Below are 121,335 nucleotides of genomic sequence, written 5' to 3'. Positions count from 1 at the left end.
GTTTCTATGTATCGCGTACGAAATTTCAAAACCCTATAAGTCAGTTAATAGTGCCGACCCCCACCTAATTCTTACAGATTCGGATTACCCAGACCTAAATTAGTCTAAATCAAGTTCAATTTCAGTTATTCGAGTGACTCCCATAAACCCAATTTTTTCCATTAAGGGTAATTAATATTGCTAAATTAATATTGCAAAAAGCTTACAACAATCTGTACATTACATTAAATAAATAATACCAATTAGTATTTAGTATGAAATTACACAAACGCAAATTTCATCAAATAATGCGGGGTAGACACGGTATTTAAGCAAATTGTCACCATCTAAAATTGAAGACGAAATAATTAAAATTACTATTAATTTTTGATAAATTGAAAACATCTAATCAGAAGACAGTTGATATCCACATCGTTTCAATGCTATAAACAATAAATTAACTTTATAAACAAATTAGTATCTACTGTCAAAACAAACAAAAATTGCTAAATATTATGTCAGGTAGTACAAAAAAAGTAATAATAAATAATAACGAATCATAAATTGATTGAAACTCACAAATAATAACAACAATTGCTGTATCTCACGAATTGATGCAATAGTTGGTAATTAGTAAATTACTAATTAGTAAATTACTAATTAGTAAAATTGATAAAATTACAATCCGTTATTTTGTAAAATGTAGGAAGACTCACCTGGCTTGTTCGAAACCTGAATCGTAAATAATCCAACTGTGAGATTTTTTGAAATATACACCTAACCCTTATCGCGTAAAAATTTAACGGCTTAATTTTATCATTTCTCAAAATGATTTATCATCATTATTTGTATTCAATTTAGTTGCCGGGGATTATTTTCGCAGCTCTACTGTACTGAAAAGTTATTTCTGTTCTGGTTATCTTATTATTTGTATGTAGGTAGGTACTGCCGATTTGTTAAATTGATGTAATATTATTACCTATCGTCTATGGATTTGATGCATCGATTATAAATTAATTTGTTTGCGTCTTGGGTAGGTAGTAACTGCAATTTGTTCAACCTTTATCGTAAGATCTAATAGATGCCTAATTTGACAAAAAATTACTATATTAATAATTCTCAACAAACACAAAATTGGTTAACAATTACTTGAGAAAAATATATTTTATAAAACTATCTACAGCAGAAAAATGTTCACTGTCATTGAAGATAACGCCCGTAATAAGCGTTTAAAAATGGTTTGAAAGGGAGATATGTAAATACTAATGTTAGAGGGAACGTGCTCATAATAATTAAGCGAAAATGGTGAAAATGTTTAATTAAACACGATTCATTATAAATAGATCAAAAATCTCTCGACGAATTCTTAAGTCGTAAATTCTTATTCTATAACATATTAAATAACAGAACAAAACCCGATTTTAATAATTTTTGTAGCTTAGTTTGCGATTTTTTTTCCACTAAGGGAATTTTATATAATTAACGTTTCGGCTTTAAAAATGTATAAATATCTTAAAAAGTAACAAATTTTTTTTTAGGAACTTGAAAACTTAAAAGTGTTAAATTATAAATCGATAGAAATTCGGAATGTGGGAGCTTAAGGTAAATTCCTTATTCGAATATAACCGGAATCTCTCTCCTCATCGTAGACATTGGGGTGGAGGTCACGATCAGAATGAGAATATTTATATATTTAAGGGGGGTCACGATCAGAATGAGAATACTTATATATTGCAGGTGGGGTCACGATCAGAATGATAATACTTAAATATTTGTTGTTTTTTTAAATGGTATTTTTTATTTATTAACTTTCAAAAATACAGTTTTTACTGTTAAGTTCTGTTAAACTGATTTATATCAGTTTGTCAACGGGTTTTTTTTACCAATTACTTTTTTTAAATACATAATATTGTGTTTTTATTTTACGCAACATTTAACTGAAAATTTGGCTTTTCAAAAATGGTTTTTTATCAAAAATATATCATACAGTATTTCAGTCAGGTTATTTTAATATTGATCGTTAGAAATGAGAGACCATGCAAAATGTATTTGCCGTTGATATATATATCATATTGTGAGGAACCGCTAAACGGTTAATTCTAAGAAGTGAGATTTTGAAATCTAGAGAATCTAGACCTATTTGAAATAAAACTTTAAAAGAAATTTAGAATCTAAATCTAGACCGATTTGAAAGAAAACTTCAATAAAATCTAGAGAATCTAGACCTATTTAAAATAAAGTACAGTTGAATTTGGATATCTAGACCTATTTGAAATAAAAAAAAAACAATTGAATCTAGATAATATAGACCTATTTGAAATAAACTACAATTGAATCTAGAAAATCTATACGTCTTGAAAGAAAACTGTACTTAAATCTGCTCAAAAAATAATTTAATTTTTCGAAAATGTGATTCACCATAAGTGAGGTCAAATTGAGCTCACTGCGGACACACGAAAACTTCTATCGGTTAAAAAAGCTGGTTAGGTTTTGATAAAAAATAACACATATTGATAGAAGCAAACGAGAAAAGTTAAGTCATCAACACATTTACAAAATGTTCTCATTATGCATTTAATATTGGATACATTTTTTTTTACATTAAAGAGTAGAGAAGATAAAAAGTAATTAAATTTTAGTTTCACGGTCACGGTCAAATTAGCTCACCGCTCCGTGACGGGTTAAGCATTGATTGATTCAGCACGGAGCCGAGTCAGAAACGCTCCGAGTCAACGGCTGTTTTTTTCCGGTGAATAATAGCGCTGAACATCGACCCCGCTTTTTATGCGAAACTTTGTAAATAGCTCCATTATGCGCCAAAGGGCCTATTATGCATAGAGGTATAATATACTAGGTATAACTATAACATGGAACTTTTCCGTGTTGTAAGACGTGTGAAGTGATGTTTTACATATTATGTCAGTAAAATAATCTATATATTACACGAGAAGGACCAAAAGGGTATTCATTTGCCGTCTCTGAGTTTGGCGCTCTACCACAGATGTTGTCATCTAGCTATAAGCTATAAATATAAATTATATTACGTAATTTTGTAAAGTGTGGTGTTCGAAGATATCGAAAAAATGTAATGTTACCATTACATACATTGTACTTAATGTTACCATTATGTACAAATTGTAATGTTACCATTACATACAAATTGTAATGATACCGTTATACACAAATTGTAATGTTACCATTACATACGAATAACTTTACCATTACATACAAATAGTAATGTTACCATTACATACAAATTGTAACGTTATCCATTACATATAAATTGTGATGTTACCATTACAAAAAATTGTAAAGTTAACATTACAATTTATACGTCAAAAATTTGTAATGTTAGCATTACAAATAAACTGTAATGTTACCATCACATACAAATTGTACTGTTACAATTACATGCAAATTGTAATTTTAACATTAGGTAAATACAAATTGTAATGTTACCATTAAATACAGATTGTAATGTTACCATTACATACAAATTGTATGTTACCATTATGTACAAATGTTGATAAATAATAATAATAATAATATTTGTCTTATTTGTATAGCACGATTTTTTTTTAAGTTCACCTCAAAGGCCCTTTACAAATAAACATATAATAACGCCTATTATGCATAGAGGAATATGTTAGGAAGTGATGTTTTACATAAGCAATTAAAATCTTGGTTTTAATATTATTTAAGTAGACAGCGAATTATTGATGTTTTTAAAAATAAATTTTCGGCAAAGCACAAAGCGCAAATCACCATATTTAAGTCGACAATCTGGACAAAGAACTCTTAGAAAAAATGCCAGGTCTCAAACTAATATGATTATCACAATAAACTAACTTATTTAGTATTTTTAGACGATTTTTTGTGATTTTTTTCAGTAAGTACACATCTACCATTTATAGTTCTTAACGCTGTTATTCAAACTTTCAAATCATAAATTATAATACGTGCCAACATAAACACTTCTTAATAGCCCGTACCTATTACCAAATATTCTTTTCAGATATCCGTTAAGAGTTACTCGATCTCCAGACACATTTTATGTTTCTAAGAGCAATACTAATTGTCTTGGTAATGTATTTATAAGAAGAAGCTGTAGCACGTTTAAAAGATTACGAACAGACATTGTTTGTAAATTTTGTAAAAAAAAATTAAATACTAAAATCATATCATTCTAAAAACATTAGTCACAAAACGAACTAAGTTTCATCACATTTTATCATTTTTTCCTGTTCTGCTTTCCGAAAAGACCGTAACAAATAATAAAACATAACTGTGGCTGACAGGACCCATTTAAGATCAATCATCTTCGGTTCTAGTAATGTTGTAAAAAATACATTGAAAACTTAACGTAATAAGTATTTTAAGAAGACTTTGACAAAAAAAAAAATCGTAAGACATTGATAAAGGAAAGTCAAGCATACGACGTACATTTGTGCACTAAAGTCCAGCTACGGAAAACTCTTTCCCTGCTTCTAAACTATTATATTCTTATTCATGATAACATTGAAATATTCATTTAGATAACATTGAAAAGATTCAACGGAAGTTTCTAAGGTTTATAAATTATAAATTGCATATTCCTATACAAAACATAAATTACAATTACCTCTTGGATAAAATGTCTCTATTGAAACTTTCAGAAAGAAGAATAAGCACAGATTTAATAAAGAATACTACATTTTAAAATTGACTGTCCCGAATTACTTCAATGTATCAATATCCATGTTCAAAAAAATCATGTCGTCATTTCTTACCTTTTTACTTGAATAACACCAGGACACTAGCTTACCAAAATTCTCCGATTCCGAGACTTCACAATCTCGGAAACAAATATTCTGATCTGGGTGATAATATATTTCATCTTAAAACTAATCAGTATACATGTTGTATATTCTATCACTTTTATTCTTCTAGACACAAATAGACCTATGTACCCATATAACTTCTCCGCTTCTACTATTTTGTTTTGTTGAATCTTTTAAATTCAATTACATGCGTGAGGATTCATTTTTGTCATAATGTTTATATTTATTATTCTTTATTGTATTAATTTTTAAGTGTTTACTCTGATACAAAATGCTTGTATTTTTTTTAAAGGAAAGCCCACTAGGGCGTGTAATAAATAAACTAGTTGGTGGAACTGTCATCAAGAATGTGTGTGCTAACTGAAGGTATCTCTCTCTGAAACCCCCGTTCTCAAAAAGTGACATCGATTCCGGTTCTTGAAGGTTCCAAACTTGAGATGCAGCTCTATCCTCTTTTCCTAACATCAAGTTCAGTTCCTCCTTCACTGTCAAAGATTGGTCACCACTTATTTATATAAATGGCAACGTTGTAACGAATCACGTTTATTGGTCAAATGCATTGTTCATATAGTTTTGTATTATTGATTGAACCTGTGGATTGAATCTGTTAGCCATTTTCTTTAGCTATCCGTGTCTGTCTGTTTATACGCTAAGTTCTTCTGTACTACGCAACGGATTCTGATAGGGTTTTCACTTTCATTTAGATAATTTCTTTCGTTAGCTAGTAATATATAAAAATCACGTGTCACTATGTTTGTACACGCTAATCTCCGAAACCGCCCAAACCGATTTCAATGAAATTTTGTGAATGCATGTGGTTGGTTCCAGCTTGAAACATAGGATAGTTTTTGATCCGATCGGTGGCGCTGTTGTCGAGATCTAACAAAAACAGTCTAATATAAAAAATAGTCCAAAAATACATACAACCACATATTTTAACTTCTCTACATAGAAGGCGATTTGTGGCAAGACAATGTCTTATATTATAAAAAAAAAATCTTTCCAATCTAAATAGTATAAAATAAAATCGCTATCCGCATCTGTCTGTTTGTGCGCTTATGGATTCTAAACTACAGAACAGAGTTTGAAATCGTCTTCACTATCATTTAGAGAATTTATTCCGGATCTATAAATCTAAACTATTTACTTCAGATATCTTATAGTGTTGGCTAATATATATTATTTTATTTCTTATCCATAAGTATCATTGAATCGCTGACAGCCCTGATTTTTAATGCCAAGTTGCGATGCCTACTCAGCTATTCCAAGTACAATTAATTTTGTGGGTAACAATAAACTCACTACTGACTATTATCATAGACACTCATACTTCGACTTATGACAGGTCTTATACAAGCCTAGTATAAATTAGTTCAACTATTGTTACACTGGCATATATTTCTTTTGAATTATGCATTGTCTTACTGCACTAATATTAATAACTGCATCACTTGCAATAGTGTTTTTGTGTATATGTTACAGCCAAAGTAGTAAATCCGGATATTATATATACTATACAGCCAATGTAATGTCTACCCAATTTAGAAAAAGTGATAATTGACACAGAATTAATCACATTAACTAGCCATTTTATATAATATCTTCGAAAACTTGGATAAAGCAATAAAACAAGTAGAAATAGGTAAAGATTATAAATTATATTTCAATTGCCCTTAATTTATAAGGTTGGGTTATTATATGTTAGGTTAGGTTGGTTTTTATAGGTTAGATTAGGTTGGGTTGGGATAGGATGGGTTGGGTTATTTAAGGTTAGGTTAGGTTGGGTTAGGTTAGGTTAGGTTGGGTTAAGATAGGTTAGGTTAGGTTAGATTGGGTTATTATAGGTTAGGTTAAGATAGGGGTGTAACAAGTCAATTGGGCCGTATTTATTACTTTGGCTAACTTTGACCTGATATTATGAATAATATCCGATTAATAAGTGATTAATTTATCACATTGACTAAAAAAAATTGTTATCATATACAGGGTGTCCGGAAACTCGTAGTACAAGCGGGAAACTGGTGAATCTACATCACATTTGGAGTCGATTTTGTAGTATATTTTTTTTTTATTTGAGCTTTCGTTATCGAGTAAATCGAGTTTGAAGTTGATTTTTTTTTATTATTTTTTTTTTTTTTTTAATCAAATTCTTATAAATTATTACTGAAGATCAAAGTACCCAACTAATTAAAACTATTTGAAAGTAAAACAAATGAAGAAACTCGGATTTGAAGCATTATTTTGAAATCACCCTTCATTTAACCCGGTGTAATCATAAAATATTTCTGCTCTGCAGGGTTAAAACATCTGTTATTCAACCCTAAACACCAGAAAAAACTTTAACCCTAAAATAGCCGAAAAATATTTTTTTTTGGTTTTTTTTTTTTTTTTTTGAAAATGCTTAAATCAAAAAACTTTATGTTTTTTTGGGTTCCCCATGTGGTGTAGATTCTCCAGTTTCCCGCTTGTACTACGAGTTTCCGGACACCGTGTATAATGACCGGTCATTATGAATAATATCTATTTAATGACTATGACTGTAATATATACATTAATAGTTATTTAATTTATTGATATTATTATCCTGTTTACCACTGTATCGTAAAAGCCATTTTATGGCGTTTAAATAAATAAATAAATAAATAATACATTCATGTTATATTTGTAGACGTTGAGTGACAAAAGTCGGTGTTTTCTAATCAAGTCATTCGGGCGCTTACGTTGTTTACGCTGGCTAAACCTTGTGATGAGATACAACAAAATAATGTATTAATGGATTGTACATCTTAAGAAGGCCTTCAGAAATGTCTCTCTATGTGGTATATGTCTATCTATGTGGTATATGTCTATCTATGTGGTATATGTCTATCTGTGTGGTATATGTCTATCTATGTGGTATATGACTATCTATGTGGTATATGTCTATCTATGTGGTATATGTCTATCTATGTGGTATATGTCTATCTATGTGGTATATGTCTATCTATGTGGTATATGTCTATCTATGTGGTATATGTCTATCTATGTGGTATATGTCTATCTATGTGGTATATGACTATCTATGTGGTATATGTCTATCTATGTGGTATATGTCTATCTATGTGGTATATGTCTATCTATGTGGTATATGTCTATCTATGTGGTATATGTCTATCTATGTGGTATATGTCTATCTATGTGGTATATGTCTATCTATGTGGTATATGTCTATCTATGTGGTATATGTCTATCTATGTGGTATATGTCTATCTATGTGGTATATGTCTATCTATGTGGTATATGTCTATCTATGTGGTATATGTCTATCTATGTGGTATATGTCTATCTATGTGGTATATGTCTATCTATGTGGTATATGTCTATCTATGTGGTATATGTCTATCTATGTGGTATATGTCTATCTATGTGGTATATGTCTATCTATGTGGTATATGTCTATCTATGTGGTATATGTCTATCTATGTGGTATATGTCTATCTATGTGGTATATGTCTATCTATGTGGTATATGTATATCTATGTGGTATATGTCTATCTATGTGGTATATGTCTATCTATGTGGTATATGTCTATCTATGTGGTATATGTCTATCTATGTGGTATATGTCCATCTATGTGGTATATGTCCATCTATGTGGTATATGTCCATCTATGTGGTATATGTCTATCTATGTGGTATATGTCTATCTATGTGGTATATGTCTATCTGTGTGGTATATGTCTATCTATGTGGTATATGTCTATCTATGTGGTATATGTCTATCTATGTGGTATATGTCTATCTATGTGGTATATGTCTATCTATGTGGTATATGTCTATCTCTTAAGGATAACCCCCAGCAACGCCGGGTAGACGACAGCTAGTTTTACCATATAAAAATTCGGCCTGCGTATGTTTGGGCTAACAAAACCCGAAAAGTGGTCAAACGATATCGCTGAAAATTTTAAAATTTGTTTTTATTAATGCCAAGAGTGTTTCGAGATGTTTAAATGGTAAAATAAATCGAGACGCCCGAGGAATACGAAGTCGAATTAAAGACGATGTAATGTAGTTTTTTAACAGTAATAAGTTTATATAATAGATTGTCTATTTAGTGATAAGAAAGAGCATTAAATTTAATGCTCTTTCTTATCAACAACTGTATATATCTGTAGAGTGATTTTCACAAAAATGACGATAAACAAATCATCCAAATATTGCTAATATTATTATTCGTCGAAAGAACATTAAATATGTATCGAATGTTAATAAAATCTTTTTTTTAATGTGAAGGTGACCTTCTTCAATCTTATCATATTGAAGAGATTATTTTTGATTTATCTATAATGATGAATTCGGTGTTTGACCTACTCGAGTTTTATAGGCTCTAGGTCAAATTTGTTTGGGTATTAATTTCAGAATAAAAGTAACCGGTAAGAACAGGAAGATGACAAGGAGTTGAGGAGGTCTTGTCTAAGATGCGTCTAGGTACCTACCCATTTATTAGAAAATCTACCTTAACGAAAAGACGGGAATGGAAAGGTTAGTGTACATTAGAAAAAAATCAGTCAAAATGTTACCTCTTTCACCCGCTGTGTGCAAAATATTTAAGGCGAGGCTTAGTGCTAAATCACTATTTTGATTAATCTTTATAACGAATTGGTGTAGATTATGAATACCAAAAAGTGTGCTTTAGATAAATTGAAGGTTTTCATATCGTTTCGGTGGGTGGAATACAAATAAAAAAATAAATTACTCAATAAAAAATATAAATGTAAACTAAAAAACAAATATTTTTTAATTAGAAATGTATGAACGCGTAAAGGAAACAACTTAAAAAAATACAATATTATAGCTAAGATTATCTGTGACAGTTTCACTTGATTAACTTTTTTGCTTTCTTATAAAATTATTTAAAAAATAAATGAAAACCAGTTTTGTGCTTGAAATTGAAAGTTTCTAGACTCCGCTTGTCAAACGATTTTAATGCCTATTACCTACAGTGTAAGGTATACCAAGAATATATACACTTTTGGCTTGTAACTTCCTCTTAATATTCCCTCTAAGGTGTGCAGCTGTACAACTGTTAAGAATTGTCCGCACACATGTTTTCATCTTCCGCACACATCTTGAAGAATCTTCAATATGAAAGAACATTACCGGACAAAAAATAGTTTTGTGTTATGTAATTTTATAAAACTTAATTTATTATTTTGTGGTACTCAATAACTTAATTTTATCTACGTATGCATGTGCGTATTTACGCACCAGCCTCTCTATTCCTTTCACATCTTCCACAGATAAGTTGATAGGTCGCAAACCCGATGAGTTACAAAAACTCATTGTAGGAAGAAAGGAACTTACAATCCTACATAGGTGGGAGTTAATAGGTACAATTTTAAATTGGTATTTTGATATCGTAATTATAAGTTTCATATACGAAACAGCACAAATTAGAAAAATAATCAAAATTAGAGGGAACGTTGGTTGTGGGTACTAGTCTATGTCCAGGATTTCATTTGAGAATGAAAATTAAACGGAAAAAAACAGATAAAGAATCGAAAAGAAATGCGATGAAAATAAAGTAGTTAGATTTTAAAATTTTAGAATACAAAGTTAACGGAACGAAAGAGGATGAAAAGGAGAAAAAAATTCGTAGATTTGAGAACAAACCGAACATGAAATGAGATTGACTCATAATCATAGACATATGAATATTAGTAGACCTGCCCTAAGTGATTAAAAGCGTATTATCCCCACTCCCCATACCGGTTCCATTGGAGCCGGCTGTGCTCGCGTATGGCCTCAAGTGAAATTTGAAAACGTGACGTCATCATTCTTGTGCGAACTATGGTCGAGGCATCATCGGTTCATTTTACGAAATAACACGGCAAAATGTTGACTTGTGCTATGAAAACTTGTAAAAATAGATGTGAAAAAGAGAATAAACCCAATTGTCGTATTACATTCCATATATAAGCATTATTTTACTTTATTTTAAGCATATTCACATCGTATAATATGAATCAGTTGTTACTATCACATCGAGAAACGTCTGGACGCGAAACACAAAGCTGGTTGGTTGCTGGGATGTAAATTATGAACATTTATAAAAGTGTCTTAACTAAATACTTAAACGAAATATTCGACTCTGAAAATAGAACCGAATTTTTTTGCCGAATTTGGACTTCGCAAATTTGTTCATAACGTGGCGAGTAATTTGCGCTCCCATGTAAAAATGTCTATTCATTCAAAAGCAGATTTTACTTTTAAGAAGTAAATGGTGATATTATAATGCGAGATGCCTGTCAGATTGATTTATTGACGAATCACAGTCAGCTTCACCCCCTTCGTTCTTCAACAGTTGATTTTACCCCTCGCCATTATCTTCTCGTCTATTAATTCCTATGTCTGTGTTCATAATAGTATTCTTAAAAGTAAACTAATCACGCTGTTTCCCCGGAGAGGTAGATAGAAAGGACGGACCGCCATACAAATCGGTATTGGCATACAATTGGCTGCTTGATTCATTCACATTCATGTAAAGTCTCATATTAAGTTCTGTGAAAGATTTTTTCAAGTTGTGTTATTATTTCAGTTCTGTCAATCAACTAGTCTATAATGATATAATAACAGAACTTGAATATGATTTTCACAGAACCCGAAAATGAGCGTTGTAATTTGATGAATTGTTCAAATTCTCCGAAACAACCCGTCCTTAGAATATCATTTGTATTCAAACAAATTACGTAAGATATCGCACCTGAATTCTTATCAAGCGTTATCTTACAAAAATTACTTATATTTTTTGGAAAAAGTGACGCACTCACTTAGAACTTTGCACCTGTGACTATAAATATGTACACATACTGAAAATTAGTCTCCAAGAAAGAGATAGGTACAATTACAGGTACTGTAACCGTAATCAGACTCTATTTATCAAAGTCAATAGTAATTATGACTAAGGTATATAAATTAAACTATCAATAATAAAAATAATTATTTCGTTTGTGTATTCCAGGCATGATAATATGTTGTTGTTTGTGTAGTATTACGAAGGTGAAGTTACCTGCTTACATTTATTGATTATTGTTCGGTGGATTCATAATTAATTTTATTTATTTATTTATTCATTCGGGAAATCGACAGTTTACATTTAATCAGTTTGTACATAAGTATTATATGGTAAAATAAAACCAATTATGGATTTCCTCCTAATGACTTAAACTGAGACAGCATAATATGGAATAAGTTATTTAAATAAATTATACAAAACAAAGATTATATATAACGAAAAATTTACAAAACAATACATTTATAGCCATGGAGAGAGGTTGTAGGTATAAATCAAATCATAATAGAGATATAAACAATAGAGACATAAACATTATTCACAAACCATCAGAGAGATATTCTTTTATGGACCTCTTGTATTTGGTAAGTTCGTAACTGAAAATATCAACCTTGGATAATACGCTATTGTAATTATTGCATAGTCTGTTCAGGCAAGAATTCTGCTTAGAGTTCGTTTTGCTTTGATCAACCCTGAACAGGACACAAGAGCGTGTTGAACGTGCAGGTACATTGTGCATACTCTACGTAAAATAAATAACAAATGTATAATTTTATTGTAGAAGAAGATAATACTGACAAATCTAAACGAAACATGATACAGAAAATAAAAAAAGATAACTGTCACAACTAGGAATAGCGTCTTAAGCACTCGACCATTGGGAATGAACGTCATTTTTGTCGATCTCATATTTCAAATTCAGAATTAACAATATTATCTTGCAACTATTTTTTTCCCATATTTTTGGCAGCTACCTTTTTTGTTATTTTTTAATGATATTTGTCAAGTCAAAAATATTTAACCAATAAATGAAGATATAATATGTCTAGACGCCATCTAGTGAGAAATTTATCACGAACAAAGCCTTTCCTACAAAAATAAAGTTGGTTGTTTACAGGTGGAAAAAATTTAGTAAGCAGTAATTTTTGATTGAGGTACTAGTACATATTGAATCATTTGGTTGGTTGGAAATAAGCAGACATGGCTCAGTGGTTTCAGAGCACCTGACCGGACATCAATTCCCGTTGGCGGCATTTATTTTTACTCGGGAGATATTTTCAATTTGTATTGATATTTCAGGCGACTAATTATTATATTTTTTGAATGGTCACAAATTTCTAATGAATTGGTTTGCAACCTACATAGTGTCTCGGATTAAAATATCTGATTTTTATTTATATGGGTTATCCTACCAACCATGAATATTCAATTTTTATTACAATACTTTTTTTTTTCAAATATACAGGGTTTTCCAATAAGAGGTGTTATTTTGAATAGCCCGCTATTTCGGTAGAAGTTACTTTTGAAGCTGTCAATTTTTGACGTTTGACAACTAAAAACTACGCCATTAATAAAAATGGAACGATACACGCTTCAACAACGCATTGAAATTATTAAAATTCACTTGAGTGAATCAAATGCAAATCATCTTGAGTGATGAGGCCCATTTCCACCTCGGTGGCTTCGTCAACAAGCAAAATTGTCGCATCTGGGGCTCGGAATACCCAATTAAAAATTCTTCCAGGTTTCGAATTACTGGAAAACGAAAGCTCAGATCAAAAAGTCAAACAAAAAAATTGACCCCAAATGTATTTATCAAAATATCCCGCCTGTACTACCTACTAGTTTCCGGACATCGTGTATAAAGAAGAGTTTCTATGTGTCAGCATACTTGTCGTCTAAAATAAGACGAAAATTACTTTCTTCGAAATAAAATTGCTTAAAATTGCTGAAGTCTACGGGCAACGCCGTAGACTTCAGCCAGTCCTATAAATAATAAACCTTCTACAAGAAGTAACCTACTAATCCAGGCGTTGGATTTGTTTATCTTATTAACATAATGAGAATATCAAATTTAGTTAATCGTCACTTGAAGGAACCTTACACAAGTGATGGATGGTGGATCATTATCAAAAATGATTTTTGTTATTTCTGCAAATTGTTTTTTAAACCACCAATTAATCAAGAACTCACTTTTTGATTCTGAAATGACAGCATATCACATAGAATTTTCTCGTAAAATTGTTCGTTAAATGATAAATAACCAACTAAAAAAATGAATCCGTAATCAACACGTTTGAAAGAATTGTGCATTTGATTGTTGGATTTGTACGTCTTTAAACTGGAGAACGTATGGTGTACTACGAATTCTTAGATATGAAAAAAATGATATTGCATTTATATTATTTTTTCTATGTTTTGTAAAACTTACCGATCTGGCGTAGTAAATGTTTGTAAATTACAAACGTGCTTTAAAGCAAACTATTCACGTTTATTTTTATAATTTAGTTACAATCGTTACAATCTGCAATTTAGTTACAATCAATTACTTTAACTCGTGTTAAAATGCCGGTCACCTTCGACTCGTTCGTTGAATTCGTGCGCGGTTGAAAGGTTTCGGACGACATCGACAGCCGCCACATCCCCCTTCCTTATACATACTTTCCGCACGGGAACTATATTTCACACTAATATTCCAAATAATGTAGACTCTATTTATATTTATCTCAATGCTTTAACTACGTTATTATATCCTACTATAATACAGTTATCAAACTTTAGCTATGTTCTATAAAATACCCAATCTAGCGTAATAAAGGTTTGCTAATTAGAAACATGCTTTACAACAAAGCCTTCATGTGAATAAATAAATTAAATATATAAATACATATTTTTCTATCGATTTCAATCTTTCTATTTTATTTATATTCGATAAATATCTCATAATATCCGAGGTGGCCGAGATGTAAAAAAATATTTTTACATTAGCTCCACACATTTCTCTCAGGGCCTATGTCATCTTTGGGGATGTTGCGTCGAGAATATTTTTAAGGAAATAAAGAAGAGGAAGTTCTGGGGAGAGAACAGGTATGAGGGGTGGGTACTGGGTAAGAAATCTGGGGTCAGTGTGACCAGGAGAGATGGACGTATGAACTATTTTCTCCCGCGGTGCAAGGCGATGGATCAAGTCCTATTGGAGAGGTCCAAGGGTCTTCCTCAACCAGTGTCTCCGATCAGATGGAGAAAAATATAATAATAATAGTCCAAAAACAGCGAATTTATCTAGAATCGAATGTAATGCAAAAATATTTCAACAGTGCGCCTAAGAGAAGTTTAACTTTTTTAAATATGCAAGTATTAGAACTAAATGTGAAGATTCATAATAATAAAATAAGTAATTATGAGATAATAATAATTTTTAAGAAATACAAGAGCTACTATCGTATCTAGTAATTCCGTCTGCTTCTGATTTAAAACGTTTCTAAAATATTGCTAATATATATAGCGAAATAGTTTCCTTTATGAATATTTTTTGAACAGTTCTAACCGCTCTGAATCATTATGTAAAACCATTCCGACCCAATATCTGTTGATTTTGAAAATTTCACTTAGTATTTGTTGTTTCATCTCCGGGGTTTTTATCGCAAACTCTCTAAATCAATAAAAATCAGGCTTCAACAGAACACTTACTCATAATAGATAACACGGAGGGATATGAACAGGCTATAGAAAACGTTAAACATAATCGTACTGCGTATACCTGCCGTAATACCGCAGTATTAGAGGCGGACAGATTTTTTAACTGCCTGACCCTCAGAATTAGGGACGTATTACTACAGTAGAAGTAAGTTGCGGATTTTGTTAAAAATCTTGTTGATTTGACAAACATTGATCGGTCGCGCAGTGAAAATGTAAAAAAGCAGTAATACCCATTGGCAGCACTATCAGAGGAATATTTTAAATCAAAATATCGATTTACCAAAGCAAATTGGCCAAATTTCGAAGCAATTCAAAGCAGTCCGGTCAATGACATCGCAAATGTCATCTGAAGAAACGTGAAGTTAGCAACCAAACGCGAAATGCGAAATCGACCGTGTTTTTGAGGATTGGAACAAAGTGATGCCACTCTGAAAGAATCTTACATGAAATTCATTATTATATGTAAAGATTTTAACCTGAGTAGTACACGGCGCTTTTTACCGTATAGCTATACCAACGCTGCAGCGGCGTATTAGGGATTTTTTTATGATTAAGACTGTTTATGTTTTGAAGCAACAAGGTCTCTTCAAAGGTTGCAAGTAGTGAAGTTTACATTTTGAGGGCAATGAAATTAATATCAATAAAATATATTTTATCACTAAGTAAATATCACTCAAAAATGTTGGTCTATCCAATTATTATCCTATCAAATCCAATCGGGATTTGGCTTGAAGAGTTGGATGGAAGAGTAGTTGACTTTAGTTCCTGGGTAGGAAGCTTTAGATGACATTTTCAATATCATTGCAAATGTCATCTGAAGAAACGTGAATGACAGTGTTTTTGAGGATTGGAACAAAGTATTGCCAGTCTAAAAAAATCTTGCATGAATATTATTATTATGAATAAATATTTTAACCCGAGCAGTATACGGCTCTTCTCACCGTATAGCCCAGCCGGTATTAGGGAATCTTTATAAGACCGATGACATTTATATTCCCTATCTATGAGTAACCTAATAGACTAACCTAGTTCCATTTATGGGTGAGCTCATACATTAATATAAAGGCTATTACAGTACCTAATATATTTGTAGTAATCATAGTGAGTTGAAAACAAATAATGTCTAGTATAAAGTTTGAGAACCTCGACGTAACGAAGTTCATAAAATGACGTGATCGAAGTTTAATTTGTGATACAATCAGTTTGATAAGAAGGTCTGAAGTTTTGATTTATTCTAAATATGATATCATGTACATATTAAAATTATTATTAATTTTGTATACGTAGGTATCTATCGAAATCTGATCAATCAATTACATAACAGTTTTAGTACTTACTGAAATTATTATTAATATCAGATTTTTTACGTAGGTACCTACCTACTCAATTTATTTCGATCTCAAATGTATATTAATATTAAAAATTAGGCAGTAGGTAAGTGTTAAATTTAAGGCGATGCACTGTGAAGCATGTAATGCAAAATCGTGTATTTTTGGTTTGCAATTCTGACCGCATATTGCAAGCGGATCACATCTTGGCTTTAGAAACAATCAAGCATTTCAAGTATTTTATGAGCCCTGAAAAAATAAAGTATCAGGTCTATAAAAACTGCAAAATCTCCTACTTATGAACCCCTTTTCGGTGATCGTTTTTTTGCACAGTGCGGAAAATTAAGTTCTTTAGAAAATGGCAAGAAAACATTTTAATATTTGTGTCTGAACCAAAGATATTAGAAGTCTGAACTTAACAAAATAAAATAAAACACATTTATTGGCAATGTTTTATTTTAGCGGAAATCAAAAAAGGCTTCTGCTGTTAAATAGAAATTTCAACCTTATTTCCATCTACATAAGGAGTGTTATTGTTAGTGGCCCGATTTCAGATGTTACATGTTTCAGATTTGGTGCATCGCCCTAATATAATAAATTTCTAAAGTAGTATTCTTATAACAAGATTATTCAGAATGATAACACGAATTGCAACGCGAGACCGCCATCACATGCTTTTCACATATATTGTTTAAGTGGGTACTAACTCTCAGTTAAATTTGAACTACGTTAATTTATTTGATATTGTTGTTACTGTGTATTCTTTTCGTGAAATCAATATATAATTATTCATTGAAGAAGAAGATAATACATATAACAAATCTAAACGGAACATGAAACAGTACAAGACTTTGAAAAAATAAAAAAGGTAACGTTCTCAAATTTTGACTTAATTATTTTATGTAAATATTGTTGATCTCAACTATTTTTTTCTGTATTTTGGCTGCTATCTTTTTGGATGATTACAAAGTTCTAAAGCATATATGTGCAACCTAGATAGTGTCTTGGATAAACATATCAGATTTTTATTTAAATAGGATACATATTGACTTTTTCTATTCAATTCTTATTGGAATAACTTATTTTCAATAACTTTTGAAGGTTGTATACAGGGTTTTCCAATAAGAGGTGTTATTTTGATATTCAATCGTAAAAGATCAATGGTTTCGTTGCTTTTGTGGCACGTAGCGCCGCCTTGTTGAAAGTAAACGTTGTCCAGATCAATACCATCCAATTCCGGCCATAAAAATCATTAATCATCTCTCGATAGCGATCCATTCACCGTAACTGTTGCTCCAGCCTCATTTTCTAAAAAGTAAGGTCCAATGACTCCGCCGGACCATAAACCGCACCAAACAGTCACAAGTTGAGAATAGAGAGGCTTTTCAACAATAACTCTTGGGTTTTCCGAGCCCCAGATGCGACAATTTTGCTTGTTGATGAAGCCACAAAGGTGGAAATGGGCTTCATCACTCAAGATGATTTGCATTTGATTCACTCAAGTGAATTTTAATAATTTCAATGGGTTGTTGAAGCGTGTATCGTTCCATTTTTATTAATGGCGTAGTTTCTACTTGTCAAATGTCGAAAAATGACAGCTTCAAAAGTAACATCTACCGAAATAGCGGGCTATTCAAAATAACACCTCTTATTGAAAAACCCTATATATGTAATATAGTCGACCCTCAATGTAATGTATATAGTATAAATGTATACATTAATATGAAATCAACATTAATGGCGTCAAATAATTAGGTCCCAATGGTGAGGATGAGTGGTTAGAAGCGTTGTCCCGGAAAGACGGAGATTCTGGGTTCGATTCCCGATTCGAGACAGTTAGCTTTTTTTATTTTACTGTCTTGTTCTGTTTCTATTTTACTGTCTTGTTCTGTTTCTATTTTACTGTCTTGTTCTGTTTTTATTTTACTGTCTTGTTCTGTTTCTATTTTACTGTCTTGTTCTGTTTTTATTTTACTGTCTTGTTCTGTTTCTATTTTACTGTCTTGTTCTGTTTTTATTTTACTGTCTTGTTCTGTTTCTATTTTACTGTCTTGTTCTGTTTTTATTTTACTGTCTTGTTCTGTTTCTATTTTACTGTCTTGTTCTGTTTTTATTTTACTGTCTTGTTCTGTTTTTATTTTACTGTCTTGTTCTGTTTTTATTTTACTGTCTTGTTCTGTTTTTATTTTACTCTCTTGTTCTGTTTTTATTTTACTGTCTTGTTCTGTTTTTATTTTACTGTCTTGTTCTGTTTTTATTTTACTGTCTTGTTCTGTTTTTATTTTACTCTCTTGTTCTGTTTCGTGCATCGTTTAGATTTGTTAGCATCATGTTTTATTTTTTTTGTAAAGAAAGACAAACATTCCCGTGTTACGAATAACCTGACAAATTTGAAAATCGCCTACTACCACCACAGTAAGCAGAAAATGTTGCTTGTACTGTGGTGGATGACTTAGCCAGCCGAGGAATTGAACACACTACGCCTGGGTGGGACCCAAATGCGATGTCATCTCAGCCACTGACCAATGACAGGTGATTTAATCTTCCTGCCCAGGAACTAAAGTCAACAACTCTTCCAACCGAGCCAAATCCCGATTGCATAAGATTATTTATTATTATTATACGATTATTTCGTATATTGACTGCTGTAATATCATCCCATTTCAGAGAAATGCTTATATGTCCGCGAATGTGCGCGTGATTACCACCAAAAGTTGACAGAATGCATTGTCATCGATAACGAGTCTATCTGTCGAGTTTCAGGTCGAACAGATATCTTGAAGTTGGTTATTTTCCACTTCCAAAACTTGCATCCATTCATTACTGAAAACATAAGTGAAATTGAAATAGATTCAAAATAAAATATTTATGAAAAGGTTTTTATTTATTAATAATTTACCTGATATTTTCTAGGGTAACAAATAAATTGTACATTTATTTTTATTAATTCACAAAAATAAATGAAAAAATCAATTTTTTGATGCGCCGGTGATTACCGGCATAAACCGAGGAAGTTCTTTCCGTTTGGACCGAAAAATGCTCACAAATAAACTCATCCACCTATTTCGGTTCAAAAAAGGGTGACCATTCTTAAAAACTAAGATGTGGGTTTTAACATTTTTTATCAATATTCATCGAATAAAAAAAAAAAACAATAAATTGAAACCAAATGAGCTACGAGTATCTCTTGTTGATTTCTTGGAGGGGAGCTAATATCAGCGGCTTTTGTCTACCGACTGCCGGAATCATATTCTGACCGTGCTCGCAAATATCGCTAACTAACCTTGGATGAAAGTGATGAAACAAAAACTTTATTAACAGGGTTAAGTAGGTTAGGTTAGGTTAAAAAAAAAAATTTTTCATCGTTTTTAATGACTTTATATCACTTTTTAAAGGTGTGTTGAATAGTCACTGTGTTGAGTTAGCATGGAACCATCCTGGTGAAATAGAGCTCTCTAAAAAAAATTTCGGTTTGGCTGAGGATTGAGCCTTCCTCCCTAGGGACTGCGCATTACCGCATACCTACCTCGTGTAGGACTGACATTTCGTTTAGTACGTGATTTTTTATTTTTTTAAAAAAAAAATTTTTATTTAAAGAAATCAAGACAAATATATACATTACAGTAAATAATAAAATAAAATACAGAAATAAACAGAAAAGTTCCAATAAACTACTTTTCAGTAGTTTGTCGATGGCAACTTTTCACATAAAAAATATTTAAAAAAAGATAAAAACTTATTTTACTTAATGACAACAGTGATAACAATAAAAAATAACAATTTTTTTTAAATATAAAAACATATACACAACAGTGATAGTATCTACTCTATTAGTTTGTATTAGACTCTAATACAAACTATTTCTTTCAGCGAGCCAATTTTTCAACATAATATTGGTTTTTACATTTGTACATTTTTTTATTTCAGCAGGTAACATATTTAAGCAACTAGGTATCATGTAGTCCAGTTTTCTTTGTCCATATTTGTTTAAATGCTTAGGTACAATTAGTCCTTCATTTAACGTAAAAGGAGTATTGTAAGTGTGGTCCAGTCTATTTATGTATATAGGGCTATTCATATGCTGAAATATAATTTTATACCACAGAATTGATCTTACTGAGAAAATTTTAAGATTCTGATAAAGTTATTTAACATTATGCCTTTGTTCGTATAAACTTTTATGAGCTAATAATTTAACTAGTGAATTTTGAACTGATTGAACATGGTTTATATTTGTTTTACATGAAAGTCCCCAAGCTGTGATTCCATACCTTATAATAGATTCAGCTAGTGATAAATAAATTATTCTAAGTGTACGTATTGGAACATAGAATTTTAATTGATATAATCTATTAACAATAGATCTCAGACGTTCACAGACTTTATTTATTTGTAAGTCCCATTTGAAAAAACTATCAATAATAATACCTAAATATACACACTCTGTGACCAGTTCAATATTTTCACATGTAGGTACATATTGCAGGAATACCAACATGTAAGCAATTTGAAGTGTGTGTCTTTATTTCAGGTGTAATAATATTTGAAAGCAAATGTTGATAGAATGCATTGTCATCGACAACATCAATTGTGAGTGGGTTAGTTTCAGCTTCCAAGATTTGCATTCATTCGTTACCGAGAACGAAAGTTAAATTCAAATGGATGTCTTTAAAAATAGATATTATTATTGATAAAAATATGGATTTGCCACTAATTATTATTAAACGCGATAACCTTACAAACAAACCTTATCACAGTTCCGAAAATGTATTGATTTTAACCAACTCAGATTAGATTTATGGGCTTGGTTTTTTAAATTTCAATGATTAATTCTCTTCCGAAACTGATAAAGACAAACTGCGGACTAAAAATAAGTTATTATAAGTAACACACGGTAACAAAAAGATAAAATTACAATATTTCTAAAATTGATAGATTCTTGATTGACAAAACAATGAATCAAATACCAATATTGTGTCTACTCAGAATTTGTCAGTAGATTTTTGTTACAATTTTTTACCCACGAGTTTAAACACTTCAGATAAATAATATTTGTGAACATTGATTTGAGAGAGAATAGTTCTATTCAAGTGATATTATTATTTCAATTCTTTGAATCAACTGGCCCATGTTGACATATTAACAAAACTTCAATAGGACATTCACAGAACTTGGAAATTAACTTTGAACTTTGATGATTGTTCAAATTCTCTTATATAACCCGTCCTTAATAAAAATGATTTGACCATTTATGTAGCGCCGTTTTCGTGGGAAAATAAACCCAAGGATGCTTTACAACTTAATTTATTTAACCTATAAGTTAACTTATCACTTAACTTAGCTTATCACTTTTATCAGTGAAAGGAGTGGGCATTCGATGACCACATGTTAATAAGAAATCCACTTTTGAATGTTCCGTCAATATTCAGGAACTGCGTGTGTAGGCAGGGTGTAAGTAACTCAAAATAAGTGGGTTAACAGGTCTCCCGGCCAAGGGAAATTAATAACTACCGGGGAAATTATCACTTTAATCTTATTTATAACTAATAGTTGACTTACAAATTCCAACTAAGACTTATAACTAGTGTCTTAAAACTAACACTATTAAGGCTAAAATAGTACAGTGATAATAATGTAGTAATATGGGAAATACCCGATTATTCATTTCTGTTTATTAAACATAGACAAATTCTGTTCACTCCTAATGCTTTTAACATTTTGCAATGTACTTCTTGTATTATGTGACCTGACAGAATGCAGATTGAGCGTAAAATATGTTCGCAATACATTCAATTTTAAAAAAATCGCTGTAGTTGGACAATATTTCAAAAATAAAATACTGAATTTGAAAGCAGATGAAAGTCTCCTTGTTTCGGGTTGTAGGGTTGTTTCACACAATTTGAACAATTCATCAAAATTGAAGTTGATTTTCAAGTTCTGCGAAGGTTCTATTCAAGTTCTGCGACCATTTCAGTTTTGTGAAACAACTAGCTAGTAATTAAATAATAACAGACCTCGATCAGAACCTTTACAAAACTTGAAAAACAACTTTGAAATTTGATGAATTTTTCGAATTCTTTGAAACAACCCGTCCTAAGCGTTAGTATTCATTACTAAGGACGGGTTGTTTCGGAGAATTTGAACAATTCATCAAATTTTAACGTTCATTTTCAAGTTCTGCGTATTTTATTTTAAGTTCTGTTTTTATTTTAGTTCTGTCAAGCAACTATCCAATAATGATATGGTAACAGAACTTGAATAGGACTTTCACAGAACCCGAAAATTAATGTTCAAATTTGATGAATTGTTCAAATTCTTCGAAACAACCCGTCCTTAGTGTTAGTATTTCAAATCTTTTTTTTTTTTTAATATTTTTATTTATTTTATAAAATACAGTATAATGTTTAAATTTACATAGTAATAATATTTGGCTAATTTATATAGCGCCGTTTTCGTGAGAAATCACCTCAAGGGCGCTGAAAGTAGTAATAGTAAATAGTAAGAACATATTTCAATAAAAATTAACATGTTTACCTTTACAAGAGTCTAAAACTCGTGTGTAAAGGGAAAATAATAAAAACTTAACATACATATGTAAATAGAAGAAAAAAAGAATCATAAAAACATATAAAGTGAAGAGATTTTAGTTTTTTTATAGAATAATTTATAAAATAATTTAGTGAGATATCATCGTCATTCTAATTCGTTAAATTATTTATTGTAGTGAAGTTAATTTTATTTTTAAATTTATTAAAATCCGGTTCTAATCTCATCTCAGTCGTTAATTTATTAAACCATACCACTCCAGTGTACGTGTAATAGTGTTGTGCAAAACTGGTATGCATTAATGGAGTCCATAAGCGACCCATTGTATTTTGCCTATTGCTCTCGACACGAACCATGGCATGGTGTGACTTCTTATACAGATCTTTGTGGATTTGAAGTAGCGTATTTTTCGTATATGTATTTTTTAGTGATGGGACTTGAAAATCTTGGAAAAGTTGTAAGGTTGGGTAGTCTGGTGGTTTTTTTATATCTTATACAATTAAAAATATAAAAAATTTGAACATACACAAATATAAAGTTTTTAATATCGCTTACCGATGGTTTTTATTGTGTAAACTGTAATTACTATTTTACATGAACACATATAATTATACAAAGGTATTATAAAAGTTACTTTCACTCAAAAAATAGGAAACCTTCATAAATACTCGTACCCGCCTCAGAACAGAAATCTTCTAGTGAGGCGGGTTTCTTTCATGTTTGTAATATTGATCATGTTATTGCAATAAACGCCTGGGTTGCCGGCAATTAAAAAAAAACAATAAAAAATAAAATATTTGTCAAAAAGTTATTACATATTAAAAAAAAAATGGGAACTTTCATTGTAATATTTTTAATGGAAACTGAAAGCGCAATATTCTGTCTTTCTAAAACTGTTTTAGTCATATTTCTCACCATAATACAAAATGATATAGCATAAATTTTTATGAGACTGTCAGGCTGGGAGATATATCTCCCAAACAGACTCTACTGTTGTTTGTTGTCTGCCAAGAATATCTCACAAAATTGCCCAACGCTTAAATTCCATTTATTTCTACGCAAAACTGAGAGTGTCATCTTGTCTCTCAAAACTGTGGCATTATGACATAACGTAATGTGTAAATTAGCTTTAGTATAGGTACAGGAGGGCAAATAAAAAATAGATAAGTTTTGATTACTTGTCACGTATCATCGTTACATATCAATATCGTTACAATACAATCAAGCTGATAACTGATTTTGGTGAGACTAACAAAAATTGAATAAGAATTGAATTACCTAAATAAAGTCATTAAAATTTAAAAATTGAATTACCTAAATAAAGTAAAATTAACAATTTGAATTACCTAAAAAAGACATTAAAATTTATAAATAGAATTACCTAAATAAAGACATTACAATTTTAAAAATTGAATTAACCAAATAAAGACATTAAAGTTTATAAATTGAATTACCTAAATAAAAACCTTATTTTTTTTAAATTGAATTCCTGAAATAATGACATTCAAATTAATAAATTGAATAACCTCAATAAAGACATTAAAAAAATCGATCCGTGAAAATGAAGGTTTTTTTACTATACCTAATACATCTATTTTTTTGGCTTGACATGAATGTAACTTCCTTCCCAGGTAGTTGAGTCAAACTTATCAGCTAGGATCGTCATTTATTTCGTATATTAACTGCTGTAATATCATAAAATTTCAGAAAGATGCTCATATGTCCGCTTGTGTAGGTACGCATGATTGTCACCAAAAGTTAATATTGTCATCTACATTGAATCAATCTGCTGAGTTTGATTGCATTTATTTATTTGTGAAAACATAATCGAATTTCTAGAAGATGTATTTAAAAAAACCACGAATACTCCCCTTGAATAGATGGACAACAATAATACAAGCCCCAAATTCGATCGGCAAGTTCAAAAGGGTAGCGGCTTGCCCCTTACTAATAAACGTATTTTATATTTTACTCAACTGACAATCACAAATTTTAACTTCCCTACGTAGAAGGCGGTCTGTGGCAGGACAACGTCTTATATAATAAAATACATTCCAAATGGTTGAGTTGAGTACTAACTGGTTTCCAATCTTATTATTTAAAAATTCAACCTACGTATGTATGTGCTCGCAAAACTCGAAAAGTAGTCCACAAATATCGCTGAAAATTTTAAAATATGTTGTTATTAATGCCACGCGTGTTTAGGAATGTTTAAATGGTGGAAGTCGGGGACATCCGTGGAATGAGATACGCACTCGAATTAAAGTCGATGCAATATCAGATAACACATCTGCCCTGATGATGGACACTGCAATGCTGTCCGAAACGTTGGCTAAAGAAGGAGTTAGCGCAACACGACATAACACCCCAAAAACAAATAACAAACATCAATGTAATATAGTCTTGTAACAGTAACATTGTGGTATTCAGTAGTGAATGGTGGATGAAGTCGGAGGCGCCCGAGAAAGACGTTAGCAATAGCGAAGCATTGCTGGGAATCCACTAGCTTACAATAAAATACAACTATTTATGTCGGGGATATGGTAAAAGTTCGATTTTTTGTCAATCAAAATTTCATGTGTTTTGACAGTTTCGGCCATGTTTTTTTTCGATTCTGAAATTTCACCGTAGATATTTTGGAAAAAGAAATCGATGAGTTTATAAAACATTCCGTCAGTTTCTAATATCTAGCAAATTTGTTACAATATTCGAGTGTACTTACATCTTCTCGCTGCGTGGTCACCCTACTGTAGTTTAGTCAGGTCAACTCTCTCCCCCCCCCGCTCCCACCCCCCGCAGTCGGCATCGCACCGCGGCGCCCAAACCGTCTCACTCCAGATGGGAAATATTTTTGGACGTCTCGTTCCCGACGCTCGACGGGTTGGATTTAAAACCCAGTGCATATCTGGCACTTGGGTTTACAGAATTATTATATTATAAAATAACAATTGAACTGTAATTAAACAATTAAATTTTGTTATTAAAAATATTTTTAGTTACATTTCATAGTATATGTATATGAAGTTGAAACAATATTTTGGCATGGACTTTAGTTAAACATACAGATAAGTTATATAAGGTTATACAATAATATATTTGGGACGGTAGGTGTAGGAGACGCAGTTTTTTTATTGTTTATTGAGTTAAGTTTGTATAACATATATATATGTAAAGAAAAATATAATATTATTTAATTCAAGGCAATGCCGAGTTTGTCTCGTCATTGTGGCTGTGTGTGTCGTGGACTGTCACTGGCTGGATGTGCGCCACAGTACCTACACAGTCGACTCGATATTTCGTAATCTATGGTTTAAGACATAGTAAAAATAATCTATGGGTTGTGACAAGGCAGATTGATAGGAATAATTTCAATAATTGATAATTGCTATCGTGATTGTGATTAAGGAATTGACATAACAATTAATAACATTAAATGTCGTTTCTTTCCTTACAAGTAATGTTTTGTTACTGAATGCTTTTCTTTATGTAAATCTTGTGAGATTAACAAAATAAACCTCTTCTTTCCTTACAGAAAAACTCAATTGTGTTTTAATTGACTGTGTCGTTCAAATCACAAGGAAATTACGTATATATTATGTATACATGGATACATTTCGTTCGCTATAAAATTATATATAATAGTTATAATTACTTTCCTGCTGGTAAGAGAATATTAGGTACATGAATTAATGTTTTAGTAAATCTATATTTAATATAGGCGCTGTTAAAATTTTAAATCTTAGTTCGTTTCAGGATCAGAATTATTTTATACAGTAATTATAAAAAAACTGTTTTAACAAAGCTAATTATAAAATTTCCTTGTCTCTATGGAAAAATTCTCTGAAACAATGGAAGAATGGCACAACCCACATAAATTCATAATCAGTGAAAACATCAGATTACTAAAGATAAGTAGATAATACCCACACTTCGCTTCGGCTTCGTACATTTAATTTAAGAACGATATTATTTAGCGCCATCTTTTGAAATCAATGAAAATTAAAATTGGGCCGCTGTGGCTTCATAGATAATATGACAAAAATCATTAAGGCCCCGTAGTAAGCGTTCAAAGATGGTTTGAAAGGGAGATATGTAAATACGAATGTTAGAGGGAGCGCGCTAATATTAAAAAATGACAATAATTAAGCGAAAATTGTGAACATATTTAATAAAACATGACTCGAAAAGAGCCAAAATCTCTAGACAATTGCTTTAGTTGCATTTAAAGATACACTGTGAATGTTTTCATGACTATAACATATTGAATAACAGAAAAAAACGTGTTTTAAATAATTTTTGAAACTTACTTTCCGATTTTTTTTTTTGGCATAACAAATGTATGGAAATTATCTTAAAATCTCAAAAACTTTAGAGTTAACTAGAAACTTGTTATAAATCGGTAGAAATTGGGTTTGCGGGGGCTTAGCAATATGATTGTTTCGTTGATTTTTTTTTGTTGGTTAGGGCACTCTTCCGCTGAGCGCCTGAATTCTCATTCGGTTTTTTAGTATAATCATTTGTCTAATATTTCTACGAGAATTTAAGGAAATATAATAAGTATGTATACATGTGCTACTCGCAGTAGGTTATTTATTTAAGAATCTAAATTTCTAAATTCAAAATATTTGAGGTTAAAAAAAATCAGTCGCGTTTAGCCATTCGCAAAGCTCCAGATGTCCACTGGGTTTGCACACCCTTCCGCGTGTCCCTTCGCAGATCGTGAACTCACACAGATATGTTCACCTTTCTAGTCTCTGGAGATAAGTTCCTAGTTCCCACTGTGCCCAGCATCCCAAGGGTTTCCGGCACCACACTGGAGGACTGGAATAGTGCCCTGGAGGGATTGACATGTTTATTTTTGCGTCGTAAACAAATTGGATACTATTTTACGTCCATTCAGAATGTGTGCTAGTAGTTAATCTGCAGGATAGTTGTGAAGTTTGACTCAGTTTACAGAGACAGTGGCTTATACATTAGCTGAAAGAAGAGATACATCTTTCTCAGTTCGCAAATATTCAGAAGTGTTTCTATTTGAAATTACAGTTTATAATCAAATGAGCAATGTTTTGAATTTCATAACTTCTGTTTCGAAATAATCGCGTAAATATTTACTTAAATTTTCAGCAAATAATTGTTTCCGACAGTAATTGTGACCCATAAAATAAAGTGACTCAGCGTTTATTATGACTGTAAATAAGTACTGTGCCAACGTTTAAAACAACTGCTTCTGTTTAATTTGGGAAGATAATTTCAACTTATTCCGTTATATCAATAATAATTTTTGAGAATTTCGTGTTTTATCAATATTTTAATAATAAAATAAATAATAATAATAAATACATGTAGGATTACGAAAGATTTTTAAATTTTTATATTGAGGGATCAGTAGGATTATAGGTCTAATTAGAAGTTCTACCAAGCCGAACCCTCTGATATGAAAATATCTGGAGTCGGTGAATTATTTTCCCATTTGATCTCTGGTGATTTGACGTGCTGTTCTTGTATTGTTTTGTATTTATTATGCTTATTGCACTTGCATAATGTGGATTGACTAGATGATCATTTGTGAAAAAGTGTGTGGAAGGGTTTAGTCTTTCCTGTGGGGAAGATTTAACCCGGACATAAATTCGGAAAAGAGATAAGTTTTGGGTTGATTTTTAGGCTGCTATTAACTTAAATTTGAATAAAGGGCAAAATTCTCAACTAAACTGAATGATATATATATATATTTTTTTTTTAAATATAGCAAATATAGAGTACAAATAGGTGCTACTTTATTTATTTGTGTTATAAATTATTAAACATAGGCCATTAAAGATTTTTTTTAAATTGTTTACGGCCAACTTCGGTTATTATCTCTGAAAAAATATTTAACTACATTTAGTAAACGAATATATGAATATATAGGTAAAAAAAAATTGTATATAAACCATTTTAATTAGCGTAAATTTAAATTACAAACGATTGATTTACAATGGAAAACAAATTTAACGAATATAAATTAATATTTGTGTAAAAAAAATCTTTTGTTTTCATTTTTATTTTAATTTTATTATGTTCTTACTGCAGGAAGAGCAAAATTATTTTTTTAATAATAATATTTAACCGAATGCCGAATTTGCCTCTAAAACCACGCGTAATTGATTTTTTTAATAATGGTCTGTATATCATATTTTAAAACATAAAAATAGCACATATCCGTTGATCCAGTTATAATTGCAACACGTTTTGAAAAAAGCAGAGCACCAGTTCTTTTAAACGATTATATTGATAAACTAATTTAGATTTATTTAATAATAATAATAAATAACCCGTTTGTTCATAATACGAATATTTTTGTTTTTTAAAGCTGAGTTAAATAACCTTAGTTTAATAATTTGAACCTAAATGCGTATAGATTTCACGTGAAACAAGAAACACTACAAACTGACAAGTGATTCGGTCTTTACGAGTGTGGAATAGCGAGAATAAGAATGATTTGATAATAGTGGTCGATATAAAGTCAAATACAAATAAGTGAAAGGTTAATCTTATAAGGATGTCTAACGTAAAAATTGCTATAAGGGTGCGACCCCTCTCGTTGATGTAAGTGAATAAGAATTATTTAATTGGCATGTAAATAAAAATAATTGACTACCCTGAAAAAAAATTAATTCAATTTTTAACGTAACTGACCGAAACTTAACTTTTAAATTGGAAAGTCGTCAATTATACGTACACAACTGTTGACCCTATAAAAATCGATGAAAAAATTTACCTGTGTAGTTATAAAATTCAGAACAGTTTCTTAAGGCCCCGTAATAAGCGTTGAAAGATGGTTTGAGAGGAAAATATGTAAATACGAATGTTAGAGGGAGCGCGCTAATATTAAAAAAAACGATAATAATTAAGCGAAAATGGTGAAAGTATTTAATAAAACACGACTGGTTTGAAATAGAGCACAAATCTCTCGACAAATGCTTTAGTTACATTTAAAGATACACTGTGATTTTTTTCATGCCTATAAGATATTAAATAACGGAACAAAACGTGTTATTTATAATTTTCGGTACATACTTTGCGATTAAAATTTTATTCTTTCAAGGGAATTTCATTCAATTAACTTTTAGACATAATAAATGTATAGATATTATCTTAAAAAATAACATGTTTTTTGGAACATAACAACTTAAAGAATTAACAAATTACCTACATAGTACACATATCACACACAACCGTAATTATTATTAAATACATATGTAAAATAAGTTTTTATAACTTTTTAAATATTTAAAGTTTTTTGTATTTTATTTTATTTTTTAATATTTAATTTAAATTCGTTTAATTTATCATTACTTCAAAATAGTTCACTTTATTTACATACAATTTGTAACATAAAATTGTTAAATGGGGGGCCTCAGAACGGGTAACCAAGTAGTGCGATAATATATAAATAGTATAAAATAAAGTCTGTCTGTTAGTGCGCTTAGTTCTTCTAAACTACGAAACGGATTTTGATAGGGTTTTCACTATCATTTAGAGAATTTCTTCCGAAAGGTTTATATATATAATACATGCATTCTAAATTTATATAAATTATAGAAAAGTTGATGTTTTGTAATCGTAAAAAAAAATATTTTCGGGCGCTTACATTGCTAAAGCTGGCTTAACCCTTTGAGATACATCAAAATAATGTAGTACGGAATTGTATATTTTAAAAAGGCCTACAGAAAAGTCCATGGTGGTCTATGTCTACCTCCTAAGGATAACCCACAGCAACGCTGGGTACACGTCGTATTAGTATTTTATAAAAACAAGTAATATTTCAAAATAATAATTATAATGGTACACAACTGTTGATCCTGTATAAATTGCAAGTGTGCCCCAAAGTTGTTGTATTTGGCAGCCACCTTTGGTCTGGAGTCCCAAAATACCTGAAGAAAACTCTGACTTTAGTATAAACGGGCGGTCCGTTTGATAAATTCCAGTTTCTTAACAAACTGATTGAAATCTTTAGAGAACAGGCGTCAGGAAGAGATGCTGTTGCGGTTCTAGCGGTGTTCTCGATTCTAGAGAAACTGTCATTGATCCCTTCGGCACTAAACATACGAGTATGTACAAGGTTGACATTTGTCACGTTGTCGTTTCTACTCGTTTTTGAGTTCAACAGCTCGGTTGTGGAACGATTTGCCGATATCTGTCTTTCAACATGACCCTCTCCAAGACCTCATAAGAATTAAGATTTTTCCAGAAATGCAACTTTTTTCAAATATTGTTACTGATTTCGCTTGAGACCATGATTTAAGCCACGACTGCAAAATTTCAGCCCGTTCGACGCCCTATGGCCAGAAAAAATGCATTTTAAAGTTCGAACCCAAGTCTTGCAATAGTGCCCGTAAGAATGATGATTTTTCTGGATATGCAACTTTTTTCAAATATTGTTACTGATTTCGCTTGAGACCATGATTTAAGCCACGACTGCAAAATTTCAGCCCGTTCGACGCCCTATGGCCAGAAAAAATGCATTTTAAAGTTCGAACCCAAGTCTTGCAATAGTGCCCGTAAGAATGATGATTTTTCTGGATATGCAACTTTTTGCAAATATTGTTACTGATTTCGCTTGAGACCATGATTTTAACCACGACTCCAAAATTTCAGCCCGTTCGACGCCCTATGGCCAGAAAAAATGCATTTTAAAGTTCGAACCCAAGTCTTGCAATAGTGCCCGTAAGAATGATGATTTTTCTGGATATGCAACTTTTTGCAAATATTGTTACTGATTTCGCTTGAGACCATGATTTTAACCACGACTCCAAAATTTCAGCCCGTTCGACGCCCTATGGCCAGAAAAAATGCATTTTAAAGTTCGAACCCATGTCTTCCAATAGTGCCCGTAAGAATGATGATTTTTCTGGAAATGCAACTTTTTGCAAATATTGTTACTGATTTCGCTTGAGACCATGATTTAAACCACGACTGCAAAATTTCAGCCTGTTCGGCGCCCTATGGCCAGAAAAAATGCATTTTAAAGTTCGAACCCATGTCTTCCAATAGTGCCCGTAAGAATGATGATTTTTCTGGAAATGCAACTTTTTACAAATATTTTTACTGATTTCGCTTGAAACCATGATTTTAACTACGACTCCAAAATTTCAGCCCGTTCGGCGCCATAGAGCCAGAAAAATTGCGTTTTAAATTCGAACCCATGTCTTCAAATAGTATCCGTAAGAATTATTATTTATCCATATATTCAACTTTTTGCAAATATTGTTACTGATTTCCTTTCACTCATTCCTCTCCTCAAAAGTACCGTCCACACAGCATCCCCAAAGATGACATAGGCCTTGATCGAAATTATTTTCCTCCGATCCTCCAGTGTGGAATTAAGCCCCGCATACCCAATTACTACCGATTTATAACAAGTTTCTCGTTTTAACAAGTTTTTAAGTTCCAAAAAAAATATTTGTTATATTTTTAAGACAATATCGATACATTGGTTATGTCGAAACGTTAATTATATGAAATTCCCTCGATATAAAATAATCACAATGTAAGCTCTGAAAATTATTAAAAACACGTTTTATTCTGCTAATTAACATTTTATAGGCATGAAAAATTTCACAGTGTATCTTCAAATGCAACTTAAGCATTTATCGAAAGATTTTTGTACTATTTCAAACGTGTCGTGTTTTATTAAATATTTTCACCATTTTTGCTTAATTATTATCGTTTTTTTAATATTAGCGCGTTCCCTCTAACATTCATATTTACATATCTCCCTTTCGGTTCCATGATAACTCAATACAGTAACAATTCAACACACTCTTAAAAAGTGATATAAAGTCATTAGAAACGATGAATTTTTTTTTAACCTAACCTAACCTACTTAACCCAGTTAATAAAGTTTTTGTTTCATTACTTTCCATGACTATATAACTTTTTAAAGATGTGATGAATTATCATTGTGATGATTTATCCAGTCACCCTCCCTTTCAAACCATCTTTGAACGCTTACTACGGGGCCTTAACGTAAAAAAATACTCAAATCAAACTGTATAAAAAAATTTTAATCTTCGTCTAAATTTTACTATCATGTATATAACATAATTAAGGTACACTTTTTAACTCTAAAAATATGTTGGCAAATAAAGACTTTTCGTAGAACGCTAACGAAATGGGCTTTGCTTAAATCTTTTTGTTCAAAAAAGCTCGAAGCAAGTTCTTAGTCATACTTCTTGGAACGAACATAACGCCAAGTTATGTCTTTCATTTTTATTTTGGTATCTCCTTTTAGTTTTCCTCCACAACTTTATTACTTTTTTTAAATATCTTACGCGGGAGGGAAAATTACTTCACAGCAATATTATAAGATCTTCACAAATATAAATATCTAGCTGCAATATAATCTAATATGGTTCACAGATTATTCGTTTCCTTGCCCATTGGATTGTGGGTAGCATCAATTATTTGATTATGACAATAATTGATGTTTTCGGTCCGTTATTATTATTGCTATCCGGACAACTCAAATGGCATTTCAACACACTATTAAAAGTTGATATAAAGAAATTTTTCGTAAAAATCATTATATTTTCAACCTTGTGATTCCAGAGATAGCCTTATTTTTAATGTCAGTGCCATAAATTTTTTCTTATAAAAATGATAGTAATGTAGTAACTCCTTCGTTTGTTCACGCAATTGCTTCATACGAAATTTTATAGCATATTAATGATCAGCAGAATCCATTTCTATCCAAAAAAAATACCCTTGAAAATTCAAGTCTCTATGTCTATGAAAGGCGATTTTCAGCCCACTGTGCGGCGGCACTATCGAGCGCCACAGCGCCTCTTGGAGGGAAAAACCTACTTATTGCACGAATAGAAAAATTAAAAGCACATCATTCAAATTGGATATTTCCCCTTCTACCACTTGAAATAGCTCGAATGAACCCCATAGGTTCATAACGGAAGAAATAAGTGTGTGTATATATCTGTCTACGAGTACATTCCTTAATAAAAGTATTATTTTTTTCAATTCGATGGGTGTCAAATATTAAAATTCTCCGGAAGTCATTTGGCTTGTGGCCTGGGTGAAATTTTATCCGTTTTGTAATTTTGGAGAAATTCCAACCGAAAACTTTAAATCTCTGCTGTTACTTATTGTTACTTACTGATCATTTTTAGAGAATCGCAGGATGAGTCCTCGTGCAAATCTGTCGTCGATGTGGAAGATGAACAAACAATAGCTATCACCAATTTAAAGGTAGTAATATTTAATATATTTAAACGTTTCAATAATTTCTTATTTTGTTATTTTCATTTGCGAATTGTGCGTAAAGAATCTGACTAAAATCTTCTGACTAAAGCAGTTATTTTAGCAGTGATTTTGTTAATTTTGTCAACGTTTATTTCCAGGTTCCAACTAGTCACGCCGGAGACAGTCGAGAACGAGTTAAAAGGTTTAACTTTGACTTTTGTTTCGACTCTGACGACTCAGCTGAAGAAAAGTCGACAACTCAAGAAAAGGTACCGCATGAAACATAATAAAATAATGTAACTACGAAAGTGGTTACCTTTCAAAATCGTTGTAATTAATTACTGGGTCAGTTGTTTCACAGAACTTTAACAATACATAAAATTAATATTATTAAATTTCTGTGAAACAAGTGGTCCACAATGGAACAATAACAAAACTTGAATATTAACTTTGAAATACTAATTTATATAGAGAACGAACCATTTATCAGCTCTCCATACAATTATCTTTCGTATTTTCTATGTGTTAAAGGAAAGCACGAATGACTCAACGAACAGTGTTCGTTGAGACATTAGTTCGTTGAGACGTTCGTTTAGCCCCTAATCAATGTTATTGATTATTTTTACAAGAAAAAGTTCCGTAATATAAAAATTTTATCAATTTTTCCTGAAGTAAGAAAAAAATACTATTACTTCACGCACACTTAAACACCCACAACACACTTATGAGTGGTTGGGGCAGTTAAGCAGTCATCACTGTGGTTGCAATAGAATAACGGTTTTACCTAGAGAGATCATTTGTGTAATGTAACAATGTAAAATTTGAATATCGCCAAATCTCGATGGCCATTTAAAGTATTATAGAAATTGAAAACTATAACAAAAAAATGGAACCAGATATTTCAGATCTATTAGGATCTAGTTCAGTATCCATAATTTGTATATACAAGATTATCAGTGTACGTTGCTGTCGACTGAGTTCTAAATATAAATCTAAACAGTAGACAGTTTGTTGTTGTTCTCGTTTGAAACTGTTACAGCCATAAACATTGTAAATCTAATCTGGCACTGGCGATCGATAAAGCACTATCTCAATACGATATTGTTCGTCATTGGTAAATATCGTATTTGTTCCAAAATACAACAATAAACACGGACATCGAACCCTAGAATATAATGCTGCGCATACATACGAGAGCCGAACTGCCGAACTGAACCTATGTGGAATGAAGCAACCGCAAATGGCGCGAAACGCCGCCGCCGCTTGCAGTTGCTTCATTCGTTTCCCGCAATTCGTGCTCGGTTCGCGTTTAAGTTCGCAAATGTATACGTTCCATCACGCACCCAAAATGTTGCCAAGTAAAAAAATTGTAAAATCCCAAATAGATTCAGATATATGCTGAAAACGTGGCTCGTAAGTAGAAATACTTATACTCTACTATATAATAATACCTACTTGTACTAATCATAAATGAAATAAAAAGAATTTGGCATTCTCAGACTATAAAAAATATTACCATTCGTTATTTCGGCTACTGGCATTATACCTAGCTCTCTCATTAACAATTTAGGCGTATTAGATCTATAAAAAATTTATATATAAAAATGCAAAAATCAGTATAGTTAACCAAATTTAGGTAAATAATAACAGAGGAGCAGTAAATAAATAATAAATAACAATTATGTAATGGAGAGTAAATTAAGTAGATTATGATTAAATAAATAATATTATTTTGAATACATGTAGGATAACAAAAGATTTTTTAAATATTTATGTTGAGGGATCAGTAGGATTTATAGGTCCTGTTAGGAGTTCTACCGAGCCGAACCCTCTGATATGAAAATATCTGGAGTCGGTGAATTATTTTCCCATTTGATCTCTGGTGAGTTGACGTGTTGTTCTTGTATTGTTTTGTATTTATTTTGCTTATATAATGCATTGCATAATGTGGATTGACTAGAAGACTAGATGATCATTCGTGGAAAAGTGTGTGGAATGGTTTAGTTTTTCCTATGGGGAAGATTAAACCCGGACATAAAATCGGAAAAGTAATTAATCATTACTATCAATCAATAGTTATTTATTAGCATGTAAATTTAGTGTTATTTTAGACTGTGTGCCAACAATACTAATCTGAATATTTAATTTATTGTTTATATTTATAATTAGTAACAATATTTAACGGGAAGAAACTCTAAATAACAATAAAAAAGTTTGAGATATTTGCGAACACGGTCAATGATGGATAAGAAATGTTCCGACAGCCTATAGACAATTATTAGTGGGGCCTCCATAGTCAAATAAGCTACCGGTTAACTGTCAATATACACATATGTTTTTAAACATGTCGTTATTTACGCAAAATTACTGACTTATGAAGCTCTTAGAACTGATAGAAGTCGTATACGCGGCGAATTGAATCCATTCGGGCCAATGACGCTACATTGGTTCGGGCTTGGAAAAACGAAATATGTCCAGTAAATGCGGGCTGTCAATGCATATTTAGGTTAGTAATTAAATTCAACAATGTCAATTTATTAATATTTGTATGTAACAATATGACATTTCGGAATGTTAATTCATACACAATACCTCCAGTGTTGCCAGCGTATACCGATTTTCTATAATATCTATATTGCATCATAAATATCGGGCTGACTATCAGCAGCGCGGCCGTGCTCGGGAAATTGGTATGAAATCATCGCCTATCGATCCGATACTGGAAAATTATCGATTTTACTGTGCTAGACCCCACGATGTAGTACGTACGCCTGTTTGCCATATGAAAAATTATTACTTATTATTAGTATTTTAAATATCTTCATAGCATATAAATACTCTTACCTTATCAACGAGATAATAGAGCTCAATATATGGAGATTAATCTGATTAGCATAATAAATAACAAGTTTACTTAAACAATTTTAATGTATTTTTCTAGATATTTGAAAAACTTGGTCAAATAGTTCTGTCGTCGCTCGCTAGGGGCCAGGATGCGTGCGTCTTGGCTTACGGCCAAAGCGCTTCCGGGAAAACTCACACTATGCAGGGGACAGAAACTCAGCCGGGACTCGCACCTCGCCTCTGTCACGCGATGATGGCGACACCTGATGACACTAATGGTGAAGCTATCGTTAGGTGAGTCAAAAAATTTATAATTTAATATTTTTTTAATTAAAGTTTCGATATTATAATGGCGTAGGTACATAAAAAAAGCATTTTAAATTAGTGTGTGGTTAATTTTATTATGTGTACAGGGAACTGTGACAAAACAATAAATCATTACATTACTATTTGTGCATGTAAATATTTTAAAATCATACTAATTAAAAAGAGAAAAACCGAAACCTTATTTGGACCATTCTGAAACCATCCAACCTAAAACATGAAAAACTGAGAGAACCTCATTTGAATATTTGTAGAATTAAAATAAAAACCATGTTAAATGGTAAAAGTTACATTATTATTATAGAAGGATTACAATGAAACATTGTTTTTTTTATATACCGCCAAAGCTTTAAAGTTTCAATTCTGAATGGTGGTCTTCCACTAGGGCGATACTGAGAGTTTCTTCCATTCTGTGACGTGCCGCAAATATACTATTATATTATTTAAAATGAGTAAATTAATGATATAAATTTTACTTGCGCTCGCCGGGCTTTTACGGCTTGCTAGTCGAGCTAGTGTCATATTCAAAATCATCATTATTTTACATCGATAGTTTCGGCAAACTAAATAAATAATCTTTTTTCAAGTTTTCAGTGAAATTGCTTTTTGTCTACTTTAAAGTTGAACACATTTAAACATTTTGTTCAATATTTTTTTACATATGAATGTAATTCTTTTATTTGAATAATGCTGAAACTGTCAACCCACATGAATGTTCCTAATTTTGAACTTTTGGGTTGGTACACTTCATAGTAGGATTCATCAAAAAGTCAATTTTTGCACCTCGTGGGTTGGATGGTTGTGGTTTCTGCAAAACCTGTCCTTTTTTTACATTCGACTTGCGATTTAATAAGTAATTCTTGCGTTCGGTGGGTTTTAAAATTATTTTTTCTTTCATAATTTTTTTAACGTTGAAAACCACAATTTCACCCAAAAAAAAAAACAGTTGCGAAAAGATATAATACTCCGACTAGTATATATGTATGTAGCATGTAGGTCTGAGAGATTTTCGAAGGTTTGTCGTCGATCATATTTTCTTTTTGCTTTGAATTCTTCGAGAGCTTTTCAAATATTCCAGCGGCTTTCAACCGAGCAGATCTTTTCAGAATTTGTGATGTGAGTCGATCCTCGTAGGAAGAGTGGATGCAGTTCGGGTAGCTAATAACTACCTGCGGCACGTGGTAAAAAGGGGCCCCAGACAAGTGGGGTATTATTCGGTTCAGGTGTTTTGTGTCCAAGAGTAGAGCAAATTCAGTACCAGATTCGGCATACTTATTCAGAGACGAAAAAAAATCATTTTTAACTTTTTTTAATGATAAAATTATGCCGGAACGCCTAAAAGAACTAGGCGTTTCTCTGGCCATTTTCAAATATCCACTTTCGTACGTGAGTTTGAGTATTTGCGATCCGAGGACATCTTCGTTGTTATGATATCTGATCACAGACGGATGAGAAAGACTGTTCAATAGTTTTAAATAGTAACACAATGCCAATACCGACGATGAAAGCGTCCAGCTGAAAAACAGAACTCTTAACGCGTATCTTTTAGGTTGCCGCCACGCAGAAACAGACAAAAATATGGACCAGACCATCAATACTATCGACAGTATCGGAATTTTATACCCGATAACGTGTTCGAGTATAAAGGATGCGAGTACGATAAACGAGATAACAATTGCAGCAGCAATCACCACGCTCCAGTTGATGACGGAATCCGAGGGGTTGACCACAATCCAAGCTACGTCTTCCGTACCAAAGCAAAGCAATGGACTATTTCCAAACTGCACGCCATCTGCCGGGTACCAGTACAGGTCGTTGTAAAATAAATGCGAGTACCGTGGATCTTTATAATCCATGCGTACTTGCTTATTCTCTGCTGTTTTAATCCAGAGCATGAGACGGGTTTTTGATGTTGGAATGAGAAGTGTCAGTATCTGAAATGTTGGGTGGGAGGTGACGTAATCTTGCACCGCTTGAGTGTTATCCAACAACTTGTAAGTAAAAAACAAAAATCCAACAGCACATGAATAGTCTGTACCGACTGTATGGTTCTCTAGGCTTGATGGCTTAAGAACAGTGTCTGGAACCGGATGCAACTTTTTGAATTCTTTGAGGTAGAAATACCTGGAATTCAAAGATGAAATACCACATTCGTCGGTCTTATAAATTTGTATAAAAAAGAACTTTCCCATATCTTGCAAAGTAAGTAAGTTAGGTTCGGATACGGTTTGAAACCCTGATGAATTCTGCTGAGCAGTTACGATCATCAACAGTCTTTCTTCATGACCGAGAATAGATATAATATTAGCGTAGATATTTTTCAAAGTATCGATGATAATTATAAAATCACAGTCAGAGAACGTCTCCTGGGTAAACTTGGTTTCCGACCAGAACTTCTGGAAAATTGAGAAATCGAAATTATACACCATCCTGTCAGGCAATATTGTGATATCTCTTGTGAAGATTGAAGGGGATGATTCTGCAGAAGGTTTTTCAAAGTCAGCGTCCTTCATTCTAACTATCATCAGGCGAGATCCTTTACTGAAAGCCTTCAAGTAATACTCGACAACGTTGGACATCAAAACATCATTATATTCTTGTTCTTGGAGAATGTGTCGTGCGTGGGAGTAAAAGATATCAATAATTGATGAAACTACAAAAAAATATATCAACCACTTCTTCATCCTGGCTTCAAATACAATGCTTCAATGTTCTTTGTTATAAAGAATTGTTTGACCAGCTTCAAATACAATGCTTCCAGAAAGCTCTTTGTTAAAATAATTGTATAAAAAGGTTCAGGTGGAATTTTGTGTACCTACCCAGTATATTTTACATTGTGTTTACGATCAGTGTCTGAAGTGACCAATTTCTGACAGTGATAGAAAAATAATAATCATTTTAATAATTGAGCTAATGTTAAAAGTTTGTAATTAGGATATTCAGAATTTCAAAACGTTTTTACCTCTCTGATAGTTTCTTTTATTCTAAGTTTCTTAAAAGACCATCATAATAATTTGTATATTTGAAATACAAGATATTCTACTTGCAATAATAAGGAACTCCATTGAAAAATAATATTTATTAAATTACACTAAACTAAGGAAACTTCCGTATTATTGTGGTAACATAAAACAAATAAGAAAAAAACGAAGAAGAATGAGATCGAGGGAGTTATATGGTGTGGGAGCCCTCTATCCCCCATCCATAAAGAAGGTTCCCGTTTTTACCAGAAGGGCGTGCTTTTTAAGATATAAGGGCTGGAAGTTTCGCCCTCTAGAAATTTCTAGAACAGTCCAGAACATTCGAAAGTATTCGAGAGCATTCCACAACATTCCGGAAAATTCTAAAATTTTGTTGCATAATGGTCGGAAATAGTCTGGAACATTTCGGAACATCCTGGAACATCCCAGATCATAATGAACTAAAAACGGGATTACAGGCCGTTTCCTGATAAACTTTTAGTAAATTCGTAATCTATCTCATTTAGAAAATTTCTTCCGGAAGGTTTATAATATACACGGTGTCCGGAAACTCGTAGTACAAGCGGGAAACTGGAGAATCTACACCACATGGGGAACCCAAATAAACATAAAGTTTTTTGATTTGAGCATTTTCACAAAAAAAAACAGAAAAAAAATATTTTTTGGCTATATTAGGGTTTAAGTTTTTTCTGGTGTTTAGGGTTGAACAACAGATGTTTTAACCCTGCAGAGCAGAAATATTTTATGATTACACCGGATTAAATGAAGGGTGATTTCAAAATAATGCTTCAAATCCGAGTTTCTTCATTTGTTTTACTTTCAAATACTTTTACTCGATAACGAAAGCCCAAATCAAAAAAAATATACTACAAAATCGACTCCAAATGTGATGTAGATTCACCAGTTTCCCGCTTGTACTACGAGTTTCCGGTCACCCTGTATAATATACATGGATATTATATTTATTGAAAGTAGTGAGAAATCAAGCAACGGCATCAGCTAGTAATAATATAAAAACTAAAATGATAATTAATCTGACATCTCCGTTCCATAATTTGAGCAGCTGTCCATTTATTGGTGGCTGTCGGAATTGGGTGCCTCGGTGTTGGTAGTCAAATCCGGAGAAGTCATATTACACAATAGTAACGAGACGCTGAAATTTGATAATGTTTTCTTCAATTAAAAGCGGTTAAATTTGAGGATAAAAGCATCTCGATTGTCCCAACCCAGTATTATACTGACTACTGACTTATCAAACGACAAATTTGTGTCCAATGCCACTTGATTGTATCTGTATGACGTCACACCCAACCCGCCGTAGATTTCGTGTGTCTTGGCGGGCTTTGAAAATTATTTTAACTGTGAAATAAACGTTTATTCTGGTATTTGAGTTAGATGAATTTTGTTTTTAAATGAAAGATATTTTAATTAAAATAAATAATAATATCTGCAATAAATCTAGGCGATCATAACATATTATATCAAACAAAAAAAAACACTTGATTATTCTTATTTTTTAAACAACCGGTCTTAGAATAAATATACTTACGGTCAAATCCAAATAATACAAGATTAAATTTTTTTGTAAAATTTTGAAAGGAAATTTCAGTAAACCACTTTAATCACTGGCATTTATCAATATTGAAACATTGCAACTAATGTGAACTGTTGGTATGAAATACCTACGCAGGTACTAACCAAATGAGTGTAATTTCATTAAATGAAAAAAATGATTTTATGCATTATTTGAAAAATAGTTAGTAACTAATGGCAATGGATTACATTCTAGTGGCTGCATAAATGTAAAATACACTGGGCCTACGTGCGCGACGTATGTAATACTACGTTCCCAGGCCGATGTGCACACTTGTCCTACGCACGCGACGCAAATCCGTTGTGATTTTAGACTAGCGAAAACAAATTAATCCCTATTTTAAAAGATTCATCGTATTCAACGAACTACCGACGGATATTAAATAAGCTAAAAGCCTTGCAGCTTTTCGTGGGTTATGCCAAAATAATATTTAAAAAAAGTTTTACATGTAAAGTGAGCCTAAATGTCATAGAAATAAGTATGTTAGTTGTAATTTTAAAGGCTTGTACTCATTGATTTAGTCTATGCTTGTACTAGATAAGTAAATAATATAACTAAATAAAACGTCTTTCTAAAGATATTGATTGTTCATCTGCCATATTAACAACAAAGCTAGCAACAAACGCCGAATGCCAAAACAATCAAAACAGTCAAATTATCTCGTTGCCAGGCCTTCGGCGCCATCTTTGTTTTATATGTTCTACGCCGATCAATCAACAGCTCAGCTCGGCAGTGCATGAGGAGCATAGGATCGCCTTGCGTCTGTTTAAGTATCTATTTTATAGAAAATGTATGGATTTTAAGTTGTCCAGATGTCTTAACTCCAAGTGTGCCAAGAAATTCACTGTGGATTTCCTAGTACCTCACCGCACTTGCCTCGATTTTATGATATTCTGAAACTTAATAAATCCTCCTAGCGTAGTAAAATATACTTTATTCGCTTGGAAAGGAAAAACACATATTAATATTATTTAAGTTCGTCGTTTTGTCACTGGCAAATATGTTTATTTTATGTGTAAAATTTTATTCGCAAATTCTGTGCAAAAAATATCATAATTCAGATTTTCAAAAGTATTGTATTTAATTACAGAAAATCCTTACATGACTTATTTGTATCGTGAAAAATGCTCATTTAGCTGGAAAATGTATTAAAAATCTGAAATATTTTCGTAAATCTTCATTATATCACAATTTTTATAACATAAAAGAGAAAATAATATATTTTACTGAATATATGATGATGTCCTGGAAAAAATACACAGGATAGATATATTTTTGTAAATAAATAAACACATTATCTAGTAAGACGCTAAATTTTATAAAAGCATAATTTTGCAAAAAACAAGTAAGTTATTACAAAAATAGGCATCTTTTCCCTGGCATTCAGATGGTTAATGCGTTGCCTACGGTGTGGTTACCAGAGATGTGCTTTATTTCATATAAATCCATTTCAAATGGAAATGCAAATGCAAAATGGGTATTTTCCATTTTGCATTTTAAATGCTTTTCTAAAAACCATTTTGCATTTTGCATTTTGCATTTTAAATGCTTTTCTCAATGCATTTTCCATTTTAAATGCTTTTTTCCAACATTCTTCCTACTGTCTCCACTCTTTTTTTCATAAGCCCCAAATATCAGTCGGTCCTCAACCTCGCTATGAGAGATAATTTACATTTGTCAAGTTGCTACCTGGTAGGAGCCCTGGCAATTGAGTGATACCATTACAAAAAATACTGAACATGGCCATGACGCTGTAATATTAAATGTTAGATAGCAGTTTCTATGTTTTTACGTTGGCAACATTAGTCCCGCGCAAATTTTTTGTGGTTTCATAATCTGTAGTCGTTGGGTTTTTAGATTTACCATCATGTAATATGTTCTACATTGATGTCCATTGTTAAATGACAAAATTGTTTGAAAATTCTATAATTATTTTAATTGTTTGACCTGAGAAACCATTTTGCATTTTCAATGCATTTTGAAAATAGGTATTTTGCATTTTGCATTTGAAATGCTTTTCTAAAAACCATTTTGCATTTTCAAATGGAAAAGTTTTGACCCATTTCCATTTTGCATTTCAAATGGTTTTGGGTACCCATTTTGCACATCTCTGGTGGTTACGCACGTGGGTCCAGTGTGTCCTCACCTTTAACCTCACAAAACGCTGTACAATTATTGCGCAGTCTAAAGTTTTTCTTTGCTTTAATATGAAAGTCGTTATTTTGAACGACAATCATCCAAATGGTAACGCCTTCAACTGGAACATGGTAATGAGCTTTCAAAAGCAACTGAAGTGATTTAGGCGTGTTTCTATACCCGAAGTTATTATTTTTCTTTCTTTCTGAGGAAATTAAAAAGCAATAAAACTCTAATGAAAAATGGTTGTTCTAATACTAGTATTCTAATATTTTTGAGGCTCGCAATTGTTACATTTTTATGTAGGTAATTATCATGATCCCGACAATAATATCATTGAAAGATTCCAACGTAAATGTTTGAGGTGTATCAATTTTAAACATGGAATTCCTATAGAATCAAAAGATTCCGAATCCAATTTACACTTGGAGACTCTAAGAAGCGTCTATTTTGCTTTTTTCCAATCCGTAGCAATATATAGTATTGTGGGATGGGGTGGTTTTTCTGAATCTATTATCAATCGAGTTATTACAGTACAAAAACTAATTTTGAGAATTACATTTAAATGCCAACACATCCACCTCTCAAATGAACTATTTGCTAAAATTAGGGTCTTAGATATTCGCGAGTTATTTACTAAGACAAGCACACGCCCGCTTTTCATCAAACCTGGGATGCGTGCTCCCTGAAACTAGAACCACATTCGCTCAACGACAATTCTGGTTCATCGCTCCTACAATATACAATGCCTTAAACACCGATAAGTCAATTAATTATATATCCCTTTTTACTATCCGTGTTCAAAATTCGCTATTTGAAAGGGGACGAGCATTCTTTAAAGAATACATGAGTTCCTAACACTGTTTAAAAAAAGAAGTTTTAACTCCATCATTTATTTATTTATTTAGAATTTACGGCACTAGTGCCATTTACATACAAAGTTTTTTTTTTTTTTTACACATATAGGGTTTTCCAATAAGAGGTGTTATTTTGACATTCATTCGTAAAAGATCAATGGTTTCGTTGCTTGTGTGGCACGTAGCGCCGTCTCGTTGAAAGTAAACGTTGTCCAGATATTGTATTGATATACCATCCAATTCCGGCCATAAAGAATCATCTCTCGATAGCGCAATCCATTCATCGTAACTGTTGCTCCAGCCTCATTTTCGAAAAAGTAAGGTCCAATGACTCCGCCGGACTTTTCAACAATAACTCTTGGGTTTTCCGAGCCTCAGATGCGACAATTTTGCTTGTTGACGAAGCCACCGAGGTGGAAATGGGCCTCATCACTCAAGATGACTTGCATTTTTTTTTAATATTAACTCCACACAGGAGGCTCTGAAGAAAATAATTTCCCTCAGGGCCTATGTCATCTTTGGGGATGCTGTGTGGAGGGTCTTTTTGTGGAGAGGAAGGAGTGAACATGGGTCTTGAAGAGTCCCAAGTTGTAGGAGGGAAGAAACACAGAGGCCGGCAGTTCGTTCCACAGCCGGGCTGTTGAACCTAAGAACGAATCGTAGAAGCGACCCGTTCTCATGTGACAAATGTCAACCGTGTACAAATGTTGGGCGCGCGTTTGGCGTGTATCCCGACCACGCACCGGTGCCGAAGGGATCAATGACGCTAGTTCCTCAGAGCATCTTCCATTGTAATACCGATAGAAGAAGGACAGCATACCTACCTGACGCCTGTGCTTTAAAGATTGCAGTCCGTTTGTTAAGATTGGGGAATCTATCAAACGGACCGCCCGTTTCTGCACAGAGTCAAGGGTTTTTTTCAGGTATTTTGGGGCTTTGATTCACTCAAGTGAATTTTAATAATTTCAATCCGTTGTTGAAGCGTGTATCGTTCCATTTTTATTAATGGCGTAGTTTCTACTTGTCAAATGTTAAAAAATGAGAGCTTCAAAAGTAACATCTACCGAAATAGCGGGCTATTCAAAATAACACCTCTTATTGGAAAACCCAGTACATAGCGCAGTATCAAATTTTGATGAGAAAAATTAAAGAATTAAATTTAGTTAAAACATAACAAATAAAATAACAGTAAAGATAGAAGCAATGACAATAGCCTGTTATGTAGTGACCTCATTAAAATAAGTGGTGTTAAAATGTGTTATTAGTGCAGCTTTATACTTTACAAGGGGAATATTAAAAGTATCTGCGATTTTAGCATAAAAGTTCCCAAGTGTGTGTAATCTATTTATAACTGAGTTATATCCTGAGACTGTGGTATAATTGTCACAATAATACATACTATCAGTATAATAAGAATTACGCATAATAAGAATGACAGTTGTTTGAATAAATGAAATTTTACGTATTTGTGATGGATTATTTCAAATGAAACACTATTATTGACTACATGTCTACAACTGATATTAACTGTTATCGTACCTAATATAATTAGCTCATAGGAGACTTGCAGTGCTTAAATATGTGTTACAACCGTCAATGTCTATAAGTTGAATCAATATCGTATAGTTTGTCAAATTTGACAAACTATACGAGATAAAAAATTGACTGAAATAAAGGATTATTACATATTGATTAATTGTACCCGTGTTTATGAATAAAAGGAGGGTAATTGTGCGATGAGATTAGCAGTCGGTTTAATTAAAAGGCGTTAATTTTACTCCAACTGGTGGTAATTCCTTACCTACAACTGTTACTGTATCTAATAAAGTTTAAAATTAGATTATATATACACCTTCATCAGGAGAGTAAAAATCTATATATAAAGGTAGATTATTACAATATAGCGCCCCTGAGGTGATATCTCACAAAAGCGGCGCTATGCAAATTGTCCAATAAATAAATAAATATAATGTTTACATTTTATTGTGTACATATGCATTGATGGAAATAGAAAAAATAATGTTTTCCGATTAAACTTTATTTTATTAAAAAACAAATAACTTTGTTAACATCAATTTATTATATCCAACCAATACATGTTTCATGAGCGAAGTTCACCTCATCAGGAGTAAGTATACACCGAAGTCAAAAATAAATATAGATTGCAAATGGGAAGAAGAAGTGGGAGGGGTAAGATTAGGCTGGGTTTATAAGAATTAGGAATTACAATATCGTTAGATGGAAAAGACCAGTTAAGTGGGAAAATATTTAAAAGATAGTTTATAAAAAAAAATCTTGTTAATTATATATGCTTTTATATTAACATGTTTCCTAATTTCTAAAATTTCAAAATTATTTATTTGCGATGCTTTATATCGTGTGTGAAGTATTTTAAGACCTGAAAAAAACAAATAGCATATAACCATAAAACAATATATTCATAAGACAAATAGCATTTAATAACGGTTATTCTAATAAATTGATAGTTGAAATACTAAATAAAAAAATTAAACATATTCTCTTCAAACGGTATTTCTAAAGATAGAAATAAAGAATGGCGTAGAATTCTGTTTGTGGATAACGATACTTCTAAAATTACATATAAAAACATTCCTGGTACTATTCAACTGGCGTTTTACACTAATAACAATGAAGAAATATATTCTTAATAATAAAGATAGCAAAAATCAAACAAAAAGATAAAAATTCAGGTCTTAAAATACTTCACTCAGGATATAAAGCATCGCAATTAAATAATTTTCAAATTTTATAAATTAGAAAACATGTCAATATAAAATCAGATATAATTAATAAGCAAAAAACAATTATAAATAATAATGAAAAATGCCATTACAAAATGATAAGGTTCCAGAAGAAATCTTCTTATTAAACGCTTGTTAATGATCAAGTAGTCAAGTATTGTGAGCTGCATATTTAAATATTCGCGCCAGTCATTTGGTTCGTTTTTATACCGCCAGAGGTGCGCTCTGTCGGCCATCTATAGCCGTGCGTATCGGCCATATTTAAGGAAAACCTGATTTTTTATAAACGTCAAACATAATCCCGTAACTGTGGATAATTTTCATTATAATGTAATTAATCCAATGGATTATGAACTTTCTAAAACATATTTTCTTCGATATTATCCAAAAATTATATGAGCAAAAACGATGCTTTTGAAGAAATCTCGTATTATTATGAGGCGATCCTATTTTAGTATGAAATCGGGTCTTAATTTTCAAGTTAGCGGAATTTATCCGAAACATACTATTTGAATTCGACCAATCAGAGAGCCCAGACCGTCCAGACGCTAGGGTAATTATATTATAGAATCCTTGATACCTTGATCTAATGGTTTTAGTTTATTTTGTTTTATCTTTATTTTTATTTCTAATATGGATAAAAAATTTCTATTACCATAGTAATTTCCTTTTCGGTTCCGTTTCCTAGTATGGCAGTTGAGAAAATCACTAAAATTTTATATTTTTAAAATTTATAAAAAAGGTATGATTTTTTATTACATTTGTTGAATATATTTTAAATAAAATTGAAAATTATCAACTGGACACCTACGCCAGTGACATTGACTGTAAATGCCGGTTTCCTCTGGGGGGTACCTTGGGTAAGGATTTGCAAAGAAACACAACTTGCGAAAGTCGTCGGACAACTGACTGGTTGGGCCAGTTGTTTGCGTATTTATTGGGATTGAATTCAACAATTTGTACACGTGTTAATGTGGAGCAATTATTCTTAAATCTAAACAGAAATATGATAAGCGTCACAGCGCTGAATTAATTACTAAGGTCCCACGGTTTTTCGTGCGAGTAATTCATCCTTGAACTGGCGATATGACACGTGTGCAGCGATTAAAAATCTTATCATCGTACGAGACAAGCCTCAAAGGAGTCGGCATCGTAAAATGTGTGACATCAGACAAATATTCATTTTCTTGATTATTTAATAATTATTTAGGTATATCCATCTGCTGTCCGGTACAAGTTGGATAGCTTTTGTGCTATTAAGGTTGATTCACTTTCATGTTCCTACCATTAGATCAAGGTAAATATGTATTATTGTGACAATTATACTACGGTTTCAGGCCACGATTCTGTTATAAATAGATTCCACACCGTTGGTAACTCTTATGCTGGGTTAGCAGATGTTTTTAATATACCTGTATTGAAGTATAAAGCTGTACTAATAAAACATATTTTAACGAGGTCACTGCAAAACCAGTTTTTTTTTGTTTTTTTCTTCATTTCGTTCTGTAATTTTATACTAATGTATTTTCTTTTATCTTTTGTCTTGTTTACTTATATAATTTTATGATTTTTCTTTTCTTTTTTCTTTCTATATTGTGGTAATACTGTCAATATCTATAATGCATGTAAATGCCACTAGTGACGTTAATTCTAAATAAATTTATATATGTATATCTTTGTTGCTAGTCTTAGATTAATTACAAAGTGGAGATAGGTTACTGAGACAATGCGCGTGATTTCACTAAACTAGGTGGACATACTTGAAATGTATTGCGTTTAGTATGCACATAAGTTTGTTTGTCAGACAAGCTGTCACCAGTTACCACAAACACGTCGCTCTAGACTATTTTTGTGAAAAAAATGCCTTCTTGTGCTTTTGAGAGGTGCACAAATCATTCACGGACATAAAACAGACCTCATGGATACACACAAATAATGAATTATTTCAATAAATATACGAGTATTATCCACAAAGCTTTTTGCGACAACGGTAAATGCCGAATTAATATAAAGTGAGATGGCGAACGCAGCAACGGGAGCTTGTAAACAGGACAAAATTTCTGCGATCCAAGCCACAAATTATGGGAAAGGAACAAAGCAACCGCAATCGGTATTTGCGGCCGTTTGCGGTTGCTTCGTTCCTTTCCCATAATTCGCGGCTCGGTTTGCGGAAATTTATACATAACATAAGAATGACAACCTTCTGGCAGTAAGTCGATGTGTACAGCCTTTTGAATTTGTCTTATTAGGCCATTCATACACTGAAATACTTACAAAAGACTCGAGTTCTGTCGTGAGTATCCGCCACACTATTTTGCTAGGGTTCGTAGAAGACGCGACGCGTCGACTACGGATTCAACGTGAGTAGTTACTCCATCACATTTAGATAGTACCTCTTCACTACACGCCTACTAAATACTCTATATCAGCGTTCTCCAACCTTTTTACTTATGCGAACCGAGGAAAACGAGAGAAATATTTCGCGTATAGGCAATAAGTACGGTATTCTGCGGTACGCGAAAAAAAGCAGAGAAAAACCAGCAGACGTACGCGGACCGCCGGGTGAAGAACACTGCATTCAGTACCTACACATCCACTGAATAGATAATACCCACTAGAAATGCCTTCTGTGTAGATTTGAATAGAAACCATTGACGCCAGTGACTGTACCTTTTGGTTCTAACCCATTTAGCACGCGCTCTATCTATCTTACATCTGTGTTGACATCGTAAATTATAATCCCATTTAAGGCAATGCCATATGTAGTAATGCAAAATCATACGTTTTTGGTTTGAAAATTTTGTCGCCTAGAAATTTTTCAGATGCTTTAATTAAATACTGCGAGTAGAATACATCTTGACCTTTGAAATAATCGAGTATTTTTTAGATAAGTTTTTTTATAATCCCAGAAAAAAATAATGTATAAGGCCTATGAAAACTGCTTTAAAGTTCAAAATCTCCTACTTACGAATACATTTTCGGTTATAATTTTATTGTATAATGTGGCAAATTAAGTTATTTATAAAATCATCGAAAAAAAATTATATATTTATGCCTGAACTCCACAAAATAAAATAAAAGGCACTTTTTGGCCATGTTTTCTTCTTGCATAAATCAAAACAGGCGGATGGTGTTAAGCAGGAATTTAAACCTTATCGCCGTCTACGTAAGGGTTGTTATTGATAGCGACTTAATTTAAAATATTACACGACGTAGTGCATCGCCTTAAATTGAATACTGACTGCCTCCCACGTAATACTTTTGGTTCTGACCCATTTAGGACGCGCCCCGTCTCTCTTACACTTGCCTCACATCGTATATGCCATCCCATTTGAATTTCATACAAAATATAGTAAATAAATTTCAAACACAGTTCTGTATTCGAAATTTAAGCAAAGTCTGGTTAGACTTTTGCATCACGAAAAACGCCCACAACGCATTTCTGGCGTTCTTCTGCATTCTATGTACACATCACTGTCATAATAATCAAAGCTGTCGCGCGAATCGGTAGTGCTTCTTTTGTAATACTAGCTTAATATGGTGTCATATACGAGTATGTAGAAATATAAAGTAATAGATTGTTATTACCCTCGTTTAAAATTATTTAAATAAATTACACATCATTTAAATAATGTGAACACTCTCGTATAAAACAATTTAAATTGATAACTTTTTGATAAATTGCTCACTTTGGTTTTACCGAATTATTGCTTTTGATTTACGATCTAGTTAAAAAATTATTCTTCTGCATAAATGATTTGTGAAGTTTTAAGTGCCAACAAGAAAAAAAAAAATTTTAGTGAATAGTGAACTTGTGCAGTTTTTGTGTATTTTTTGCGAATAATAACGAAAAGAGTAAGTAAATACTGTAAAGTAATCAACGAATTAACATTGTAAGAACTATTAAACACCTCTTGATAAACATGAAAAGCATTTGACGATGTTTCGCAAGGCATTTAATTTTGTATGGAACAGAATACGCCACGATCTGGTTCAGAAAATTAGTTAATTAATTATTTATTTTAGGTACGGGAACATCCCAAGGTTTTACAAATTTGAAATCGTTTTCTATTAAAACATCTCGATATTAACTCTTTCAGTCCCGGGTTTAATTCAAATTAACACGAACTTTGTGATTTTTTTTACTATAACTGTAGCGATTTAGAAAAGTTGGGTTTTCGTATCTTATAGCTTGCAGTATTCTCAATGGCATCTTTTTTTTGCTCGACTGCAATTTTTATTCTAGCCACAAAAACTTATGTTGAAATATCAATATTTTCTAATCAAATTACATAAATTTTAATGCATAAATATGTGTTCTTTAATAAAGACATCAGATCAATTCACTGTTCACAGTTATTTGCCAGAAATTCGTAAATTAATTTCAATGTTCATTAAAATTAACACTGGTAGTGAAGCACACATTTTCGATAGGTATGGCGAATTTTTAAAGATTATTATTATTGTTAGACTATTTTTTCAAACTTTAGAGATAATCATTAAATTTTAAATGTGTGTTTTTGACATTAAACAATTATTTGTATTATTTGTGTGCTACGTTTATTTTACCTAACTATTTAAAAATACCCTCTGACTTCCAATGTTAAGCAAAATTATCGTAAAAAATGAAAAATAAGTAAAATCATGATATTTCAAAAATAGTATTTAATTCTAGTTATTATCAATCATTAAATATTTTATATGTGTAGAAACAATAAGATTTGTGTGAAGGGGTTAAGTATTGTATATATTGTTTTAAATTTAAAAAAAGAACATTGTTACAAAATATTATGGCATAAGAAAATAGTGAGATCAGAAATAAATGAGATCAAACGTTGGAATTTCGAAAAAGTTATTTAGCTTGCCTGTACTACTATGTAGAATCACTCTTCGAAGTTAGCGCATTTTACCCCCGGACACCTGTATATGGCATAAATTTTCTTCACCATTTTTGCTTCTTAGACACTCGTCTCCTGGCCTCGGACCTTCCTGTTCTGCTCCAACTATTGCTCGTCCTGCCCTGAAAAGAAAGACAAACATTCTCGGGTTACGGATAACCTGACAATATTTGAAAATCTGCTACTACCACCACACTTAGCGGAAAATGTTGCTTTTGTTGTGATGGAGGACTTAGCCAGCCGAGGAATTAAACACGCCACGCCTAGGTGAGACCCAAGCACGATGTCAACTCGGCCACCGACCGGTCAGATGTTTGAGAAGGGTCTTTTTAAGTAAGCGAGGAGATGAAGTTCGCGGAAGGAAAACGGGATTAGGGGTGGACAGGAATCTGGGGTCAGTGTGGAGTAACGAACGAATCCATCCCTCCCACTAAGGTGCGAGGCGTTGGGTCGATAAAGACCGGCTGGAGAGGACGAAGGGTCTCCTTTAACCGGCCTCTCCCGATCCAGCCTGCCTCGCAGCTGGCTGGCAGACGCATTCGCCATTAAGACCTGGACTAATCTCACCCTATGAACCCGGGTACTCCCATCGTATCACATAATAGCTTGTCACTCTGTGTAGCCCATGGCAAAGGCGTTGGTTATCCAATGACTGGTTCCCGGGGCGGCGGTACTCACACCCGCCTCTCAAATTGAAATGAGATCCTATACCTAGAGATGGCAAAATTTAGCATTCATTTTCAGATTTTTTAGAATTAACAATTGGAAATTTAGCTAAGTTTTATAGCATTTTGAGGCATAATTTAGCGTTTTGTAGCAAAATAGAAAAAAATGTATTTTCTGAATGTTTTTAGCGCATATTTTAAGTATTTTTGGTAAAATATATGTTTAACCTTCATTTGCAAGTATTTCCACGTGAAAGATAATAAATAATTAATTTTAATATTAAATTAATAAGGAAGGAAACTCTAAGTACGGGCGAACACAAACACAACAAATGCAGATTGCGATTAACATCAATAGGCGTAATTTATTTCGCACAATTTGTGTAATGTTAAAAAGCAATTTTAGCCTACAGTACAAAAATATTAAATATTTACACATAAAATAGTAACAAAATTATAAAAAATCGTAGGAAAAGCTTCCAAAAATTAAATAAAGTAGGCATAATACTTTTCCTTGCACATTCACATGAAACTACCTTCCTTATGCATTTTTCTCAATTCTTCTTAAGTTGTACTGGACTAAATATTACTGTATCAGCTTCTCCAATTTGTATGGTTCTTTGACTTCTGAAAAACGCTATATTCTCGGAAAGCGTTTACGCACACAGTCGGTGGAGCGCGAGCTGAAGTTAGAGATGATTTTTAATCACTTATTTCCGCTGATAAATATCGATTTTTTGAAATTTTCACATATTATTTTAATACCCGGTATTTTCGGGAAATTCGCGCCTATTTCGCTAAATAGAATAATTTAGCTGAAATACGGCCAAAATCACGCTTTTCGCGTTAATTCGCGAAATAGAAATCACTGGAAACACTTTCAAATGCCTTGAAACGCAAAGAAAACTTATAAATGCCCTATTTTCGAACCATTAATATTTTTTCGCGTTTTTAGTTAAAACGAAATTTTGCCATCTCTAGTTATACCCTATCATCTAATATTCTTTTCGATCTATATAATCTAACGATAGTTTCAAGTTTAGGTGGATTCTATAGTTAAGTATTTACTTTAAATCTTATTATTTTTTAATTATGAACTAATGTTAATAAGACAAGGTTTTATGCATAACATAAAGGATTGTTTTATGCCATGCATAAAACCTTGTCTTATAAACATTAGTATATCGTTAAAAAATAATGATATTTGACAAGTCAAAAATATTGCACCAATAAATGAAGATATCATATATCTCGACGCCATATAGTGAGAAATTTAGCACTAAAAAAGCCTTTCCCAAAAAATAAAGTTGGTTGTTTACAGGTGGAAAAAATATAATAAGCGGTAATTGTTAATTGAGGTACTAGTACATATTGAATCATTTGGTGGGTTGGAAATAAGCCGATATAGCTCAGTGGTTACAGAGCACCTGACCGGAGATCAGAAGGCACGGGTTCATTTCCCGTTGGCGGCATTTATTTTTACTCGGGAGATATTTTCAATTTTGTATTGGTATTTCAGGAGACTAATTATTGCTTATAATTATTTTAAATCTGTTTGAACATTTTTTGTGTGAAGACTCTAAATTATTAGCATTCAAATACTACAATTATGGTTCATTCATTTAAGGTGGAACATCACATCTATCAGTTGTAAAAAAAACACATCAATTCAAGCAATATGGGAGAAAGCAGAACGTCATTTGTTTGCAAAAATGATGAATATTTGTACGATTAGAACTGTGAGAAAAGCGTGTTTTTAGCTTCAGTCTATTGTAGATTTCCCTGGGAATTGTTATTGAGTTTTGTTTATCATTGTATTAAAATTTCTGGTCAGTTTCAGAGAGTTATCATTTCCATTCAGTTTTCAGTTTTGATGCAATATAAAACGATATCCGTTGGAATTTAATGTTGCCTTATAACTAATAAGAGGTTAAAGGGAAGAGGAATATAGGATATGGATAGGAGATACTTCTCATATTTATGTAGATTAAACACTACTGGCACTAATAAGAACAAAGTTTGAAATTTTCAGCGAATACGGTCGACTAGTTTTTAGTCTATAGGGTTCACATAAATGAACATGCCGTTTATATATGGAAGAAGAAAGTTTAATACAGGGCGTCCTGGTTTAAAGTGCACTAACTTCGGGAGGTGATCCTACAGTATAGTAGAAGTAAAAAAGATGGATAGGTTTTTCCCGAACCCTGCATTTTTTTAAGTACAAAAAAAATTCTTAGAAGATTTTTTTTCCCATACAAACAATCCGACTTCTTGACCAGAAAACATAGAATAAAGAAGAAAACTACCTTCCGTAATAATTTGAATGGAAAGAAAGCTTCTCTGCGGAGAAGCATCCTGATGATATTGGAGTTCGTTGCCATGACTGAAATAGTAGGTACAGACTTGTATGTATGAATGTGATATGCCACCTTGTATGTATGAATGTGATATGCCGCCTTGTATGTATGAATGTGACATGCCACCTTGTATGTATGAATGTGATATGCCACCTTGTATGTGTGAATGTGACATGCCACCTTGTATGTATGAATGTGATATGCCACCTTGTATGTGTGAATGTGACATGCCACCTTGTATGTATGAATGTGATATGCCACCTTGTATGTGTGAATGTGATATGCCAACTTGTATGTATGAATGTGATTTGCCACCTTTTATGTATGAATGTGATATGCCACCTTTTATGTATGAATGTGATATGCCCCCTTTTATGTATAAATGTGCTATGCAACCTTGTATGTTTGAATGTGATTTGCCACCTTTTATGTATGAGTGAGATATGCCACCTTGCATGTATGAATGTGATATGCCACCTTGTGTGTATGAATGTGATATGCCACCTTGCATGTGCGAATGTGATGCCACCTTTTATGTACGAATGTGATGCCACCTTTTATGTATGAATGTGATATGCCACCTTTTATATATAAATGTGATATGCCACCTTTTATGACTGAATGAATGATATATGCCGCCTTGTATGTGTGAATGTGATATACCAACTTGTATGTACAAATGTGATGCCACCTTTTATGTATGAATGTGATATGCCACCTTTTATGTATGAATGTGATATGCCACCTTTTATATATAAATGTGATATGCCACCTTTTATATATAAATGTGATATGCCACCTTTTATGAATGAATGAATGATATATGCCGCCTTGTATGTGTGAATGTGATATACCAACTTGTATGTACAAATGTGATGCCACCTTTTATGTATGAATGTGATATGCCATCTTTTATGTATGAATGTGATATGCCCCCTTTTATGTATAAATGTGATATGCCACCTTTTATGAATGAATGAATGATATATGCCGCCTTGTATGTGTGAATGTGATATACCAACTTGTATGTACAAATGTGATGCCACCTTTTATGTATGAATGTGATATGCCACCTTTTATGTATGAATGTGATATGCCCCCTTTTATGTATAAATGTGCTATGCCACCTTGTATGTTTGAATGTGATTTGCCACCTTTTATGTATGAGTGAGATATGCCACCTTGCATGTATGAATGTGATATGCCACCTTGTGTGTATGAATATGATATGCCACCTTTTATGTATGAATGTGATATGCCCCCTTTTATGTATAAATGTGCTATGCCACCTTGAATGTTTGAATGTGATTTGCAACATTTTATGTATGAGTGAGATATGCCACCTTGCATGTATGAATGTGATATGCCACCTTGTGTGTATGAATGTGATATGCCACCTTGCATGTGCGAATGTGATGCCACCTTTTATGAATAAATGTGATATGCTACCTTTTATGTATAAATGTGATATGCCACCTTGTATGTGTGAATGTGACATGCCACCATGTATGTATGAATGTGATATGCCACCTTGTACGTATGAATGTGATATGCCACCTTTTATGTATGAATGTGATATGCCACCTTTTATGTATGAGTGAGATATGCCACCTTTTATGTATGAGTGAGATATGCCACCTTGCATGTGTGAATGTGACATGCCACCATGTATGTATGAATGTGATATGCCACCTTGTACGTATGAATGTGATATGCCACCTTTTATATATAAATGTGATATGCCACCTTTTATGAATGAATGAATGATATATGCCGCCTTGTATGTGTGAATGTGATATACCAACTTGTATGTACAAATGTGATGCCACCTTATATGTATGAATGTGATATGCCACCTTTTATGTATGAATGTGATATGCCCCCTTTTATGTATAAATGTGATATGCCACCTTTTATGAATGAATGAATGCGATATGCCACCTTGTATGTGTGAATGTGATATGCCAACTTGTATGTACGAATGTGATGCCACCTTTTATGTATGAATGTGATATGCCACCTTTTATGTATGAATGTGATATGCCCCCTTTTATGTATAAATGTGCTATGCAACCTTGTATGTTTGAATGTGATTTGCCACCTTTTATGTATGAGTGAGATATGCCACCTTGCATGTATGAATGTGATATGCCACCTTGTGTGTATGAATGTGATATGCCACCTTGCATGTGCGAATGTGATGCCACCTTTTATGTACGAATGTGATGCCACCTTTTATGTATGAATGTGATATGCCACCTTTTATATATAAATGTGATATGCCACCTTTTATGAATGAATGAATGATATATGCCGCCTTGTATGTGTGAATGTGATATACCAACTTGTATGTACAAATGTGATGCCACCTTTTATGTATGAATGTGATATGCCACCTTTTATGTATGAATGTGATATGCCCCCTTTTATGTATAAATGTGATATGCCACCTTTTATGAATGAATGAATGCGATATGCCATCTTGTATGTGTGAATGTGATATGCCAACTTGTATGTACGAATGTGATGCCACCTTTTATGTATGAATGTGATATGCCACCTTTTATGTATGAATGTGATATGCCCCCTTTTATGTATAAATGTGCTATGCCACCTTGTATGTTTGAATGTGATTTGCCACATTTTATGTATGAGTGAGATATGCCACCTTGCATGTATGAATGTGATTTGCCACCTTGTGTGTATGAATGTGATATGCCACCTTGCATGTGCGAATGTGATGCCACCTTTTATGAATGAATGTGATATGCTACCTTTTATGTATAAATGTGATATGCCACCTTGTATGTGTGAATGTGACATGCCACCATGTATGTATGAATGTGATATGCCACCTTGTACGTATGAATGTGATATGCCACCTTTTATGTATGAATGTGATATGCCACCTTTTATGTATGAGTGAGATATGCTACCTTTTATGTATGAGTGAGATATGCCACCTTGCATGTATGAATGTGATATGCCACCGTGTATGTATGAATGTGATATGCCACCTTGTATAATTTTGAAACGTTACCAAATTCTTAGCAGCCGATGGAAAACAAATTACGTCACAAAATTCTACAAAATACTATTTAAGTTATTGTCTGAGACATTATCAGTATTATGTTTCTAAGTATATTTGTACATTCCTACCCTTTTAATGAAATAAACGATGTAAGTTTAATTTTTAATCCACAGTTTAAAAGCAAACGTTTCATTTGAAGCCACAGTGAAAAAGAGATTAATGTGGTTTTGCGAAGAAACCATGAAAGATCACGATAAGCCAATAGACGAGAGATAAATTAGGCAGATTACTTATTTATTTCATAATAGCTTATTACATGATAACTCTTCAGGTTCAAAACTAAACAATATTCAAAATCATTTTACTTTATTTTTTTATTTAGTAGGTAGGTATAGTACCTATTTTATTTAGTAGGTAGGTATAGTAGTTTATTTAGTAGATAGGTTATAGTATTTTATTTAGTAGGTAGGTATAGTATTTTATTTAGTAGTTAGGTATAGTATTTTATTTAGATGGTAAGTACCTATAGTATTTTATTTAGTAGGTAGGTATAGTATTTTATTTAGTAGTTAGGTATAGTATTTTATTTAGATGGTAAGTATAGTATTTTATTTAGTAGATAGAAATAGTATTTTATTTAGTAGTTAGGTATAATATTTTATTTAGATGGTAAGTATAGTATTTTATTTAGTAGGTAGGTATTGTATTTTATTTAGTAGTTAGGTATAGTATTTTATTTAGATGGTAAGTATAGTATTTTATTTAGTAGTTAGGTATAGTATTTTATTTAGATGGTAAGTATAGTATTTTATTTAGTAGGTAGGTATAGTAGTTTATTTAGTAGATAGGTTATAGTATTTTATTTAGTAGGTAGGTATAGTATTTTATTTAGTAGTTAAGTATAGTATTTTATTTAGATGGTAAGTATAGTATTTTATTTAGTAGATAGGTATAGTATTTTATTTAGTAGTTAGGTATAGTATTTTATTTAGATGGTAAGTATAGTATTTTATTTAGTAGGTAGGTATAGTATTTTATTTAGTAGTTAGGTATAGTATTTTATTTAGACGGTAAGTATAGTATTTTATTTAGTAGGTAGGTATAGTATTTTATTTAGATGGTAAGTATAGTATTTTATTTAGTAGGTAGGTATAGTAGTTTATTTAGTAGGTAGGTATAGTATATTATTTAGTAGGTAGGTATAGTAGTTTATTTAGTAGGTAGGTATAGTATTTTATTTAGTAGGTAGGTATAGTAGTTTATTTAGTAGGTAGGTATAGTATTTTTGAGACTTTCTCAATCGCCACGTTTTAATGAACTAACTAACTAACAATTACTCCATTTCGCCGCAGGAATAGGCAGAGAGGACGGACCGCTAAACAACTCGGTCTTGGCACACACTCCTTGCCTCATTCGCATTCATACATCGTCTCATACATACTCTTCTATTGTTCTGACTCTTGACATGGCCCGACTCAAGTATCTGATTCACTTGGTCGTGCCATGTCTTCCTCGGGCGTCCTTGACTTCTGCTACCATTCACATTTGCATAGTATATTCACCTTACACTTCTTTCTTCGCTCATTCGCTCTACTTGCCCAAACCATCTAAGCATCCATTTCTTGATCTTACTCATTACGCTTACATCAGCCAAGCATTCGTATTGCGGATCTCTACATTTCTCACAAGATCATACATGGTTTTACCACACATAAACCTTAGGGATCTCTTTTCTACAGAATTCACCTTTTTTATTCAGACAATAGTACTTATTTTTTGTACCTGATAGTAATAATTTGTAAGTGATAATAATATATTTGTTGACCGTGCACATCGCGAAAGTTTTTTTTATTTGGAAAATTAGCAAATATTTTGAAAAAAAAATAGGGGTAACTGTTCCCGCCCCGACCCTAAGTATTACTTGTAAAATCATGTTATTAAATATTTCACAGAAATTTTCACCATTTAAAAAATTGTATGTAAACAAACACCTTGGAGCATTAAAACCGCAATAAATATTTTGAGTTCCAAAGCATTGCGTTTATTAGTCTTGGTTAATTATACTCTGAAGTAATTTAAACCAAAGACGTCCATTTAGCTTTTGTAATGGCCAATTTGCCTCCATTGACCCTGTATGGATTAACACAGTTTTAGTCTTTCCACTAAGAGCTCCGCTGTAACCTCTCATTCTGTTCCACGCGTGGCTTACGAAAAAGAGGGGAAGGTTACAACGGAGTTATCATGGGTTCGCCTTTAACGCACCGCACGCAATAATGTGTTCACGGCTCATCTGTATATAGCCTTTGGCACGCGATGATCGCACGAGCTGATGGCCTTTTTACGATACTCCGAGGTGATGATGGCTATCAGAATCCACTGCTAAATGGCCCTGCGAACCACATATAGCCTGGGAGATGTCCCGATATCGCAGACACGCTCCGGTTAATTTGTCAAATTAATGGAAATATTAACAAGTGCTGTATTCAAACATATCAAACGCGGTTTATGATATTACGAAAAGTCCGGTAAGGTGATGACTTCAGACTTGATCATCATTCACAACAGAAGAGATGTGAGATACGAGATTATTTTTACCACCAAATTGGAGTTTTTCATCCAAATCTCGCTACTCCTAGGCCCGGTATATCAGTTGGTCCGTATCCTCGCTATGTACGACGCTATTCTATATTCGATATTCGCTATTCCTTGCTCAAATTTGCAAAAAAGCGGACTTGAGCGGACTAAATCTCGACCGAGAATAGTTCATGTTTTAGACGCCGAGGTGCTAGCAGTAACACATTTAATTGAAATATGGGGAAACATATACATTATATATTTAAACGACCTACAAACCGTTCCTCTATTAAAATCATACGTGGAATATTGCTGATATCTAGACTTATGATCTATACACGGATTATGTTATAAGTTCGATATTACAACCAAGCCGAGCTTAAAATCAACTGATATACCGGGCTTAAGGGTAGCAGAGGTGCATTTTAGATTTTATTTGCTATTTATGATTTGCTTTGATTAAATATTTCATTAATCTTTTACAAGAATTTAGTCGAAATAGTTTTTCGACAAGACAAGACAAGAATATATAAATACTAACCGACCCGGCGTTGCTGGGGGTTATCCTTATGAGATAGACATAAACGATTTTACACTTTTCTGTAGGTTTTTTAAGACATACATTTTCTTAGTACATTACTTTGATGTATCTCATAAAGTTTAGCCAGCGTTAGCGAATGTAAGCGCCCGAAAATATTTGTTTTACGATTACAAAACATCAACTTTTCTCTGATATCTATAAATGTAGTATGCATGTATTATATATATAAACCTTCCGGAAGAAATTCTCTAATTGATAGTGAAAACAATATCCGAATCCGTTGCGTAGTTTAGAAGAACTAAGCGATTTTATTTTATACTATTTAGAGAAGATTTTTGAACTTCAAAAAAATATTACTGCATTTATGTGAGAATGTCATTAAACCTTTGACGCAAAAAACATAAACCCACAACAATCTGCAAAGCGTTTGCCTCAAATCAAATTTAAATTACCTCAAAATTTCGCAGAAAAACTATGAAAATTCTCAACCTTAATGTTGAGCGTGAGTATTTGACGTGTCAAGAATTGACAGCTGGAACCCGCCAAACTTTTTCACTTCGCCAAAACAAATTATAAAAGTTTGATTCGTTGCCGCGACTCGCGACGCCAGATTGTTTCACTGCTAAACCCCGAGTAAACATTTCACAATTCCTACATGCTTCACATGACATGATTGACATGTGTGTTAGGATTTAGAATGATGGTGGATTCATTCACTCTTTGGATTCTGCGTGCTATTTCTGCGACACCTGCAAATGTCTCAATGATGTTGCAAGTTGCAATAATAACGAACGAATGGTTTGGTTCATGGTTCGTAAATATCGATGATCGATTTCGTCGAGGTATTTCCGTCAATTATTTAAACTTCAAGACAAGTACGCCCAACAATTGAATTCTGAACTGAAGCCCCAAAATACCCGATAAACCTAATTGATTCTGTGGAAAAGGGGATGTTTTGCCATCTCTAACGCACAGACACAATGCATAGACGCACAGGTTAAAATATTGTTACAATGACTGTCAAATTACCCATCTGGTAACTCATCAAATACGTGTTTTTCTTTTTGAAATATTTTGTATTTGTGTGTAGTATTACTTTATGATTGTGATTACTCTATGTTTGCTTCACTCAAATGTAAATTGTTAACCTCGATACAGGCTTAGTCCTAGTGAGGTTGATTTTTATGAGAAAAAAACATGATTTATGTTTAGTGAGATGCAATAAATAAATAAGTAAATGTATTAATGGGTATTTTAATAGAGCTTGCTCGAAAGAGCAAGCAGCATTGATCCACGTACAGTCCACAGTTTCTTCGACTTTCGGGTCGTTTTTTGTAAATTGGCTCGCAAGTAGAACGAGCCACCGGCACCTTTTTTCCCCCTTTTATATTATTCTTCTTATTCCGGCGATATATTTTTCTTTGCCTTTAAAATGTGCAGTCAGGGGCGCTCTTGTGAAGTGTTACATGAAAATAAAAAATAATGTTTTATCGAGATGAAAACGTAAATTATCATCGCTAAAAAGTATTGGTAAATACGATTGGTTCGAGCGGTTCAAGACTAAAGTGGGTTTCATCCTACAACTCTGTTCTTGGCTATTGTTTCAATAGATATAGAAACGAAGGCGAATTTTCATATTAAAATAATTTTCATGGCCATATTTAAAAAAGAAAAAGTGTCCAGATTTGAACAGGTTTTGTTTCAGAGAATTTGATCAATTCATCATCTCAAAATTAATTTTCAAGTTCTCTGAAAGTTCTATTCTAAAAGTACTAGTTCTAGTATCAGATGTTTCACAGAAATGAAACATTGAGATGGACAATAAACAGTGGAGAATGTTAATTTTAAAAACATGAGAGGAAAACGAGCTATATATATCTAATTCTCATTCAAATAAAAGATTGTTGCTACTGTTGGTATTTTGAGAAGTCATGAAGGACAGCCCTGTGTTCCGAATGATAAAATAACGTACATTATTATGACTAAAAATTACTTGACGATTGAAATTATTGGACGAGATAAGACCTTATACTATTAGGTATAAATACAAATTGAGAATAACACCCTCCATTCTAAAATCGCTCCGTTGTTCGTGTAATCGAACATTGCATTTGATATCACATGGCAATAAAATGCAATCGAAACAAACAGCGAGACAATCGGAAATGGTATTTCAGGTTTCAGGAAAGTTGGGCTAGACAATATTGGCAGTCGGAATTTGAAATTGGGGTCTGGGTCTTTTCCTAAATTTTTTTTTTGATATTGTGTGAAATTTGAGAATTTTCCACCTTCCAAAAAAAATCTTTTATCAAAATTAGAATATCGTAAATACTGCTCGGAAAATCTAAGGGAATTTTTTTTAACCTTTTTGATTTTGCTATGTGAAGTTTGGAATTTTTTTTAATGTTGGAAAATTATTGATCAAGAAATTATTTTTTCCGAATTAATTTTACCGGGAAAAAAGGAAAAAAAAATCGGAATACAGGTCGGGAAATTGTGTAAAAGTTTTTGAAACAGAAATCCCTAGTTTTGCTAACTTTCTTTTTGAAATTTTCTTATTGGTGATGCTATTTGAAAACTTCAACCGTTCTTTTTGAAAAAAATAGAGGCCGCCATTTCCGTTTACCGCAACCCTAAACTGTACAGTCAGATAAAAATACTCAGATAATCAGACAAGAGATTTGAAATTTTTATTGATTTTATTTCAGCCATTTGTAAATCCTAGTTTACAAATATCTAATATATCATCAATTACATTTTTATTATGTACTAGATGTACCCCGCCACGCGGTGCGGTGGCTCAGTCTGTCTGTCCAGATATAGAAACAACAGCGCGTGTTGCTTTCACGTCCAACAGATGGCGCTATTAAAAAAAACATTAATAAAACAGTTGATTGTTTTAAGTGTTTTTGGAATATGCCTGACATGGAATGCAATAGGGCTTGCCATAAGCGATTTTAATACTTTCAGCAGATTTGAGGAAACTTTGTCTGGCCCACAAGCATTCAATGTCTTGAGTTGATCTATCATTTTTAAGTCTTCTTTAGTCGTTGTTTGTATCTCGTATGCTTTAAGATTAAGAATAGTTGAAGAACTCTAAGCAGAATTCTTTTGCCTGAACAGACTATGCAATAATTACAATAGCGTATTATCCAAAGTCGATATTTTCAATTGCGAACTTATCAAATACAAGAGGTCCACAAAAGAATATTTCTCTGATGGTTTGTGAATAACGTTAAATTGTTTATATTTCTATTATAATTTGATTTATATCTACAACCTCTCTCCATGGCTATAAACGTTTTGATAAATATTTTGTTTTGTAAATTATTCGTTTAATATAATCTTTTGTTTTGCATAAATTTTTCAATTCATATTCCTTTCTTACAAATTTAATTTACTTATTCCTTATTATGCTGTCTCAGTAGAGGTAAAGTCACAAAGAGGAAATCCAGAATTAGTTTTATTTTGAATATATAATACTTATGTACAAACTGAAATAAATGTAAGCTGTAGATTTAACGAAAATTAATAAATAAACAGTTGTGGGTATGTGGGCTAGTTCAGATTCAGTTTTCTTACATTGTCGACTATTTTCTCTTGAAGTCTAATTTTTTTATGGATTCTTTCGTAATCCTCTAACTAGCTAGGGCTTATAACAATACCCTTCATGTTTCTAGCTGACTAGTACTGCGGCTCATTTGGCCTTATTACTATTACCATCTAATGGTTGTATTTACTTGAAATAAGTTCTGAACTTTTTACTCTGTTTACCTTTACCTTTGTGATTTACTGAATGTAAATATTTCATTTTTTCATAATTTGGCTGCGTCCTTTTCGCTTCGGTGGTCCTGCACATCTACCTGCGGGGAGAAAATAGCATTTTGGAGAAAAACATGTGGGAGAAAAACATTTTGTCTCCACTGAAGTGAATTAGTGGTTAGCAAAATTATCCATTCGTTTAGGGTTAGAAGTATTTGTGTTTTTGATGATTAATTAATCTAACGATTGTATGAAGGAAGACTTATTATTTTTTGTTGTTGTAATTTTTCGAAATATTTCCCAGAAACGTTTTGGAGTTAAGGTAATTTCCTATAAATGTGTTTTGTAGATTATATCAGTTTTTTACACAAGTTTCCATATTTCTTATATTGTTCTTGTACTAAAATATTATCTGGTTGTCTTTTAGCATTTTTTAAATTTTATTGCGTCTGTGGATAGATTTAACGAGGCCAGGGGAGATCCATGCCATGAGTTTATATTGTTTGTTAGGAATAACTTTTTTGACATTGTGGTTAGTTATGTAATATTGTAATTTAGTGATAGTCCAACGGCCGGCATAGTAAAGTGGTAACGCATTGGACTGCCATTCCGAAGGTCGCGGGTTCGAACCCGGCGTGCGCAAATAAATTTTATTTGATTAATTTGTGTTATTTCACAATTAATTAATTAAAATAATATATAGTATATTTGCGGCACGTTCCAGAGTGGAAGATACTACCAGTATCGCCCTGGTGTAAGACCACCATTCAGAATTGAAACGTTGCTCCAAATGGCTTTAGCCGTGTTTAGTGACTAGATCTGAATAGCCAGGTACTTCCCCACCTTCCTCTTTCCCTTCCCCACTTACATTCAGCCTCACAACATCCCTCAATTGGGGATGCCATAGTCTCACTGGCTCCAGACGGGAGCAGTTGGGACTCTTGTGAGGTATTCACTATAAAAAAATAAAAAATAAAAATTCCTGAAACAGAACAAGACACAGAAAATAGAAATATAACGGTCACAACAGGATCTCTTGTCTTACCTGGACAGCGTCTTAACCACTCAACCACTCAATTCCTAGTTGTGATCGTTATCTTTTTATTTCCTGTATCGTGTTCTTGTTCATATTCTGCAATGATATATTAAATCGATTGGTATAACCTACAAAAGTTAATGAAAAGTTTTTACAATTAAAATTTTATATTATAATGTTTCTACGAGTTTTCGAATATGTACTGCTTATAATCAGGTATTAAAATAACATCGACATTGGTGAACCTTAAGCCTGATTAATGTGAAAGAGAATTATCTGACATTTGCCAATTTTGCCAAGTCCAATGTCGCCATTTGAGGATTATCTACTTCTATAATAAGGTTACCTATTGGTTTCACACTGATAGAGTAAACACCACACAGACCAGTGTGTAATATCTACCTATACCTCAATAATACTAGTTTATTGCATACCTACGAATAGAGTAAATACCACACAGGTTGCTAGTCAATATAAAGGGTAGGGCAGAGGTCAGCAGGCCGCGGCTCATTTTAAGTACTTTAAGAAATCTATTTGAATTTCGCTTATATGTATATATACACTACCTGAAATCCCCGGCGCTGCCCGTGCTTTACAAAAAGTTTTTCGAAATCAGATGTAGACAGTGGCCTTCCTCTTGTTTTAAACTTGTAAAAAATTTCATCAATACTGGTATAAAACTGTAGATTTGTATTAAATCGCCACATGCCTCATGGTCTCCCTCCCGCATCAGATTATACTTGTAACTCTTATTTATATAGATAGATAGAAGATACCAGTGAGAATATTATTCAACACATCGTAACGTCCGTCATCATATTATAATAACATATTTCGTATTGTTTTAGCAGTCTTAAAGCCACAGCGAAAATGTATTTTTATTTTATAAAATTTTTTTAAACAAAGACAAATATTCCCGGGTTACGAATAACCTGATAATACTAGTCGTTTTAAAATCCTGTTTAATTGTAGCAATTCGAAGACTGACTATTTCAAACACTCGCTTGTACCTAGATTACATGAAGTTAGTAATAGGTACGCAGATTTGGCGGATCTGTTTCACTGCACAGAAGCTAAGTACAAGAAGGCTATAATATCATATATTCTAAATCATTACTAATATAACGTCGGTCTACTCATACTTGTTGATATTATTTTGTACTTGTATCTCCTTCTAGTATTAATTTTATACTTTCTGTCGTCATTTTAAGATCAAATGCCACAATTAATTGTTATTCATTATATTGAATGGCATATTTGTACCGTTGATCTTAAATAAATAAATATTTGAAAATCTGTTACTAACACCACAGAAAGCTGAAAATGTTGCTTGTGTAGTGATGGAGGACTTAGCCAGCTGAGGAATTAAACACACTACACCTGGGTGGGACCCAAACGCGATGTCAATTGAGCCACCGACCGGTTTGCCATAATATTGGGCTCTTCTTGCTAGAAAGTCTGCCGACCCCTGACCTGTAAATATACCGTCATATAAACATGCGTACCTCGTATCATTCACGGTATGTGGTGTAGGATTATTATTGAAACTGTATATATTTAAACGAAGCTTTACAAGTGTAAACATGGCTAGCAGGGGCAAACTCGCCCAGCGGGAAAATAGACAGTGCAAATGTGCAAATGTATTTGATGTAAAAATAAAATTTGTCGGTAAAGTAGGAAACTGGTGAATCTGCATCACATAGAGAACCTAACTTATAATTTCTCCAAAGCTGACTATTCTAACATGAATCAATATCTTGCAAATGAAGACTGGTCATTTCTTCACCATAATAATACCATTAACTATAATCTTGAATTATTTTACAAAACTATTAATAAGGCCATTGAAAGCTTTGTACCACTTTCACACTTCAAGGAAGCGAAGTTCCCAAAATGGTTCAGTGGCGAGCTAATTAACCTAGTTATCTGTAAAAAAATTGCACACAAAAACTTTAAAGAATCGAACTCTCTTATCGACTACAAGATATTTCACAAGTATAGAACTCTAAAACTGTAAAAAAACTATCTACTACTATGTCTACTAGAACTGTAAAAAACTATCAAGAAATTCATATTTCAATTTTTTTTTTTTTTTTTTTTTTTTTATTTAGTTACTATATTACATTTTTTTAAACATTTTTATAAGAATTATATATATTTATATGATTAATTGATATAGATTTTTATAGTCCTCCTCACTAGGAGATCCTGTGCTGAGGGGGACTAGGTTTTGAATAATTTTTCAGCGACTTCTATGGTTCGACTTCATGTTTTGGGTAAGGGTTTCCAGAAACTTCTACGACGATGTTTTAAATATGCTAGTAAGTTCTTTTTCCGGTAATTCCTTAAGCCAAGATTTAATGTTCTTAATGCAGTTGTTTTTTGTTTTGATTTGTTTGATACTAAGTGGGAGTTTGTTATATACCTTTACTGCTAAAAATTCAGAGCTTCTTTGTCCAAAGGTAGAGTTACACTTTGGTATAGTTAGTATCTCTGTTTGTTTGGCTCTGGTATTATGAGTATGTGAGGTGTTTTCCTGAGAATTATTTTTGAGGTGTTGTACCAAAATGTTTTTGGCATAGATTTTCTGTATGCTTGGAACGTCAAATTGTTTAAAAATTTCTGTTGTTGATGTCCTTATGGGAACCTTTAGTATGGTCTTTATGATGCAATTCTGAGTTACCTTCAGCTGTTTTATATGTTTTGATACTGCTGAGATATCAAATTATATAAATGCTAATTATATAAATGGAATCGAAAACTCTATACCTTCTAATATTCAAAACTTTTTCACTCACGTTAACTCTCTTAGAAAAAATAAACAAGGTTTACCCCTTTCAATGCACTTCAAAGAAAAGAGTAGTACTGACATGAATGTAAAAGTTAACTATTTTGCTGATTATTTTAAAAGCGTCTATGACGAAGATATCCCAGACAATTATATACCACCTTCATCGCTTAGCGAGAGCATACATATCCCTGCCATACACATCAACATAAACGACGTTATAAGTAAAATCAAATCCTTAGACAAAAACAAAAAGGCTGGACCTGATAATGTACATCCCAATATCCTGATAAATTGCATTACTTCACTGGCTGAGCCGATTTTCTATTGTTTAATCAATCCCTTGACACAGGGTGCTTCCCTGATATTTGGAAACGTTGTTATCTAACTCCTATATTTAAAAAGGGCAATAAAAGTGATGTTACTAACTATAGACCAATATGTAAGCTATCTGTAATTCCTAAACTTTTTGAAAAACTATTACTTGATAAAATTTCACCATGTATTAACCATCTCATTGTTCAGAATAAACACGGATTTTTGTCGGGTAGATCAACTCTGACAAATCTCTCGTTATATGAAAACTATATATCAAACGCATTAGCTAACAGAACTCAAGTCGATTCCATATATACGGACTTTATCAAGGCCTTTGACAAAGTATGCCATAAAATTCTCCTGATCAAACTACGTAAGCTCGGTATTGACGGAAAACTTTTACAATGGTTTGCTAGCTATCTAACTGATAGAGTTTTACTTGTAAAAATCAATTTGTTCATTTCCAATCAATTTATAGCTACCAGTGGTGTACCACAGGGGTCTCATTTAGGCCAAATATTATTTTTACTGTTCCTAAATGATATTGTAAATATATTTGATGAAGATACTAATACGTTACTTTTCGCAGATGATTTAAAAATATTTAAAATAATCAAAAGCGCTGAAGATTGTATCTGTCTACAAAATAATTTGAACAGGTTAATTAATTGGTGTTCTCTTAACAAACTTCATCTGAACATAAATAAGTGTTATTCAATTAAATTTTACAGAATAACTCAACCAATTATTCATTCATATAAACTCAATAACTCAATCCTTACCTCTGTCGAAGAAATTAATGACCTGGGGATAACTTTCGACTCTAAATTAAACTTTATATCGCATATAAATAATATTAATAATAAAGGAATGAAAATGCTAGGCTTCATTCTTCGAAATTCCAGAGGTTTCAAGAATATTTCAACATTAAAAATTTTGTATACATCCCTGGTTCGTAGTCAAGTCGAATATAACTCCTCGATCTGATCCCCCCACTACAAATTACATTCAGATTCAATCGAAAAAATTCAACATAAATTCCTAAGACACATTAATTTTAAACTCGGTATTCCCATTGAAAATATAAATTATAATTACTTGATGAAAAATCTAAATTTATTAAAACTCTCAGATCGAAGAATTATATCCGACTTAATATTTATGTTCAAAATTGTAAATGGTAGTATAGACAGTCCTGATTTAATTAACCTCATTGAATTTCATATACCCACGAGAGCTACTCGTTCTAAAATTTTATTTAAATGCAACAATATCAGGACTGAGTATTCCAAACACTCGCGTGTACCTAGGTTGCATGAAGTTAGTAATAGATACGCAGATGTGGCAGATCTATTTAACTGCACGCAAGGTAGGTACAAGAGGGCTATGCTATCAAATCTTTTCAATCAATATTAATTTAATCTAATTCTACCTTATTTGCACTATAGAAACTTATGTACTTGTATCTCTTGTTTACTTACTTACTTACTCTCTAATGTCATTTCACAATCAAATGCCACATATATTTGTAATTCTTTTTTTTAAATATTTCTAAGATTTTAACTGTGACATGTTATCATTGTTTATGGTATATTTATACCGTTGATATTAAATAAATAAATAAATAAATAAGAACCCAACATATTTTTTAACATTAAGGCGACACAAAACTCTAATGACCGGGGTTTGTTCTAGGCTCACATTTTTATTAATTCCGAATAATTCATAACGATACCATCCTTTTTTGTACAGATAGTTACCCATGGATGTAAGTTATTTATATTTAGCATTAATAAAAACAGTATCTAACATTAAAATATTTTACGTAAAACGTTTTTCTACTAAATTAGCGGTTAGCACCAGATATTATTTTTCTAGTCGATGAATTATTAACTTCCCGAGGGATTCATCTAGAAAAATCTGAGATTTTAATTTTAATTTTTTAATTTAAAAAAAAGAAAGATAAACATTCCCGGGTCACGAATAACCTGGCAATGTTTGAAAATCTTCTACTACCACCACAATAAGTGGAAAATGTTGCTTGTGTCGTGATGGAAGCTTGGGTGGGACCTAACGCGATGCCAACGCAGCCACTGACTGGTCAAAAGTTAACTAATACGTTCATCAGAAATAATTTTTTTTAAATATGTAAATCCCACGGAAAGATAAGTTTTCTAGGCTTGCTAGGGCAAATTCGACCGTAGGTCCATTCATTACGCCGGGCCGGGCGCTGAATATTGTTTTTACGAGACTTCTTCACTTACATCCACTTTATTTTAGAAATTTGCCAGAGCAAATTCAACCGTAGGTCTGTCCAATACACTAGGGCCGCGCATCGCTAATTTTTGTGCACGGCTTCTTCACTTGTGTCGTTCAGATTCCGAATTTATTTTAGGGTTAATAAAGCTCCTCACATTGGACTATTGTTTCTCGCTCTTGCGAATCTTTCTAGAGACTTCCGTTTAAATAAACAGTCGCAAAATTTTGAAAAACGAAAATTACTCCCGCGCATCTACTAAAAAATACAATACAAGAAAAACACACGAAAAGATTTGTCTTGTCCTGTGTTTGTGAGCCAAAACAGTTTAAATACATCATGTTATCGACTTATTGTGATGTTGTAAAGTATTTTGTGGGTGAAAAACGATTATTCTTAAATAACGTAAAAAGTGTTTTAACTAGCAAAGTTTGTAAAATATTAGATTTTAATTGCTTGCAAAATTAGAAAGAGTCTTTTCATCTTCTTTCAAAACCAGTGAATTTATTTGACATTGAATTTGATATTTGTTGAAATACAATTATTATTTTGACAAGACTCGGGGGTTTAAGACATGTTCGTTAAAGAGTAAGACGGAAAAAAATTCTCAGCAATATAAAAAGAAAAGTCGGTCACAGAGCAATAGCTTCCATATATTACAAGGTTGCCAGGGCAGTGTGCAGTGTGCACCGCATATCTGGAAAGCTTATTCGTATCTGTTTTCAATAAAGTCAATACAATCGACCCAAATACCATAGGGTTTTGCTATATGCAACCTATTTTAAGACCCCGCGTTCCAAATTTCTACCGACATAATCCAAGTCGGTGGAAATTCAGAATATACAGGGTATCCAACTTGTCTATCAGGATGTATCCTGAGAATTTTAACCAGCGTTTCCTGAGCATATTTGGAGTTAAAAATATACATTTCAGTTTGTAGTCCGATGATTTTTTTAATTAAAATAATTTCCAACATTCTGAAGGAACACTTTTAGCCCCAGTGTTAATTTAAATTAACACGAACTTTGTGATTTTTTTACCGTAACGGTAGCGATTTAGAAAAGCCATGTTTTTGTTTTCTTGTAGCTTTTAATCTTTTCTGTTGCGTCTATTTTTTCTGCTCGGTTGAAACCCTTATTCCCGCCACAACAACGATAAATTTTTTGACATCTGCTGATTGTGAGTTTCGTCGAATTTCTTATTCATTTAAGGCGAAATAAAAAAAAAAACAGTATTATAGCTAAGATTATCTGTGACAGTTTCTCTTGATTAACTTTTTTGGTTTCTTATAAAATTATTTACAAAATAAATAAAAACCAGTTTTGTGCTTGAAATCGAACGTTTCTAGACTCCGTTTGTCATGCGATTTTAATGCCTATTACCTACAATATAAGGTATACCAAGAATATACACATTTTTGGCTTGTAGCTGGATTACTTCATTTAATGTGAGAAATCAATATTTTCTACTCGAATTACAAATATTTTAACGCATAAAGATGTGTTCTATAATAATAACATCAGTTCAATTCACTGTTAACAGTCATTTGCCCGAATATTGTACATGAATTTCAATGTTCATTCAAATTAACACTGGTAGTGACGGACACGTTTTCGTCTAGTATGGCGAATTTTCAATGACTTATTATCCTAGATTATTTCATTATATCTGAATAATTTTTAGTTAAAATGTTATTTGTTTGTACCTCAGAGATTATCACTACAATGTAAATGTGCATTTTTGACATGAAATAGTTATTTGTATTACTTTTGTGTTACGTTTATTTTACCTTACTATTTAAAAAATACCCTCGGACGTCCAATGTTAAGCCAAATTAATATTGTATATTTTTCTGGTTTTGGACCTTTACTGGAAACACTTTTGTCGTGTTTTAACTTTTTTTATTTTGTATCACAAAACATGCTTTTTATAATATTTACGTTGACAATAACAATTTATTGATAACGGGCACCGACCCTTGTACAGCTAAACACTGTTTACTGTAATAGATTTCTGAAGGAAAGAACACCTTTTTACTGGGAACAGGCCCTTTATAGATTAAAAATACTAATCCATTGACAGTTGTTGATATAGACAATGAAAAAGAAGGCAACTGTTTATCGACATATTAGAGCTATAAAAATGTTAGCAGAGATTCACACCATTTCTAATAATTAACTATTCAAACAATACATAGATGGCGACTGTATCCAGATTATTAAAACTTATCTTTTACAAAATTGAAAAAACATGGAATAATTTCTATTAAAAAAAAAATTCAAATAATTTCCTGAGGTACGTATTATCAAGCATTACATATTTTATATATGTGGAAACAATAATGCGGTTGTGAAAGGGTTAAGTGCGCCAATTTCGGGGTAGTACAAGTAATTTTTTTTTTAAATTTATTTATTGAACGCCATAAGGGACATAATACCTTTAAAATAACTCAGAAATTTAACACCTAAGTACATAAAATAAATATCATTTGGTCATTAGATACAATAAACATTTATCTAAACAATCTACTTTTGCACATCCAGAGTCTTCTTGGTTAATGATAGTTTACATTTCACCGAATAAAACAGTTCTATTTTAAGTTATAAAATGTATTAAAGCTTATCTTATATTGGAATATTGTTGAGCTAAATATATCTACAACATCGGAGTATATGTTACCCAAATATTGGATTCGTCCCATAAGCTCGTAATACTGCAAAGTTGTAGAAGAATTGCACGAAGAAGGTGGCCGTAATCTAGGCATTCTCTAGGAATACCTATTCTAAAATCTACATATCTTAAGAATTTATATTGGATTCTTTCATTGGCGTGTGAATGAACTTCATAATTTGGAGACCAAACTGTGGGATTATACTCGATATGACTCCTTACTAGTGACATATACAATGTTTTAAATGTGTAGACATTGCGAAAATCATTAGATAATCTTGAATAACTTTTTTTCGAAATTCCAACGTTACAGGATAGTTTGAAGGTCACTGTCTAAGTCTTATTTCGAAAGGCCATGTGTAAACCCGGTCAACGCCTGGTACTTCAGCTAGTATATATATATATATATATATATTTATTTTTTCCAGTTATTTTGAGATCTACAACGAGCGCGTGAGAGACCTTCTGTGCCCCGGGGACCCGCAGTGCCTGCAGCAGGGCAGCCAGCCCGCGGGGCCCTCGGCCAACCAGCTCAGGGGGCTCCGGGTCAGGGAGCACCCCAGGAGGGGGCCCTATGTCGAAGGTGACGAAAATTAGTACCTAATCATCGTAACTCTAATCAAAACCACACTGAATCAATTTGGCCTCTTATTTATGTAAGGGGGTCCTGAATAATTAATTACACATTATAAATGGTGTCCGGAAACTAGTGGTACGTGCGGGAAGCTGGCGAATCTACGTCACATTTGAGGTAGATATTCTAATATACCTTTTTTGATTTGAGCTATCATATTACAGTAAATCGATTTCAAACTTTGAATATGATCTACCCTATGACCTCGCTCAGCAATAAATAAATTTATTTACGGATGCCAATTTCAAATCAAATTTAAACATTTCGACATCTTTTTGTGGAAAATCAGTATTTTTTTCAGTGTCTGAAGTTTTTATTGATATCGCAGATACGCTGGTCACTTCGGATACCTTCTCAAAAGGATATTTTTAATCGAGTAAGTATAAGTTCCTTAAATATTCCATCACGTTAGTAATAACTTTCTGGTTTGTCGTTGCAAAGGAATACCAAGTCCAAGTTTTGCCATCAACGAAAAATACAACTTCGCGAACTTCCTATAATTTCGGTCGAAATGGTTAAAGTGGCCGTTTCGAAGAACACGTGCACTTCCTAAACACATCGTCCAGTCGATGTGCCTCGAACGGACACTCAACACATACATGCGTTAAAGACATAGCCTCCGTAAAAGTATTAGTAAAGGATCATATAATGGTGAAACTACGTATGTATGTAGGTACCTAGCCATTTTCCGAGGGAAAACCTATCAAATAATTTTGCGTTATGAATGTCACTGTGTCAAATTTATAATGTCTAAAAATCCTGTCCATTTAACTTGACCATTTGGCATTTGTTCTGTCTGTAAATTATTTTCTTACGTTCCGGTTGCGGTTCCGGTGCAAGATGGTGGCCTTGTTGGATACTACATTTTTATTCCACGAGAGTTCGCATGATCGTGGTTTCTGCTAAGAGCTGTCAAGTCGGAATAAATTTGCCAAAAAAATTATCATTGAGATGGTGACATTTCTTTGGACAAATCGTAAAATTGCTAATGTATCATTCGTCCAGTTCCATTCGCGCGATTATACGAGTATATCAAAATAGTTTAAAAATATCAATTTATAAATTTATGGTTGTTTTTATTAGATTTGAGTGAGCTGACGGTCCGCAGTCCCCAAGAGCTGTGCGCACTGCTGGCTTTGGGGTCGGCTCGGAGAAGGAGCGCCGCCACGCAGAGGAACCCTCACTCCAGCCGCTCGCACGCGCTCCTTGCTGTGAGGAGAGGGCATCCGCACACCACCCTGACTCTCTTGGACCTGGCGGGGAGGTCAGTTCTCAACATAGATATGGGAGATGTGGCATGTAAATGTACGACCAAAATGCACGGACTATCAAAGCAACGAAGCCGGTGAAAGACATTAGCAGCACACACAATGCACCTGGAGCTGTTCCGAACTATCAAATAAATAATTAAGCAGACAAAAGCGAAATGTATGAAATCAATTTATTGGGATTGATAGTGTATTCGGGCCCTCCCATCAAAGGATCAGCCCTTTTGAAATACATTTTGTTCCCTGGAATTAATGAATGCAAATCTTGGAAGCGGAAATTAACCCACTTCCAGAGATCCGATTAAGCTGAAACTCGGCAGATACACTCGTTGTCGATGACAATGCATTCTATCAATTTTTGGTGGCAATCACGTATGCACACGCGAACGCATATTCGCATTTTTACAAGAATATGTATATTTATATACATGTATAATAATTCGTTGTCCTTTAGGAGATCCTGTGTTGAGGGGAACTAGGTTTTGGAAGTTTTCAGCGACTTCTATTGTTCGGCTTCATGTTTTGAATAAGGTTTTTCAGAAACTTCTACGACGATGTTTTAAATATGCTAGTAAGTTCTTTATCCGGTAGTTCCTTAAGCCAATATGCAATGTCCTTAATGTAGTTATTTTTTGTTTTGAATTTTTTGATACTAAGTGGGAGTTTCTTATAAACCTTTACTGCTAAAAATTCAGAGCTTCTTTGTCCTTTGTGCTTCTTTGCTCTGGTTTTATGAGTGTGTAAGGTGTTTGCCTGTAAATCATTTTTCAAGTGATGTACCAGAATGTTTCTGGCGTAGATTTTCTGTATACTTGAAACTGTACACTAGGTCGAAAATTTTAAATAGATGTATTATAGTAAATAAACATCAACATTGTTTTTTGTGTTTAACTAACTAACTGCTAGAGCTGCGTTTATATATGAAGTAATCTCTGCGCCAAGCAATTGTTTGCGCATTTATAAATGGGGCATATCGAATGTACTGTCAGTCACGTTTCGCCTTATACATTCTTTTGACCCTTTCCCGCAAACGAGTACAGCTGCTTTGGGGAAGCAAATAAACTTTGTCCCTACTGAACGCTCGTCCCGATCCGGTACCTAGGGATTTAGAAGGTATTGTCAGATCACGGCGGCCGCGATCGGTCCGGAAGGAGCATATGTTTATTTATTTAGCATGCTTTTGTGGAGAGGATTAAAGGAAAGTATGAGGTGATTCATAACCAATGGTTTTTTCGTTTTGCTTTTTTATGAAAGCGCAAGTGATTACTTGGCGCGGGGAATATATTTTCTTAGTGACGCAGCTCGAGGGACTGGACGTAAAATAGTTATTATATCATAATAGGAACTAAGTGAGGCCGTCAAAAGGTCGTTTGAATACACTTTTAGTCGCAATTGATTTCATGCATCTGTTTTTCCATTTTGGCTGACTATTTAATGATTTTTTGCAAGTTATCAGCACGTTGAGCAGCTCTAATCACGAAGTAGCCAATAGTGGTTCATTGCAATCGATCGATATTTTCCGATCTATAAATACAAAATGGGGTTTGATAAATGATAAATGAGGAGGGGGGGGGGGGATTTTTGAAAATATTTTTTTACAATGTAGATCGAGTGAGGTATCGTTTACTATGTTTTCATTCGTGTTGAATCGAATGAGACCACTCCCAAATCGATAGAATCAGTATTTATACGACTGGTTTTTAGTGAAGAAACCTCAAAAGTAAAGTAAATTAGAAGGGTTAACCCCCCTAACTAGAGGGGTATTACAGCGCCCTTGAGGTGATTTTGCACAGAAACAGCGCTATACAAATCATCCAAATATTATAATTATTTATTCCGTCACTATTTTTTGGTCGGAATCTGCAGATCTTCATTTCTACTACCAAGAAGAAAGTGTCAATAAATTTTGATTAATTAATTTTGTCATTTATTTTGCGCATTTTAATACTAATACTACAATATCTCGTCATCTCGATAACTTGTTCCACTTTTAGAACGCGAAAGGGGGTTTGCGTAGACTGGAATCGGTAGTTTTAGTTGGAGGTCAGTTGGAAGTAAGTTTAAGGTCACCTATACTTCTATATACTATACTAGCTGACGTGTAACAATCCATTGAGATAATATCGTCTAATAATATGGTTCGTATTCCTTTTAGCGAGAGACCCAGCAGAGTTAACCGGAGCATCTCCCGACAGAAGGAAGGCGCCAACATCAACAAATCCCTCGTGGCTTTGGCCAATGTCATCTCGGCTCTGGGTAAATAGTAATATAGTTCGTATTCCTTTTAGCGAGAGACCCAGCAGAGTTAACCGGAGCATCTCCCGACAGAAGGAAGGCGCCAACATCAACAAATCCCTCGTGGCTTTGGCCAATGTCATTTCGGCTCTGGGTAAATAGACAAACTGACAAACTATCATGATTACTTATATCGTCAGCTTACTGCCAAAAGTCATTAACTAACAAAATGTTGATTCTGAGCTAATCAACTTTCAAATCAAAAAATAATTTTTCGAAGAAAACTTCTTCTAACTGCTTTTCACTTTGTGATGGCATTATTTATTTTTTATTAAAACACAAATAACTTAGTTTACATCACTTTATTTCGATACAAAATCTCAACATGTTTCGTGAACCAAGTTCACATCATCAGGAGCACAAGTATACTAAAGTTATAATTAAAAATTAGGTCTAGAAAGAAGAGGTAGAAGGAGCGGGGAGGGGTAAGAGTGGGGGAGGGTTATTCAAAGTAGGAATTAAAATGTCATTAGACGGGAAAGACCGGGTAATTGGGAAAATATTTAAAATGGGGTTTATAAAAATTTTTTATTTATTAATAATATCTGCTTTCATATTCACGTGTTTTCTTATTTCTAAGATTTCAAAATTATTGATTTGAGATACCTTGTAACCAGAATGTAGTATTTTAAAACCTGAATTAATATCGAAAGTATGGTCGTTATTTAATAAATGATCCGCAAATTCTGATTCACAGTTTCCCTTTAAAGCCCTAAGATGATGTGAACTTGGTTCACGAAACATGTTGAGATTTTGTATCGAAATAAAGTGATGTAAACTAAGTTATTTGTGTTTTAATCGAAAATTTCAAATCAAATTTCAGATACCTTTAATCAGTTATAAACCTATTGCTAAAATAATAACAAAATCAATTATTTTTAACGCACTTTTATTCATCCATTCATTCAAAACGAACTCTAAGCAGAATACTTGCCTGAACAGACTGCAATAATTACAATAGCGTATTATCCAAGGTGGATATTTTCAGTTGCGAACTTACCAAATACAAGAGGTCCATAAAAGAATATTTCTCTGATGGTTTGTGAATAATGTTTATGTCAATATTGTTTATATCTCTATTATGATTTGATTTATACCTACAACCTCTCTCCATGGCTATAAATGTATTGTGTTGTAAATTTTTCGTTTTATATAATCTTTTGTTTTGTATAATTTTTTTAATTCATATTCCTTTCTCACAAATTTAAATCACTTATTCCATATTATGCTGTCTCAGTTAAAGTCACAAGGAGGAAATCCATAATTGTTTAATTTTACTATTTAATACTTATGTACAAACTGATTAAATGTAAACTGTCCATTTCCCGAAAATGAATAAATAAATCTAAATAAATTACTACTGCATGTATGAGGGTTTAATAAGTTATCAATAGGGAAAACTGCACTTACACACCTAGTGACTTTCGCAAACATCATGTAACAACGAATTGTAATTTTTTTTTGTCTCGCAAACGAAGAAATCTTACTTATTTACTTTATTTCAATTTTATTTATTTATTTTAATTATTTTATTTAGGAAAACCATCAGCTTTTTCACCAACATTCTAAATTTTAAATATTAGATAAATAATAAAATAAGATAAAATAACACAAATACATTTCAATACATAAAAAAATATCCTCACCTCACTAACAACAGGAATAATCACTCGTATAGATCAACAACTAAACTGAACAAATGTTTATAAAATGAATGGTATGCAACTGAACAGGATTCATAGCAACAACATGATAACTTGCAGAATGTTATTAAAAATTATTCAATATTAGCGAGGATATATTTCTTTAAATGTTCTTGAATTACACGGGAATACGTCAATATCCTTAAAATTATTATTAAATAAGTTACACGCTCTGAATATAAAAGCGTTTTGTCTGTTATTAGAAGAACATTTATAAAGATGAAAAATTGATTTATCTCTATTTCTCGAGGTTGGGACTCAAAAATTAATCTCAGACAAAAGGTGTGAACAATCAATAAAGCCATTGATAATTTTATGGAGATATAGAGTCTCTTCCAGTTTTTAATGGCTTAGACCAGAGGTTCCCAAAGTGGTCTATATGGACCCCCAGGGGTCGATATCGGCTTGCTGGGGGCCTATGTCAGCGAGAAACAATTTGGGGGTCCACGAGATTCAAATGGGGGTACATACGAGCGGACCCCCATTTGCCTCAAGTCAATATTTAGGAGTTCCGTAAATGACACAATACACCATACACAAATAACACAGTTCACGTAATACTACTAATAGACTGAGAAATTACTTATTTGATATTTGTGTGTTTATATATCGTAAAGTTGTTTATTGAGGTATATAAATAGAGTCTACGTTCCTTTCCTCGTCAGAATTAATAAATTGAACCAAAACATTGCACATTGGAAGCGGCGAATATTCCTAGTTCCCCAACTTGTTTTTGAAAAACGTCCAGGGTAATAATGACGTTCAACATTTAGATGTACACAGACTTCAAAACTAAGTTTGACGACATTTTGACTGTGAAAATGGAATGTTGAAGAATCGGATATCATATGACAAGAATAACTGATCGGAATAAGCGCCAACAAAGAACTTAAGGGGCAGTTCTGTAGGGCCAGCTACGGAAAGAAATTCCCGTTGATTTATACCTCACAAGGGCGCCCCTGTCTCCACAATCTAAAGACAGATCAACTATACCGCCACCCGGTTGTAGGGCAGGCAAAGGAAGGGAATCTTTTTACGAAAATAATAAATGATTATCACATGGGACGTTTTAGGAAAATTCAATATTCGGCAGGCAGGGGGTCTACGGAAAAAAAAAATTGACAAGTGGTCTTACGGGGCAAACAAGTTTGGGAACCTCTGGCTTAGACCATAATAGTCCATCGAGCTCTTTATGTCACACTGATACAAATTATTTATAATCCGGTTAAAAACGGGATTGCAGGCCCTTAACGAATGAATTGATAAGTTTCCTGTTAAACTTTTAGTAAGGAATTTATTATCACGATTTTTTTATTGTTATTAAGTTTAATTTGTAGAACTCCATTTTAATTTTTATTTTTTATATATTCAATAATATTGTTATTGGGTTTATAAAAACAGTTTATTTTTAAACAAGTTCTGACAGTTTGATAATGCCTTCAGAGGGCGAAACAGCTGTCACGCGTAATAATAATTACACAGCAGAACTAGTTTAAAAATAAACTGTTTTTATAAACCCAATAACAATATTATTGAATATATAAAAAAAAAAAAAAAAAAAAAAAAATATATATTATCACGATGTCGGAAAACGTGTTCACAAAAATGCAGATGCATGAACACGTGCTCTGATATATTAGAAATATATCAAAAGTTTATCAGGAAACGTCCTGCAATCCCGTTTTTAACTGGATTACGAATAATTTGAAGAGATTTTTAATAAAACATCAATTCTAATTTTTCTCCGTGCAAGATAAGTAAACATTTTTTTTTACTGATTTTAGGCATGTTTTATGTGCACTTGAACACATTATATCTCATTATTATACGCACTTAGTGGATATTAGTGTGCTCAATTAGCTATATAGAGCACCCTAATAGTAACTAAGTGCGTATAATTATCTCATTATTATACGCACTTAGTGATTAAATTAAGTCGGGTCATGATGTTGGATGATTAATGAATATGAATAAAGGAAAGAATGCGTTTAAGGCGATGCACTACGTCGTGAAATATTTTAAATTGAGCCCTTACGTAGATGGCGATAAGGTTTATATTCCCGCTTAACACCATCCGCCTGTTTTGATTTATGCAAGAAAAAAACATGGCCAAAAAGTGCCTTTCATTTTATTTTGTGGATGTGCAGGCATAAATATTTATTTTTTTTCGATCATTTTATAAATAACTTAATTTTCCACATTACACAGTAAAATCATAACCGAAAATCGGTTCGTAAGTAGGAGATTTTGAACTTTAAAACAGTTTTCATAGGCCTTATACATTATTTTTTTCTGGACTTATAAAAAGACTTATCTGAAAAATACTCGATTATTTCAAAGGCCAAGATGTATTCTACTTGCAGTATTTAATTCAAAGATATTAGAAGAACGAGATATGCTATGTTGGCCGCCGGACCGTAGGCGGAGTACTACCTAATTAGGGTACTTTGAATACTGTCGGGACGTGTACGCACAGAAATCTGTTCTATGTATTAGTGCGGATACCTTAGCGTAAGCGAAGGTGTGCAGTAGTATTGGTGAACAAAACCGGCGACACTGGGCAAAACAATTCCACACAGTATGAACTGCTCATAGCACATCTCGTTCTTCTAATATCTTTGATTTAATTAATGCATCTGAAACATTTCTAGGCCACCAAATTTTCAAACCAAAAACACATGATTTTGCATTACCACGTATGGCATCGCCTTAAAACCGTGTCGTTTGGGGTGACCAAACAAATCGTCAAAATGACAATGTAAAACCTTTAAAAAGTGATATAAATTCATGAAAAGTTAGGTTAAATAGGTTACGTAGGTTTGTTTAATATGTTTTTTCATCATTTGTACGCATACTCAATGTTTATACTTTCCGAGGCCGATAAAACAAACAAAAAAAACATATATGTCAGCAGACCCGGCTTACGATATGAAAACAACAAAAGATTCCCACAGCGCCAGTAGGGGTATCATCCCCATTTATTGAGGTATGTTGCGGGCTGTTGGGTGTGGATAAGGGAAGTCGATGGGTATGAGGATGTTGAGAAGTACCTACCTTATACTCGCACGTGATTTATCATCAATAATTTTTTTTACAGCAACACCGGGTTCGCGTAGCACAAAATACGTGCCCTACAGAGATTCAGTTCTTACCTGGCTTCTGAAGGACACCCTCTCTGGATTCACCACCACTATAATGATTGCCAGTAAGTACCCATTCAATTGTTCAACCACAGAAATCAAAGTTTGAAGTTCATATTCAATTTATAGGTTATGTTGACAGACACTAGGTTAAGTTCAGAGTCCAGGAAAATAATCCAAATTTTTGTGAAAACTTTCGTAAGGAAATTACAGGTGTTATGAAATCCTTGAAACTTCCACGAAACCTCGGAACTTCGGATAGGCAATTTACAATTTTACCCAGAACCATTTTCCACCATTGGAATTTATGATGATGATAATACAATACCTATATCTCTATTGTGACTATGATTTTAATGTAGGCGAGTTTTACAGGATTGTTTTATAATCTGAATTGAATAATATTTTCAGTCTGTGTTGTAATTTCAATAAATAGGTAGGTATTGTAGAAGATTCGAAAGGTATACCATAAAGCCCCCCCCTTTCCGAATTTCTACCGATTTATAACACATTTTTCTTGAACACCAAGTTTTAAGTTCCTAAAAAAATATATGTTGTTTTTGAAGACATTATCTATAAATTTGTAAAGCCGAAACGGTAATTATATGAAATTCCCTCGACAGAAAAAAATCTCAAAGAATGCTCCGAAAAAATTTTAAAAACAAATTTTATTGTTATTTAATAAGTTATTTTATAGGTATGAAAAATCACAGTGTATCTTTGAATGCAACTTAGGCATTTGTCGAGAGATTTTTGCTCTATTTTAAACGAGTCGTGTTTTATTAAATATATTCACAATTTTCGCTTAATTATTATCGCTTATTATCGTTAATATTAGAGCGCTCCCTCTAACATTCGTATTTACATGGCCTTAAGGTCGTGTTCCTTTCGCGAAGTTTTTGCGTCATTTAGTGATAAACTTATTACAGGTTTAGAGGTGTGAAATAAGCGTCGCAGGTAAATATTTCTACATTATAATTTACAGTAAATTCAAATTTTCATTCAAAGTTTGGCAAGGCCTAGGTTGTTGACGGCCTCCTTGGTAGAGGGGTGAGGCTCTCGACTAGCAATCAGGTGGTTGCGGGTTCAAATCCCGGCGCGAACAAAAAGATTTTACTTTTGTTAATTTGTATTATTTCACAATTTGATAATTTAAAATATTATAAGGTATATTTGCGGCATGATCCAGAGTTAAAGATACTGTCTTTGAATGCATGAAACGTTGCTTGAAATGGCTTTAGCCGTGTTTGGTGACCAGATCTGAATAGCCAGGTACTTCCCCACCTTCCTCTCCTTCACCTTCCCACAATCTTCAGCCTCACACCGTACCTCACCTCAAATGGGGATGCCAGTCTCACTGGCTCCTCTTCACATAAAAGGCCGACTACAGTATAGGCCTTTGCACGTGACGGATTTTGAAGTGTCACGTGATCAAGTCAGCGCCATCGAGCAATGCAAGTTTGCAAATGGCGGCGATTGTTGTTGATACTCATTGTTAGTTGTTACTACATATTAAATAAACAGAGTGATTATAGACTATTTTAAACGGTGATTTAGCGACAGCACTGATTTCATAATATGGCGGTCGCGCGCCCATGCTTGTAGTACTAAGTCGGCCTTAATCTTTATAAGAGCGGTTGATAAGAGACTGGAGACTGTCGACAAGTTAGTTTCGGAGGTGGCATCCATCAAGAAGAACATTGAAATCTTCAGATACGTACTGGACGAGCGCGATCAGCTCTCCCGTGTGAAAAACCTCGAAATTAAGAACGTGCCAATGACGAAGGGAGAAAACTTACTCTGCATAGCCAAGAAAATAGGCGAGCAGATTGGTTTTGAACTACAACCAGAAGATGTGGATACTGTGACGCGAGTGGCTACCAAGTCCGCCCAGGTTAAGCCGATAATCATCCGTTTTGCAAGCAAACGGAGAAAGGAGGAATTTCTTGCACTATCTAAGAAGGCCAGGAAGATCACCACTACCGACCTGAAATATTCCGGACCAGAAGTAATAATTTATGTTAACAACCACTTAACAATTAACAATAAGAATCTGCTCTCGAAAGTTAAAAGCAAGGCACGGGAAGCAGGCTTCAGATTTGTATGGGTAAAGGACTGTAAGATCTTAGTGAGAAAAAACGATAATTCACCAGCTTTTTTAGTCAGGAGGGAAGACGAACTGCAGAAAATTTCATAAGAAAATACTGCTCATTCTATTATTATTGTATACTCCTCCATCTCCCTCCACACGCCCGCTACCCTCCCTCTACCTCCACACGCGCGCTACCCTCCCTCTCATGTTGCAACTGCATTACTATTATATTTATTATACTCTCACAACATTACCTTATTATATCATCCTGTTCACAACTCCTGTCAACTGCAAGATATTCTCACTTTCTGTACTTATAATATTATTATGTACTTGTCATATTTCAAATGTCACTCGATAATTTTACTCGGGATTCTGTAATACTGATGTGCGAAGGACTCATTAAGCGTTCATTTCCAAGTGCACATTTATGTTACTTATAACGTATTATGCCTCTATGGCATCCACTCCTTTTCGTAACGAACAATTACTTAGAGATATTACTGTTATTTTATTTTCTGCAGATAATACTATATTATACCTCACATTCTGTTCACGCATTCTCTGCATATCCCTGTTATTGACACTCAACTGAAAAAGAGTCACTGCCTTTAAGTGTTTTTCATCAGAACGTACGTGGACTGAGAACTAAAACTGACACATTTCTTCGTAGTGTTACGAGCGGTGATTATGACGTTATCGGCATAACAGAGACTTGGCTTACATATACTATTTCAGATGGTGAGCTTTTTGACTCAAGATACAACGTATTCCGACGCGACAGAAGTATCGAAGGTGTAACTATGGGTGGTGGTGTGCTCCTGGCTGTCAAAAAGGAACTCAATGCAATTTGTAATTACTCATGGTGTTCTACGGATGAGGAAATATGGGTTACTCTTCGCATCCCACGTGCAACTGGATTCACTAACATTCATCTCTGTTGTACCTACCTGTCAAAAAGTTTCAACTTCAATGCTCGAATCACCGCCTTCTCGAATGATCTAGGTATTAAGCTTTTGAATCAACCAGACGGCAAGTTTCTTATCATGAGAGACTTTAACCTACCCGATATTACATGGACTCTTCCTGTGGGTGAGGTTAACCTGATTCCTAGAAACTACACTTCTACAATAAGCTCAACATTTATCGACAATATTAATTACTCTAACCTCCACCAATATAATGGTATTCAAAATACATTAGGAAGAATTCTTGATCTCGTTCTCTGTAATTTTTCGGTACGCGTAGCTCCCGCGAACGATCCGTTGGTTCCTGAGGATGCTCATCATAAATCCATCATTATCACTGCTGAGTTCGTTGAACCCCCGGTCATAAAGGAAAACTCAATTAAACGGCCCTCATTCCACAAGGCTAATTATGATGACATAAGAGATAGCCTGGCACAAGAAGATTGGAACGCACTTGACCTTACCGATTCCGTCAATCCTGCAGTATCGCATTTTTACAATATTATTAATAATTTGATCGTTGATAAGGTTCCATTGAGGCGTACTGGTAAATATTCCTACCCCCCGTGGTATAGCTCATCATTAATAAAACTTATTCGTGAAAAGCAGAAATTTCACAGACTATATACAACCTAAAAGAACCCTTCCGATTACATTACTTTTTCAAGGCTACGCACCAGACAGAAAAAAATGTCAAAGAAATGTCACGAAGACTTTATTAATAATGCTGAAGAGAATATAAGGCATTCTGGTCATATGTGAAATCAAAAAAAACTATCAGCATGCGTATTAAATCTTAATGATGTAACAGCCGAGGGTGGACAGGCAGTCTGTGATTTATTTGCTTATTATTTTCATTCTGTCTACGAACCGGCTGATCCTCTGGGGATTTCCTGCGATGACTCTGTAGTTAAGTAGGTTTGTGCGATGGGATCAGTTTTTATCGATGCTGACCTCGTGTCTAAATATTTAAAACGGCTCGATTCTAGCAAGGGAGCTGGGCCGGATGGTATCCCACCACTGTTCATTACCGAGTGCGCAAATCATTTGTCACTCCCGCTATCAATACTGTTTAATATATCGATCAAGACTGGTACATTTCCAGATATATGGAAAAGAGTCTACATCACACCAATTCATAAATCGGGAACTAAGTGTGAAGCAGATAATTATAGACCCATTTCCAAGCTTTGCATTTTTTCAAAGGTGTTCGAAAAACATAGTCTATGACCAGTTATTCCCTGTGATAAAGAATTCGATCAACGAATTTCAGCATGGATTCTTTGCAGGTCGCTCTGTTGCTACTAATCTTATAACATTTACAAACTTCTTGTCTGCCTCCATGGATAAACGTGTGTAAGTTGATACAATCTATACCGACTATAGCAAGGCTTTTGACAAGATCAACCACAACATTCTGCTTAGAAAACTTGCTAATCATAGTATTCATGGAGATCTCCTTCGTTGGTTATCCTCATACGTAACAAACAGGTCCCAGGCTGTGACAGTGGGTGGATTTTCCTCCGTCTGGAAAATCATTACTTCCGGTGTGCCTCAGAGGTCCATTTTGGGTCCTTTGCTTTTCTCTATCTATATTAATGATTTTACGACATGTTTTCACAGCGCTCAAATTTTACTATTTGCTGACGATATGAAGATATACCTTCCTATAAGCTCCCCGGACTGTTCTGCGTGTTTACAAGCAGATTTTGATCGACTGACGGATTACTGTCTCAGAAATAAGCTTTTTATCAATATTTCTAAATGTTGCAAAGTCACATTTACACGTAACCGTGTGAAAATACTGCATGATTACACCATTTCTGGATCGATTTTAACAAATAAAGACTATGTGCGTGATCTCGGGGTTTTCTTGGACTCTAAACTTACCTTTGATAAACACGTTGATAACATTGTCACCAAAGCATCAAAAAGTCTAGGTTTTGTACTGAGAACATGCAAATTTTTCAAAAATACTAAGACATATCTGACTCTACCATTCACATGTTCGTCCTCACCTGGAGTACTGTTCACCGGTTTGGAACCCGCGCTATATTGTTTATGTTAACAGGTTAGAAAGAGTTCAGGAACGATTTCTCAAATTCCTCAATTTTAAATCATTTAACATATACAACTCTTACGACGAAATCGAGAAACATTTTCGAATCACGAAACTACTCAACAGGAGGATTGTCGCTGATCAGATGCTCTTGTATAAAATTATTAACTCAAAAGTTGACTGCCCGGAGTTGCTGAACAAAATAAATTTCCATGCGCCAATTCGATACAGCAAACAAAATACCCTTTTCTACATTGATAGATGCAATACCAATTCCAACCAAAATGAATTTATGCAAAGGACATGTAACTACTATAATAATAAATTTGCAAATATAGACACTTGTGCTGACATATTCACTGCTAGTTACTATCACTACAGAATTTCATTGTATCACATTCTAACTCATATTAACCACTGTTAAATTGATTTTACCTAATATTTTAATATTACTTGCGTGGCAACTTTTCCTTATCCCTCTCCTCCCCTTTCCCGTTCCAACCCAAGTATATTTAAGTATAGTTATAATCACTTTTATTTATTGCTGTTTATGGTAGGCATATTATAGGTTTATCGTTTACAGGTTAGTTTTATGTTTCTGAATATATATCTGTGAACATTAATAATTGGTGTGTTTTTTTGTTATCCTCCTATGTATATTGTATTACTAAGACTGTTTATGTTCCTCAAATAAATAAATAAATTCTAAATTTTTGACGTGTCACAAATTAAAATGTTTAGAATCATATTTTGTAAAGATAAAAAATAAAATGGTAATATGTTCCGTATTTTACTAGCAGACAAGGACATTGAAGAAGCAACTAAGGTAAGGGTTAATTATTAATTGTTTTTGTGTTTAATTCGTAGAATTACATTTAATTTGAAACACCGTTTGAAAATGGCCTTGAAAGGCGAAACAGCTGTACCGTCTTGTTGAAAGTAAACGTTGTCCAGATCAATACCATCCAATTCCGGACATAAAAAATCATTAATCTAATCTAGTATACAATTAATCTAATATAATTAATCTAATCTACATAACCTATTGTAATAAATAGTTTTTAAATTACATAATTAGATCTACTTTAAAAAGAGATATTATTACTGTACAAATAACATTTTTAAATACGTACATTATCTAAAACATGCGAACACCTCAGCACAGGTTCTCCTAGTGAGGTGTTCGCACTGTTCACAAAACATTACTACTCAAGGCGAGACAATATATTCTAAAATAAAGCCAGAATATTAATGACGTAAGTGAAGAAGAAAATAAAAAAAGACTTATGCTTTATAAAATTTTCAAACTGTTTTACATAAAATATTTTAATGGTGAGGTCCTGTTTTTATTAATCATAAATATAAATCATTTACATCCGTAGGGACCCCTCGAGAAACATTTGAGATTTTAGTAATACGTTCATCAGAAATAATTCAAATGTGAGCGTCGAGCAAACCCGATATTAGAGTCTTACATACAGTCACTGATTATTTTACACTCCAATACCATTTTTTATAGTTTGTATTACTGGCACATATCTCTTTACCTGTAAAATGAATGTACGAGCACAAAAAATAATTAAAGTTCATAAAAGGTCCACAATACTAGGGGACTTTAATATCAACTTACTTGACTCCACAAACACACACACTTGTAAATACACAGAAATCATCAAGTCAAACAATTTCAATATAATAAACAAAATAAACAAAAAACATGCGACACGTATCACAGAAAGCACCAACACCATTATCGATCACATCATCTCAGACATAAATCTTTCATATTCTATAACAAACTGTGACACTTCAATATCTGATCACAACCTACTGATTCTTGACATACTGCACACCAACACTAAAAAGAATTCACAAAAACCCTCCTATAAATATACGAAAATTGACTATGATAAACTAGAGGAGGATATTCGACAAAACCCCTTTTCTATAAATAATAACGAGGACTCGGAACTGAACTACAATAACTTTGTAAACTATCTAATAAACAAAATTACTTTTTACAGTTCAACAATAAAAAAAAAACAAATAAAACCTGTCTTGCTGGTTGGATAACAAAAGACTTATTAAAAATGATTAATAAAAGAAATAAACTACACTTAAAAATAAAAAAATAACCCTGTAACCTATTACTGAAAACAGAATTTACTAAAATACGTAACCAAATAACTATACAAAAACAAAACTCTAAAAAACAACGATATAGCAGACTATTTAAAAAATGTGAAAATAATACCAAAAAAACTTGGAACCTAATTAACAACATCATCAAGAATCAAACAAACACGAAAAGCAAACCATGTAAAAAAACTAAAGAGAGATAATGAAATTATCACAGAAGAGATCAAGATAAGCGAATGCTTTAATAACTACTTTTGTAATGTTGGCGCCTCTTTAGCTGGTAATATAATTAACAAATACACCCATGAACTGGATGAAAAAATTACATTAAAGTATGAAAGTACGGAGTCAATATACCTACAACCCGCAACTGAACCCGAAATACTAGCTATTATACAGTCCCTAAAATCAAATGCGAGTGCTGGTCATGACCAATTAAAATGTGTAACATTACAAAAACTTGCCCCGCTATTAACACCTATACTAACTAAACTGATTAACCTGAGCCTAAAAGAAGGTCAATTTCCGAACTATTTTCTATATGCCAAACAATACGGTTTCAGAAAAAAGTCTAACACTCTTTCTGCAACTAATGATCTTATAAATAAACTTAGAACTAGCATAGATAATAGAAACTATGTCATAGCAATTCTTGTAGACCTTCAAAAAGCCTTTGACACCGTAAGTCATGAAATACTGATTAAAAAAATAGAAAAAACAGGAGTAACCGGTCCAGCTATCAAATTAATTAAATCATATCTATCAAACAGAAAACAATATGTGAGCATAGAAGATAATAACAGTCAGTTAGAGAGTATAAACTATGGAGTTCCGCAAGGATCTATACTGGGGCCCCTCCTATTCCAAATATATATAAATGACATCTGCCAGTTGAAATTTACATGGTGAAATATTTCTATAGATGACACTGCAATATTTTACTTCGGAAAAAAATTAGAAACTCTATTAGAACAATCTCAAGATGATCTTAATATTCTAAACAGTTGGCTAGTAAAAATATATTAACAATAAATATTAATAAAACCGGCTACATGATCCCAAGCTCACCTAAAATAATAATACCGTCGCATAAACCTCTACAAATAGAAGAAAGGGACTTGCTTATTCTAGACAGCGAAAAATACCTTGGCTTACATATTGATAAACATCTGACATTTAAACAACACGTTGAAAAATTAAAAGCAAAAATCATCCCACTAATTGGTGTATTTGGTAGAATTGCCCATCTCCTACCAACAGAGGTAAAGAGGGGCTTATACTTCAGTTTAATCCAGTCCCATCTAAATTATTTGATAGAAATATGGGGTAACACATACATTACATACCTAAATGATTTACAAACAACACAGAACAAAGTTATTAAAAAACTCTTCAATTATAACCCGGACACTCCCACAAAAAAACTGTATCAGGAAATGAAACTCTTGAAAATAAGAAAATTGTACGAATACAACATATGCCTCCTAATCTACAAAATCCAAAATGGACTTATACACACAAACACAACATTTAAACAAACGTCACAAGTACACGAACATTATACTAGGCAACATAACAAATTGTACACATGCTGTAAGGACTGAAAGTGGCAAAAGAGGCATTGGCCACGAGGGTGTACAAATATACAATCTCCTTCCAGATAAACTTAAAACGGAGAGTATAAATGTTTTTTTTTTTTTTTTTTTTTTTTTTATAAATTTAATTTAGATTAAATTTGATAATATTATTATTAAGTTCTGCAAGTGTTTTAGTTTTTTATTATTGTGACAGCTGTTTCGGCTTACAAGGCCATTTTCAAACTGTGGTTAGTCCACATTGAGACGACGTTTTTATACTATTTCAAATGTAAATTTTGAAGGTGCATACATTGATTTATTACTGGTTACACCGATGACATGATCTATTGTTGGTTAAACCAATCTATGTTTTCCCCTCAGTAAATGGTAATGGGTTCTTAATTATTTACTAATGACTTTATTGCTATGAATTATTTGGGTGCATTATACTGCTTGGGTTTTGTGAAAATACTAAGAAGTGGTGAGTAAATTATTTTCCGTACTTTATTAATTAGTGTTAAATTTGGGTCATTCGTTCGTTTATTGATTTCTAATTGTTCAAGTAAATTTAATCTAATGCCCTTTTTTTCTATATGCAATGGTTTAGGACCCTTGTTGTTAAGTGGGTTATGATTATTCACCAAGAGATGTTCTGCGAATTTCGAGGATGTGTTTTTATTATTATAACATCGTATATGTTCTTGGAATCTAGTTGAGAATGCCCTCCCCGTTTGTCCGATGTAAGTGGCGTTACAATCGGCGTGGTCACATTTTAATTCATATATGCCACTGTTATTGAGTATAGGGATTTTACTTTTAGAGTTTTTAAGGCTTGTTCCTAAATTATTGTTTGTTCGAAAAGCTATATTTAAACCACATTTTTTAATTTCTTTTGCAATTTTTTCAGATACTGGGCCGAGGAATTCGAGACATGCAAATTTTTCTATATTTTTGTTATTTACCGGATATATTAAATTGATTTTATTTTTATATTTCTTATTTTTTATTATTTTTTCAATGTTATTTGCCTCATAGCCGTTATTAATCGCGATCGTTTTTATCGTTTCCTTTTCTTTTACATAAGCTTTATTGTCTAAGGGAATGTTAATGAGTCTATGTACCATTGAATGGTACGCTGATAATTTATGAGACCAAGGATGATTTGAATTTGAATTTATTGTTGTATCTGTAAAAGTTGGTTTTCTAAATATTTGAAAGGTATGTTTATTATTACTTTTACCAATTGTCAGATCTAAAAAGTTTATTTTACCTTCAATCTCATGTTCAACTGTGAAGCAGATTTTATTATTAACGGTGTTGGCCCAATTAGTAAAGATATCTAACTGTCGGTTGGTACCATTCCAACATATAAGGATGTCGTCTACGTATCGGACATAATATACTATATGTTTAGCTAAGGGAGATTTAAGAATTATATTTTCAATATAATCCATAAATATCTCCGCTAGAAGTGGACTTAATGGTGACCCCATGGGGAGACCATCATGTTGTTGGTAATATATATCATTGAAAAGGAAATAATTTGTATCTACGCAGATTTTTATGAGCTGGAATAACTCTTTTCTTATTACCGGATTGATATTGCATTTTTCCAAGATATTTTCAATTATTATTAGGCATTCTTTAATGGGGATGTTGGTAAATAGGGATTTTACGTCTAGAGAAATGAATTTACAGTTATGCGGGAGATTAAAATTTTTTATTTTATTAACTAGTTCTATCGAGTTTTTGACACTGTAACGTGGTGAAAAATTTGTTAATTTTTTGAAGATGAAGTTAAGTCTTTTAGCCAGGTTTGATGTAGGGGCGTTAATAAAAGATACTACGGGCCTTATTGGATTATTCGCTTTATGGAGCTTAGGTTGGCCATACAGAGCTGGGGCTCTTGGGTTCATGACCCTTACGTTTTTTAAATTTACTTGAACAATTAGAAATCAATAAACGAACGAATGACCCAAATTTAACACTAATTAATAAAGTACGGAAAATAATTTACTCACCACTTCTTAGTATTTTCACAAAACCCAAGCAGTATAATGCACCCAAATAATTCATAGCAATAAAGTCATTAGTAAATAATTAAGAACCCATTACCATTTACTGAGGGGAAAACATAGATTGGTTTAACCAACAATAGATCATGTCATCGGTGTAACCAGTAATAAATCAATGTATGCACCTTCAAAATTTACATTTGAAATAGTATAAAAACGTCGTCTCAATGTGGACTAACCACAGTTTGAAAATGGCCTTGTAAGCCGAAACAGCTGTCACAATAATAAAAAACTAAAACACTTGCAGAACTTAATAATAATATTATCAAATTTAATCTAAATTAAATTTATAAAAAAATTAAATGGAGTTCTACGAATTAAACACAAAAACAATAAATAAAAAAAAAAAAAAAAAAAAAAAAAAAATGAGTATAAATGTGTTTAAAAACAAACTTTTTAATCTTAAGTTATTAGAACAATATTAGAAAACTATTTATTTAATGTTATATATTTAAGTTAAGAAAGTGAAATTTAAATTTCTTTTAACTTAATAAATAAATAAAAAAAATAAAAAGTTAGGTTACCCATTAATTCAATCGCCAAATTGCAGCAGTGTCCCCATCCTGCGCGTGCTACGCCGAAACCGTGAACACCATGCGCTGGGCCTCGCGCGCTGGGCGCATCCCCCCGGGCTCCGCGACTCCGGGGGCCCGGGGAGCCAGGGGGGCCGCCGAGCGCAGCCTGCGGGCGCTCAGGGCCGAGGTGGCGCGCCTCAGGCAACTGCTGGACTCCGCCAGGAAAGGGAAGACGCTGCCGGAGCTCACGCATCAAACCACGCAGGTCAGTCGATTTGAAGAGTACTTGATGTGTTAAAAGCTCTAATGTTGAACCAGTGATTTTTTTATTCATTTGAGTAGTTAAGCCTTGTTAACCGTTAGGCTAGCGCCACACTTGACGGAAATTCCGTCGCGTAACTTCCGCGACGGAACGCCAATACATGTAATTGCATATAAATTACAAATAGCGGGCACACTACGCGGAAGATCGGTCGTTCCGTCGCGGACGATCGGTCGCTCCGTGGCGGACCGCCGACACTCGCGTCTGTTCCGTCCTCCGCGCACCGATCTTCCGTCGGCGGAAGATCGGCAAAGTGGCATTCCAAGTAGTTGTATGCATCGCGCCACATTCGGCGGATAACACGCGGCGACGACGAACGCACAGGATGTTCGACACTGAAAGATTTATTATCGAAGTGCAAAATAGAGTTTGCCTTTGGGAGAGATATAGCCGTTCTAAGTTTTGTATTTTGCTTGGTAATATAGTCCTTGGTTAAATTCAGCAATACATCAAATGATTGTATGGACATTCGATATTATTCGAATACTTTATCTGGATAGTTTCTTAGTTGCATATACAAGGCATGAAATTGCCCAATTTCTAGTCGAAGAGTATTTATGGGATGAACCCAATATTTACGCTTTCTTTTTCTTTCTTCTTCTAATGCCTCATAAATAGCTATCACTTCTATCGGATCCATTACGACCACGCTGTATAAGCGTTTGCAGTCGACTGATAATCCGCCACTGAATATTCAGTGTGGCTGCAACGTATGGTAACGGATTGACTCCAGCGGAAGATCCGCGACGGAATTTCCGTCAAGTGTGGCGCTAGCCTAAGATTCTTCTACAGAGCTTTCCAATAAGAGGTGTTATTTTGATATTCAATCGTAAAAGATCAATGGTTTCGGTGCTTGTGTGGCACGTAGCGCCGTCTTGTTGAAAGTAAACGTTGTCCAGATCAATACCATCCAATTCCGGCCATAAAAAATCATTAGAATTATAAAATTAAATTAAATTATATAATTAAATTAAATTATATAATTAAATCATCTCTCGATAGCGCAATCCATTCACCGTAACTGTTGCTCCAGCCTCATTTTCGAAAAAGTAAGGTCCAATGACTCCGCCGGACCATAAACCGCATCAAACAATCACAAGTTGAGGATAGAGGCTTTTCAACAATAACTCTTGGGTTTTCCGAGCCCCAGATGCGACAATTTTGCTTGTTGACGAAGCCACCGAGGTGGAAATGGGCCTCATCACTCAAGATGATTTGCATTTGATTCACTCAAGTGAATTTTAATAATTTCAATGCGTTGTTGAAGCGTGTATCGTTCCATTTTTATTAATGGCGTAGTTTCTACTTGTCAAATGTCAAAAAATGACAGCTTCAAAAGTAACATCTACCGAAATAGTGGGCTATTCAAAATAATACCTCTTATTGGAAAACCCTGTACCAGCCAATAATGGCAGCCTCAAAAACTTCGCTAAATGTAATTTTTAAAAATCACTCCGATTATGAACAGAGTATTTTTCTAGGAATCATTAATTTCTGAGTGACGTTTTTTGTACCTATATGTATATACCCTATTTGGGTATTTAGCATGATTAATTGATATTAATAATAGATTTATGGATAGTGTCGATAACTTGTCATTGTTCCCGAGCACGACTGCAGATCGCTAACGTACAAACAACAGTTCACGTCGAATAAATTAAGAACACTTAGTCATTGTGAGCCGTTGTTTATTAGTGTGCAATCTGCAGTCGTGCCCGTGAACAATGACAAGTTACCGACATTATCGATCGACTGTACTAGATAGCCTGGTTTTAATGCCCGCTTTTTAAGATCCCCCTTGTGAGCGAATGATCTAAAACGGATTGTTCGAATAAGTTGCAGGTTCTATATCGCCAGAAAAATCAGTCCTTATTGTGGATTCTCATCGTAATTTGTTTTTGCAGGTGTCGTTTGATGCTAAAGAAGTGGAGAGCCAGGATCATTCAAAGTCAAACGAAGACTTGCACGATGTCAGTGAAATGTCAGATTGCACAATCAAAGAAGAAGGCACAGCGGGTAAACCAGAAAGAGAAAACGAGGGTGGAGACTCTCTCAATTCATTGGCTTCGTCTCGTATGAGCGTCAATAGCAATGATACGCTTTCTGGGAATACCAGCATTCCTTCTACACTTTCCAACATTCATTCCAGTCAGGCGGAGGATTTACTGTTTGGTCCAAGACTTCACAGAACAGGAAGTGTCCACGACGTCCCACTTCCTCCTCTACGCAATAAGAAGCGGCAATACAGCTCCCACGAAGTGTTACCCTCTCTGGAGAAGTTCAGTTCGTTTAGAACACTCAAATCGGCAAATGGAAAAACGCCTTTAGTGAGGTTAAACAAAACTGCAAGCAGTCGACTAACTGAGAAGGAAAATAAATACAAACTACACGAGGAAAATAATCAACATTTCAACGAAAATGACATATCAAAAGATCAAGCCGAATCTTCCACTGCAACTGCGAATGTTAGCAAACCACACGTTTCTTACGAACCGTTCAACAAACGAGCGGTTATCGTGGCTTCAGTCACAGACAGGCTGTATTCCACATCCAAACGAAAAGAGGATAGTGTGCACGCAAACTCCACACCAGCAGGAATCAACAAAAAGCCACTAAACGAGCTGAAAATTTGCAGCAATGCAAGGAAAAAGCTTCTTGATATCAGTTACAAAGCCCTACGGGCCTCGCGTCGGATAAGACCAGGAGTGCCTGCGGAAACGCAAACAGACATAAAAACATCGATTAGAGTGAAAGAGGTCGCTATCGATATTCAAGACGACATTGAACCATTCAAAGCCTTTCCCAGTAGTGAAGACAAACTTTACCGACACGTCAGTGTCGAAACCGAAGCTTTTACGTTACTTTGCAAAGAAGCCTCCGTGGGGACGACAAGTGGCTCTTTGTATAGCGTTGATAAAAGCATCGAAACCGATAAATTCAAAAGCAATCATGCTAATTTAACTTTTAGTAGAACATGTGGCAACATGACCGAAGAAATTCGTTCGTTAAACGCGGCATCGACTCAAACTCAAGAATTAGCACCGCCTAGGAAGAAATATTCGTCATTTACGAAATACCTCAAAGTCAGTCGCGACTCCCCCGCGCCAGTTAATCTTAACGATAGATCTACATCGCCTCGTGTTTTAAATATTAGCATTTCTCACGACTGTAGCCAATTTGAAAACGAAACAGACGGGATTTCTGACGATAGTTTAGAGAACGAAAGTCACAAAGCTTCAGACTTGCGATCGCTGTCGATTCGTACAACTCCCGATCTTCTAAACAATCACAACCCCGGGGAAAACGGAGCCAGCGGAGATGGAATTTTTCCACAAACGATCGTTTCAAATAACTCAGTGGAAAGTCCTTTACGAATTTCGCACGCGAGTTTTTCCGGAAACCTTGACGCGAAAGATATTATCAAAAGCGGAAATTCGGTGTCAGGGAAGTGTACTCAAACCCGAGGAGAAATAACTACCGAGGGGCGTGAACCTTCCGAAGTGACAAACTACAATAGCGTAATCAAAAGTAAAACACCGGCCAATATCAATCAAAGCAGTGATCGCGTGACGAGCGGGAAGGGAGAAGTCGTAAAACTAGCTGGCGTGACTTCGCGCATTGCTACACCGCCCGATTCCGCGCCAATCGGAACAGCGGACTCTACACGAGCGAATAAAGGTGTCGGGACAGACGACCTAAGTCGTGAAAGTGGTTGCCTTTACGAATCAAAATCAACTCAAGCTAATTCCGTTCCTGAAAATTTTAACGCCGATTTCCTCGAGAATATTTACGTTCCTTTACCTCGAATATGCGTTTCCTCGAATTTCAATGATCGTTGGATCAACATGAAGGATATCATTATGGGAAGAGACCAAAATAGCTACCCTTATAATATCAAAGCATCGCCGAAACGGTCTGGCGAATCTCGTCACAGAAAAAAATCCAAAACTGTCTCTTGGAAGTTCGACACAGAAAGCACAGAGCCGACTAACGCAAGAAGCAGCTCCCCAGAGATAAACCTGAAATATAATGACGCATTCGAAACCTGCAGTCACGAATCTATCCGCCGATCTCCTAGGGACACAATGGACCGAGATTCTTTAAGTCCTGAAAGAACTGATTCGTTTGTTTCGGAAAAGCCTTCAGCAAAAAACAATTTCATGGGCATTCGGTGCTGGGATGACAGAATCAAAGTGCCTTCCGATAAAACAGAAACGGACGTTCATAAACATCTCAAAAATCTTGATACATCTGAACACGATACAAAATGCCTTCAGTACATGGAAGCCACTTCTAATTTAATAAAAGAAGCCACCAATCTAGTCACATCACTGAGTCACGTTAAAGATCGATTTTTTGACTCTCATCCCAGCAACACCACACCACCCAAATCAATTTCTCCAATTTGTAATACACCATTACAAATTGTTGATGAAAAAGACAACAATAATGCTAATCCACAAGCACACTATTCCAAGCCATCGACTTCATCACACAGACCACAATTCAAAACAAACACAGAGTGTTATTCTCGTATGATTAATGATGAGTTAATAAATAATGAGAAGCAAATCAAAACAAATAAAGACAGTCCAAAGATTCCAGATTATCTGGACTTAGATGAAGCAGTCTTTTCGAGTGACGACGAACTCGCTTCAGCCGGGAAAGAAATAGATTCCATTGAAAAGACTCTGTTCGACTCGTTAGATAGGCTGGAGGATCGTACTCAAAAGACATCGGGATATTTTTCAAGTGTTTCTGCTCGGTATTCGGATACTTTCAACAGACAGCTGGCCTCCCTGCCTCCCACTTGGCAGGCTGCACCCACCCCTTATCCGCGCACAAAAAGAAACCCCAGCAAGTACCTCGAGGAATTGAGAAAACTGCGTAAAGAGTTGGTGGCCTCAACCAAAAAGGACGATTATATTTGTAGACAGTTTCAGATGAATCAAGCGGGTAATATAATATAGTTAAGTGCAAAATATTTACTATAAACGTAGTTGTGTTATCCATGTATAAATGTATTAAAAATGTTAACCAAATTTTATTATATTTGTATTTATTAATTCAACACAGGAGACCCTGAGGGAAATAATTTCCCTGTTTGATTTCGTAGACCATTTCATTTAATCACAAAATTACCTTTACTGAACAACTGCACATATTATCAGATCAATAATATTAACTTAGTCTTTCCTTGCTGGTGCTGTCTACCGATTTAACAAGTCTATAATTATTATTACAATATCTCTGTAGATATATTAAACGCAGAGATCATATTTTATGTGTGCACCAGCAATAGATTTATGTATCGGATAAAATAATTCAAATCTGTAAGTATTTATCGAATGCTGCAGATAAAAATCTTTTGTTGATAAAATACACCTATATGCATAACTGTGTACTTTTATAAGCCGAATGGTGTGGTAGTGAGCGAGAGGGGTATGGGGTTTCACTCACCGTGTCACGATGCATTGTTATCAGTAGTAGCCGGTGGTCTGCCGGCAGTAATGGATGTATCATGCGTTTTATTCATGAGCAATGATTTTTTCTTGTTTTCAACACTAATACATAATATTTTACTTATGTACATACTAATAATAAAATGATTTATATAAGTGAAAATGTAAACTATTCATTTTTATCCAATTTAAAAAAAAATACAAAATTGAAAATGTGTAGGTACCCTGTGTACTGAGTGCACAGCACCAGAGCTCAAATGATTTTCTAGAACCGTAAGGGAAGGGTTAAGAACAATGTTGATATAAACATAAAGAGATAAATTAATAGTCTAGTAAGGTAACACCCTATTTCTGACACGTTTCGTCATTACTTTTTTTTCATGAATTTCAATATTTTTCTCAAAAATTTGCTTTGTATTAACAAAGATCTATTATGACACAAAATGTTGTTATTTTGGAAACATTGTTTAGTTTATAAAAAATAAAATCTCACTTTCTGATATATTTATTATGATTCAATATGTATCATGCTAACAAAACACCTATTTCTGACATACCAAAATCAATGTGTTTCTAATATTTGATATCGCAGTTTGTAATTCTGACATACCAAAAACGATGTGAATCTGGTATTTTCTAATATTTTACATGACATTATTAAAAAATGTGTCATTTTCTGACATAAATGTCAGAAATATGATCACTTTGTTAAAAATGGTAGCAATTTTTGACTGCTCAAAAACCAACAAAAATCCATTGAAATATGTGCCTCTATTTTTTTAATGATTAAGGATGAACTATTCCTATATAAAGAAGTTAACAATAATATTCAATGCCCAGAGTTGCTAAATAAGATTCAATTCAATGTACCTGCGCGTTCAACACGCTCTTCTGTCCTATTCAGGGTGGATCAATGCAAAACAAACTCTAAGCAGAATTCTTGCCTGAACAGACTATGCAATATTCAAAATAGAGTATTATCCAAGGTGGATATTTTCAGTTGTGAACAAGAGGTCCATAAAATAATATTTCTCCGATGGTTTGTGAATAATGTTATGTCTCTATTGTTTATTTCTATTATGATTTGATTTATATCTACAACCTCTCTCCATGGCTATAAATGTATTGATAAATGTTTTGTTTTATATAATCTTTTGTTTTGTATAAATTTTTGATTTCATATTCCTTTCTTACAAATTTAATTTACTCATTCCTTATTATGCTGTCTCAGTAGAGATAAAGTCACAAGGAGGAAATCTATAATTGGTTTTATGTTGGCTAATAAATGTAAACTGTCGATTTCCCGAAAATTAATAAATAAATAAATAATATGGAATCCTATAATGAAACATATACAAAAATAATACATAATATGTTGGTGAACTGTGTCATCACAGAATGTAAAAGTTGTGTTACTCACCAAAAAAGGAGAAAAATGCACAATCTCACAATAGTACGTGCCGAGGTATACTAAAAATGATTTTGGTAGAATTAAGGGTCAAACGCTCCCTTTACTATGCAAGAATTAGAGGCAGAAAGGTACTACTTTCTCAATCTATCTATCTATATAAAAAAATGTAAATGTTTGTTTGTTCAAAATCTTAAATATCCAAAATTTCTTCACCGATTGCTTTGAAATTTTGACACAACGTTGCTTTCAAATACGTGGGTTTTTATATACCTATATTATAATATAGATGTCACCTGTGACAGGCAAAACACGCTTTTTTGAAAAATCAGCCCGAAAAACAATGCCATCTGTTGGACGTAAAAGCAACATGCGCTATTGTTACTCTATCTCCACAGACAGACTGAACCACAGCGACGCAAGGCGGGGTACAGTTAGTTCACTAATATAAATGTGTGTAGGAATGTTAATTCACTTAGTAAAATGGTAATATGTGTTATATATGTCAGAAATTGGTACAGTGTCAAAAATAGGGTATTTTTCCGTAGACCATTTTCAGGAATAAAACAATAAATATTGTAGTTACTTCAAAAAATTTTTTGTGAAGTATTACGAAGTATGTATTGTAGGTAATAAAATTTTATAAAGTGATTTTGTAAAAACGTATTGGTTTTCAAAAAACATTAAAAACACATAAACTATGAAAAATAATAATATATTTTTTTATAGATCTACCCTTTTATCTCCCTCAGAAGGGGAATATTTCTCATAAATCAATACATAATAGTATTATGCCTCAAACATAATGAATAAATATTATAATAGGATACAGAAATGTTCAAATAAAATTTATGCACATAATAAACATAAAACTCTGTTAAAAATAAAGCAAACAGAAAAATTCGGACCGTGTATATTTTTGAAAATACATAATATTTTTTCAATGGTCATGTAATTTTTTTTAATTAAATAAATTGTTACATTTTTTGTACACAGTGTACAATTTGTCATTTTATGTGAAACACGCCCTCTGAGACCTAATATTATTTCAAATGAAATTAGCAATAACTTCTAAAGTATTGAAAATAAAAAATAGAACAGGAAAATTTTTCAAATAACTCTACCAATTGTTATCAAACATCAAATATGTCCTAACACTGCCAGTTTTAATTCAGGTCTGAAAAGGTTAAAAAAATATATACTTTACGTTTTGTCAAAAAACATCAATTCTAAGGAGTTTTGTGAAACAACTGGCCAATAGTGATGTAATAACATAACTTGAATAGAACCTTTACAGAAAATCAGCTTTGAAATTTTATGAACTCTTCAAATTTTGTAAAACAACTCATCCTTAATGTTTTCTACTACATCATGGCATCAGATAATAAAATAAAACGAATGTAAAAAGATTTATGCTTTTTTAAAGAAGTTTGACGCGATCATTCCAGTGAAAAAAAATATTTTATTCGAGAATAAAAGAAGAGGAGTCCAAATGCTTGGAGCCAGTGAGACTACGGCACTCCAAAATTGGAGGATGTGTATGAAACTCGGGAGGAGGAAGGAAGATGGTTGAGAAGTACCTCGCTATTAAGATCTAGCTATGACTAGATTCTGAATGGTTACTAGGGAGATATTGAGATCAATTTAAAATTTATTTCAAACGTAGTACATAAAAACATCTATCAATTTAATTAGAAGAGTAAGAACTCTCATGGCGCAACTATGGAGGTTTACTTTTCCAAACGAAAAGATTGTGAATTTAAAAATAATTCATACAATTATAAAAAAAATAACTGCATTCTCATGCTACACAAAATAATGTTTCCTCTGCTATAAAAACGTAATTAATAAAATAAGAAGACACCCGCACAAAAGATTTTTTATGCACCATAAGTTTTTTTTTTTAAATTAACATTCTCATGTTTTTTTTTTAATAATTTCTATGGCATCTTTGTGGATGCTGTCTTTTTGAGGAGAGGAAGTAGTGAACATGGGACTTGAAGATACTGTTGTTATAGGAGAGACCGGCAAATCGTTCCACAGCCAAGCTGTTGAACTCGAGAACGAGTTGCAGAAACAACCCATTATCATGTGACAAATAATGTAAACCATGTACAAATGTTGAGCTCACAGAGTTTTCGAGTTTCAGACTATGCACCGGTGCTGAAGGGATCAATTACACTAGTTTCTCGGAGCATCTTCTATTGAAATATCAGTAGAACAAGGACAGCGTACCCACCTGACAACTCTGCTGTAAAGATTGCGATGTTAAGATAAGGGAATCTATCAAAGAGACCGCAGAGTCAAAGGTTTTTGGAGCACCAGATCAGAGAAGACTGCCAAATTCAGCAATGGAGGCACTTGCGATTTGTACAGTTATGCACTATGTATTAACGAATGTGTAATATTAATGGGTTACAAATAACCTGAAATAATTTGCTTTTAAACTCCTACTACCATCATTATAAGTGGCAAATATTGCTTGTGTCATGATGGAGGAAGCCAACAGAGGAATTGATACTACGACGAGTAGGTGAGAACTCAATGCATTTGTCCAGTTACTAAACGATAACCAAATGTACGGTGCTTGATTTATTTATAAGGGTCATAAAAAGGAGTTGCAGTGACAGACGGATTATTGGAATTAAAAGTTTTAAAAAGAAAGACAGTTAGTTTGATTAGATAGAAGTTTGAGAAATTAGTGGAGGTCAGAGGCAAGCATTTGCAACAATAAAACCTTGTTAAAAAAATCATAATAACGCCATTAGAGGTACAGCTTTATGGAAGACAGGAGGCAGAAATACAAAAGAAAAACGTTTTTGAAATTGGTGGAACAAACAATAAAATTTTATGCCAAGGTTCCTTCAATGCATTTCACTCAACATTATCTCAGATTCTTATTAGAATATCTACTTTTAGCTGCCGAATCTTCTCAATTATTCAAGCCAGGTATATAATATGGAGTATTCAACTCCGCAACATTAATCTCTGATAAAATAAGTTTGTAAATAAATCAATAAATAATTAAAGACGCAAGTGGATGAAGGTGTTATGAATCCATTCCCCCCCGCACCAATGAAAATCTTGGCAATATCTTATGATTTTCAAGAATGGACAACCAGAACTTTAACATTAAATATATTATGACACCTTCATCGATTCGTTTCTTCAATTCTCAATTTCTTACTGCGTACATGCAGGAAATAAAATCTTTTAAAATTTATTAACCACATTAATAGCTAGATATTGCAGTCCTTAAGATATCAGTGTTCACCCATCGACCTGGCCACTACCAAGTCCATAGATAATAGAAACAAGGGAAATGGGCAGTGAACCATTATTAGTATAAAACTGTTTGCACAAAACTGCAAATCTGTCTTTATTTCTACCTACACACCAAAGGCATAACTTTCATTGCCTCTGCCGCTTAGGTATTGCGTGTAGTTTGGTCGTATCACGTTTTCATGCCGTATTTACCTTTCTTTCTATTAACTATGGCTGTAAGTTGTTTATTCTTCGCTACATCATAGTAGAAAAAAATTTACCCCGGTGGATAACAAACACACAAAATAAAAATAAATGCACAATGACTTACAAAACATAGGGTAAAAATCTATATAAAAATGTACCTTGAAAAGTAGGTACCTGAAATTAATTGAATTGGGGTGGAGACACATTACGCTATACGCATCAAAGAGTTTTATACAACACCATATCGCTCGCCATAGAATCCCATACAGACCCGTCACACTTGACAGATGATGTGTTATAAGTGTGGGCGTGGAGACGATGATACGCCGTGATCTGCTAGCCAGACGACATCCATTCTCCTGCAGTAGATCAATTTACGGAGTGCCGTGATCACGGCTGTCATCTGTCAAGGTAACACATACAAAGAAATGATATTCCGCGGCAATTCCCCAATTGATCTGACCCCCTCTCTTGAGGAAGATTATAGCGCTGTGACACCTCATATAATCTGCGAGGCCACTCTGACCCCCTCTCTTGAGGAAGATTATAGCGTTGTGACACCTCATATAATCTGCGAGGCCACTCTGACCCCCTCTCTTGAAGAAGATTATAGCGTTGTGACACCTCATATAATCTGCAAGGCCACTCCCAAATAAGCGGTGATGCGTTTAGCGTAATGTGTCTTAGGCTTTAATGAAGTGTTTGCTGAAAGGATGTTAACATTCACACATTTCGCATATCTCCAGTGTTGGATTCCCGCAGTGTACATTTTCAATCAAGTTTAATCTATAAATAATTACCTTTCTTTGACCCTTGACTGTGAAAACATACAGCAAAATATTTCTGAAAATAATGATGGAATGACGATGGCTTGTACGATTAGTCTAAACTTAATTGGTTTACTTAAATGTCTATAGTTTATGTACATTACTTAAAAATATATAATATTGAACCTCATTATTACACCTTCAAGTGGTTACATGCTTATCAGCCCTCGCTTTTAAAAGCATTTGAATTTCGTCCAATAACGATGGGTCACTTTCTATTTGTGCTAAAATTTCTTGGGCGCAAACTGATTGACGACGTTTGATGTGTTTCTTTTTCGAACTGGTTTCATCACTAGATGATTCTACTTTCACCAAAGTGCTGGCAGAATTACCGTTGTGAGATTCTTGACTGAAGGCGGATTTTTTCTTCTTCCGTTTTTTCAGATCAGAAGAACTGAAATCTCTGTCTGAATTTCCATCCACACTTGCTGGTGGCATAAAGTGAACTTCACTGTTGCAATCCTGGAACAAAAATAATATATATTATATTAACCTGATCCAGGCGATAGCGGATGTCGCATATGTATTATGTGATCAGGAAATTTCATTAAAACATATATTCTATGTCAAAACATGCTTGATTATTTGATGGCATAGATCATTGCAAAACAAACAAAACATGCTTGAATACTTGATGAGATAGATCATTGCAAAACAAACAAAACATGCTTGATTAATTGATGGGATAGATCATTGCAAAACAGTGAAAACATGCTTGATTAATTGATGGAATAGATCATTGCAAAACAAACAAAACACGCTTGATCACTTGATTGGATAGAATGCGTTGAAACGGCCAGCGTTGCAAAGGTTAAAACATAGTACTCAACGAATCCCCATCGTACTTCATCGAGTGCATTCTTTCTCAGCCACCATGGGAAGCCTGTGTCGCAGACTACGTCAATCCAAAAACACTATCATCAATAACATGGCTGCATGGATAGTCTTTCTTAACCAAATATGTTTATTCAAATTCCTGGATGAAGAATTATTGACCTATACATTCTGTGAACACTCTGTGACAGACGTACAGGTCACAAATCACATACTTGTGCATCAGTTGCAGTTAAAAGATTAATAGTCCTCTGGAGACAGGAGACTTGTCACAACTGCTCCCAACCGTCTAAAGCCAGTGAGACTATTGCATCGCCAATTGGGGTATGTTGTGTGGGTGAAGTTAGTGGGGAGGGAAAGGGGAGGAGGAAGGTGGGAAAGTACCTGGCTCTTAAGATCTGGTTACCTACAAAAGTAAACTAACTAACCTGCAGTGGTGGTGGTAGTGCATCAGGTTCATTGTTTTTCCTCCTCTTTTTTCTATGAGAAACAGTATTGGAGACATCAGATTGGTGCGTCTCATCCGAGGTGATTCCCGACATATTAACGGAGGAGTCTGAAGATTTTCTCTTGCGCTTCTTACTTTTTACCGATGAATCGCATGGAACACTCAATATTGAGTCATACTCAGTTCTTGATTTTTTCATATCATCAACAATCGCAGGGTGCTTTTGGAAGATGTTGGATTTGGTTATTGGCGGAGTATTCATGATAATAGAACTTGTAGAATCATAATCTGATATAGATTTATTTTTCTTTTTTAGCAATTTCTTGCTTGTCGAAGAAGACTGGGAAAGATCGGTATCGAAATCTTCATTCTTAGAAGAATTATTTGTGTTCACGAACGAATCTGAAATATGCTTAGATTTTTTAGATAATTTAACCTTCTTTCTGTTGATTTCGTTAGATTCTAACGTGGCATCACTTGAGCTGTGCACAGCGAGATTATCAGATGAAGCATTTGAAAAGCTCAATTTCTTTTTCGAGTCTTTAATCTCCACTACATCATTATGTTCCTTCTGCGAACTGCTTTTCTTTGTTTTCTCAAGTAAGTTTGGAAACGGAGTTGAAGTAGTAACCAATGAATCCCCGGTAGTATTTTTGACTTCTAAACTTATGTTGTTATTATTCTGATTCCCATTAATTTTTGTCTTTCTTTTGGAGACTTTCACATCTAAAGATTTAGGTTTCTTTGGTGACTTAATCACAGAAGACTCATCTAGAGAAGTTAGTTTTTTTGGGGATGCTACAATCAAAGTTGAATCGTCAAGAGTGTTGCGTTTTATTGGAGACTTTGCGATCACGGATATATTTTCAAAATCATCACTAATTCTGCTAGGTTTATTATCCAACACCGGGCTTGCAATACTTTTAGAATGGAGATAATTTGTTTCTTTACTTTTAGTTGTTTCATCTTGTTTAGAGTTAATGTTTTCACTTGTTTTATTAAGGTTTTTGATAGTTTTCAGTTTTCGCACGTCAACAAAGCTAGTTTTGGCAGGTTTAGTTTTGTCTATTTTTTTAATTCCGATAGAGTTTTTGGCAAAGGACGGTTTAACTCCTGAAGCCCGTTGACATTTATCAAGAGACATGATCTTTTCAATCAAGCTTGTCTGCGTCTGCATTAGTTCTTCGTCAACATCGGATATGCTGTCGCTATCAGAATCCACATACTTTTTAGGAATTATTTTATTATTTTTCTCCGTTTTTGTGACCGGCTCTGCTTTCAGCGTTTTATCAGAGGACGATGAATACGGACTGGAGACACTTTTGGGACTCTTTTTAACAATATTCACAGTTTTGGCAGATTTTGGTTTCGTTCCAGCAAAATTGACATGAGATACGAGATCATCTGTCTCGTCACTGGTTTGAGGATTATCCAAATCTTCGATAGGCAAAGAGCTAAAAGAAAAGCAAGGATTATCAAACATTCATTGGAACACAACTCACAAGCACATGCAATAAAAATAATAAATTAAAAACTTTAAGAAATTTTGTAAAATACCAATATTGTGCCTTCAATTTAAGAGAGAAGATAATTTGCGAAAGATGAGTTGGACAAATGATCTGTTTAGAGCAACAAAAGTGTAATCTGCAATTCAATTGAAACTGACTAACATACATATTTGAAATCAGCTCTTCTTTAACTATAAATACAACAAACGCCCAACCCCGTATTCCAACTATAAATGCAACAAATGCCCAACCCCGTATTTCAATTTGACATCATTTTGCAATGTATATTTCATATTATAATACCAGCCCAATAATGATTGGGCTGTTGTTGCTCTCTACAGGGTATGCATCATTACCCATTTTACTCCAAAACAACAACAGCCTAACCCACTTTCTTTATTCTATTTGTGGATATTTAGTAATTTTTAGTTTCAATCCTTCATAACTCAGTTCTATGTTTTGGAGGAAAGGTTTTTGTTATTCCAAACAGCGCTGGTTATAATGCCATTAAGACATTTTAAAAAGCTGATAAAATTATCATTGAAGAAGATAATACTAATAAATCTAAACAAAACGGAACAAGACATTGAAAAATAAAAAGGTAACAGTCTCAATTGGGAATCGAACCCAGGATCTTTGTCTTAATGGGATAATGCCTCTAACCACTCGGTATAAAAATTAGTTGAATTATAATACCGTTAATTCTGAATTTGAAATTAGAGCTCGACAATAAAGATGCAAAATAATTAGGTCCCAATGGACAAGTGGTTAGAAGCGTTGTCCCAGTAAGACAGATATTCTGGGTTTAATTCCCAGTTGAGACCATTACCTTTTAATTTTTCTACGTCTTGTTCCGTTTAATGTTTCAGAATCCAGTACAAATTGTGCTGGATGGTGTTTAAATCCATCAATGAAATGGCCCCACCCTACATCTCTGAACTATGCGTCCCGGCAAACACTGGTCTGAGGCAGTCAGCAACATCAGCAGCTGTAGGCAGACTGATGGAACCTAAACGCAAGCCAAATACTAAGTTTGGTGATCGCGCTTTCGGAGTATCAGGGCCGAAGGCTTGGAATAAACTCCCTCCGGAACTAAGATCCATAAAAAGTCCAACAGAATTCAGGTCTAAACTAAAAACCTACCTTTTTAAGCTGTCATACCCTTAAATTAAATATACCATTCCTGAGAGAAAGTCCAGTTATATCCAATTTTCCAATTATGTCCTAAATCCTGCATCTAATGTTAATTAAGTGTTAATCTCAAGTTACCTACCAGGTAAGTATTGTACTGTATATTATTTTTTTTTTTTTTTTTATTTTTATTTAATATTTGTATGTTTTTTACAATAAATATACAATTTATACATATTATACAGTGTTATAAAGGTAAATAATAATAGCTTTTCCTCACCATAAAGAGACGAGGCTCTTGTGTTTGGTGAGTGAATCCTAGCTCAATTATATGGAATCATGTAAGTAAGTAAATAATATATTTGCAAAACCAAAGGGATAAGTAAGAAATAGGCAAGATTTATCAATAATACAGTTTCATGATTTGAAGGAAATAATAATAAGAGTAAGATATGGACTTTTATAGTAGTTTTAGGTAATTTTTTAATTTTATTTTAAATTCCTGAATATCTTCAATATTTTTTAAATATAATGGAAGGATGTTAAAATATGTTATACCTAGATAGAGATAGGTATTTTGTGTGTGCTTTGTATTGAGTTTTGGGATTTTGATAGTTTTTTGATATCTTGCTGATGAATTGAATTGTAAGTTATTTAACTGTATTTCTTTATAAATTTGTAGAATTGAATATTTTTTATATATATTGTCTATTGTGGGTACATTGAATATTGAAAAGAGAATCTCGGTAGAAAATTTGGATGGTTTTTTCAATATTACTTTAATTATCAATCTTTGAACTATTTTAAGTCTCCATATATAGTTAGTAATAACATAGTTCATTGTAGAAATGTATTATAAATTTGTACAGCGCCCTTGAGGTGAATTCGCACAAAAACGGCGGTATACAAATCATTCAAATATTATTATTATTACATTAAAAGTTATACCCTTCAAAAGTAATTTTAAAAAAAAAAGAAAGTTAATAAAATGACTTACTTTTCATCGAGGCATCCACGAATGTATGGCAGTGCACCAAAGAGATCGAGCACAACAATTTTAAAAGAGATCTTTTGTCCGACAGACAGTTGCGCCCCGATCCATTTATTTCCCGGTTCGTTACTCGGCCGCGGGATGACCACGTTGAACACCCGATGCACCAATATCCCAAGGTGGGTGACACTGGTCTTGTTGATGACACCGTGAAGGGTCGCCCCTACGCGTGGCTGGAACACAAACAGGTCCGCCTGAACGTCCGAGTATATCTCGGAGCTATCCTGACGAATGGCACAAAGGTCATCCAGAATTTTAACATTCTTGTAACTCAAAATGATTCCGTCTAAGCTGAAAAGTTTAAAAAAAGTATTAATATAGAGTAAATAAGCAAACCTACGCAATGCGCAAGAGAGTAAGAGGAAAATTACTTAATAAAGTAAATATCGTCGCATATATTATGACACCGCGTATACAGAAAATATGAAATTACTTTTTTCGACTTTCTTTTATATTTTTAAGCGCTGTTACCAAACTTTGTACAAAGGGAGAGGTGATTGGTAAAAACATTTTTTTTGTCGATTCAAATCATGGTGCGTGCATAGTTTTAAAAGAAAGTCGAAAAAAGTAATTTTGCATTTTTTAATATAATGTTGATAATAATTGATGATATACAGAAAAGTGGGACACGGTTAATAGGCAAATTTTTATTTTTTTAAAATTAGTTAGAAAATGGAAAATACTGCATTAAATGCTGGTAAATATTTCCTAACCCCCACACTTTTGATAGGCACAGATTATGGTAATTATACTTTGTTTCAACTCGATTACTACAAGAAACAACTATCTTTGTCGAGATGGATGGTTAAAGATGCATTATAATTACATTTTTATTCAATCAAAGTTCACAATTCACCCTATAAAACGATCCCTTTGTCGCCATTTTGGACTTTAGTATGGAGTGAATAAAAGAAAGTTTCATTTCAATAATATGCATAAATTATTTAACCCTGACTAAGAACCTACTTTGTGCATGTAAATAGTTGTTTCTTGTAGTAATTGATAAAAAAACAAAATGTATTTTACTTTATCTGTGCCTAAAAGTGCTGCAGTTAGGGAAATAATTACCTAATTTAAGATGAGTTTAAAAATTCATTTTGGCTCGCCACAGTCCATCTTTATGATCCAGCATAACTTCCACCCCATTTGCCTAGTCGGGAAGAATATTGCAACATCAGTATGCAATTCATCATTATGAGGAATTACATACTGATGTCGCAATATTGTTGATAAACAAAAGCGGTTGATTTATCACTTACAATAACTAAATTAATCACGATAAATATGTGTGAGAAAGTCATAAAATAAGAATATTGCTAGTTCTGTTTTGTTTTTTTAATAAATAAGGAATATAACGTACTCTTTGTCAAATTTCCCAATCTTATAGTCCAAAATTTTTTCCACGGAATCCTTCATATTTGACAGGCACCATGGCTGAAAAGCTATATTTTGGGTCACACTTTTCTTCGAAACACACGAATTCGCGTCGTTTACCAGAGTATTTAACTCTTTCAAGGTAAACTTGATGATGCTCGTCATTTTAAAAACTCGCGTAGTTTACTATTATTATCCACATAATTTAAAACGAAACCGATTTATGGAGTCGAACACACAAACATTGACTTTCGGCCTTTTATAGGTTATTTAAGTTATTTTTATCATAAGGTGTTGCGATTTGCGATGAGAAATTTTTCCCTAGGAGAAAATTAATTTGTCTAGACTCGATTACCGCTACAATATTTTTTTACAATTAAACACTGACTACATGCAAATCATTTCAAATGTTTGAATGGGGGCCTCAGCACGGGTAAATCACTCATTGAAGACTGTGAGGCCTACATTATCAAATAATGTTGTAAAATAGGTAAAGTTATTGTGTCTTATAATAAAATAAATAAAATGTACATATTCGAACACACGGATAGAAGTTCTCATTGATTCGAAACAGTTTGGAACACCCGCCCGCTTTCTCTTCTAACCCAGCAGTTAGTAATCCTACGATACAGTACACGACACATCCCCAATAAAAAAATTTAATTGACACAAACTCAGTTTTGAAGATTGTATTTGAAAATAGAGGAAGTACAAGTAATAAATAAATAATAAATACAAGTACACATACAAGCCACCCAGTGAGGCCTACATTACTGGCAAACTTAAAATGTAAAAAATATTAAATACATAAATTCGAATAAACTTCACCAGACAACTTTATACTGACCATGCATTTACGTCTTTTTTGATAGTAAGCTTTTATAAACAACACACACAGTCATATAAACATTTCAGGGATACATACAATTTGTTTTTAAAATCTCGGATTTATTTAATTTTTTAAATGCACTTTTATTTCCCCTCGTGTTGGGAAAATTCTCTATATATTACAACATCGTTGATGTCAAAAATAGCCATCGACAATATTGGGCCGGCCTTTTGAGCATCTATTGCACGTCCACTTCGGAGTGACAGTACCGCGCACAATTCCAGACCTTAGGCCGCCGCGCAAAAAAAGTAAAGTCCAAAAGTAAGGTAATGGTTTACAGCGCAGTTTATTGTGAGACTTTTCTGCGTGGCGGCCTAGAGCGGCGTGGTACCGTCGCTCCGAAGCGTGGTTGGACCTTCTGAATAGGTACCCGTACCTATGGATACCTCACAGCTCACAGGCTGAGGAGCTAAATCTAGAATAGCTAAATATCAGGACATAGATAAAATAAAAATCTATGGCAAAAATAATAAACATCTCCTTTTTTGACAGATCATTATTGTCAGATTGATAATGACAATATTTTTTTTTGTGACCCTCTCCTGATTCGGGCAATTTTCGAGATGATTTAGTTCCTCCAATATATCAAATGGCTAGCTCTACCACTGAATATGTGAATATTGACGCTAAACCAATAACATTAACGAACAAAAAGATAGGTAGTGCCTTGGATGGATGTCAGTTCACAGTTAAATACAAAAAGGAGGTTAAAAACAAGCTATATCTTAGTTTTCTGCTACCGGCGTTTTTCATCCTTCTCCGACACTTGAATTGCGATATTTCAGCATACTATGTATTCACGGCGTGCTTTTTGGCCATTTCAATTTACATTGAATACTGTAATGTAAGAAAAGGTAACAAATTTAATAAATAATCAGTAGAATATCAATGTAAACTCCATTTTATGCTAAAGTTTCCTTACTCCGCTTCTTAGTACTTACGCACAACTTCATTACAATAATAATAATAATTTTTAATAATATTTGGCTAATTTATATAGCGCCGTTTTCGTGAGAAATCACCTCAAGGGCGCTGTACAAATATATTTCTTAAATAGTTAATACTAGAACTACTGACTTATCTCTAAGACTTATATCTAGTGACTTACGACTAAGGCCTATAACTACTATCTTAACGACATATATACGAGTATTTACATATTTAGCAACTTACAACTAAAATTAATATTAACAATCTAATCTTACTAACGCCAGAAGAAGAAGGAAGAATATGTATTTACATAAATTAATTACAGAATAAGAAACAACTATGTATTTACATCGGCAGATATGGTGAATACTGCATACTCTTCTATTATTCTGACTCTTGACATGGCCCGACTCAAGTATCTGATTCACTTGATCGTGCCATGTCTTCCTCGGGCAATGCGATTGTGCCGTTTGTGTTAGTACTACTGCCTCTGGACTGTTCAAATTAAGAAAACAAAAATGTTTAAAATGATTGTTGCACCGGTGATAATTTATTTATTTATTAATAATAAACGCCCTGATGGGCCTTTACATGATTTCATATTTTACAAGCTTTACTGTATGATACAGAGTCAAAAAACGTTTAAAAATTTAGATAACAAAAAATTTAAAAAAATGAACATAACACATTGTAGATACATGTGTGCATTTTAGTGAATATAATTTATAAGAAAAAAATATGACTCCTATCAGATGAAAACTACCTAATTTATGTTGAATTAATCTAAAACTATGTTTGATTTCAGAAACAGTTTTAATAATTCCCTTTGTTGGAATACAGTACACAACCGAATATGGTTTTAAAATTGAGAAAAATGACTTTATTCACTGGCAGACTATTGACGGGATTATCATTAATGAAGTCATTCACATGGTGATTATATTATTGAGTATTAGTTTAAAGGTGTTGTACCGTACCGGACAGCAGATGGATTACCTAAAATGTTACAAAATTAAAATAATTGTTTATCTGTTCTGGATGACTAATCTTGATATTATTTTAAATCATCATACACGTGCCATATTAAAGGATGAATTACTCGCACGACAAAACTGTGGGACCTTAGTTATTAATTTTCGGCGCTATGTTGCATTTTCCATGCATTTCTGTTTAGAGATAAGAATAATTGCTGCACATTAACACATGTAGAAACTGTTGATTTTTAACACAACAAATACGCAAACAACTGGCCAAATCAGTCAGTTGTCTGACTACATTCGCGAAGTTGTGTTTCATTGCAAATCCTTACCCAAGGTACTCTCGAGAGAAAACCAGCATTTTACAGTCCATGTCACTGGCCTAGGTGTCCAGTACAGGCGTGTTCTTATTAGCATGACGACTTCTACTATACCTGCTTCTAACAATTATGCAAAACTAGAGCATCAGAGCCTGAGTAATATTGTCCTACCTCATGTACAGCTACTAAATTGTTTTGTATTTGTGGCTAAATATTTTTTAAATTACATAGATGTCCGTTTTGGTTCATGGAATTAAACCGAATAGCAAACATCTAGACTCGTTATTGTCTCAAAAACTCAAGATAAAATGTGGCAAGCAAGAAACACTCTTATGTTTCCAGTAATTTCTTAATTCAGACGTTGTTCATGTATGATATAGATAGATATTCAAAGAATATGTGCATATGAACGAAATAAATGATAGCGGTGGAGTTTTCATATTTTCGTCGAATACTGCATTCTACATCACGGGTGTGACTGAGATAACAAGATATGCTTACTCGCTTACACTATAAGACTAGCACAGAATACTGTATGAGACAACCTACTGCTACTAGGTTGTCCGTCTTATACTTATGTGTTGCTACGTTCGCTATCTCACTTTTGAGGGCATTTTGTCACTTTTTGAATGCAATATAATTAGAGATAGCACACAACCTTATGCAACACATGGCAGTTTAGTACTAAAACTACAAAATCGAAAGCCATACAATCGTCCTGCTTTTGGCTTGCCACTTTGAGATTTCTACAGCGCATCTATATATATTGTAACGTCATTGGAGTAGCTGTAATAATTACAATACATTTATTGCATCAGTGACTTTAATGTTTAGAGTGGAGAACCCCTAACAACCAACACTTTTTAATATGTATTAGAATAATATATTTTTTTTCTTTTCAGCATAGTATAATTTATATTTTAACCGTCATTGTAAAAGATGACTCGCAAAAAACATCCCTTGTGACACTATTTAAGGTAATTTGAAACATTCGCAATTTTATTTAAACTGTTTGGATTACGCCAATATTATCAAGATAATATAATTATAATTGAAGAAGAAGATAATGCTAATAAATGTAAACGAAACATGAAATAGAACAAGACACAGAAAAATAAAAAAATAACGGTCACAACTAGGAATCGAACCCAGGATCTCTTGTTTTACCGGGACAGGCGTCTTAACGTCATATTTGTCAATATCATATTTCAACTTCAGAATTAACAATATCATCTTGCAACTAATTTTTCCAAATGTTTGGCATCTACCTTTTTTGAATGATTACAAAGTTTCTAATGAAATTGGTTTGTAACCTAGATAGTGTCTCGGATAAACATATCCGATTTTTATTTAAATGGGATACTTAACCTGTCCGGTGGTGAGTTTCTGGAAAGAAAACGGTCCCGCTGGAGGGAGTTTTTTCAACAATCAAAATATAGAAAAAAATAAATGTCACCTCGTAGAGTATAAAAAAACAATAAAAAAATCCTTACAAACTGGCACTAAAAAACAAATAATAAGCTATTTAGAAGGAAAAAATAAAATGAATTTTGCAGAAATCGCCAACCATCGAAATCGGAGCAGATTTTTGTTTTTACTTAATAAAAATCAGATTCACTTACCACAATTTTAATAATGCCAAGGGGATCAAGGGGGGAAGAACAACTTTTTTCACACACTTACATATACGTATTATTATTTACACTTGCACTATTGTATTTTCATTATAAAAATTCAACATAGGTACACAATGTATATGCCAATAATTACGATAACAAAAACACTAATCTAATTATTATGTACACTATCTTAGGAATAAAATTGTCTTCACTAACTAATACTGCTTTTTCGTATGGTAGTCTTCGAAACATGGATATACGCAAAATGCAAGATTGCAGTCGGTGCACATATATTTCGTGTCACTTCTTTTTTGAGCTCGAACTGCTGTATGTCTACACACATAGCGTTGTCATTGAGTTCACTTTCCTTGGGCTGCAGTTTCTGGTACAAGACGGAGAAAATGTTTTCCTAAAAGGCGAGTTGGTTGATCCACTACTCTCCTTCCTCCAGATGATGCCGGCCTTGGCGTGTGATATTTTTCGATCATTTGAGACACTAAGTTTTCCCGGAATTTGTTAAATGATAAAACCTTTTGCGTTTTCAAACGACGCAAAAAGAAAGCATTTAGTGTTCCAATGTCTATCAATCAGAAAAATTTTTCTTATACTATTTTAGAGACTTCCTGGAACTGCTTGCGAAGCCCAATATGCGGTCCACTTTGTCAACAGCTCCCATATTCTTGGCATAATCTAAAACTACCTCTGGTTTTATTTTATTTTCTCCCGTGGAGAAGTCAATTTTATCAGTAACAATCATTGCATCTTTATGTATGTTACTAAGCATAAGTACATCCCTTTTATCGTGCCATTTCAGCGCCATGAGATTGTTCGAATTCAAAGACTTCATTTCAGTTAGTTGAATCGAATTCATGAATAATGGGTGTAAACTTACCCTGATCCCATTTACGATGATCAACTTTTCTCTTTTTGGATATTGAACAACTAGGGAGAGTTTCATCCTCATCAGATGTATCAGATTCGTCGGATGAGCTATCCGAATGAAGATCCTCTTAAACATCTTCATCTTCACTTTCGATTAAAATATCAGCAATGTCTTGTTCATTCAAAGGGTTAACCATTTTTTATAAAAGTAAGATATTTAAATTGAACAAGTTATCAATACGAATCACAAAGTCAAATCACAGTAAAACACTGTCCAAATTATTAATAACCTAAAATAATAAAATGTCAATGATAATAACAGTATAACGAATAATATTTCAAATAGTTCACAGCACTCAGATTCACTATTGAATTTTGTTCAAACTGTCAAAAACTGTATTCAAACTGAAAACAAACACTTTCGGTACAATATATGTAATAAATATTCACATCCAAACACGTGAGGTAATTTTTAATGCAAGATGATTAGGTTATTCAGTGTAAAAACAAACAAAAACCACAAATTTCACTTCACAAAAGACGTCGCTCGCAATAAAAATGTTGTTTACCACCGACTACCAGACGGTGACGTCACGAAATATTTTAATTGTGAATAACTCCGTTGGTAATGTACCTAAATCGCTAAAAACTTTAGCAAGTTATGACAAATTGTCCCTAGATGGCAGTAACTATCGGTTTTCCGGAAGAAATTCAATAATTAATTAATTTTAGGCGCAACCGTACGGGTACGGTCATACTCCTTACGAGGAATTTTTTTCTCACCGTACCTGTACGGTCGTACCACCGGACAGGTTAAAAAGGGTAGTTGCCAAACAAATTGACAATTAATAAATAGGTCGTAAAGGTTGGGTAGTTTAAGACACCTGTCCCGGTATGGACAAGAGATCCTGTGTTCTAGATTCCAATTTTGTTTTGTTTTTTTATCTTTTTATTTTTCTTTGTCTTGTTCTGTTTCATGTTTCGTTTGGATTTATTAGTATTATCTGCTTCTTCAACGATATATTACATTGCTGGGTATAACATTCAAAATAATTTTTTTCCTAATTATGATTGTTTACTTATAATTTTTAATAATTAAAACTACTTGTTTTTGCTTTCAGAATACCAAGCCCAGATTAAAATGTTTACAAATTATTTATCAGGAAATGGAACAAATTCTGGATAGCAAAACAAAAGTTAGCAGATCTTGACAGCAAACAATATTTTAAATCAAATAAAATATATCTTCAATTAAAAATAATTTCATTTAATATTCACCAAACCAAAAAGTAGTTGATATTTGATATTATTCCATAAATTCGCCTTCCCATTTTCAAATAATATTGAAACGACGACAAATAACGCTTGAAAGCCGGAAACATATAATATGTTTTTTAATAAATTATTTTATCATTTTTTTTACTTTTTAACCCTTTCAATACCTTCTGAGTAGTTCCTCATGAGGAATATGAATAAAAAAATCAATATCTCCTGATTTCGTAAAAAAATTTGCACCATATTCTGCGTATCGCTTGTGAAGGATATTCCTCATAGTGTCTATTTTTTAAGCAAACTCTACTCCAGCAACAAATACTCTAAATAAAATTACAGATCCCGTTTTGGCTGTTTTGCTTGGACTGAGAACCGTTATTATTTTTATGAAATCTTTTTATTTATGCATGTTACACTGTGAATCAATACATTTTTAAATAAAACAATTGTTTAGGTGATAGGTTGTTTATCCTTACTAATAAAAATAACCCTTTGAGACCTAAAAATAATAAAAATAAAATTAGAATATAATCTGAATTAGTAAGGAAAAAAAAATTATAAAACTGTGATGTATGGTAATAAGTTGGGTATTCAAGCGATAGATGGCACTAGTCAGAAAGCTTACTCCAGAGTCCGACAGATGTCGCTAGAGTGTAGCAATTGCCTGTGGGGTATCCTTGTCAGACTTCAAGCTTCTAGAAACAGAGAATTACCAACCCTCGGGTAATGAACAGTGTAGCTAAATTCAAACTTATTTATTGTAATGTAAATACACGCAATTATTGTAAAGAATCTTTTACTTTATCAGTTAAGAGTTCCCAACACAGAAATCTGCATAGTAAGCAGAGATATAACAAAAACTAAAATAATTGTTTAAGGTGTTATCAAGCTTAAAATATGGTATAGACCATATAGATGTGGAAATCAAAGTGCGGCCCTGAAAGGGTTAGAAGATTATGTAAAATAAGTATAAAAACTGATATTGTAGAATGTTTGTTCAGACCCCCTCACTAGGAGATCCTGTGCTCACTGAGATAGGGCGAACTAGGTTTCGGAAGATGGTTTTCAGCGACTTCTATGATTCTACTTCAAGGTTTGGGTAGGGCATTTTCAGTAACTTCTAAGACAAAGTTTTTTATGTTTAATGCTGGTCAGTTTTTTTCTCTGATAATTCCTCAAGCCAAGATTTAGTGGACTTACATAATGTATTATTAAGGCGATGCACTACGTCGTGTAATATTTTAAATCAAGCCGCTATCAATAACACCCCTTACGTAGATGGCGATAAGGTTTAAATTCCCGCTTAACACC

The 121,335-nt window shown here is 33.3% G+C and overlaps 3 protein-coding genes and 1 long non-coding RNA gene across 4 annotated transcripts in view; 2 read left to right on the top strand and 2 right to left on the bottom strand.

Annotated features, from left to right (window-relative positions):
- Nucleotides 1–806, bottom strand: part of LOC149416612 (uncharacterized) — a 5,966-nt gene extending 5,160 nt beyond the window's left edge. Inside the window, exon 1 of the mRNA XM_089641425.1 lies at nucleotides 696–806. The gene's annotated coding sequence lies outside the window, so the exon portion shown is untranslated. The remainder of the gene's footprint in view (nucleotides 1–695) is intronic.
- A 28,936-nt stretch (nucleotides 807–29,742) lies between these two features.
- Nucleotides 29,743–100,622, top strand: LOC149416611 (uncharacterized). Its single transcript, XM_089641283.1, has 10 exons — nucleotides 29,743–29,789; nucleotides 34,367–34,445; nucleotides 34,598–34,708; nucleotides 37,381–37,577; nucleotides 75,263–75,417; nucleotides 76,552–76,732; nucleotides 78,892–78,992; nucleotides 83,832–83,939; nucleotides 95,335–95,568; nucleotides 97,581–100,622. Exons 1-10 carry the CDS (start codon nucleotides 29,743–29,745, stop codon nucleotides 100,589–100,591), a joined length of 4,224 nt encoding a protein of 1,407 aa, XP_089497409.1. The 3' UTR covers nucleotides 100,592–100,622.
- Nucleotides 100,623–106,623: 6,001 nt separating this feature from the next.
- LOC149416610 (uncharacterized) lies at nucleotides 106,624–113,385 on the bottom strand. Its single transcript, XM_089641424.1, has 4 exons — nucleotides 113,122–113,385; nucleotides 111,708–112,052; nucleotides 108,052–109,525; nucleotides 106,624–107,251 (listed from the first exon to the last, which is right to left on the bottom strand). The coding sequence occupies exons 1-4, from the start codon at nucleotides 113,298–113,300 to the stop codon at nucleotides 106,931–106,933; spliced, it is 2,319 nt and encodes a 772-aa protein (XP_089497550.1). The 5' UTR covers nucleotides 113,301–113,385; the 3' UTR covers nucleotides 106,624–106,930.
- A 1,017-nt stretch (nucleotides 113,386–114,402) lies between these two features.
- LOC149416609 (uncharacterized) lies at nucleotides 114,403–120,957 on the top strand. The gene is made up of 4 exons (XR_016303434.1): nucleotides 114,403–114,878; nucleotides 115,760–115,887; nucleotides 117,154–117,228; nucleotides 119,874–120,957. It is a non-coding gene; the product is annotated as an uncharacterized LOC149416609 (long non-coding RNA).
- The last annotated feature ends 378 nt before the right edge of the window (nucleotides 120,958–121,335 follow it).

This window comes from Hesperophylax consimilis, chromosome 16 (assembly GCF_061612785.1).
Source record: "Hesperophylax consimilis isolate HC1 chromosome 16, BYU_Hcon_1.0, whole genome shotgun sequence".
Lineage (NCBI taxonomy): Eukaryota > Metazoa > Arthropoda > Insecta > Trichoptera > Limnephilidae > Hesperophylax > Hesperophylax consimilis.
This window is presented reverse-complemented; position numbering and strand designations above follow the sequence as displayed.

Excerpts from the sequence above, each read along its gene's own strand:
- LOC149416611 (XM_089641283.1), top strand. The coding sequence starts at position 29,743 with ATGTCTAACGTAAAAATTGCTATAAGGGTGCGACCCCTCTCGTTGAT. Across the intron at positions 29,790-34,366 it reads GTGCGACCCCTCTCGTTGAT|AGAATCGCAGGATGAGTCCT; the intron begins GTAAGTGAATAA and ends GATCATTTTTAG. Across the intron at positions 83,940-95,334 it reads CACCACTATAATGATTGCCA|CAGTGTCCCCATCCTGCGCG; the intron begins GTAAGTACCCAT and ends GCCAAATTGCAG.
- LOC149416610 (XM_089641424.1), bottom strand. The coding sequence starts at position 113,300 with ATGACGAGCATCATCAAGTTTACCTTGAAAGAGTTAAATACTCTGGTA. Across the intron at positions 112,053-113,121 it reads ATTGGGAAATTTGACAAAGA|CTTAGACGGAATCATTTTGA; the intron begins GTACGTTATATT and ends TAAACTTTTCAG. Across the intron at positions 107,252-108,051 it reads CACTACCACCACCACTGCAG|GATTGCAACAGTGAAGTTCA; the intron begins GTTAGTTAGTTT and ends TTTTTGTTCCAG.